At 33.0% G+C, this 143,246-nt stretch overlaps 13 protein-coding genes and 1 long non-coding RNA gene across 18 annotated transcripts; 8 read left to right on the top strand and 6 right to left on the bottom strand.

The window, feature by feature from the left end:
* Window positions 1-4,565: 4,565 nt before the first annotated feature.
* Window positions 4,566-6,819, bottom strand: LOC142622040 (protein DMR6-LIKE OXYGENASE 2-like). The gene is made up of 3 exons (XM_075795449.1): window positions 6,320-6,819; window positions 5,862-6,189; window positions 4,566-5,137 (listed from the first exon to the last, which is right to left on the bottom strand). The coding sequence occupies exons 1-3, from the start codon at window positions 6,790-6,792 to the stop codon at window positions 5,063-5,065; spliced, it is 876 nt and encodes a 291-aa protein (XP_075651564.1). The 5' UTR covers window positions 6,793-6,819; the 3' UTR covers window positions 4,566-5,062.
* A 12,707-nt stretch (window positions 6,820-19,526) lies between these two features.
* LOC142622921 (uncharacterized) lies at window positions 19,527-20,051 on the top strand. Its single transcript, XR_012841981.1, has 3 exons — window positions 19,527-19,600; window positions 19,708-19,833; window positions 19,991-20,051. It is a non-coding gene; the product is annotated as an uncharacterized LOC142622921 (long non-coding RNA).
* A 266-nt stretch (window positions 20,052-20,317) lies between these two features.
* On the top strand, window positions 20,318-21,702 carry LOC142637032 (putative trehalose-phosphate phosphatase J). The gene is made up of 4 exons (XM_075811327.1): window positions 20,318-20,348; window positions 20,497-20,574; window positions 20,779-20,919; window positions 21,553-21,702. The coding sequence occupies exons 2-4, from the start codon at window positions 20,518-20,520 to the stop codon at window positions 21,700-21,702; spliced, it is 348 nt and encodes a 115-aa protein (XP_075667442.1). The 5' UTR covers window positions 20,318-20,348; window positions 20,497-20,517.
* A 3,175-nt stretch (window positions 21,703-24,877) lies between these two features.
* Window positions 24,878-29,003, bottom strand: LOC142622412 (putative disease resistance protein RGA3). Of its 2 annotated transcripts, none has more exons than XM_075795874.1 (2): window positions 25,616-29,003; window positions 24,878-25,191 (listed from the first exon to the last, which is right to left on the bottom strand). In XM_075795874.1, the coding sequence occupies exon 1, from the start codon at window positions 28,922-28,924 to the stop codon at window positions 25,619-25,621; it is 3,306 nt and encodes a 1,101-aa protein (XP_075651989.1). In that variant the 5' UTR covers window positions 28,925-29,003; the 3' UTR covers window positions 24,878-25,191; window positions 25,616-25,618. The 2 variants fall into 2 exon arrangements, with proteins under 2 accessions (XP_075651989.1, XP_075651990.1); XM_075795875.1 differs by having other exon boundaries at window positions 24,878-25,142.
* An 8,882-nt stretch (window positions 29,004-37,885) lies between these two features.
* LOC142622881 (uncharacterized) lies at window positions 37,886-46,410 on the top strand. 2 transcript variants are annotated; one of them, XM_075796441.1, is made up of 13 exons: window positions 37,919-38,036; window positions 38,441-38,458; window positions 38,577-38,726; window positions 38,834-39,016; window positions 39,688-39,770; window positions 39,891-40,089; window positions 41,836-41,957; window positions 42,707-42,773; window positions 43,511-43,561; window positions 44,381-44,433; window positions 44,600-44,810; window positions 45,270-45,440; window positions 45,997-46,410. In XM_075796441.1, the coding sequence occupies exons 1-13, from the start codon at window positions 37,974-37,976 to the stop codon at window positions 46,081-46,083; spliced, it is 1,458 nt and encodes a 485-aa protein (XP_075652556.1). In that variant the 5' UTR covers window positions 37,919-37,973; the 3' UTR covers window positions 46,084-46,410. The 2 variants fall into 2 exon arrangements, with proteins under 2 accessions (XP_075652557.1, XP_075652556.1); XM_075796442.1 differs by lacking the exon at window positions 38,441-38,458 and having other exon boundaries at window positions 37,886-38,036.
* Window positions 46,411-47,952: 1,542 nt separating this feature from the next.
* On the bottom strand, window positions 47,953-65,416 carry LOC142620123 (dynamin-2A). Its single transcript, XM_075793547.1, has 22 exons — window positions 64,991-65,416; window positions 63,763-63,813; window positions 63,518-63,638; window positions 63,234-63,326; window positions 61,414-61,475; window positions 61,097-61,214; window positions 60,608-60,947; window positions 59,457-59,604; window positions 58,872-58,973; window positions 58,651-58,770; window positions 57,164-57,247; window positions 56,918-57,045; window positions 55,385-55,469; window positions 55,094-55,229; window positions 54,087-54,163; window positions 52,372-52,428; window positions 50,880-51,024; window positions 50,606-50,757; window positions 50,089-50,202; window positions 49,931-49,998; window positions 49,338-49,513; window positions 47,953-48,660 (listed from the first exon to the last, which is right to left on the bottom strand). Exons 1-22 carry the CDS (start codon window positions 65,147-65,149, stop codon window positions 48,419-48,421), a joined length of 2,778 nt encoding a protein of 925 aa, XP_075649662.1. The 5' UTR covers window positions 65,150-65,416; the 3' UTR covers window positions 47,953-48,418.
* A 2,733-nt stretch (window positions 65,417-68,149) lies between these two features.
* LOC142634364 (chloride channel protein CLC-c-like) lies at window positions 68,150-75,887 on the bottom strand. The gene is made up of 7 exons (XM_075808662.1): window positions 75,643-75,887; window positions 73,340-73,540; window positions 72,227-72,404; window positions 71,649-71,911; window positions 70,460-70,729; window positions 69,006-70,134; window positions 68,150-68,239 (listed from the first exon to the last, which is right to left on the bottom strand). Exons 1-7 carry the CDS (start codon window positions 75,885-75,887, stop codon window positions 68,150-68,152), a joined length of 2,376 nt encoding a protein of 791 aa, XP_075664777.1.
* An 11,199-nt stretch (window positions 75,888-87,086) lies between these two features.
* On the top strand, window positions 87,087-91,537 carry LOC142630529 (glycosyltransferase BC10). The gene is made up of 2 exons (XM_075804551.1): window positions 87,087-88,213; window positions 90,618-91,537. Exons 1-2 carry the CDS (start codon window positions 87,662-87,664, stop codon window positions 91,257-91,259), a joined length of 1,194 nt encoding a protein of 397 aa, XP_075660666.1. The 5' UTR covers window positions 87,087-87,661; the 3' UTR covers window positions 91,260-91,537.
* Window positions 91,538-95,045: 3,508 nt separating this feature from the next.
* On the bottom strand, window positions 95,046-98,876 carry LOC142620702 (pentatricopeptide repeat-containing protein At1g10270). The gene is made up of 2 exons (XM_075794029.1): window positions 98,298-98,876; window positions 95,046-97,319 (listed from the first exon to the last, which is right to left on the bottom strand). Exons 1-2 carry the CDS (start codon window positions 98,744-98,746, stop codon window positions 95,360-95,362), a joined length of 2,409 nt encoding a protein of 802 aa, XP_075650144.1. The 5' UTR covers window positions 98,747-98,876; the 3' UTR covers window positions 95,046-95,359.
* Window positions 98,877-101,858: 2,982 nt separating this feature from the next.
* On the top strand, window positions 101,859-102,452 carry LOC142637025 (B3 domain-containing protein At2g33720-like). Its single transcript, XM_075811319.1, has 2 exons — window positions 101,859-102,311; window positions 102,429-102,452. Exons 1-2 carry the CDS (start codon window positions 101,859-101,861, stop codon window positions 102,450-102,452), a joined length of 477 nt encoding a protein of 158 aa, XP_075667434.1.
* A 2,724-nt stretch (window positions 102,453-105,176) lies between these two features.
* Window positions 105,177-105,833, top strand: LOC142637022 (B3 domain-containing protein At2g33720-like). The gene has a single exon (XM_075811313.1). It carries the CDS (start codon window positions 105,177-105,179, stop codon window positions 105,831-105,833), a length of 657 nt encoding a protein of 218 aa, XP_075667428.1.
* An 8,858-nt stretch (window positions 105,834-114,691) lies between these two features.
* LOC142621754 (uncharacterized) lies at window positions 114,692-122,223 on the bottom strand. Of its 2 annotated transcripts, XM_075795106.1 has the most exons (16): window positions 121,997-122,223; window positions 120,029-120,148; window positions 119,533-119,592; window positions 119,363-119,428; window positions 119,163-119,258; window positions 118,308-118,391; window positions 118,103-118,221; window positions 117,888-117,989; window positions 117,259-117,375; window positions 116,849-116,914; window positions 116,688-116,754; window positions 115,939-115,992; window positions 115,789-115,866; window positions 115,570-115,626; window positions 115,451-115,489; window positions 114,692-115,166 (listed from the first exon to the last, which is right to left on the bottom strand). In XM_075795106.1, the coding sequence occupies exons 1-16, from the start codon at window positions 122,012-122,014 to the stop codon at window positions 115,071-115,073; spliced, it is 1,239 nt and encodes a 412-aa protein (XP_075651221.1). In that variant the 5' UTR covers window positions 122,015-122,223; the 3' UTR covers window positions 114,692-115,070. The 2 variants fall into 2 exon arrangements, with proteins under 2 accessions (XP_075651221.1, XP_075651222.1); XM_075795107.1 differs by lacking the exon at window positions 115,570-115,626 and having other exon boundaries at window positions 121,997-122,153.
* An 8,322-nt stretch (window positions 122,224-130,545) lies between these two features.
* On the top strand, window positions 130,546-137,176 carry LOC142621841 (protein FAR1-RELATED SEQUENCE 11). 2 transcript variants are annotated; one of them, XM_075795208.1, is made up of 4 exons: window positions 130,546-130,675; window positions 132,590-133,602; window positions 134,416-134,859; window positions 136,053-137,176. In XM_075795208.1, exons 2-4 carry the CDS (start codon window positions 132,625-132,627, stop codon window positions 136,689-136,691), a joined length of 2,061 nt encoding a protein of 686 aa, XP_075651323.1. In that variant the 5' UTR covers window positions 130,546-130,675; window positions 132,590-132,624; the 3' UTR covers window positions 136,692-137,176. The 2 variants fall into 2 exon arrangements, with proteins under 2 accessions (XP_075651323.1, XP_075651324.1); XM_075795209.1 differs by having other exon boundaries at window positions 130,621-130,675; window positions 132,596-133,602.
* A 1,918-nt stretch (window positions 137,177-139,094) lies between these two features.
* On the top strand, window positions 139,095-142,869 carry LOC142621858 (uncharacterized). Its single transcript, XM_075795226.1, has 4 exons — window positions 139,095-139,214; window positions 139,830-139,924; window positions 142,163-142,267; window positions 142,360-142,869. The coding sequence occupies exons 2-4, from the start codon at window positions 139,880-139,882 to the stop codon at window positions 142,477-142,479; spliced, it is 270 nt and encodes an 89-aa protein (XP_075651341.1). The 5' UTR covers window positions 139,095-139,214; window positions 139,830-139,879; the 3' UTR covers window positions 142,480-142,869.
* The last annotated feature ends 377 nt before the right edge of the window (window positions 142,870-143,246 follow it).

Genomic DNA, 143,246 nt, shown 5'->3' with positions numbered 1-143,246 from the left:
TCAACAATAGACAAAGGACAAGATCAATGAGATTGTCTACTCACTCAAAGGAAGAGATTGGCAGCAATAGGTCTCTTGATTCCTAGAATTGGTGAAGATTGTTTGGGGATTTTGATATTCTCCCCCTATTTGGTTACTAAGAAAGGAGTTGCTCGGGAAAGTTTTAATTATTTTAGGTGTTCTTCGATCTTACTTTGATAAAAATTGTCAAAATTTTTCACAAATTTTTTTTTATTACTTTTACAGATTTTTTAATGTATGAAATTCATAATATCCAAAACAACAAATTTTTTAGGCGTTTAACATCGATTTTTTAATAGGTGGTGTAAGTTTCGTGATCCGTACCCCTTTTTAGATGACATATCGGCATGTCAGTTTCTTCTCATAAAGGCGAGGTGCGCAATACTTAACCTCCCTAAAAGCGGTTTTAGGCTCAAACTGACATGAGTCTGGGAGTATGTAGTGCCTCTTAAGAAGAAGCAAATGAGTCGCCACCTAGTTATAGGTTCAAAGAAATGACTTCATGAAGGTCTTCCTACCAAATAAAGTCTAGAGTTAGGGTTCAGGATGGAAAAGGTAAGGCACCCCATGCCTGCCTAGCCATAGCTGGCCTTCATATATCGTTGCTTAATTTGGACAAGAGGTAAATTTATCCTAGACGTTCAAACGCGTGCATTTGCATCTAGACCAAGGTGTAGTCTATGGGTCATGTGAGACAATTTATGGAAAGCGATATAGATGTGTGGACATGTACACATACAAGGAGTCATGGAAGGAGTATCTAATTCATGGCAATGAACTCGAAGAAATGAAACATGGCATGGGAAACAGCATGGTGAGACAACAACAAGGCATTCAATGTGTGTGCATGTGTATACCCAATCATGCATGTGCATAGGCGCATGCATGTAGGTTTAAACAAAGTTGCGAGTCTTACTCAGGATGGTGCTTAAGTCTTTTAAGAAGCGGTCATTAATTTGAAGTTAAGCCTTCATTAATTGATGTGTGTTTTCCCTATATTAGATTTTGAGTTGGCTTGATTTAACATTAAGATCTTTATGACTTTTAAGGCTTAACAAAGGTTTGATTAATTAGGGTTTCATTCACTTGACTTCTGATGTTGCCATTTAAATCATTGTTATTAATTTCATTTTGTTTCAGCCAGAACGACCAAAAATATTTGTGCTTATCACTTAGCCGGTATGAATCACCCCCTTGTTCCACCTTGGATTGAATTTCGGTTAGTTCTTGCCATTCCAGCCTGTTACATTGACTTTCAGCCGATATATCAATTCCGGACGGTACTGAAAAAATATACCTCTTTACGTTTTAAACGATTTTATTTGAATGAAATGATGCAGTGGCAGTAGTCACCACCACATATGTCTTCTTCTTCTTCTTGGGAAAGCTCAAAGTTTCAGCCTTTAGTTATTTGTGTTGACTTCTAAGCCACATCCACTCCATGTGGCTAACCTATGTCTCACCATTTTTAATTTTTTTTTCCTCTTTTAATTTTAATTTTAATTTTATCATTACTCTTGTTATAATCTAAAAAATAATTATTAATTGTTGTTGTTGTTATTATTATTATTATTATTATTATTATTATTATTTGGGCTTAATGAGTTTGACATATTAGTCGAAATATGAACTTATAATTATAAAATTCTAAAAAATTTATATGGGCTTTGATGAACAACATATAATATATAAAAATAGTTATAACCCAAAATGGCATACCGAAATAGATCGATACTAGTCTGGTACTGTAATATTCCCAGTCTAATTGACAAACTGAAATGGGTTCTAAAACGGTATTTAGAAAATCGATTTAAATTCATATCAACTACCTTAATCATATGAAGATTTTTTTTTTTATACAAGATAGAATTTCTACTCTAACCTAATCTAAGGGTAAATGTGTGTGAAACTCCCTCCTGGAAACTTGAACCCCGGCCCTTGCCCTTTACACTCCACAAGCATTTATACCTGCGGAGTGACCATCGCACCAAGGGTGTGCGGTGGTAAGATTTTCTTGATTATACTTTCCTTATATTTGAATAGCCGCTTATTCTCAATGAATTGAATACTAATTAGCTATTGACTTTAAGTTTAGAAAGTATTTAAGCCTTTTAAAGTTTGAATGTTTCCTTACATGTTTCTAAGACTTTTGGCTATCTTATTAAGTTTTAATTAGAATTAAATACTAGATGAGACAAAAAGGGAGGGAGTGAATTAAGGTTTTGAAATGAATAAGGAGAGAAAGAAGAGTATATTTTTGGTATTTTGCAATTAATATCACACTAGAAAAGAAACAAAGATAGTCAGAAAATATATATTAAAACAGATAAAAACAAATAGGAAAGATAATAAAACATGACATTAAAGATAGATAAAACAAAAAGAGGCAGGAAATCTAGTTGGGGTCCAAAACATGTGGTGTACACACTTGAGATTCAAAGCAGATTTCTAGAATAATGACCAAAACAAGAATCCTAGTCATCTAAAGGTGCATACGTTAGGATATGGACGCATACGCATCTCATCATGTGCATACACATCTTGAGGTAGATTAGGGTTCTTACATGTTTTCAGCAGAAATAAGGGAAATGAACAAAACAAAGGGCATAGAATAGATTATGTACATACAAAAAAACATATGAATACTTAGAAACAACAAGAAACATTAAGGGAAATAAGAATCGAGGAGGAGAGTGGATCATGGAAGGATCTACACCTCCTCTTCGTAGAACTTACATTAGTGTTGTTTTTTATCGACCCTCGGCCGAAATCGACTACCGTAGCTATGTGTGTGGGAGAACGGGTTGAATTACTTGATTTAGGGTAGATTGGGATGCCCTAAATGATTGTGTTTGCAAACTTGGACTAACTAGAATTCGAATATGGGTGAGAAAGAGACTACCTTCAAATCAAGAGATTTGAAGATCAATCTAATCCTCAACCTTTTTGCCCTTCTAGCCTTCGAACTCTAGGTTTAGTTATTCTAGAGGAATTTTGGTAGAGTTTTAGAAAGGATTAGTTTTCTGATCCTTTGGATGTTGAAAATGGGGGTATTTATAAAGAAAATGGGTAGCTAGCTATTAATGACACATTTGGCTAGCCAGTTGATTAGGTTGGTTGCCCTAGAATCTCATCAAAAGGAAAGGGAGTGATTTGAGGCTTTTTGTCTAGAGAGTGTGTACGCCACAGATTGGGTGCGTATGCATCATATCCCTGGTGTATGCACTCTTTGTAAGTTTGGGCCAAATTAGGTCAAATTGTCTTTTGGGCTTTGGGCTTCTTACCTATTTTCATAGTTGGGCTTGGGCTTGGATTGTATTGAGTCATTCTTAGGCTTGTCATCCTCATTGGGTTCCATACACAATACTGATCATTTTAGTAGCGATTTGAATTCTCGTCATTGGAGCCGGGGGCTTGGATATAAGTCGGAACGAAATTGGGTGTCTATAAGTAGTGACAGAAGGACTACATAAAATAATTTTTAAAATTGAAGGATTGAAATGAACAAAAAATCAAAATTGCATGATTGAATTAAATTTTGGGTCAAGTTAGAGGGTGCAATTTATAATTTATCAAAAAAACATTATTACTAGTCCTTTATTTCATTTTGGGATGTCTCAAAATGTAGTCATCTTTGGAAAGCTAATAAATAAATTTCCTAACTTAACATTTACTTAAAAGGTCATTACCATTCTTTTATGGGAAAGTTAACAAATGCTCTAAGGCATTGGTTTATGAAATATTTTTTAAAAATGTTATGGGAAAAGAAAAAAACAACTCACTTTTTTAATAACATTTTATATGTTTCATGAAATGGTATTTTAAAATTTTCTTAAAATAGTCAATTAATTAACTATTGTTATAAGGGCACATATCAATAGTAACCTTCTTTTATCAGAGTTTAAATCAATAGGGGTAATTTTTTAATCTTGAACCTTTTAACTAAAAGACGATACTTTAAATGATGTTCACTTAAAAGTTTAGCTTTCAAACATGATCAACGATATTGGGTAGAGGTAAGATTTATTGGGAAAAGTTAACGGATGTCTTAAGAGCATCAATTTATGAAATATTTTTAAAAACTCTTTATTATGGAAAAAGAAAAAAAATAATTAAATTTTTTGAAGGCCTTTTATATTTCCCATAAAAATGGTATTAAAACTTTCTTAAAATGATTTATTAACAATTGTCCTAAAGGCACTTGTTAATAAGAACTGTATTCATTTGCTATCATCCTACATTTTTATCTCTCTGCCAAATATACTTGAAGGGAAATAAAAAGTTCTTGTCTACTTTCTTTTCTATACTCACTTTACTTTTCATTGTTTCATTTTCCTTCCTCTGCATCAAACAGATGACATTCAATTCAGGACAGCAATAGTATCAAAATTGATTATACAACCATGAACCACGCAAAAAAAAAAAAAAAAACAAACAAACAAACGTGTGGGTGAAAATATATTGTGGAAATACACGTTGTGTTATTTAAACAATGAAAACTATTGTTTAAATAACACAACTAAACATGCCCTAAATCATACCAATTTGGATGGAAAAATAGGAAAAAATATTTTTATTGATGTATTGTTTTTTTTTTTCCTAAGAGAAACAAATGTACAAAGGAGAGAGAATGATAATTTGAATGTACATCAGAGTTGTCCACATGGACCCCATATTGGTGAGGACAGAGCAGTGCAGGATAGTGTAGTACGGTGAATACAACATAGCATGCCTTTATATGGCAATTATATTAATTAACAAAGACCACACTTTCCAACTTTATTCTTTATTCATTTTATTTATTTATTTATTTATTTATCTTACAAATTTATTTTATTTTATTTTTTAAAAAACAAAAGCAGGTTCTTAAGGTACGTGGCAACTCAAAAGCTTCAATTACTCTCCTCTTTCCTTCCTGCCTATAAAATTCTTCCATATACTCCTTGAAACTATATTTTCGATACTTTGGGGGGTGCTCTTCGTCAATCAAATCCTCAATTGGACCGATCACAGTGTCATAATTTGGGTTGTAGAACATTCCTTATGACAATCGCGGCAACAACTTGTTGGTGACAGCCCTATCTCTAACACTCTTAAACTTTCCATTACTAAGAACCTACACAAAAGTTAAAACATAAGTATAAAATATAATTTCAAAAATTAAATTGACAATCCACTAACAAATTAAACACCAGTGAAGCAGACATATCTAGTAGAATTCAGAACACCATAATAATAAAACTGCTTAATGTATTAATGTTCATGTAAAGCACTAAAATCCTAAAGTCATTACCATTTTTTTTCTTCTCTTCCATCTCTTGGTTTTTTTTTTACAGTTTCAAACGCTAAGTTTTTGCTATAAACCCAAATTTTAAATACTTAGAAAAATAGATGGAAAAAAAGTTGAATTCGATATTTTTTAAACCAATCAAGGAAAATGAGAATATATACAATATATTGCCATACTCAAAATACTTTAAAATTGACATAATATTACAGTTTAAATTTATAGTAGATTTTGTATGACAATTACACTAGTTTACAATTGTTTATCTATTTTCATATTAACTTTGCTTTTAATGTTACCTTTCCTAAACTAAAATCATAACTCCATCATTGGTTCTAGTCCTTGTTGGTTATCCATTTGGCCTTTTCTTTTTAAATTAAAAATATATTATAATTTAACAGTTGGCTTCTATTAAAGTATAAATTTTTTTTTTTGCGAATTATTGTTGTATACTTTGAGTTATGCAGCGCTGTACAACCAACCTCCCGTGCACAGAATGCTAAACTACGACTGCTCAGTTTTTTAAGAAAAGACTAAACAATAACGCGGCTACCTGAGTTTGATCAGCCAAATTGATAACGAATGCATCAGGCACAGGATCAATGGTTAACCATTTCCCATCTTTGATCACTTGGAGGCCAGTCACTCCCTCCACCTGTAGCAGTACCGTAATTGAACCAAGATCATTATGATCAGGCAATCCCATTGTGAGCTCGGGGTCTGGACATGCTGGATAGTAATTTGCTTGAGTGTTAAGCCCAGGCTTCTCACCTATCCTCCTCTTTAAACAATCCTCGTCTAGGCCAAGCCCTCGGGATATCAAGCTCAAAAGCCTATCAAACAAAACTCCAATTGCCCTTGCATACTCGGCAAAAACTTCTCTATATATATGACAATCAAACAAAACAAAGCATGCATGACTTAAATAAGTTAGTGAGTTTCTACAATCAATCAAACATATATAGGATAACTTTGGTAAGGAAAAACGAAAAGGTTCTAAGCCAGAGATACCGATACTGAGGAGGATTTGTGGGTAACAAATGAGTAAAATCTTCAGTAGGATGCCAAGGGTGTGAGAAGGTCTCACTCCACATTGTGACCTTTCCTATGCCTTCATACTTTCGGTAATAGCTGAACACTTTTACTTGCTTGCGATGACCTTTTGAAAGATATTGCGCCCTTTCCTCAGGAGGCAATTGAAAGAACTCCGTCGCCACAACCAACACCTTTTGGCATAATTCTTTGGGGACTCCATGGTTGATAATCTGAAAGAAACCATATTCCTCACAAGCTTGTGATATTTTTGAAACTAACGGTGATGGCCCTTGACCATCATCAATATCATGGTCATTTAAGTCGATAATGGGAATTGAATCAGAAGGAAGTACCTCTGAGAGGTTTGGCCTCTCAGCCTCTGGGAGAGTGAATTTAGGAGTAAGGGTCAGAGGTGTGTTATTGGCTAATTGATAGGGCGTCATCTCCATGTAAAGATATGAGAGGAGCTCTGGTTGAAGCAAAAATTTGATCAACACCGCCTAATATGTTACTAAAAAAAAAGTGTTTTTGAGAAAAGAATGTTGGCTGTGTGGCACACGTGGGTTCCAGCCCACACTTGATGGAATAGCTTATTTAGTGAATTATTGATTAGTGAATTCTTGGAAAAAGTGATCTTAAATGTATCTAATGGGTTTTTTACCTTATGAAAAGTTTTGTCTATTTGTTAACAAATCACAATATCAATTTAATTTTTACTTTATTTAGTTTATTTGATGATTTGTTGGTGTCTCCACGATTTGCATGTAATTTGACCTAATTAAATAATTTGAGTAATTGAATTAATTAACTGAAGTCAATTTAATTAACCTAACACTCATAAAAAGTTGAGTTTTTTTAACCTAATACTCAATTTTTATTTTTTATTTGATGTGAATTTTGACAAATTCACCTTTAAATTAAAATTTTTTTTTATATTTTTCATACTTACAAAATTTTTAGAATATCAAAAATAAAAAAAATTATATCATCAACCAAACGTTTAATTAAATTTTAAGTTTAAAAGTCTAAAATTATGCATTAAAAAAAAGTTTATGAATTAAATAGAAAATAATATCTAATTAGCTCAAAATTTGACATACATTATAAAAACATAAATAACATATATGCAATCAAATACTTAAAATTTTAAAATATATTGCAAACTTTGTCCATAAATAACATATATGCCAAGTTTTTTTTTTTAAAGAGTTGTAGCTTAACTTTATTCATCTAACATTCTACTTTTCTATCCCTCTACCAAACATACTTGAAGCAAAACAAATTTTTTTTTTTCTTTCTTCTTCTTACTTTTCTATGCTCACATTACTTTTCATTGTCTCATTTTCCTTCCTCAGTACCAAACAGATGGCATTGATTTGTGGACAACAAGAGTATGAAAATTTATTATACGATCATGTTAAAAAATATAAATAAAAATAAATAAACACCAGTTATCAAGATTCAAGAGTCACTAAATAAACATCTGAGTCATGTGAAAGGGGGAGAACTCAAGATCCAGAGCATGAGTATCGACGATCAGAGAGGTCACTTTCTCGGGAATACGAGTATTGAGGCTGCTAGTCCAACTCAACTTGTGCTTGTGCTGGGCATCATTTAATCAAAGCTCAGAAGTGTTACTTGGGGCAATTTCATTCTGTATGGATGTCAATTTGTTTCCCCTATCCCATATTTTGCTCTTGTATAGATGAATCTCATGATTTTAAGCAGGCAAAAGGGAGGCTTTGTTATGCCGCTTTCTTTGTGTGAAAATTTTGGAACCGTTAGCATGTGCTTTGGTTTTTCTTATTTTTATTTTGTAACTTGAACATGCTTTTGGTGAAGTAATTTCAATGTTTGTGAATGTGGATTTAGTGATAGTATCAGGCCGCCCTCTTATATATATCTTGGCTTTTCTAAATTTAACCCTCGGCTGGTTCTTTATGTTTTATATATGAAATATTCATATTTGTAGAATTGATAGAGTTAGATTTTTTTAATGTTTGATTTAATTGAAATTCATGTTGAGTTTGATTGTCCCCACTACCATCAGTTGGCTTTCCAGTTGATAGTATTGGTGCTGATGCTCATGAAGATGTCACTTCGCCATATGATCTAACAAAATATCCACTACTATTTTTACTCCCTCACTGCTTTTGCACAACGTCTGTATAAATCAAATTCAATATTTGGATAAACTGTGCGCTCTATGTATACAAAACAAGTAATCCACAACCACCACCTATGACATAATTCCCAGCAGCAGCAGGAGGGTCACCCTGTACTACTTCAGGCACATGTACAATGAACATCATTGTCATTAGCATAAGCCTCCTCACAGTAATTACACCCATAGTTTCACTTTCTTGAAATATTTGATCATGTATGAGAGTATGACTGATAACAAAGGCACAATACATAGGGTCTAATTCCTTTCTCAAATATGCGTTTTTAAAAAACTTCAAAGTTTAAAACTTGTTTTGTTTCTAAAAATTAAACTTTCTTTTTATAGTTAAACATTTAGTTTTAATTTGAATAAAGATTTGTCTCTTCACTTATACAAAAAATTATTGTGCCTTAGAAAAGATCCATTGTAATTGAAAATAAAATTAAGTATTCAGATTTCATCACTTATTGGGGTTGACCTTCATCAACACATAGGTTTAGAATTTCAATTTTCTCACACAAAAAATAGAGAAGAAAGAAAAAGACGAAATATTTTTCTTTTGGCTTGTACCATTGGCTTTTTTTCTTTTTTTTTCAAGAGTTATCATGTAATAATTTGGTATTGCTTGATTCTATTCGTGAAAAAAGTGAAAGGGAAAAAACTAAATAGTCACTTTTTATATATTATTATTCAATACGAGACTTAACTTACATATATATACCCAAATGCTTTCTTTAACAAATATATGTCTTTGATTGATTTTTGTATACAACATTGCATACTAACTTTGATTCAAGCCTAGCTAATCTAAATAGCTGTTCACTTTTAGGAAAAAAAATGGAATTGCAAATAAAATTGAATGGAGGAAAAGATTACATGCGATCAATCTAAAGTTCTGAACTAATTCGTTGAAAATCCAAAGCTGATCCCAAAATTTTGAGACTAAAGCTTTATTATTGTTGATTAAAATTGAAAGGATCTCACTCAACAAATTATAAAATTAACTTTAGGAAGCAGTAGATTGATATTGATACTATTTTTTGTTGACTAACCTGATCTTGGTTAGCATTCTTGATTTCCCCTTAACTTATTGATGAAATCTCTATTCGTATTTGAGTTATTTAGTTTACTGAAAAAATTAGGTCATCTAACATGTTCAGATAACTTCGGAAAACTATAGATTTTAATAATTATATCACATCTTTTATGCCAATCACAAATCTAAGGGGGAGATTTGTCATTTTTACAAAACTTCGGGTGTTACTGTATTTTGGGGGGATTTTCAAAAAAACAATGGAAAGGTCAAACAAACAATTTTGGTCAACAAAGGTTTAGAAGCGCAAATCTCAATTGTCCTAAGATAATATTTTCCCCTATTAAAATGATGCTAAAGGGTTCGTACAAATCTGTCCCCAAATACAACTAAGCCAATTATTTTTTCAAAGTAGCATTCTTGAGAGAATTCTTGTAAATTTCTATGGAAAATGGTGTAGAGCATACCCTCTTAAAATAAATATGTATCACTATATATAGACAATGGGATGTAACCCCTTAATGGGCACCTTTGGAGAGACACCTTGGTTTGTGTTAGAACCAACAAACGTTCACAAGATAAATTACCTATTTTAAAATGATTATTAAAAATTCTAAAGAAAAATATTTTTCCCAAGCCTTGATCAATCGAGATTTACTCTTCAACTGATTGACCTCAAAACCTCAATCCATCGACTTGCAATTAAGAAGGTGTTGAGCAGACAGAAAGTCAGGAATTATTATCACAGGCTTCAACCGACCAACCGACCATTCAACCTAAAGTAAATCCATCAATCAAGATAGCTGGATTGATCGAGAGATAGGTGACGAGTTGTAATCAATTTTTTTTTACAACCTTTCTTCAAAGCACTTTCATAGTTTTTATTCTAGCAAACTTTGTGAACACAGAGTTTCAACTTAAATAAAATTCTCTCCTACCTTTTATCCTTAAGAAAGTTTAAAGCTCTATGCAACTACATTTTGTATTATTAAGTGGACTATAAATATTTAAGATAGTAATTAGTATTTAGACCTCTGTGTTTACCGTTTATCCTCAAAAAGTTTAAACCTCTATGCAGCTAAATTTTGTATTATTAAATGGATTATAAATATTTAAGATAGTAATTAGTATTTAGAGTGTAAACCATGGAGAGATTTATCTTTTATCTTTTTCTTTTTTTTTTCTTTTTTTTTTTCTTTTTGTATAGTACTTTACTTTTAAGAAATAAAGTACTGGGTTTTTTTTTCACATTTTTTTTTCTATTGTAAATTTTATATTATTAAGTGAATTATAAATATTTAAGATAGTAATTAGTATTTAGAGTGTATACGGTAGAGTGATTTATCTTTATCTTTTTTTTTTATATATATGGTACTTTAATTTCAAGAAATCAAGTATAGGATAAAATTTTTTTCCACTTTTTTTTTTTCTTTTGTTAATTTTATATTATTAAGTGGATTCCAAATATTTAAGATAGTAATTAGTATTTAAAGTATGGACTATGAAGTGGTTTATCTTTACCTTTTTTTTTTTTTTTTTTTTTTGTATGGTACTTTACTTTCAAAACTATGGAATGATTTATCTTTATATTTTTTTTTCTTTCTCTTTCTTTTTGTATGGTACTTTACTTTGAAGAAATCAAGTACTAAGTAAATTTTTTTTCACTTTTTTTTCTTTTGTAAATTTTATATTATTAAGTAGATTATAAATATTTAAGATAGTAATTAGTATTTGGAATGTGGTCTATGGAGTGATTTATCTTTATTTTTTTCTTTTTCTTTTTGTATGGTACTTTAATTTTAAGAAATAAAGTACTGGGTAAATTTTTTTTTTCACTTTTTTTTCTTTTGTAAATTTTATATTATTAAGTGGATTATAACTATTTAAGATAGTAATTAGTATTTAGAATGTGGACTGTGGAGGGATTTTTCTTTTTTCTTTTCTTTTTGTATGGTACTTTACTTTCAAGAAATAAAGTACTAGGAATTGTTTTTTTTCTTTTATAAGTTTTATATTAAGTGGATTATAAATATTTAAAATAGTAATTAGTATTTAGACTGTGGACTGTTGAGTAGTTTATCTTTTTCTTTTTCTTTATCTTTTTTTCTTTTTCTTTTTGTATGGTACTTTATTTTCAAGAAATCAAGTACTAGGTAATTTTTTTCACTTTTTTTTCTTTTGTAAATTTTATATTATTAAGTAGATTATAAATATTTAAGGTAGTAATTAGTATTATAGTGTGGACTGTGGAGTGATTTTTCTTTATTCTTTTTTTTCCCCTTTTGTATGGTACTTTACTTTCAAGATATAAAGTACTAGTAATTTTTTATTCTTTTGTAAATTTTACATTATTAAGTGAAATATAAATATTTAAGATAGTTATTAGTATTTAGAGTGTGGACTTTAGAATGATTTATCTTTTTCTTTTCTTTTTTTTCTTTTTCTTTTTGTGTGGTACTTTACTTTCAAAAATTAAGTACTGAGTAAAGTTCTTTTGTAAATTTTATATTATTAAGTGGATTATAAATATTTAAGATAGTAATTAGTTTTTAGAGTATGGACTATGAAGTGATTTATATATATATATATATATATATATATATATATATATATATATATATATATATATATATATATATATATATATTCTTTTTGTATGGAAATTACTTTCAAGAAATAAAGTACTGGGTACATTTTTTGTGTAAAATTTATATTATTAAGTGGATTATAAATATTTAAGATAGTTATAAGCATTTAGATTATGAACTATGAAATGCTTTTTCTTTTTTTTTCTTATTGTATAGTACTTTACTTTCAAGAAATAAAGTATTAGGTAATTTTTTTTTTCACTTTTTTTTTCAGAGACCTCAAGTGAGAGTACACGAGGTCTTGCCGTGTGGCACTCTAATGTTGCATTTAGCATTTTTTTACATTTTTTTATTAAGTTTTTTTTACTGTTACCCAATAGATCATAGTAACTTTTTTTTTACTATTATATAAATTTAGCATTTTTTACCTCTTTTTATTAATTTTTTTTATTGTTACCCAATAAATCATAATAACTACTTTTTACTATTATATAAATTATCCTTTTTTATCACCCAAGCCCAGTTATTACCTTACATATTATGACTAAAGTCTGACCATTTTCACTTGTAAATCAAAGTCAAAACTCTTATCCACTTACAAACTCTCTTCCTTCTCCCCCACGTATAGATGATGCTTCTAAAAAATCTCATTCTCATGAAATTATGTCTTCATTTTATATAGCTGATACTTCTAGAAAATCTCATTCTCATGAAATCGTGTCTTCATTTTCCCCCAATTTTATAATTCAATATGCTTTTGTTCATTAATAATGTTCTATGCAATTTATGAAGACAAATTCTCTTTATCATCAACCTGTGCAACAAAAATATATATAAATCTTGAGATCCCTAAGATTGATGAAATAATTGACAATTGCATATTTCTAAAATTTATAATAAGAAAAAAGTGTAATAAATAGCATATACTATCTCACAAAATGTCATTTACTTAATATTTTCGTTAAAAAAAAACTCAATGATAGGAATGATAAAAAACATGATCCTATAAAAGAAATACCAAAAATACATGCAAAACAATTTTCATAGGAAGATTTATCTTTAAAGAATATGAAGGCAATAGTAAAGATAAAATGCATTGAATGAGATCCTACGAAATAGTTTTGTTAATCATTTCGAATAATACTCATCATTTACATTAAAAAAAATACATCATTTTATTTACATCAAAAAAATAATACATCATATTATTTACATTAAAAAAATAATACATATTAATTTCAAAGTTCATTGCAAGATGTGAACTATTAGGGTATTGCAACAATAAATAACATTGATACAACAATGGGTTGGTATTAAATTTCATGCATGCTTTGTGAAAGGAATGTCAAACCATAAACAGAATCATCTCAGTGTGCAAAATGTGAAACAAAAACAAATATATTCCAAGTTTAGAGGCACTCACATTAACTACATACTCTCCAAATATTTATAATATTCATCTCGCTATAACTGCTATATATATACAATTGCAAATTACTTCGATTACAAGATTCAAATTGAACTTTTTAATGCAACTAACAAAACAACTTTTGAGATATTTGATTGAGAAGCCGAGAAAATTCTAAATAAATCTACAGGAGATCTTGCTTAAAAACAAACTGAGGTACAACTTATTTAAATTATTGTAAAAACATTGATATTGTAGAAGGAATCCCACATGATTTGAAAAAAAAAATAAGGAAAAAAAATGGATTTTCCTACTTTATTTGAATGAATTCAACCTAAAGGATAATGGTTTTGAAAATTACACAGTTGCTAAGATTATTGATGTACCTTCAAATAACAAAAAAAGGTATGGAAAAAAATACACAATTCAATATGCTATATTAATTCTTTTTGCTACACTATTTCAAAATTAACCAAAAATAAAAAATAAAAACATTTACAAAAAACTGTCACATTGTTGAAATTTACTATGAATGCAAATACTTACGAAAAATCTTAGTGACAAAGTCCAAACTTAGTAAGATCCAATCAAAAATCTCCCGGTGCCAATTCATTAGTGATTAACACAAATGATGCACCAAAAGGGAAAAGTGATGAAAGCTCAAAAAAGAAAAAAGAATTCGTAATGAAGCTTTTTATTACATCACATAATAAAAATCAATAATATAGAAAGAATTAATATGCTTTGATCAACTTTTGTTATACATTATTACTCCAAAGTTGTTTTAATTATTGCCCATTAGTTGAACAAAATAATTATAGTAGATATGTGCGTATAATTTATAATTGTTAACATTTTCAAAAAAAAAATTTACATAAAACATTTGTTTTATTCACATTTGTTTTTTCATACAATAACTAAGGAAGGAGGGATTTAAATTCAAGTTCACCTTTATATATATATATATATATATATATGAATCAAGTTCACTCTATCAGAAGAATCAAATTAAATAGTGAAATCTACTCTATTTTTTTTTTTTTTTGAACCATGAAATCTACTCTATTAATGTGTGATGAAAGAGAAAGTATCATGTGCTGTACTTAGAAAGTACTAAATAATGCTTGATTTTATATTTGTTCTCAAGCCTTATTAAGTACTTATTTATTTATTAGACAAATAAATATCAACGAAAATTTAAAATTTTATTGAACAGGAAAACAAAGTAATTTACTGGTTGCCCATATATTAACAATTACACTACTACTATATTTGTGTAATATACCTACCCGCGAAAAAAATTAAAAAAAGAAGAGTGTAATATACTATTATTTTCTAGAGAACATCTAATTTCAGAATCATGATGCATTCCAAAATATGTACATATATTAAAGTTATTCGCTCTTCTCTCTCTCGCTTCTTTTTATTTTTATTTTTTAAAGTTTATGGGAGACTGTATTTGCTCTTCACTCTTTAATTAGTCTTGAACCCTAACATTTTTTTTTTTTTTTGATTGAGTACCATAACAACACCTCTTAAGTATTTTAATTCTTATTACCCTTTTCAAAGAAAAAAATAATCTCATTTCTCTTAGTACGCAATTTCTGACTAACTACATTATTACATATAAAAGTGAATTAATAATAACATATTCAATCCTTAGTAGTATTTACTTATCCGATTAGTTTTTTCAACAAAAAAAAAAAAATTATCCGAATAGAATTAGGAATAATTAATGCACTACCGGCTACAGTAAAGCACACATAAATTTTGATTCACCACTGTCATCATGATAACAATAACATATATGGATCTACCTATGCTTTTACCGCATTCTTAATCCTACAACTACTAAGACATTAACGAGATTGTGATTTTAATTCTCTACTCCTAATTCTATAAATACCACCCCCTCCCCCTTTTAGTTGCACTTGTATTTCTTTCTAACAAAGTTTTCTTTCTTACATAGTTTAATTTCTTGCGAATATTTCTCTCTCTAAGGTTTTCTCAAATAAACCCCAACTAAGAAAGTACGTACTACTCTTTTTTCTTTGCTCTCCCTTCTAATTCTTTATACTTCATTGTTTATTCATAGCTGCACATACTATGTACTACGTTACAAAGTTTTGATTTTGCAAGGGAAACAAAACTAGATAGTGTTTTTATCGCCAATAATTAAGGTTTGGTTGTATTTATTTACAGAGACAAATTAATTTGTCCTCCAAAATACAGTCAATTTAATACTTCAATTTTATACGTGGGTTTGTTCAATATTACTGTCCATAGAAAATTTTCATTATGTTTTTGCCTTCAGTTACTTAATGTTTGCTTCTTTTTATTTTGTTATAGATCTTAATGTTTTAATGTTTTTCAACAAGCATGTATGGGTTTTTTGTGTGATTGATCATGTGAGAGAGAGAGAGATTTTATTTTATTTTATTTTTATCAGAAGAGAGAGAGATTTGAATGAATATATGTTTTATGTTCATACCAAGGGAGTCAATTTCGTACCGGAGACTGTACCGGTTTGGCCGGTGGAACGAAATATTTCGGTACCGGTTAATACCGGTGTACCGTTTCGGGATAACCGCTATTTTATAAAGAGTTCAAATTTAGTAATGATTGAGTATAAAAAATATGTTAGTAAAAGTTAAAGTGCACACAATTTATTAAAAGTATTTATAAATTATAAAACATCTCATTTAAATATCTTTAAAAAAAAAATAAAAAACTCATTTTAATATCTTTGATCCTTAAGTTTTACTATCTTTTAAAATTCATTATACATTGATATTATTTTTAATTATTATTGTTAATAGTACAAAGTTTTTTTAGATGACACATGGTAGTAGGTTTTATTAATTATTATTATAATAATAATAAATTCATTAGAAATTGATATATTTGGTAATTGGTGTACCGTAGTTGAAGTTAAAAATAAAATACATAAATAAGAAATAAATAAAAAAAACTTAATGAAAGGAAGATAAGATCGAATTCTTCACGTGAGTGGGTGTTAGACGCGCAAAAAAATAAAAAAATATAAATTATTTTATTCAAATAAATTAATAATAATAAAGGGTTGAACTGCTGAAGTTAGAAGTAAAGTGGGGTAAAGCTGTTAAGCACATAAAACAAAAAACACAAAACAAAAGAAACTGAAAAGACCATCTAAAACAAAACAAAAGCCAAGAACTGAAGAAGGAGGCTCTGGGTTATTTAACGAAGAAGAAGAAGGGGGAGGAGAAGAAGATTGGCAAAATGGGATTCCAGCAACGTGGCGATGACTTTCTCGTGGCGGCAGCAGCATAGTGAGAGACTGTAAGTTAATATGTTACTGAAAGAGGAGAGATGTACTAGATCTGAAATTTTTTCTCTTTTTGATCTGAAAGTCATGTTCCGGTCCGGTATGATTTTTTCGGCCGAAGCATGATATTTCGTCCGGTATAGCCGGAACAACCTGGTATCACCGGTATTTGAACCGAAACGAAACACATGTGTTTCTGTACCGTTTTAAGCTCCGGTAAGGAATATTCCGGCCATACCGGTCGGTACGGTACGGTATCGACTCCCTTGGTTCATACTAGCATTTCATTAACGTGTGTTGGGTTGGTCTCTTATATTAAGTGTGTGTTTGGCTACCAATTAAAAAATCAGCTTAATTTACTATTCAGTTTATTTTTCCTAGTATTCATGGGTCTTACTGCACTTCATGGTACTATTCATGGGTTTCACTGTACTATTTCAGCTAACTTTATCTTTATTTACAGTGTTTTCAGTAAAAAAATTTCAGTTTCAGCAAAATAAATGGATCCCAATAACAGACCCTAAGAAGGAAATCTGGTTGCGTGTCACCAAGAGTTTGCATTCATGGTTTATTTAGATATCACTTATTGCTGAAAACTAGAAACTGAAAACTGAAAACACTGTAGTAAAATAATTTTTAAATGTGTGAATAGTATCGTGGGACCCAGTTTTAAAGTTAAAGTTGCTGGATTCAAACTTATGGGTCTCGTGAATAGTACATGGGACCCACAGAAATTAAACGCAAACGCAGGACGCCCACTGAAAAACGCTATCCAAACATATACTACTTAGTAAGAAAAAAAAAAAAAAACTCCTGGTTTTGTTTTGTTTTTCTAAGTTCTTGGTGAGCGAAACGGTTGATTAGAAAGTCCATCATAGCCTTACTTTTGATGTGAATTTACTGTGACAATTAATTAATTGTTAAACAAAAGAGGGGTAAGAGTAAGATAGTCATTGTATTAAACAAACAGAAATCTTGCATTAATATTCTCCTAAAAACTTTAGGGATTTTAGAGTCCATGCATGCAATTGTAGAAAAGGATTATAAATACCCTTGCAGATGACAGTTTTTTTTTTTTTTTTTTTAATACTTGGTTCACATACACAACACACAAGACTAACCATTTCTATGAGGGTTGGTGGATGTATAATTTATGGTCCACGAAACCTTTCTTTTCTTTTATTTTAATTCTTATTATTTTCTCGATTTGTGAATAGGGATCAGTAGTAGAAAATAAATCAATTTTGGTAAGAAATTATTGCTGGAGGTCTTAAAGATTATCTATTAATAGTGCAAAACCTTCACATGATTTAGGACTCCTTTAAATATATTTTTTTTCTAATTTTTGCCTTTTAATTTTGATATAAGGTGGCTCTTTTATTTCATTAAAATATAAAAACTCCCACAAAGCGATATTAAGTGAAATCATTGTACCATTGTACCAATTATTCATGTATCAACTAAGTGACACATTGTATCTCTGAGCTTATTTTTCCGTCTTCTAGACAATGTACATTTATGAGTCTAATCTAGTGTCTTGCTTTTGATGAACTATGACGATCGAAGGTGGAATTTTATTATGGAGCAGAGGACTTAAGAACCTTTTTCATAACAAAAGCAACAATTTTAAACTGTAATGACATTTAAAACAAAAAATTATCTTTACCCCCAAAAAAGTTGTCCTGTTCTATAATTCATATTGCAAGAATTTCAATTATTTATGCACAGGTCAAGCACCTCTTCTAGAACTTGATTTATTTTCTTTCTTTTTCATTTATGTTTAATTATATATAGTGTGCAATTTCATCTAACTATGGTATATCCACAGTTCCCTTCAGGCCCTCTAAACATGAAATCCAACTCAGAAGAAAGATTTCACGACAATGAAGATGCTATTGATGAATTTTATGATATATGGCTGGTAAGGACATTGTATGTGATGATCTCAACTTTTGTTTTATTAATATAACAAAACTAGATATTTTGAAAATAAAGTAATTTTTATCTTGGAACTTATTAAGCATTTTAATTTGTTTAGATAAAAATTTTAAAACCTCAATTTTTCTAAATTCAATATTATACTCTTATCTACTTTCAACAAATAATATATTAAAAAGAAAAACCAATAAGCCAACCCAAGTACACACTAAAACTTTGTTGTTGTAGAATATTACTAAAAAGTTTGTGTTTGATTGCTACAGAAAAATCATCCATCCGCCTTGAGCTCTTTCGAAGAAATAAAGAGTATGGCTCATGAGAAACAAATGGTTGTGTTTTTGGATTATGACAGAACTCTCTCACCGATTGTAAACAACCCTGATCAAGCTTTCATGTCTACTGAGGTTAGTACTTTATCTAAAAAATTTAGAACATACATATATAGTTGTGACTTCTAACTATATATACATCATTAAAGAATTGCCTTAACCTCTATGGAGGAAGAATTAAATTGCCTAATTATTTTGATATGATAATTTTTTTTTTTTTGAGAAAAATATGATACTTAATTGGTTAAACATTGTGCAATAGAAGTAATGTCTATACCATATATATATATGTGTGTGTGTGTGTGTGGAAGTTTTATTTTATTCTTTTATTCTTTTATTTTTTTAATAAATGAATTTGTTCCTCCAAAAACATGTTGGCTTATAAGTTATGACACTATTTGTGCCTCTCGATTGACAGATGCGTTCAGCGGTAAGAGAAATCGGTGAACATTTCCCAACTGCAATTATCTCTGGAAGGTCTAGGGATAAGGTAAATAACTCACACACAACTAATGAAATAATGAGCTAGCTAGACCTGATCATATACGAACTATTTTTTACTAACAATTTTTTTTTTCTTTTTTCTCTCTACTCTAGGTGTTCCAATTTGTGAGATTGAATAACATCTATTATGCTGGAAGTCATGGGATGGATATATCAACCCCAACAGTTTCTCTCAATTATGGTAACCACGAGTATCAAACTAGGACTATTGATGAGAAGGTATATTTCTCAATTGTTTGTGGTTTACTTTCTGTACTTGGTGGTTATTGTCATGAAAACTTTTTTGTGTTGTGTTCAAAACTCCTATAGAAAATAATTGCAACGAAATATGCTTATTGTTTTTCATTCTGAGCACATTACTTGTTTTATCTTACAGGGTAATGACATGGTTAACTTCTGCCCAGTACGAGATTTCTTGCCTAGAATTCAAACGGTAATAAATGATGTATACCTATGGTTGAATAACTTTGTATTCTCTTTGTCAAAGTCAATAAAATGGCAAACTCATACTAAAATGCATGATTATTAGATAAAAATCTCCACCTTTTGTTCCTAGATCTTTTTAGTATTAGAATGCAAATAAATTATCTCTTTCTTTCTTTCTTTCTTTCTTTTTTTTTTCCTTGCTTCTCTTGTTGCGGATAAAGGATAAATTGGAAAAAATAGCAAAAGACATAAAAGGTGCCTCGGTTGAAGACTGCCTCTCTGTACACTTTCGGTGTGTGAATGAAGAGGTAAATAGCATAATGCAATAATACTAATTAATCTGATATGATAAAATAAAATAAAGTGATGTAATAGCAATGATATTGTTAACACCCAATCAAAATCATGGAAAATTGTAATTTTACTTTTGTGGATTTTATGTCTAAATTATTGCAGAATGTTGGCAAGCTTAAGGAGATGGTGGAATCTACAATGGAATTCTATAATGACTTCCGTATATCTGAGGGAAAAAAGGTATAAAAAATTTTCTTGTTGCCATACTAATTATAAGATCTCTATTTTTTAAATATGATTTTTCATAGAGTACCAACCGGTAAAGTTTTATACTTCATATCTCGTGATTTTATTTCTTGGAAAATAGATCATATTTATTTTGTAAAAGATTTATAGTTTACTCCAAAATACTAATTATCTTGTTGTTTGTATTTTTTGTTATAGGTAATGGAAATTCGCCCTATTAGAAATTGGGATAAAGGTTGTGCTTTACAGTATCTGCTTGATACTCTTGGTTTTGAAGACTCTAGCAATGTCCTTTCTATGTATATAGGAGATGATAAAACTGATGAAGATGCTTTTAAGGTATGGGTAACCTGATCAATAGTAATTCATTATTGTCACCAATTTTAAAAGGTTTTAAAAAAGTGGTGATTCTTATTAAATCCATGTTCAATCATCGACCCCCTCTTTTTGTCAAAAAAAAATCATCCCCATCTTCTTCCATTTCAAACGATTGCCTCCACAAAATACTGTTGAGGTAGTCGGATTCAGATCCTTTAGATTTCCTACGTACTCTACTAAATAAATTTTCTTAAATCTTAATCATTCTTTAATGATTTAATGGTCTAGATTCTGCCGTGTCATTATTCCACTAACTATAATTTTAATTATTTTGTTTGCACATTATTTTATTATTTTAAGAATATTATTAGTAAAATGTTGACATGGTAAAATCAAGACTATTAAATCATTAAAGAGTGGTTAGGATTTAAGAAATTCTATTGGTAGAATATCCTAGAAAATCTAGAGGATCTGAATCCAAGGTAGTCTTGGTGGATATTGCAACATTATTGTTCATGAAATCATGCGTTTAACTTTGTTGCTCGTTTTGATGAATAATCAGGCACGTATTTCGACCCACACTAATATAATTTGTACATAAATGTCTACAGATGATTAAAAACACTAATATATTTTGTACATAAATGTCTGCAGATGATTAAAAGCATTGGAAGAGGATTTCCTATAGCTGTTTCTACTACTCCAAAGGAGACAGAAGCCCTTTACTCTTTATGTGACCCAACAGAGGTCATGTCCTTCGTAATTCTTTTAGCAAAGTGGAAAATGGGTTGTACTTTTAAGTAAATTAGTTTAATCCCTCAATATAGAGAAAAGATTCTAGGCTAATTGATGCTTGTTTTTAAATCAGTGAATTAGCATCAATGTCTCGAATTAATGGTATGTTTAGGAGATTAATTAGGTAGATGCTAACTTCTCAGTTACTATGGGACCTGGCAAACTACTGGTTAATAGAAATGTGATTTTCCTTGTTACATTATTGTCATTTATGGTCAATTTTTTCATAAAGGCTATTTTTTCTTATGGGTAAAACTTAGGTACAGTACCTTAGGTACAGTACCTCAGGTACCCCTTTTAAAATTAAAACACCTATACACTCACCTAACGATGATACTGCCGTTACCTTCTCCGTTTATTTCTTTTCTTTTCTTTTCTTTTTTCCCCCATTTCAGACCCAAGACTTCCCACGAGAAAACTGAAAACCCCAAAACCCCAAGCTCCTACCGTTCTCTCTTTCCCTCTTTGTTCTTCTCTTTCTTTCTTTCTTTCCTTCTCTGTCAGTCAAAATTAGATGAAATAGACAAATCCAGCTTTGAATTCTCTATCTCGCTCAATTTTCGCAGATTGGTTGGCTGGCACTATGGTATATATTGGCTAAATCTCATTATAGATTTTCAATTCTAGTTGCTGGGTTTGTGTTATTTTGCGGTTTGGTAGAATTTTTCTTTGTTGATTATGATTTGGGTATCAATTTTTGTTATTGGGTCTGTGTTATTGCTTTGGTTTGTTTTGATATGGGTTTTCAATTATAGTTGCTGAGTTTGAGTTATTTTGAGGTTTGGAAGAGTTTTCCTTTGGCTAATTCTGATGAAGATTTCAATTTTGGCTAATGGGTTTCTCTTAGTATTGCTTTGGTTAATTTTAATTTGGGGTTTCAATTATAGTTTCTGGGTAAGAGCAACCTTAAACAATTTTGTGAGGAACAAAATGAAATTGACCCCTATAAAGTTGAGTAGTGAAAGGTACATTACGCCTTGATTTTATAGGTTATTCTTAGAATTTAGAAAGACACCATGCTTTGAGAGAGAATCTAATATGGGTTTAAATTAAATTTAGTTGAGGTAAAATTTAGTAGTTAGGACCATGAGAAATGAAGGCTGTGTGTTCCCACGGTCATATGAATTGTTCACATGTCATTGTATAATCAGACTGTGTCAACCTCCAACGCTATCCAACACAAAACTGTCAATTTGCTGAGGAGATCAATGTTTATATGCTCATTTACACCATGCTTTCCATCTTCAACCATCATCACCAATATGTGTTCTTTTGATTTTTGAATCAAATGTCTCGGGACCACTGTGTTTTCCTTCCATTGACTTGAATTTGGTTGGTAGGGTGGTGCTTCAGATTATATTAAGGTTGCTCCACCTATTCTCACCTTGAAGACTGTTAACTTTTCTTTTCTTTTCTTTTTTGTTGAGGGGAACGAAGACTGTTAACTTGAAAATAAATTTGTGATAGTGGATCATTTGCTCTTTGAATCCTTGGTGTGTTGGTTATATCTAGAAACTTTATTTATAACCACAACTTTGGTATCATACAGAATGTTCTTAGTGATTAAACCTATGACCTTTTAGATTGACCAGGGCAGTAATCTAAGCGCTATTGGGTTTTTGAGTTATTGTATTAAAGCTTATTGGGAAGAGTTACATATCCTTAGTTTCACATTGTAGTAGCAGAACACGCATCAGTAAATAAACATATCCTTGATTATTTAGAAATGAAATTTTACCATCTTTTGACTATTTTTGTTAATATTTCTCATTTTGCCTTGATTCTAACTTGTGCATTGGCAGACAAATTGGCAAAGTTTGCCACTTCAGGAGTTATGAGAAATGCATCTCAAGGATTGACCATTCATTCCTGGTCTATTAAAGCCTGCCCAGAAAATCTATTCTCATTCACCAAAATGAGTTGATCGAGTTAATTAACCGGACTGATCTTGTTATATCTCCTCATTGATTGGAAAGAATATCTTAGTATCAAGATGTATCAGTGTTAAGCCCGGTAGGAGAACTGAAAGAAACAATTACAATATCCAAAAATATATGCATTGTTTGGACGAAAGATTTATACAACATGGAGACATATAGTGATTTGCAGCTCAACCATTTCCAATGGCAAAAAGACGTGTTAGATTGAATAGGCAGTAGGACTTAAAATGTTGAATACATTCAAATTATTTTGTACAATTGCAAATTCTGTCGTCTGTGTAACAATCCATTGGTTAATTTAGTTATTGCCCGTGAGAGGTGTGGTTAAGTTGTTAGATGTCTGTTAGCATAGTTGAGTTACTGTTCAGTTAATCCATTATAAAGAGTCTCTTCTACAGTAATTCAGAGGTTAGAGTGGAATAATACAAGTTTTACTTTCTCTCATAATCTCGGCTCTGCGATTCTGCATTTCCCTCCTTTCTTCTAATATTTCTTGTATCAAATACTTAACTATCAAACGCTTGGCTATAATTTTCACACCAATCAATTCTCAATTAGTAATCTCCAAAGGTGTCAAAAATTAAGAATTAACATGTTGTAACTTGGTAGTGCCAAAAATTATGAGCTCTGCCCGCACTAAAAAAAGCAAGTTTAGATTTCTTAAATTCTAATAATTTAAGAGTGGGGTGATTCAAGGAAGCAAAAGTTATCCTGTGGATGAAGTTACAGTTCACAATTCAAATGTCTAATTCACATGCAATCTTTAATATTAAATTCCTGAATTCTTCATAACAACTTTAAATGACCACAAATAATTTCAAAAAGTTTGTCACAAATCCTGTTAATTAATTTTTCATTGGGCGTAAGGAAAATAAAAAGAAAATCTGAAAAGGCCCAAAGCAAGCAAAGGACGGAGCTAAGCTTGACCATTTTAAAAAAAAATATATTAGTATATATATAAGTATTAATTTTAGCAATTTTGTTATATAAAATTACACTTTGTCCTCTTAACAATAGGATTGATTCTTTTAAAAGCAATGCTATAACCACAAACTTTTCTATAACATTTTTATAAATTATTGACATAGTAAATTGACTAAATTCTTATTAATTCACATCTGGACTCATTACCTAATAATTTTTTTACTTACTAATAATCACATAGCTCTACATTTTCCTCATTTTAAAGTCCATAAAAAAATTTATAACTCTAAAATCTAAAACAAAATATACAAAGCCAAACAAATCACAATAAAATTTATCAATAGCAAAACTAAAAAAAATTAAGTACATCCAACAAATTTTATCCAAAACAAACAATCCAGCCCTATAAAAAATTTTAAACAAATAATTTTTTCCTTAACTAGCGGCAAACACACATTTAAAATTAAAAAAATAAATAAAACCTTATCAGCTAAACAGCAGCAGAGCCGAATGCCACTGTCACCGCACACAGCCAGCAAAAGAACTGCCCTCCTAATTTGAAGTTCTACCTCGGGAATTTAGAACCTAAAAGATAGAGCACTGTCATTGGCAACACCAAGTTCCTGGTAGTAGACTATCTCATGAAAAAAAAAAAATAGTCAGTCTTTAAAGTTAATGTCTTCTAGATATTTTGTAATTCACATATCAACACACAATTATGCACATAATCATCTATTTATTCATGCTTTAAACAAACTTTTGCAAGCGGCTTTTTTCTTTAACATAAAAAGTTACAGAATGCGAAACACACCCCAAAAAAAAAAAAAAAAAAAAAAAAAAAAAACAGAAAAAGTTACTCTATTAAATTAAATGTGCTTCCTCTCAATCAAATTAAATTTGGCCATCAACATGTCTCTTAGCCAATTGCAAAGCATCATTTGATTCCATTAGTAAGCTTTGAAAAATCTCCTTTGCATCTCCTTCTATTATAAACTATGCAAAAATAGAGATCGAGCGAGAGAAAGAGGAGAGAGACGTCCAGAAGGGTAATCAGTTACCTTTTATGTGGACCAAAATTTCAGTTTCTGAAGTGCCTTGCAACGATTCCTTGATTGTAATGGTGGAGGTCTTGGAGGATCGACGATATCAATGTTGGGGATTCGAGCAATCTTATGCCAATCCTCGCCGCTGTCTTTCTTGCACCGCCTCTGCAGATGTGGACAATATGCAATTCTCAATGTTTTGAGTGCGGTAAGATTCTGCAACTCGTCCGGTATAGACATTAGATTATCGCAGTAATGAATTCGCAAAGATGAAAGTGACGTGAGGCATCCTATCTGCTTCGGCAAGGAAACTAACTTCGGACATCCGGTAATACGTAAGTCCTCAAGGCTAGTTAAATATTGAATTCCTTCAGAGAAAGAGCAGAATTTGTAGCAATTCCAAATCCCTAACCTCTGTAGTGAAGACAAGCCCCGCAATCCATTTACCGGAAAGGACATAATATTTGTACAGCTCGATATATCGAGTTCCCGTAAAGAATGTAGGTACTGGAGTCCTTCTGGCAGACTTTCGAGTCCCTTACAATAACTAAGATGAAAGTGTTTCATTGTAGTAAGATTTTGAAACCATCCATCCGGAAGAGAGTGAAGAAGTGTCGATTCATGCATTCCTCCAATTTGAAGGAAAGAAAGTGAAGTGAGATTCATCACTAACTTAATTAACATTGCATTGCTCTCACGGATTGTCAAGCTTGTAATGGAAGGAATAATAGGCATTTCAACTAAATTTGGACAACCCATGATATATAATGTGCTTAGGCGGGGAAAATTTTCTCTTCCATCCATTGTTCGCCATTCCTCCAAATTAGCCATCATATCTAACTCCAGTATCTCCAATGATGGGAATGAAATTGCAATATCTCCATGTAACTCATTGCCAAGATACTTCATAGAATCCATGCCACTTATTGTAAGAACCTTGAGGAATGGTAGTTTTCCAAGAGGTGGCAGATGTTCACATCTTTCACACTTAATTAGAGAAATTTCAACCAGATCATGAAGGAGTAAATCTTGCATCCATGTTGGAAATTTTGAACCCAAATAGTTATGAATGTGCAACACTTTCAGATTTGAATGAGGTTGGAGACCATCAAGAACATCTTCAACCTGTTCTGGTACAGGGCACTGACTTTTGTTCTGCCAAACCAGACGTAGTGAATGAAGACTTTGTTTCCCAATCAAATTTGCATTTTTTGCCTCTGCAAAATTTCTTACATTATCAAGTTCCTTTATTGACAACTCGTTTCGAAGGTGTAGTCCTTTCAGCTCACTTAATTGATAACCATTTTTCTTGCCAACGATGAAGATGCTTAATGATTGGAGGCACGTTAGTTGGCCCATCCCTTCAGCCATACAAGTAAGAGAAGCACAACCTATAAGCCCAAGATAGATAAGGTTTTTCATGTGCCTCATACCATTGGGCAACTTATGAAGAGCATGACACTGATCTAGTTTCAGCGTTTGCAGGTTCAAGAGGCAAGTTATTGATTCAGGTAAAACTTTGAAGTTGGAATGAGACATGTCGAGATACCTCAAGTGTTTTAAACTAGTGATTGATCTTGGTGCGTTTTGTAATGGTTTTTCAGCTAACTTGCACACCCGAAGATACTTTTGTTTCAAAAGGAAGGATAGAGGAGATTTATACTCACTGTTAAAATTTCGTGACCCAATGTATGAGCGTAGAGATCGGACTTTGCATACTTCAACATCCCAAGAAGTGCGTTGATAATAATTCAAGTGGCGAATCATTTTTGGAACTTTGACCTCTTTGTCAGATTCCACCACAACGCATTCAAGCCTCATAATAGACTGAGCAAGGTCATGCATAAGATCATGCATTTTACATGTTATGTTAATAGGAGAATCCTCCACAACATCTTGAAAGAAAGATCTCCACACTAATTCATTGAAGATAATAATGCCAACATCATGCGGCTCCAATGATTCTTTAAAGGGAATAAAACCATTAGCCATCCACAATTGTATCAACTGATCCCTTTTAAGCACATGATCTTTGGGGAATATACAGCAGAAAGCAAAACATTGCCTTAGATGTGGGGGTAAATGGGTGTAACTCAACCTCAACGCAGGCAAGATGGAATTTTCACCTTCTGGTAATTCCCAAATTTGACTTTCTTTCACAGATAACCACTCACTTTCCCTACTTTTTAAGCTCATGAGGCTTCCAAGAGTCTTTATTGCTAGAGGTACCCCTCCACACTTCTTCACTATTTCCTTGCCAATTGATTCCAATTCTGATCTCTCCTTTGGCCTTCCCATCCCAAATGCACATCTTGCAAACAGGGACCAAGAGTCATTCTCTGACAAACATCCTATGTGGTGTATAGGTAGTGTGGCCATCATAAGCGCTACATTCTCAATCCGGGTTGTCACCATAACCTTACTTCCGTTCGACCCACACCTCAACACATCTTTTAAGCCATTCCATTTGTCATGGTATTCGTTCCAAACATCATCCAAAACAAGCAAAAATTTCCTCCCACGCAATTTTTCCTGCAAGCGTTGCTGTAATGGGTCCAACTCTGAAAGATTACATGCACTACCATCAATGGACTCTATGATTGCTCTCACCAATTTTCTTATATGGAAATCATCTGATACACACACCCAAATTCTCATATCATAATGCCTCTGTACCCTTGCATCATTGTAGACCAACTGTGCAAGTGTTGTTTTCCCCAAGCCCCCCATGCCCCATACGGCATAAATAGCAAGATTATCTTGATCAGACACATCAGTGAGCAATACTTGAATTATTTTTTCTTTCTCTTCACCTCTTCCATAAATCTCACTTTCATACACAAGTGAGCCAGTTTGTCTTCCTTCTATATCACAGACTTCCATGTTTATATCTCCCTCTCTCAAGTGAAACTTAGATCTCTCCATAGAAATGGATTCTAGCCTATCCCTCACATTCTTCAGTTTATGTGCCATCTTCATGCGAAATATAAGTCGGTTTTGAAGAGAAAAGTAGCTACTTACTTGGCTGTTCACACCTTTCTCTTTCTCCGCCTTTCGTATTAGAGCTTCAGTTGCAAACTCGTCCAGAACATCATCTGCATCATAAGCTCCTTCTTTGAGCTTTCTCAGCCAATTCCTGATAGCCTCACTCTTCCACTGCTTCTCCTCTGCATCTTGCAGAACAGCTTGGATGGTGGAAAGTGTGCTCTCAAGGTTGTCAAGCTCATCTCTCAGGCCCCAAGCAATTCCCAATTCTTGAAGTGCTGAAGTATTCAAGTTACCCACCATAGAGCTCACCAGGGCAGATAGAAGTATGTCCGCCATTCCGTCTCTTTCACTCTGTCTCTCTTTCTCACTCACTCACTCACTCTGGCAACAAAATGCTAGTGGAATACAGGATAGCTCAGGGGAAGTGAATTGCCAAAAGGGAATTGCGTGTAAAAGTCTTTCTAGCTTTGGCTCCACGCGGTTGGTGTGGACTTGACTCAGGCAGTATTATGCTTTGGATGCTAAATTGTTAATGTCCTTGGATTGGCTAGAGAGTCTACATCTGGCTCCACAGGGTATTGACTGACTTTACGACTGTTGCGTGTAAAAGTCTTTACGACTGTTGATAGTGGTGCCGTGTAGCTGTAATGTAATTTTCTTTTTCTTTTTTCTTTTTTCTTTTTTCTTTTTTGAGAAACCAGCTGTAATGTAATTTTCGATTGGGGTTTTTTTATTATTTAATACTAGCTGAGGATTCGTTTTGGAAACGATGCCGTTTTTATTGTTAGCACAAAGTGGATATATGGGCCTTTTGCACTTGATTTTCTCAACTTGTTTCATTTGCTTGTGGGCCTTTTGGCCTTATGGACTCAATCACAGGATTCTTCTTTTTTCTTTTTCTTTTTTTTAAAATACTTTTTACTCTATTTTAAATACTAGTCACTATGGAACCTACCCATTTGTGAGTAGGGATGGCAATTCCTATTTACATGTCAGATTGTGTCGTGTCAATTCATGCATATTTGACTATATAAGTCAACACTAATTCGACATGTTTATTAAACGGGTCAAGATTCTTCAACTCTAACACAACACATTTATTAAACAGGTCAGCCGTGTCGACCTATTTATCTGATTTTAACAAAATGAAGAAAAACATTTGTGAAAAAACAAGCAAATAAATATTTTTAAATATAAAATTCGGAACTAATGAGTAACTGCATCACAAATAATCATTTAAAATTAAAGCATATCTCAATATCATAATTAATCAATCACAATATGCCAAATAAAATAAACTACAACAACTAATAAGTTTATATACCTCAAGTTTGAAGGGTATATTGGTAAAATTTCATTTAATTAAATGGGTCAGACGGGTCAAACGGGTTCCATAGGTTGAACCCTAACCCAACCCGTTTATCAAATGGGACCCGAATATGACGCGAACCCTTTAAATCTTAACCCATAACTTGCTAATTTCGTATCGTATCGTGTCGAGTTCGCGGGTCGTGTCCAATTTTGCCACACCTATTTGTGAGGTAGACTAAAATAATTTTATAAAATATTAAATTGATTAAGAAACTACAGCATTACATGATTTGCTCTTGTATAACTTTAATTTGTGTTACAATTTGATAAATAAGTCATTGTTTGAACGTGCAATGGCTTACAAAAAATTTGTCAGATAATTTCAGATACTGCAAAAAATAATTTAAAAATTCAAATATTAAAATTTCTGAAAGACTAAAAAAATAGTAAAGAATCAAATGATTCTCAGCTTAGAAATTATTGAAAAAAACAAAATATATATATGACTAAAAAGTAGAAAAATATAAGAAAAAATTGGGTTATATTCAAATGAATAATCCATGACTATAAGTTTGCACCTTATCATAAAATATCACGTTAGTGAAGTAGAGAGATAATAATAATAATAATAATAATAATATCAAAAACAATTTGAGTTTGGCTTAAACAAAAATAATTTTGTTCAAAAAAATGATGAGTTTGAGTTTAAGTTGGACTTGTTTATATTGTTGCAATGAAAGATCAGTAGTTTAATGATTGATTGGTCATGTACATTGAAAAAGATGTAGTTGATAGAATTGATAATAAACCTATCATAAAATGATTTCAAAATATAAAAACTTGTAAAACAAAATTTAAAACTTTATATATATTTGAGCGTGTTTTTTTGTGATGTCAATATATTCAAGTTTTATTTTTATTATTCTGAAAAAAAATGTTTTATTTTTATTAAATTTTTTTAATAACCACTCTAAAAAAATTATAGAGCTGCCACTGGTACAAAGAGATTATTATTACCAAAAATAATAATAATTCAAAGGCTGCACCTGCACCTTCTGGTGTTGCTAAAGTAGATTGCAATGCTTCAATGACCACCAAACCAAAATAGCTGATGAGAAATAGGTCTGATAGTAGTGAAAGAGTTTGTCGTCCTCAAAAAAAAAAATACCAAAGCAAGTTATTGCATGTTCCAATTTTAAGGATAAATCTCTTCGTCTATATGAGAAATCCTCTATTGTTAAAAATAAACAAAATGATATTGTAGAAGATGAGATTGCAGTGGCTTGACATCTGGGCCTAATGAGCCCCGACAAATAGAAGGCTTGAGGATTTTACCCTCTACAATTCTAATGGAAAACCAGAGTTTGTAGAAATGGTGCAAGTTGATGATTTATTCATTTCAGGTACCATCCTGCTTTTGGAAGAAAATTCCAAGAAAGGGAAGGAAAAGGGTGTGAGATGTGAAGGCTTTGGGCGGATCGAATCCTGGGCAATATCAGGATATGAAGAAGGCACACTAGTGATTTGGGTCTCCACTATCATAGCAGCTTATGATTGTGTTAAGCCGGCAAATGGCTACAAAAGTCTGTAATAGTCTATTCCTTGAAAAGGCCAATGCATGTGTGCAGGTCTACCAAAAACTGTCAAGGACTCCTTGTGGTGACCCCAATTTGACCCTGGATGAATTGCTTGCAAGGGTTGTCCGCTCCATAAGTACTACTAAGACATTCTCACTTGAGAATATTAGAGAATTTATTGTTTCTCAAGGTGAATTCATATACAACCAACTAATTGGTTTAGACAGCACATCTAAAGAAAATGAGCAAACTTTTAGAGACTTGCCTATGTTGACAGCTCTCAGGGATGAGAACAAGAAACAAGGAAATTTAGTGCCTCTTGAGGATAGTAGCTGTGGTGGTAATATGAAAATCAGTGGTGAACAGAAAACTAATCAGTCTAGTTCATCCAGTACTTGTGGAGGTCAAGAAGATGAGGATATGAAATTGGCTTGGTTGCTGCAGGAGGAGGAAAACCGGCAAATAAAACAAATGAAAACTTGGCACTCGGTTGCATCATCAAACAATTTCTTGATAGTTTATTTATTTTGCCGCCTACTTGTTTGTTGAAGCTACCTGACACATAGTTTTATTTTGTTTTGTTTGCCAGTTTTCCTCCTTATGCAACAAGCAAGCCAATTCCATATTCTAATCTTGCTGAGCTCTAGGAGTACTAGGTGAACCAAACTAATTTGTTTCTGTCCAACACTGATTTTTAGACTCATACCCATCACCCCACCAAAGCTACTAGCCTACTACCCTTAGGAGGCACAAAAACACCTTGCTTCCTTCTCACATCCCTAGGAGCAGTCAACATATGCAAGGCCCTAAAAATCTGCTCATTTCCTTAGATGTGTCATCTAAACCAATTAGTTGATTCTATATAAATTCACCTTGAGAAAAAATAAATTTTATAATAGGTCTCAAACAGAAGGTCTTACTAGTGCTCATGGAGAGAACAATTCTTGTAAGTAATTCATTTAGGGTCATAATAGGGTCACCTCCAAAAGCCCTTGACAATTTTTGTTAGACCTGTACACATGCATTGGCCTTTTAAAGGAACTAGACTATATAGGCTTTGGTAGTCATTTGCAAGTTTAAACAATCATAATCTGCAATATTAACAAAGATCCAAATGACTAGTATGCTTTCTTCATATCTAGATATTGCATAGAATTCAATTTGCCCAAAACCTTTATATCTCAAAGCCCTTTCCTTTCCATTTTTAGAACATTCTCTCAAAGACAAGATAATGCCTGAAATGAACAGATTATTAATTTCGAACATTTTCATAGGGTGTGGCTTTCCATTATCATTGTGGAGGCAAAATCTTTAAGCCTTCTATTTGGTCGAGGACCATCCAAACCAAATGTCAAGCCTATGGCTGCAATCTCATTTTCTACTATGACATTCTTTTAAGTATTAACAACAAAACCATTTCTCATATGAACAAATAGATAATTTATCCTTAAAATCAGAACATGCAACACCTCAATTTGTTACTTTTGGGGAACTAAAAACTTTTTCATCTATTTCTCTTCAGCCACTTAGGTTTGGGGGCCATTAAAGCATTGCAATCTGCTTTAGCCACACCAGAAGGTGCAACCTTTGAAATATTATTAGTCTGTTTTCTTATCCCAAAAGCAAAATATTTAGTTAGCTTGGAAGAAAACCGTACATTCAATCCAAACAGATAAATGATGACTATAAGAGATACAACAAGTATATATAGTTATTATAAAGAAAGAGAACAGCAAAAAGAAATAGGTTAAGTCTATAATGATAAAAACATATGGGTTCCTTTCGCAGCCAAATGGGAGTAAGGAGCAAATTTCTTGTATCTGACTTAAACTTGGACAAAGAAAATGACAAATATTAATGGCTATATGAATTAAATTGCCATCCATCGAAAGAGTTGCAATGCTATAAAAAGAGAAAAATAGAGATTAAACTACAATTATTAATGGAAGCTATATGCATATATCTTGGTTTTTCATATTTATGTATGTATGTATGTCTATAAGTATGCATGTATTTACATCTAAGCACCAATTTTCGAGACACTGAAAGTCAAAAGGGCATGCTACTAACTTACTAAACAATTGGGACCTTGGGCTAACAAGACTTCACTTGCAGTGTGTCTTGAGTTCGAGTCACCCCTCTCTCATTAGTGAGTGCATTGGTGTCTATTTTCCACTCTCATGTGCATGTAGGGGTTGCCCCATCCCCACTACACAATTTTTTTTCTACCCACAAAAAAAAAACCCATACTAAGCACTCTCCCTATTCCTTTTTTTTTTCTTTTTGTCTTTTGTATAACTCTTTCATATATATAAATATCAAAATTCCTTAAAAAAATAAAAAATAGTTCTTAATTATCTTATCAACTTTTTTAAGGTTCAAAAGTTATAAAATTTATAAAAGAATACCTATCACAAGTGTTGAGAATTCGAATTCTTTATATAATAATTCTTTCCATGAAACTAATAAAATTTGAAAAAAAATTATAAAATACACTTCATAATTTGGTATCTTTTTCAAGTTAAACTGAAAAGAATATGCACAAATGATATTACCATATCATTTTAAATTGTAATAATTTTTTTCATTTTAATATAAGCATAAAAAATCACTTAAGATGTGCTTGAGATTTATCTAAGATTATAAATCATCATATAAGAATTATAAGTGGAACTTTGACTATGAAAATTAAACATGGCCTATTAGTATAAAGCTATCATTTTATGGATTTTCTAACTTTGAAATACTACTTCTTTTTTTTATACAGGGCAATAAAATTCTACCCAATACTCATATGAGTGACATATTATTGTTCAAATTAATCTTAAGTATTATATAAGTGTGTTTTGTCCATGCGCTATGCGTGTATGTATGTATGCAAATATATAAATTTTTCCCCTGGAAGTCAAATCTTAACTCTACCACTAACGCCAATATCATGGGACTCTGTCACAATATCATGTTTAGCCTCGAATTTTATTATGGACTACATCACTTCCCATCAGAGGCTAAACATGGAAGTGAACTCTTCTTGATGAAGAAATTCTTGCGTCTTTTTTTAATATCGAATGGTCTTGTTTATGTCCCTTTTGTAAACATTTTGATTTCAGTGATCGCTTTTGTCTTTGTAAACTTCCAATATTTTCTCTTTTGAATCTTAAATGACCCATTTATGCCATTCAAACACAGGATTGCATATGAAGTATTTCCTCATTACCTCTCTACAAATTCTTTTAGAAAACTCACTCTCTATAAAAAAAAATAAAAAGACAATCTCTAATCTCAATACACCTTCTACAGAAATTGCACATGAATCCAAATAGGTATGTCAATTACAAGAAATTAAATATATCATGTATTCAGTGTGACTGACAAGAAGTGAGTTTCATCTCTATGTGAGAAAGAGAAAACATACACTAAATGCATGGTATACTTTCTTGTCAATCACACCAATCTTAAATTTTTCTGTGCACTTTGTTCATCTACTATTGCCTCAGAAGTTGCAAGCTTTTGCCTCTATGAAACTTGCTGCCAATTGTCATGCCATAAAGATATATTCTTGTCATATGCCTCAAAGATATACATATCAAATGAATATAAATCCTCTATCCCACTCTTCTTATTTTTTTCAACCAAATATAAACTTTCATCAAAGAATTAAAATATCAAGGAGTTGTTGGAAAATATGGCTAAATAAACAAGTTTTGATTCAACAATACAAATCCTAAAAATTTAGCAATGACAAAAATAAATAGATAGAGTTAGAAAGATCTCACAAACTATAGAATCACGCAAAATGCATTGTCTTTAAAGGTTGATTTGTGCCACCCGAAGTAGAACTCGGTGTGAATGATTCTCTTGGCCGAACAACCCCCCAAGATTAGACTATAGTAATTTCTTTAAGTTGATCACACACTCAAGCAAGAAGAACTAGAAACAACCTTACTTGCCTTTCTTTTCCTTAAGAAAAATGAAGCTAAAAATTTTGTGCTAAAAATTTCTGTGCAGCCAAAAAAAAAGAACAGAACAGAGAGGCAGAGAGCTACGGCTGGAGAAGATGAGAAAATATATGTATTGAATAGTGTGTTTTATAGGGTTTATAAACTATTTGATGGGAGGGTTGGGCTGCACCAATGGGCAGCACAATAAATGTCCCAATGGGCTGTATAATTAATGTCCAACAGGCAGAACTAAAATGGGCTAAAACAAAAGAAAGGGAAAATGAATGAGGCCCAAGAGAGATGGAGACAAGCTTAAGTCCAACCCATGCCTAACTCCAACCCTTAGCCCATTTTCTTTCAATCTACCACTTAAGAGGTTCTATGCTTTATAAACCTACATGAGAACTCATCTTTAACCAATGTGGGACACAAGCATAGTTTAAGAGTTTGAAACACACATACTCCAACAGAAGTTACATCAACAAGCATCTGGTGATCTAGGAAGCTTGGCACTTCATCCAAATTACTAAATTTGAATTATTTTTTGCATGATGGGCTAGGTGTTCATGATTCCTTATGCTTCACTCTTTTAGTATTTCATTTTATGCTCTAGGCCTCCATCAATTGATATATGTTTTATGTAATTTTTTTTTATATTTTAAACTTTAATTATTTTATACGAAAAAAAAAAACAAAAAATAATATAGAGTACTAAGTGTAAGTGCACAAATGCACCCGGACCCAAAAACGAAGTTGGGCTCAGGCCCAATGAGCCTTATACAATAAAGTTTGTAGAGTATGGATTTGAAGTCTAGGTTTGAGATGTTGGAAGCTCGATTAATAGACTAGAATGTTACAATCTGTGCAAATGATGAACAAATATAACAAATAGATCTCCTTGGACGTAAGCCGAGGATGATTCGTATAAATATTCTCTTTTCAGGCCCAAGTTTACAATCCTTGGTTCCTTTTTTTTTAGCAGAAAGTGCCAGTCCCCCTCTCTTTCTCCTTTTGCCTCCTTATATACTTCTTCTTCATTAGATCCTCCACGTGTCATACAGATCCTCCCTTTAGATACCTGTCACATCCGCCACCTTCTTGAAGTCTTCAAACTATAACAGGAAGGCTGAATTCTACTGTTCAGAGGTCATCTCCCCATTACTGCGGCCAAGGAGGTAGGTGCAGGATCTTTAATGTGGGGGTTACAACCTTTTTTTTAGATATTTCTCTCACGTCCTTACTTCTAGAGGGTGCCTGAATCACCCTCTTACCCATTAGCTTTCTCCAGAATTCTGCCTTTAATTTTATGGGCAAGTCCCAGGGTCATCGCCGGGACTGTCTGAGGAGACATTCATCCTCGGACAACTCCTCGGACCTCTGCAGTGTAGGCTGATTCGTGAGCCTAGTGGCCCCTTGACAAAAACAAACTAGTATCAACCGACCAGGCCCAAAGCCCAATTGTTTATTCAATAGCTTTTTTACCCCCCCACACTAAGTTATGATTAAAGGAATATATTTGAATACTCAAAATGGAGTAGAGGATTTTATTCATACTCCCTAGGACTCTAAAAGTTCGAGAATATTTATCTATATTTTTTCATCTTAATTTCCTCTAAATCATAATTTTTCATTTTGCAATTTGTGTAAAGAAGAGGCAGTATTGGTATGATAGCAAGTCTTGGTCGCGGGTTTGAGCCCAGGGTAGGAATTAACCCGTCCTATAAATTGTAGGTAAAACTCTTTATGGTTTCTTTCATACTCATCAAAAGTAAGAGTTTTGTACACTTATACACAAATTGCGTAAACAATATACAGAACTATAAAATATATGTGGACTAAACATGCCAAAGTGAAATTGAGTGCACTTGTACGACATGTGTAAACAATATACTGAACTATAAAATATTGACTTAAAACACTTGTAAGCGAAAGTGAAATTGAGGATCTGTTTAGGATCTACTTATTTTGCTGAAATTGAAAACTTTTTGTTGAAAGTACTGAAAATAAAGGTAAAAATTAGCGGAAGTAGTACAGTGAGACTCATAAATAATACTAAAAAGTGTAGTAAAGCTCATAAATAATAGCAAAAATAAGTTAAATAGTAACATAAGCTAGCAAAAAATAAACTATTCAAATGGACACCGAGTGCAAATTAAGGGGTGTTAGGTAGAGTAGTTTGAGATGAGATTTTTGTAGTTTTTTGAAATACGTGTGTGAAAAAATGTATAAAAATATGTGTAATGTTGTTTAAAATATAAAAATGTGAGTTTGAGATGGAAAATAAATGGCCCTAATTCTCTTGTAACTTATTACGGCGAAGATAGCGATCTAATAACGGACTTTCTTAACGGGATGTACATTGGTCGTTACTACGAGTGATTGTTAAGTCAAAAAGAGAGATTGTTTTAACGACCTTAAAAATCGTCGCCACAATATTATATTATATCTATCAAAATAAGACCTGGCATTAGAGTTTGCCACGTTGCATGCAATTTGAAGAGAGAGTCTGAGTGTGTCTCCATAGTGCGTGTGTGAGAGAGAGAAAGAGTGGTGGCCATGGCAGTAGCAGTGAGCTACTGCAAGACTTCTCCTTTTCTAGGCCAATTCCCATCTAATTTCGTAAGCAACTCTCTCTCTCTCTCTGGGTCTGTGAGTTTACATATTGCTGTGTTTACACCAACTGGTGTTCTAAAGTTGTGTGAAAAGTGATTATTTGGTTGGATTTGGTTCTCAAACTTTCTTAAAAAATCATTTTATGATATGGGTATTGGTTATTGTCATCTATTTTGGACTTATACACCTCTTTTTTCCTTCTTCTTTTTTTTTTTTTTTTTTTTTTTTTTTTTCTCTGGGGACCATGTTATGATTACTTGCTATGTTTAGGAATAATGGTACAATGAATTGGATAGTTTGCTTTTTGAAGAAAAAAAAAATTATCTTTTAAATATGGAGAATTAGGAATAGTCTAGACAAAGAAAAATGATATTCCTTTTGTTCTGACTATTGCTTGGTGGTTCAATCAGGGCCATGACAAGAAGAGGGTTGAGATGTGTTTCAAGTTTCACTCAATGTTTACTTTTCACAAATTGGGCTTAAACTGATAGATGAACTGAAAAAAAATTTTTTTTTTTTTTTTTTTTTTTCCTGTTGACTTTGTAGGGAAAAGCACAATGTAGGCATATAACAGGAACCTCAGTTCAGGTGCCTAGAATTAGTGCACTATTTTGGGGATCTAGGAAGTCTGTAGCACCACCACAGGAAGTGGACTTTTCACTTGGAGATTTCACTTTGACAGGATCAACGCCAGAGGTCCCCCCCCCCCCCTCCCTCCTCCCTCTGGATTGTTTATTGCATATTTATCTGTTTGTTGTTTTTAGTTGCTGTAGCTAATAGCATTGTACTGATTCTCAATTCAGGACATTTCAGCAAATGAAGTGAAACCTAAAAGGATATCAGTTTCAGTTGTTTCTTCAATCTTAGAGGTTTCACCTAATGACTGGGATGCGTGCGCTTTGGATGCCACAGGTCCTGAAAAATATAATCCATTTCTTACACATGGATTTCTTTCGAGCTTAGAGGAGTCTAATTGTGCAGTGAAGGTTAGGAATCATTACTTCACACTTGACCTCTATAATTTGTAATGTTCTCCATTTCTCCTGGTGCCATTTTAGTATCTCGCTTTTTAGCTTATCTAGCACTAGAAAATGAATGTCCTCTGATCTTTTATTTTGCTAAAGAGTATAATAGAGGCTTTGCCATGAGTATTACACTATTACTCCAAGTAATCAGTTCTGCTTTCTTCGACTTTCCACTTTTCATTAAGAATTGCTCCAATATTTACTTCCTTAACGAACATTGTAGTATTTATTGGTGGAAAGGTTGTCTACCTCAAATATAATACATAAAATTCTGGGCCTAAATAATCACTATCTATAATTTCTGTGAGCATAAATGAATCTTTTGTTCAATTTACGCACTTTTGTGGATCCCTGATTGATCCATGGTGCTACACCTACACATTTCATGTTCAAAACAAATCATTCCCACTTGGAAACTTTATGAGAAATCGTAACTTTCCCAGTAAACATCAATGGGTCTGGGATCATCAGGGCCAATGAGCTCTAGCTCAAATGGGACTTGCTCCTTTTTTTGATTAGCAAATGGGACTTGCTCCTCTTGTAAGAGCAAGGTGGAGGTGAGGTCGTGCATTGATGTGAATGAAGATGAAAATTCCTGTGGTAAATCAATTATTTGCTAATTTTACTTTCAGGAAACAGGATGGATGCCACGCCACATGATTGTGAAGGATGAATGTGACAATATTTTAGGTGTTGTTCCACTCTATCTTAAAAGGTTTACCATCTGCTATGTTGTCCACACAGAAAGTTTTCATGTACTTTCTTTTACAATTCCGTAAAATGCTTAAATTTTATCTCGTCCCTGCTGATAATATTGTTTCATTTACATTTGCAGCCATTCCTATGGTGAATTTGTTTTTGATCATTCTTGGGCCGATGCATACTACAATTTTGGGGCAAGATATTATCCAAAGTTGCAGTGTTGTGTACCTTTTACTCCAGTAACTGGTCCAAGAATTTTAATTCGCAATACCTCTTTCAAGGATCAAGTTTTTGACGTTCTGGTCTCTGCTCTTAAGGAGCTGGCAGCCAAGGTATTGGATGAATCAAATGGTTCTTTATTTTCACGTGTTAGTTTGTTATGTTAAGCTATTTCTATACCTACTGTTTGTATTTTTTTCATCTATCTATTCCAAACTTATTTTTTACTACAGCTGTTGTTTCTCTGTCAATGTACGAAACAAGGAGACATGTTTTATTAATTGGGTTAACCGAAAATTCCCCTGTTTGTGTCGATGTGGGATAGATGATGTGACTTGACATATTATATTGTGTCTAAATCAGGCATCAGTTTCCTCTCTTTTCTGGATTAGTACTGCTGAAGATGCACCTGTACTTGTACATGTTTATATAACTTAAATATTCAGGGAAACAGTATCTTCATATGAAAACTCAAATTTGATGTGTATATACTGTCATTACTTAAAGTGCCTTTTGGGAACTTCCCTCACATATTTTTGTTGATGAACAATTGTTTGTATTTCTAGTCAGATATCTTTGTAGATATTGAAATTTTAGTTTCCGTTTTTGCCTCTTTATGAAGTTAATTGACATATCACTTGGTCAAGCCACAATAAGCACAGGTAGAGTTTTAGGAAGGTCAGAATGAGAATGGTGAACTGCTTTGCAACTAAAACTCTTTCAACTTTTGGAGATTGATGATTACCAAAGTTTGTGCTGAAGCAACCTTATACTACATCAAGGCACCTAGTGTTGTAGCTCAGTTCAGATATCTTGTTAAGAATTAGAGGCTTTGCCAGGACCAGGCTGCATATGGGATCTCTGCTCACAAAAGATTTGATTTAAGCAAATATACTCCATATATGAGGGGGGGAAAATTAATTTAAGCCTCTTTTGCACGTATTCAATGAATCATTTACTTAAAAAGTTAAATAAAATAACAAAGAAGAATAAGAGGGTAAAATTCAATTGCGCGGCTTATGTGGAATTTTCTTTGTGCCTGTGGAACCATGTCTAATGGGAGTATGTATATTATAGTGCTACAATGTTAGACCCCTAGAAATTTAGAAACTAAACAATAATATATACAGAAAAAGAAAAAATTGGGAAAAAGGTATTGACTGCATATTAATCATCACAAGGAATAGAATCTTCTTAGTAGTTTTCTAAAAAGCTCATACAGATGAATTGAATAATTCTTTGTGTACATACTTCTTGTGCTTTGTATTTCCTAAGTGTATACACACACAAATATGTATGCTACTTATCTATGTGTGTAACATTTTCCGTTTATATATATATAATTATAATTGTGTGTGTGTGTGTTTGTTATTGTTTAAGTCGGCTAGGAGAGAAGAAACTGAAATGCTTTGTAGGTGGTGCTGAGATGAGTAAAGGTTTCTTGTGATATTGGTCTCTACTTACAGTGGGTGGAAAAAGATAACTGATGGGGAAAATATCTGATATTTAAGTGAGGAAATCTTATAGCTGCATTTTCCATCTTTGGTCTTAGAACACACTTCCACATTTTATTGATAAAAGGATTTGTTTTCCAATATAGTATTTAATATTTGTTTAATGCAGGCTTTAAGTTAATTTGTAGTATGGCTCTTGTTCTAGTTATATTGTGATTATTACTTTTTCCTTATTCAGGAGATTGGCTACGTTCTTGTGATTCAATATTTTAGATAATCTTTTTTTATTTTTGGTACAATATTTTAGATAATCTAAAGAGCACTTATGGTGTTTCTATATTCATTTATGATGACACACAAGAATTGACTGCTGGGTCACTTAAGGTTACCTTATATCTTTTACAGTCTCAGCTTTCATCATTGCATATTACCTTCCCGTCTGAAAAAGAGTGGCAGAAACTGAAGGAAGGAGGTTTTCTGCAGAGGATTGGAATGCAGTACCACTGGAAAAATCGTAACTATAAGAAGTGAGTGATACTAAACAGTTTTTTTTGTCATGGTAACATGACTTTTATAATAGACTATAATAATAGTCTATATTAGTTTTATATGGCACTCCATTGTTGCATCATGACACATCCCTTGAAGATTATGTGGTGATTGTCATTTTCTTCATATATGCAACCAAGGGTAGCATCAAGGAAGTTAATGATTAAGTCTAGGCTTGCTTGCATTGATTTAGTCCACTATTAGCAACATTGTGGACCTACATGACCCTGGTCAAGCAACTCCCGAGCTTATTTGTGCAATCCTTATGATTTTGGCCACCCTTTTAGGCAAGATGCATCAGTCATATGAATTTTTTATCCTCTCTCTCTCTCTCTCTCTCTCTCTCTCTCTCAAAGGTTTCCAGCTTGTTGAGTTTTCCTGGAATTTTTAAGCATATATTCTGTTGTTATATTATTTGGGGTTAATCCATCCCTTCTGATTTCTGGTCCTTCCATATTTATTCTGTCCTCAAGGTTAAAGTCAAATTTTCAAAAAAAATACCTGACCACAGAAGGGGCGAATTTTTTAAGCATAACATTATTAGCTCTTCAACTCTTAAATGTCAACATAAATATAAGCATTGTATAATTAGAACAAGTTGCAGTAGTAAATCCCTGAAATGCCTCAACTTATTAGTTGCTGCATGATACAGTATTTATTTATTTTTTCTCTGCTGTGTTGTATGCACAAATAATATAAAATGAATGAATCTCCTTGTGTGCTGCAGTTTTGATGAGTTTTTGATGGACATGAAACAAAGTAAGAGAAAAAATATTCGTCAGGAACGCAAAAAGGTTGGTTTGGTCCCTCCAAAACATTTTTTTTATACATACACATATTATGAGAGACTTAATGGTCATGAGAAAATTCATCTTCAAGCAAAAGAGGAGCTGGTGATTTGTTTGTACTGATTTGATTGACTGTCATCAATGCTTGTTAAGATTAGCTTCAAGGTTGAATCTTGATAATAATCATTTGAATTGGACATTGATGGCAAGGATGACTCTAGAAAAGAGTGCATGGATGTGATTGGAATGGTATGAAGATACATGATCAATTTAGACAACACTAAAATACTTAAGGAAACTTTTTATGATACTCTAAGGAATCAATCGAAAATCTGAAAATAAAAGCATGGATTGAAAGCAGACAAAAGATGTAAATTGTTATAGTGTCTGCAGATTTAGTTGTCTTCTACAACTAATGGAAGAAATATCCAGAATTTGGGGCCCACGTAGGATATTGGTCATGAATCCTCTTCTGCATCTTAACCCATTTATACTTTGTTTCTTGTTTTTGTACAATTTAGAATCTCTCTCTCTCTCTCTCTCTCTCTCTCTCTCTCTATATATATATACACACACACACATGCACACACACGCACACATACAAGTAGAAGCCAATGCCAATTTACTGAAAATGATTGCCTTTGCCTCTCACTTGGTATACTGTCGATTAGACTAGGATATCAGTTGACTTGCTTTTGGACATGCAAGTTGCATGTTTTCTCATTGAATTTCCTGTGGTGCAGATTTCTGTGCAAAATCTGACTATGAAACGGCTTCGTGGTTATGAGATAAAGGTAATGGATAGTAGGGATAACTTCAAGTTATTATGTAATTATGTGCTTTGTTCATTGTCATTTTACTGTTTTGAGTATGATAACTTATGTCTGAAGCATATTTAATTATCCTGCTTCACATATGCTTTGCCTGTATTTTCTCAAATATTTATATATGGTTAAATAAAATTTCAAAATGACATGTATACATAAATTTGCATATTTTTGGTTAAAAATCTAAAATTTATCCAAGAAAGAGTTTTTTTCTTCTTCTTTTTTGTGTGAACTATGGTGTCAATCTACCTCTCTGAATTGTGGAATGTTTTCAATGTCTTTTCACCCATAGTAGTATGGCTTTTGTTTAGAAATGTTGTAATAAGCCAAAATTTAATGATGACTTCAGCATAAACTACCTAATACATGAATTCAAAGAAATAAAAAAACATGAATTTGTTTTTATTCAATTATCAAACGGTATATATGTATACTCATTTAAAGATGGGATACATCGTCTTCATAATTTGTTGGGTAAAACTCCAAAGATTGCAAAATGTTGCACAGTTTGTAAAGCAATTACATATGGTTTGCTTCTTCTATAAATTACCTTCCTCTAACATAGACTAAGGTGGTGCCAAATGGATAAATCCAACAAAAGCTTCCCTTTAGGCCAAAATGATCTGGTGCTCCAAGTTCTCCATAATGATTCCCATCGATAATGGTGTGGCCATTTTTACAGTAATTGCATTTATTTCTCTCCTATTCAGATATTATAGTTGAAAAATTGTTGGTGTCATAGAGTTGGGACTTCTTATCCTAATTATTTTATGGTTCTGTTGGCAGGCAAGGCACTGGGATTCTTTCTATAATTTTTACAGGAACACCACCGATAACAAGTATGGTCCTTAACATTTGCCCCTCTTTTTTGGCTTTTTAGTGAAAGTATGTAATTTACAAAACCATTTTTAATATGCTTTTTGTACCTTATTTTGTCAAAGATTTGTTGAATTATACGAAAATCTTGAGATGCTCATCTTTGATATGTTGTTGATTCATCCATAGGTGGGGTACTCCTTATCTAACAAGAGAGTTCTTCCACAATATGGGATCAAAGATGGGGGATCAGGTACTACTTGTTGTTGCTGAAGAAGGGGAAGAATTTGTTGCTGGAGCTCTTAACCTTATAGGAGGAGATACTTTATTTGGGCGGCTATGGGGATGTCAGCCGCGAGTTTACTATCCAAGTTTGCATTTTGAAGCATGCTACTACCAGGTTTATGTCTAATTTTGAACCTAAATAATTTACAATTCTCAACTCCTCACCTTCAGTTCTATAACCAGAGGAACAATCTATAAAAGTTTCCATGTTCTGAAACAACAGCTATATCTATGATAATGTTAGGCTATAACTCTGAACATGATATTACACGTCCTGCATATTAGGGCTGCACTCCTCTTTGCTCTTGTTTCAATAAAACTATTTACATGTCAAAAAACAAAAAATAACTATGAATGTGAAAGTGCACTTTAGAACCCTTGAGCCCAGGGTGATTGTTCTTCCCACTTAATCACAAAGCTCAAGCTTACAGGCAACCATGAGTGCCTAGAATTTATAAATTATTTCTTTTGGAGTTAATTATGCCAAGAATTCCAGTGTGTAAGGAACATCATCCTGCGAAGAAGTGCTTATTATTCTTTTGTTTCTTATGGGTGCTTTGATTTGATATAACAGGCAATAGAAGCAGCTATTGAACTCAATTTGAACACAGTTGAGGCAGGAGCTCAGGGTGAGCACAAGATTCAGCGTGGTTATATGCCTGTGACAACTTACAGCTGCCATTACCTTATTAATACAAGTTTCAGGAAGGCCATAGAGGATTTTCTAGTCCGCGAATCAACTCAGGTGATTAGTGTTATATTGCTGTATTTTAGGCAGAAACTTCTTTTTGAGAAATGAGGGATTATTAATCAGCCATCAGTATGAGAATTTCATCCTTTCAAGGCAACAGAGCTCCATCTTATGCCCAATTTATTTGTGCATGGAAACAATTGCATGTACACCATTAAGCGTAGGATGTTTGAATATCAGGAAATTGGGTACATGGATACGCATATTCCAAACTGGCAACGATTTTTATAGTGGATGTAAGACTACATATACATATAGCGTAGCTTTTGTGCATGAGTGCTGGTGTAGTTTCTTCTGTCACATGCATAAAAATCTAAGCGGCCGTTCTTCTCCATAGGAGGTTATTTAATTTCAATTTTTCTCTAATCCCCTCTCTCTTCTGAGAAGTGAAATTTCAGTGAAATTAATTGTCTATAAGGGAAGAAAAATGCTGATAATATTTGTCTGCATAGAAGATTTAAGTATTCTTTTGTTGAAATAGAAGATTTCTTATTCTTACATACATGCTTTGCATGATTTTACAGTATCTAATTAGTTATTCTGTTTGCAGGTCAGGCTTGTTACGAAACTCTTGCATGAGTCTGGTCCCTTTAAGGAAGGTATACAGCAGATAGAGGAAAACGAGGCCCTAACTTGAAGGAAAATATTTATGTTTTTATATACCCGTAAATGTCTTTTTCATCATTTTTTTGATAATCATAGTTATGATATTTTGCTTCAAGAATCAGGAGTATGTAAATAATTTCATTGACAGCAATCACTAGTGGATCATTCATCATTGTATCATATTTCTCTCTAGTAGGCAACCAGCTAGCTGAGATATCAAATGCTAGCTCTGGACTCGTTTAAACCCATGTAAATCATGCCCTGATATCTATAAAAACTCCTGTAAATGTCTAGAAGGAATCATCTCGCTATAAATGCAGACAGTATTATTTATAAGTTGAAAATTCGCTCATCTATTCAGCAGAAAGTTCTTTATATAAGAGCCTATCAAGAAAAAAAAAAATGCTCTTTAATCTTTATATAAGTTGTATTACACCACCAGAAGCAGTGCTGATGAGTGATTACTCTTTAGAAGAAAAGGGAGGGTGCTTGGACTAATGCCTTTAATCATTGAAATATATGTACAAACAATGAAAGCTCTTTAATAATTTTATGGCTTTTTGGGATGTTACGGAAACAGTAAATAATTCCTTCCTTTAAAGAATAAATTTGAAAAATGTAAAGAAATTCATATTTTTCCCGTCTATCAATTGCAAGTTATTATTACTATAAATGTTCCGCATGGCATTTTGATCCATCTCAGTACACGTCAGTCTATTTGGTCCACTTTGGTCTCATTCAGTCCAGTTCAGTTCACTTTAGTCCATTTCAGTCCCAGTCTATTCGATCCATTTGATCCACTTAGTCTACTTCAGTTATAATTTGGAAAGAGAGGTTTGTGCAGAAAAAAAAAAAAAAAAAAGAGCTGCTTCATTGACAATTATGTCACCTTCTCAACGTAATATTGGTAGGTTCTTAATAAAATTACATTTTTTTTATGTTATTAAAGTTCTGTGTTTTTTTTCTTTCTAATTTCTCTTTAAGACATTCAAGTCAATAGAGGATAAACCATTTGTAGAGAGTACTATAAATAAATTTCAATTACACGTTACATTATTTACAAAATATCCCGTCTTATATATATAACGTAAAATAGTTTCCTTGAAAAAACAAAAACAAACAAACAAACTTATGAAATTTAAAACACTTTCAAATAACAAATATAGATAGCTTAATTTACAAATTTTAATATATCATATCGACTATACTTTGCTATGATATTAGCACATCATATCATTTTAAGAAGAGTTTGAAACCAACACTTTTAAATCTCATATAATACTTTTATTTTTCACTTTAACAAAAAAACAGATTATCAAATTTTTTTTGAATTCACTGGTCAGCTACTAGTTACTCTATAAAACTTTAAACTTTTTATCAGTTCCTGAATGGAGGCACTTCGAAACCTTTATAAACAACGAGAGTGCCATTCTACTTTATTCTTTGCATCGGAGGTTAAATTTGATATGGAGCCATTGAAGTGTATGACGTAATATTGACTCTACTTAACTGTGAGTTTGGGACAACACCAGCAGTCTAGTGTCACAAAGCACCAAATTGAGTCCCTTAAGAAAAATCAAAATGCAAAACATTCATTATTTTGGTATCCTAAATCTTTTAACATTCTGGGGTGGGCTAGACAAAGACATGTTGTATAGGATTTGCGTTCAAATACTCTCTTCCTGATCTTCTTTCACGCTTGAGCAGATGCTGATGGTTGCACTATCTTATTTGCCTGTGCAATACCTTGTTTTATTTTTAAGGCCAAAAGTTAAGCTCTATGGTTCACTCAATTGGAGAGTGCCAACAAAAAATGGCATTTAGATATGTCTGAAAAACGTCAAATTTTACAAGAAAGCACAATATTTCATCATTTCTAGGGAGAGAAATTGAGGCAGACTGTATCTAACCACAGATACTATACCTGCTATATAAAATTTTACAAATTTAATCAGATTCAGTACAACCAATTACAATTGTAGCATCTGAGGGTGAAAAAGGGATAAGGGTACCCCCCCCTCATTAAAAATTCTCTTATGAGACCAACCGTCTCATGAAGCATCTCTCTCACAACGTATGGATCCCACAGGTTTGTGGGGCCCACCAAATGTTAGAGAGAACTCCATGCCTCCTCCCCCTCCCCCCTTCTCTCTCTCCCTTCCCCTCTTTCCCCTCGTCTGTCCACCCACATGGGAGAAAGAAAATTTTACTTAGCATAGAGAAAATACACTGCAAAAATCACAGATGTAATAGCAAGATTTATCTACAAACCTATTCCACTTCTACAAAACCACCCTAACTTAATGTGAGCTTGGCAAAAGCTCAATCTGAGCAGGAGCAACACACACCAACTGAATAGATTGTTGTTATTTATAACCTGACTGTGGCGGAGCAGGCGGCAACCGATTAGGTGTGCGGCGACTGCTGGAGTTTGAGCTTGAGCTTGAGTTTGAATCACCGTTCTGAGCTGGATCACTGTACCGTCGACTGTGACCCCTGCTGAACCTAGATGAGTCATCATATGAGTCAACAGATCCATTTGCAGCAGCATCAAATGCTGATCTCCAGTCATCACCTGTTGGGGGTGCAGTGGTTCTTGGGCTGTTCTCTGTACAATGAATTGTCAGAAATCAGTGACTAGTAATAAAATGAGAACTAATAGAGAGAAACTAACAATTTAAAATCTTAGTAAAAAGTAATTCTTCTACATCAAAATGTTGAAATTTCTGATAAACCATTTTGCACTCACTATGGATATCATATTGGGAGAGTGCATTCCTAATGGGAAGGTCTAAATAAGGAAATGTCCCAAAAATCAAACCTCTAAGATCACATTGAATTTAACATTTTCACCCTCTTTGCCCATACTCCACACGGTTGAACACATTTTCAAGTTCAAAATCATCATCTATAAGATCCATCAGTTTTTAATTAAATTCATTTCCTTAAAATCACAGTCATGATTCAACAACATTGATGATATACAAAAAGAGAGATGATTCTGCAACTAGTGTGAACAACTTGCAGAAATCTCTCGAAGAAGTTCAACTCAATAATAGAATGTACCAATAATTTTAAATTCATTCAACAAGTTTAAGTTCAGCTGGCCACATTTAGATGAGTAACAAGGGGAAACACAATGGTAACGAAATGGAATAAGAATTTTGTATTACTTCACAAACGTGGAAAGCGAGTTTTTTATTCTGCATGCATTATTATCTGTACAATTGAGATACCCAAAACACAGTAAAAACGGCAGTCTGCAACATATGCAATTATATTTACCTGCTCCACCCCCACCATTGGACCAACTAGAGGCAGCAGCTGCTCGATTATCATGAATGCTAAGTTGCCTGGTGAGTTTTGAAAGAAGAGAGGACTGCCTCTGGATTCGCTCCCTCCTATGCTTTACATTCTGATCTTCCTGGATCAATTCTTCAATCCTTGCTGTGCTTAGGGCACTATCAACCAAGGAGTAATAAAAAAAAATTCATAATTAAGAACCAATTTAACAAGAAACATATTGGAAGAAAGAAAACAAAGGTTGTATTTGGATGACACATGCATGTCTTGAAGTTGCAAATGTTCATACTTCAATTGCAGAGTGTAATATCGTATTATATCTCAAGGACACATCCAACCAGATGCATTTAAAAACATGAAAGGAAGCACATATAAGAATTTTTATTACAATTAAGAATTTTTCTCTTCCTGTGAAATTTTGTATAAATCTTCACAAGTAAAGGAACAAACATCAGAAATATATACTATTAAAAATTAGAACACTTTCATAACAAAATTGGGAAAAAATATTATGCATCCATACATGAGAAATAGTATCATCAGTATGTCACCAAAGAGATTGATATGTTGCTAACCTGATAGAACTGTATAACTGATTAAGCATGTCTTCCTTGGCTTTCTCTACTTGGCAAAGAACGACTGCCTGCTCAGCCAGAACAGTTACTGACATACATTAGAGAACTATAGATAAACAGTTACAGAAAGGATGACTGGCACAGAGAAAAAAACTGACTTTTGGGACATTCGCAGCAAGGCTGTTAAGAACAGCTTCAACATAACCGCGTACTTCTTGGGACATCCATCGAAGCTCTTCCTCTGGATCAGCTGGTTTCCTCACCATTGAATCCTAAAACAGGTGAACACATCAGACATATGTTCAAAGACATGCGAGACAAGCTCTATTGGCCAGCAAGAAAAACCAGGAAAGACCACAAACAAGTTAAAAATTATTTAAAGAACTATTTTCACTCCATAAGGAGGCTGAAATATATATATAAACTACAGATTTCCATGTTCAAAACATGTCAAGAGAACAAATTGCTGAAGGGAGTTCAAACATAAATATGGATACTCTTTAAATGAAGTAAAAAACAAGGACCTCTTTGATTTTCAAATCCCTAATGTATCACATAACTAACAAATTAATGGACTCCGAAAATCTAAAGGAAACTACAAGAAACTAAAACAGCTGCAAGATCAAATATGCTATGATATTGAATAAAAACAATCAACATTGTTCAGTAACTCACAAGAGAACCATCAGAAAAACTATGCCGCATGGGAAAACCAGATTCACCCTTTGCTTCACCTCCTTTATAAGGCCCAGCAACACTTCTTAACCTATTTAACCACTCAACCTTATCTGCAACACTCTCAGCCTTTAACACAACGGCACTGTGAGCTGCAAAAATACATATTAATTAAAGCATGTATTGGCACACAACTTCATTGGAGAGGAATTTTTAAAAATAGAATTTTTCTGCAAACAGTACTAGGAAGCAATTTAAAGATAAATATTACTACCTTTCAAGACAGTCTTATATGGAATCTTGCTAGTTAACTTGAAAACAAGACTAGGTTTTTTAGAATCAGGTCCATTGGCTTTTTTGTTCTTGGAACCTTTTGAAGGTGCTTCCTCTTCATCAGAAATTTCCTCTATATTGCATTCCTGAGTGATTCATTGAAATATTCAGAGACAAAAGCATTAAAGTGCAATGCATGCTAAATGACACCAATATGCTTATCAAGTTCAAACTCATAGTTGGGGAAGAAGTGAGTGAAAGTCAAATAACTGAAAATTCATTGAATATGAGTTAATAGTGGGAAAATTAACGACTTTCATAGGATCCAATTCAAGCTATATTTCTATTATAAATAATAAGAAATTGAGAGAACAGAAGAATCACAACTTCAAAAGTGCTGAACTACATTTAAATTCACTTAAATCCATGCTCTTAAGACAAATTGATCGTATGAATCATGATCAAATGGTTGTCATTTCTTCATCTTAATGATCTCCTTGTTCTTAGATTGTAACATTTGGAGATCTTGTAGACCGACTTGTACTTTGTTCTGTTTTTTAAGAACTTCTTACTTATCAAAAACTAAATTCATAGGTTTCTCAACAAAAAAAAAAACTAAATTCATAGAAAATTTACCCTATTGGCATTAAAGTTGAAAAATAAAATTCAGTGAAAATAACTCTCTTATTATGGACATGAGGAGCAAAGAAGGTTGTTCTTGGGTATGACTGATTTGAATCCACCTCATTTTAATATACCTAGTTTATTTTTTAAAGGATAAGTAATTTGATTTGTAAAAAAATAAATAAATAACTGGGACTATTTGTTCCAATCCATGTCAAAGATACATTTTTTTTTGAGGTATTAAAAATCAGACACCACATACCCCAGGTTTGCAACAAGATTATACACTTTTTGCATGTGAGGTGTTGTAATGTTTAAATATTGATTTTAGTGTAGGCTGGAATTTTCTTTTTGCCTATCACATTTTCTTCTAATAACAGGGATCTATCTAACAATTATGTGGATCATTAAAATAGTCGCATAAATCTTGAGAACCATGGAACTTCTATATATGAACTTGATAGAACGAGTACTTGCTACAATATTTACAAAAACAGGAATAGAGATGCAACTACCGATTTGCAAAGAATACCGAGAACCAACTATGGACACAGAACTGCGAGTCTGCAATATAACCTCATTTAAGTAAACGAAAACCACCAATGTTATATTAATATGTACTTGCAAAACCAGAAATTTACACAAATATATGATATATTCGGCTCAACATGTTCAGAACAAGAATATCATATAACAAAAAGGGGAAACTAAAAGAAGATAAAAATTTCTAAAAAAAATTTTGTGTCTTTCTTTGGGGATGGGGGTGGGTCAAGAAATAGCCAGAAGAGAAGTAAACAGTAAAACAAAGTCTTTGAATATGCTGTCTAACATCAGAATCCATTGCTGCAAGCATCCCAAGAAATTCATACCTCCAAGGTGATGACTCCACGAAAATCTCTTTCCTCTTGTTTTTTAGTGTATCCAAGCTGCAATATAAAGCTAAATTAAAACATATTACATCAACTAAAAAAGTTTCTCGATATTACAAAACAATGGATATGATAGAGATAAGAACAATTGAATTCAGAGTCCTCATAAGGGAGATGACACATTTTTAATTGAAGTCTAAAAGTGTGCCTAAGCACCAAGGTCTTTCAGAGCCTAACGAACGCAAAGGCATAAGCCAGAGCTAAATGAAGTGCAGTTTGCAGGCATAAAACTAAATAATGATAGAAGGAGATGGAACAGTTTAACCTAACAAATGCAATGATCCAAACACTTATATTCCAAACTAAACAAAATCAATTTAAATCACTCAAGAGCCTTGCTCTCTAATGTGTTCCGATTCAAAATGAACTAAAAAATCCAACAATTCAGACATTTGAAAATTAAAACTATGTGAACAGCATAATGCAGAGTAGAGCTAGGGTTAGTAAAAAGAAAATCAGGGTTTAGGATTCATTTCATTTACATTAATTCTATAATGTCTAACAACAATCATCATAAAATTGATTAAATAAAAATAATGCATGTCATAATGAAATAGTTAACTACAACCAATATGGTTACAACAGAGTTATACAAGTATTAGTCAACAGAAAACAAAAATGTGTGCAAATATTTGCACCTTGACCTTTTGCAAAAACATGCATCCCCGTGTGTATAAAGAATGCCTCATTGAAGGTGCCCAAGCTTTGAGTGGCAATATGAGAGCCTTACTTTTCCTTAGGCCTCAAACATTGTCTATGTGCACTTTGGATAAGTTTTTTAAAAGAAACCCATGAGCATGAGTGTCACATGAAAAAACCAAAAGGATACAACACCAAGAGGTGTCAACCAGTTGAGCTACAAGGCTCTTGGCAAAAGGATGCAATTGCTTGGAATTAGCATCAAGTAAGAGAGAAAAAACCCAGGAGTCAATACCTAGGACTTGGCTTGGAGTTGCAAAAAGAACATTAGAAAATTCATAGAAAACTTTCATTAATCAATCAAATTGTAAACTATCTCCATAGGAGTACAATACTGTACTTATATAGACTAAGGCTTATCCCTAATTCTAGTTGACTTAAGAAAACCTAATTCTTGTTGATTTGAGGAATCCCAACTATTGACTACTAAGACTCCAAATCAAAATACAATTGGCTTCCACAATTAAATAAAAATAGTTAAAATAATATTTTGTTGCACTTCCTGCATCAAGGAGACAATCTATTCTTCGGTTGTCAGAATTAAATACAATTCTAATTACACCATTCCTTACAAATTTGATCTTAAATTTTTATTAATAAATACAAGGATATCACAAGTGTTCTTCATTAAAGGTGCCTAAGAGTTAAAGAGAAGTAGATGAGCCTTGTTTTACCTTCAGCTTCAAACCATGTCTATGTGCACCATTGTCAAGCGTCTTAAAGGAACAAATAAACATGAGACAATCTATCCACATGCTTTTCTTTTGTCAATATTAAAAACAATTCCAATCGTACCATGCCATAGATATTTACTGTAAGGTTTTTGTTAATATACATGAATAAGGATAAAATAAGCGTGGGAAAATCAAAGATTACATAAGAAACAGGACAAAAAATTGCAAAATATGCATGCAATATTAAGCAAGGTAATAAACCAAACAGATTAGACCACTAACCTTTCCAGTTTTCCCATTAAAAACAAACCACCGTCTACTCCACCCATTTGTTTTGGCACTTTTCTTCAATAAAAATCCTGAAAATACAGAGCAAGTATCAATTACAAGAAGCAGGATCTCCATAATCAATAGAAGGTTGAAGGGTAAACCCTTAGGCCTTAGAAAAAACTAATAAATTAAAATTCCTTAGTCCTACGTCCTTGGAATCAACATGTGCAACAAATTAAGCGTGTTAGAGAGAAAACTCTGTTGTATTGTTCTAAAAGATACCATTGGTGAGGTGTCCCTACCACTTGTCAGTAACATACTATTCTGTCATATTTGTAAATGCTCCTAAATTATGGAAGATCGATTGGGTGAGGGTGCGATATAGAAAAAAAGTTCCTATTCATATTTTCTGTTATTTTCTTCTCTTCTCAAATTTATTAACTGCTAGTGGTATCAGAACAAGTGATTTGAATTGTTCCCTTGCCTCTGGTTCTCATTTCTGTCTCCTTCTCATTTTCTCTTTCATTTCTGTCTTTTCCATTTATTGTTCCTTTTTCTTCAGACTGCTCTCTTGGTTAATTTGGGTTAAAACGTTTGTTGATTTGTCTGGTGTTGGTAGGGGTATGAAGACATTGCAAAGGACTTCTGTCTTCATCACCATTGTCACCATCAAAATTTGGTAACGGAACAATAAAACCATGTCCTTGGTTGCTGTGTTTGTTGCTTCTTGATACTCTGAATATCACTCCTAATTTATCAGCATTGTCTGGAGATTTCTGTTAGATTTGTGAATGTTCACAGCAGTTTCAACAGTCAAAGTGGTTTATGATTTGAACAGCATTGAGTTTGTGGGTTTTTCAATCATCGATGATTTATGTTCATGCTGGTGCAGTAGTCGGAAGTTTGAGTCACTGATGTCAACGCTTGACAACTATTTATGTCTAATTTAACATATTTTTAAGAAAATGAAAAACTTTTAAGATCAAAAGTTACATTTTTCATACTGATTATACTCATACCTGCTATTATCTCCCCAGCAGGCCCAGCAGTCTTCAAGGCTGATCCCTCTTGTACATCCTTCTCTTGCTGACCAGATTTCTCTTTCATTGATTTTAAGCTTCCACCAGTTTGTTCCCCTGTTTGAGGACTGGTGGCCTATCCATGGAAACCAAGAAGACATAACCCATAAATCCAAATAAAAGGAACTTTCATCATGCATTTGATGGATATAAAACCATCAAAGCACTTATATGAAATATCATAACTTATAAGCCTCCAATTTATTATAAAGAAAGTCAATAAGCCCACACCCTATTCAAAATTGACTGCTCTGCATCGGGTGCCCTTTTGGAAGGTCGGTTTTTCAGCTCTTCTTCACGGCGTTGCCTATCCATTCTGGTCAAGTTAGATACCAATGCATCAGATGACATAATGCCAAACAACACAGAAGCCCAAACATAAAACAGAGGAACTCTTTGAACTTAGAAGTACACTAATTAGCAATTACACTACAGCAATGACATGTGCATTAATGATATGTTCATTACAGTATATCTTTCATCAATAAAAATCACTCAAATCTCTGTTCATCCCCGAAAAATTGTGTGAAGTTGGTTGCTGTATTTTTCAAAAAGATTCATTTTAATCTTTTTCCTTATGTCATCTATTTAAGTGATGGAATTTGTTGATGAGTCAATTTTTGATGATGTGGCACCATTCCAGAATTAAATATATACCAGTCAGCAAAAAAAACCATGTAAGTTAGCCTCTCAACCACCATAACCCACTACCATGATGTCAGCAAACATTCAATTACACCACAAGCTGAAGGGAATGAACGATCACCTTTGGAACTTAAGTTGATATTCAAACGCTCTATGCATGATTGGATGGCTACATTTCCCATCTACTTACAAGGTTCTTTACATCACTAACAATAAAATTTCTTCCTTGTAAAAAATGTGCCATGTCACCCAACCCCATACTCCAGTAAATGGCATAGTTAAGTTGTATTTATAAAGAGGAAGGATTGCCCATATCAAGAGTATATGAACTAGTCTACCAACAAATTGTCATTTTTTATCAAGCCATTAAGCCTTCTAGAAATGGCTGTGGAGGTTTGGAATCAAGAGGGATCAAATTTGGACTACTCGTGCTTTCCCAAATTGGAATTGGAAAATGTGGGCTTTTTGATATGCTATATTCTCATTTTCCTTTTGAGTGAAGGTGCAGATCAAATGTCTTGGAGATTAATACAATCTGAAAATTTTAAAGTTCAACTGTTTTATGATGCTTTGAGAGGATCTACGAGTAAAGTCTCCTCGGAAGAGTATTTGGACTGCTAAGGTGCCTCAGAAGGTTGCTTTTCTATAATGGACAGCAGCTTTAGAACAGATTCTAACTGTGGATAATCTTCCAAAGCAGAACATAGTGATTGTTGATTGGCGTTGTATTTGCAAATGTATTGGGGGAATCAATTGATCATCTTCTACTACATTGCTCGGTGATAAGAGATATTTGGCCATTAGCATTTTCAACATTTGCTGTATCTTGAGTGGTGTTGAAGAATAGATGTCTGTCCTAGGCAGTGTTTTTTTGGGCTCTTTTTCTTTTACTCCGCTCTTAGATCTGATTGATTATTGTAATTTAAGAGCTTGTTTGTGTTGTTCACATAGTATACCCTCTGTTTGGTATTCTTTTTAAATAAATGTTATTTAACAAAAAAATTGTAACCTTTTAGAATTAGCTTGATCCACTTCCTGTATTTTTAAGGTTTCTCCTCATATCAATAAGGATTTCTTTACTTGTTAAAATAAAATAAAAGGATTTCTCATTGAGTATACCGCCTTTGAACCAAACGGATGAAGTGCTGAGGCGGAACAAAAGCACGCTCCATATCCACTAGTGCTATCACCATTTTTTTTGCCTCATTCTTAAACTCGTCAAGTGCAGCACTTGCAACTGCCACAACCTGATTTTTAAATTTCACAACAGATGAAACATCCAATGATGTAGCTACACAAAAAGCTTCTGTTTTTTTTTTCTAAGTACTCAAAAAGTATATGCAAACAGCTGTAAGAAACTATTACCTCTCTCTTAAAAGGAGGATATCTTCCAAGCCCAGGCGTTGCACTTGCAGCAGCAGAAACTATTTCCACAAGTACTCGATGCACCTATTTTAGTAGTCACCCACAAATTAGATTAAATATTAAAACTGAAATATAAATAGAATGTTCACCTTGCACCCAAAAAAATTGTATTATAACTACTATAAAAATACCAATTAAAAAGAAAAAAAAAAAGATAATATATATATATACACACACACATATATATATAGGAAGTAGAACTAAAATCCATGCACAGCATGCTTAAAGCAAATGCACAACATTTATGCTTGATAATAGCAAACAAAAACAAAAACGAAATGTTATTTTCTAGCAACATGTACTCTTTTCTTCCATTCTATTCTATATAAAGTCATACTTTCTGTTACTTCCATAATTTACATGTCCTTTTTTATTACTTCCATTATTGTTATTTTTGGGATTTTGGTCTTCCTCTACCTTTAGTACCCTTCTCCCTCAGAAAATGTTCCCTGATGAGCATTGGAGGAAAACACAAATCATAAGATGACGTTTTTGGGAAATGAACAATCTCATTACAAGTTAGCAACTTATGGAATGCTCTCTTTGTTAAAAAAACAAAACAAAAAACCTCTTTCTCTTCTAGCTAGTTTAGCTAGGGTCTAATGATCAATTATACAGTGCATACTCTTCACTATTTCGTTCATAAAGACACTCTACATCAAGCATAATTGAGTAAGATTCCTGAGAGGACACAAAAGTCCAAAGAAAACATCTTAAGTGGCGTGAGATGAGGGACAACCAAATCCTAACTAAGTCGCACATCGCCTAAGTAAGGGGGGAACCAGCGCCTTATACAGAGGCCTTGGACTCTAATTGGTAAGAGGCCTTTTAAGAACTTGAGGAATAAGGCTATGTGTCACTCCCAAAGAGGACAATTTCTTGCCAATGATGAGTTAGGGTGTGACAAAATGGAATCAAAGCAGACCCCAATGCAACCAGATGGTGGGTCCCAAATTTGTATGTTTTTAGTGTATTTTTCTTTTGGTTTGAATTGCACCCAAGGAATAAAAATAAAAAAGCCATAGGCCATTTAATGAAATAAACACAAATTGATATAAATTCAAGGTAGGCCCTTCTTGTTCTACCAAATAAAAATTTAATAACATGTACACATGCCATAATCACATGCTCTTAGTGAATATAGACAATTATACATATCTGCAAGCCCTTGCATTTCCTGTTAAATTTTAATTAAAAATCACTACCAAATAGAGCTTCCTTTGAACCAAAGACTGAGTTACATGCCTAAAAAAATGAAAGACCACAAACATAAGCCTAACATTTGCAAACATTAACAAAACTTCTTCTTTTTTGATAAGTAATGTAAATATTGTCCATATCATAAAAGGAGTCACCCAAGTATACAGGAAGAATACAGCTAGGGATAGAGTAGAAACAAGAATAAACCCCAAAGTACATCAGAGTACCTCTTCAACACATAAACGAGATGGTTCCTTTGCCAGTTCTAGGACGCCTTTTATTAATGACCTCAAACCTTTCTCTGGAGATATAAGATAAGGTTGATAACCATCTGCTTCTAGGACAATCTAATAAAATTGAAAGTGCCATATCAAAAGCAAAGCACCTGAAAACATTACAAGTCAAAAACAGAACAAAAGGAGAATGAAATAAGAAAAAGAGACTCTACCCTTTTGACATTGTTTATGTCAAAATGTCTATCCAAGGGGAGCTGCTTAATCCTGTTAGGAAAATTCCCCTCAAAACTAGCAACAACTTTCCAACCACTACCCTGCAAAGAAAATTTGTGAAAAGAACTAAGTATTTGTGGTAGGACACAATTCTTGCAACAGTACACATCAGTGGCAGTGTATTTGTAAAATTGAACATCAAAATTTCAAGATCATGACTACAAAGAAGTGGCAGAAAAACAACAGATCAAACAACCATCCCTATGCACTGTAGGAATCAGGATAACAGATTTGTACCAATTAAAATAATGCAATGCCAGGATTACTGTTAGGCCTATAGGAAGTCAAATGGCAACCATACGTTAACTTGAATAGCACTTTGATATTTGAGCAGGCACTCTTATTAGGCTGTAAAAATATCTAACAAGGAGGATGCATTTTTCTCAATTTTAGACACATATACTAGGCCTTTGGCATGACAACCAGTTGGAGATATATACATTCTTCCTTATGTGTCATTTGGCAAATATTTTGCATTACTGACATAAGATTATAAAGAGCTATAATTGAAAGAAACTACTGACCTCACCACCTGTGATATGTAGGAGAAATTTGTCCTCAAATTCACGGCACATTTGCAAGGCTATAGCTCTTGTACCTTCAGCACTATTAACCATTTGTTCACCAAGTCTAACTAATTCATCCTGAACAAATTGAGACTTCCCCTGAAGACTGCAGTATTGTCAAAAGGATGAAAGTATCAATAAAGTAATGAAGGTTCCAAAACTCCAGTTACAAATAAAAACTATAGACAATAAGACCCCACCTAAGCACACCCATTCATAAGCTTTTTAACTAGATTGGTTTTAGAATGAGAATGATCCAGACCCACCAAACTTTAAAAAGGAAGAGAAAGTGGCAGTGTAACTATGCAACTACAGAACAAAAATTAGCTCTTCATAACAGACCTGTCTCATAAAAGGTTTAAGGGCACATAGAAAAAAAATTAATTCCATGTGCTTTGTCATTTAGCTTGCTGACCCAAATATCTAGGAAGTATCTGAGAAAAGACTCTGAGAAGCAGGAAAGAACTTCAAATTTGATAACTCACCTCTCAACTAGGCTAGCTTGCCCGTTGTAAACGATAATGATAAATAAATAAGTAATAAATCCTAGTTCAGCTTGCATTTAGTAACATATGAGCTAATGAAAACAGACAACTATCTACAAATCATAATTGAAACCCAAATTCAATCTGGTCGTCTGCATATTGTAACAATATATGCAATAGCATGGACTTCAAACCAGCACAACGGTACTAGTCTGGACATGCTGGATAACATTAATAGAATGTTATTTACCACAAAGATCATCCATAAAATTCTCACCACTATTCTTCCAAGACAGTCTTCCCGGAGAAACAAAAGCAAAAGGAAACAAAAACAAAGTAGACATACTTTATCAATGTAACAGATTTTAGCAAAAGCAGCACAACTATAATAAACTAAAGTACTGAACAATCCTCACCCCAATCTAGCAATTATTAATAGTTATTCAAAATAATCTATTCATTTCCAGAAAAGGAAAAGTATTAATAAGAAAAATAAACTTAGCTACAAAATTGTATGCAGCAATGAAAAAAAAGACCAGAGAACAGTTATGACAAACTTCTATCTTAACTGAACTTTAACTTCATGGACAGAAGATCAAGAGCAGATGAAGGGGAAAAACTTACCCAGAAAGAAGATTTGGCAGTCTGAGCTTCATACGGCTATGAATCCGGCCAGCAAGGGCCTCCACCAAAGCTACTCTACCCAGCTTGCTTTGAGGAGCTCCAGTCAAAATAGATTTTAAACTTTCACTCTCAGCTCGCCAAGCAGTTTCTAAAGAATTCTCAGAACCAGCACCAGACTGTGCTGAAGCTATAGAAACAGATTGACCAATTAAAGCAACCCAAGGGATATCAGATGTCTTCGGTGGTCCCTGATTCAGTAGGGGAGCCTGAACAGCTGCAAGTGCTTTTGGTTCTGAAGCTGCTTGATCAATTTTACTAATAATGCCAACCGTTCTAGTGCCTACAGTCAACCCAGAAATAAAAGGGGATAAAAATAAAAACTAATAAAATATCATTAAAAAAGGATGTGCAAAAGATTCAAACTTGAAATAAATGAAGAATTTTTTTTAAAGAAATTAGAAAATGCAAGGTTAACAATGAAAAACCCACTTTCTGCATCAAATTCCTTCACTATTTTAAGGGCTCGAGACGATGAAATTTCTGGCGCCTGAGTTGCAGGAATTACAACTAGCAAAATAGCATCATTGTGTTCAACATATTCGCTGATCTGAATAAAATAAGTACAAAAGAAATAATTATTTAAATGAAGTTCCAAGAGAACCTTAAAAATTGAATATTCATCAGAAGCATTATTAAAAACAACTATACCGTGTTCAATCTACTCCAAGAAGAATTAGCAAGGACCCAAAAAAAAATACCTTCTACTAAATTCAAAACAAAAGAGAAGACCACTTACAGCCACTCACCATTGAATCATCCATAATTTGTTGATCCAATCCCGGTAAGTCAATCAATTTCAAAGGTGGAGCTGAGCATATAAAAGAAACTTATTAAAGAATGCAATGTGTTGTGCAATGTGTTGTGATACAAGTACATTTGCACGCATAAGTACCCACATACACATACATAAAGAGTCGTATAGTCAGATATATGTAAGTACATACTACATGCTTATCTATAGATATACATGTGTTACATATGCATAGGATGTACACGTGTGTGTGTGTACACAAACAACTAGCATTCATCCTATATGAGCTATGCGCTTCAACGAGGGAATACTCTGGTTCTAACCAAGAGTGAAGAGTGGTCACAATATCCAACTCAAATGTGACAAGAGAGCAGTCAACTATTCAATCAGATTCAGAAAACAATTACTATCCGCTCATTTTATCATAAGTTACATGCTCTTCTTCCGTTGCTTTTCCATGGAAAGGTATTTGGAAAGTTAAGGCACCCTGGCGTGTCTCTTTCTTTGTTTAGACAGCCGCTTGGGATAGGATCCTCATGGGAGATATCTTGAGACTTACATGCTTTGATTTTGTTGACTGGTGCATTATGTGTCGTTGTTATGGTGAGACAGTGGATCATTTGTTGTTACATTGTGGGAAGGCTTATCAACTGTGGTGTTTTATCTTCAGGATTTTTGGGATTTCATGAATTCCCTCTTGTACGGTGCAAGATTTTCTTTTTAGTTGGTGGAATTGGTTGGGGAAGCATTCATCTTACATTTGGAACCTGTGTTTGATGTGGTGTATTTGGAGGGAACGCAATCGGCGGACGTTTGAGGATTTGGATAGATCTGAGGACCAACTGCTTGCTCTCTTTTCTGGTTCCCTATTTGATTGGGCTAGGGTTTGGGGACTCACATCTAGTGACTCTATTCCTTTATTCCTTAGCTCTTTTCTTCTTTGTATTTAATGTTTTTTTGTCTTTGTTTTTTCTTCTTTCTTTGTATTGTTATCTTTTCTTTTGCAATGAAGTTATTTACTTATCAAAAAAAAAAAAAAAAACAACAACAACAACAACCAAACCTCAGTCCCAAAATTTTTGGAGTCAACAAGAGATCCTCAATACACGAGTCAGGATTGACCACATGAGTCCTTTTCCGTCGTTCTAATCTATCCGAAGTTAGTCTCGATTACTTCCTTAATTAACATATCTTTATTTACTACTTCTATTAATATTATTTTTGGTTTTTCTCTATCTTTTTTGTTCCCTCAACTTAAATACCTCACTCTTTTTCACTAATGCATTAACCACTCTCCTCTAAAAATGAAAAACCATCTCAAGCAACTCTTATCGTCAATAGAGGTCACCCCTATCTTTAAGCGAATTTCCTTATTTCGAATCCAATCCTTCTATGCTTTTCCATTTGTCCATCTTAACAATCTCATTGCAACTACAGTCATTTTACCAAGAGTATAAATGTTGGTGTTGAGGTTTGAGCGGTCCCAGGATGTTCAAAGCTTCTGTTTTGACCAAAAAACTTTAATCGTTTAGATCTGTCCTAACTGTTTTGACTAAAGGACATACGTTTCCTTTCTTTTAAAATAAACAAATCAAAGTAATGTCTGATAAAGCTATGCTTTTATAGTTGTATGATAAAGCTATTGAAGTTGTAAATAAATAAAAAGGAGGTCAAAGTGATGTCAAACCTTATTAAAGTTATTCCATGTTTCTCTTTTAGTTCTGACTTCTAGTAGTAGGTTCTCACAAATTACAGTATCAAGGGAAGAAGAGAGGGGGGGGGGGGAACTACATCATAACGAAAGCAAGGACCAACCTGTACTAGTACGAAGTTTCAGGTATATTTCATCACGACTCCTGCCCGATGAACTCTTGCTTAGCCTATCCTGTAGAGAATGCCGAATAGCACCTACAATCCATCAAATTGAAAAACAGAAAATTATCAAAGGCAGCGCAAGACCAATCCATGACTCTCTTCTAAGGTCATAAATATGAAACATCAAAACAGTACCATTGACACGCATTTACAACATAACAAATGCATCCAAAACACATAACAACAGACAAACAACAAAGTAGCAGTTTATTGAAAGACCTTACTTGCAGAAACCTGTTGAGATTTATTGTCAATCTGCAAGACGATTGATTTGCTGCTTAAAGAGCTATCCCTGTTTAAATCAATGCTTATGGGAGCCCTAGTAGCACCATTTTCACCGGTTGGCTGTTGATCATATGTTACAGCAAATAAACCAATAATAAGGATTAAAAAAAAAATACTCACATTAGTAGAAGTCCATCAAATAAAGATGAAAATTGTCATGACGCTCAAACCAAATACAACTTACCAAAACAGGATGTCCTATTAAACTGTTCAAAACTGCAGATTTACCAGCACCCTGACCAATGTGTCCACAGGAAAGCATATATTAAAATTCCAAAAGTAATGACTTTCAAAAGGGTATTAAAAAAAAAAATTTTAAATCACACGCTGCAATACTTTCTCCGTCATTTTTTTTCTTTCTCCCGATAAGTTACAAGTCCCATGCCTCTAGACTCATGCACCCATACAAGATTGAACATGTAACTTCACCCTACACATGTTATTTATGAAGAGCGCATATGCCATTTGGCCCAAAGACAATTGACATATTTGGAGCATCTTTTTAAGGCATTGGTTATCTAGCTTCCAGAAGAGATTTATATAAAATCTCGCCCTATCTAATAATGGAGAAAATGAGTTAAGGAGGAACAAGTTAGTGCATAAGTCTGTTTACGACAGATAAGGAAAGGATGGGATAGATTAATCACTAAGAGCAAAAGCTCGCTACTGGCTGTATTTAGCTGCTTTAATCCGAGATATAGAGAACTACGATTAGAACTAGCCTTCGCCGTATATAAGTAACAAATCTAACATCGTGAAGTTTCAATTTAAGCATGAACTTACCAAGTTAGGCTCCTCTCAGAAACAAACTCAACCCAAATAAGCATAAACCCCAACTCGCTACATAGATCTTTTTATACCACTCAACCCTCTCTAGGGTCGTGTCATCATCATTCACCTTTCTAACAACAATTGTCTGTAATTACAACTTTGACCAATATCGATTTCGGCCTCCCTTTTTAACCTTTCTGCTCCTCCCTCATCAATATAATCATTCTCACAAAAACAAAACGAAAAACCGAGCTAATGATATTACACATTTTATGTTCGGTTGTATAAAAATCCATTTCACATTTTGAAATCTTTGCTCTCACCCTAAAGATTCCAAAACATTTCCATATCGCAATCTCTACTAGCTTACAGCAAACACACACACACACACACATAAAGCTTCAGAAAGCCACTGGATCACAAAGATCCATTCCCCTCACACACACAGAGACACATTACAAAATTCACAATCCATGTACGCTTTTTACGAGAATTCTTAGACTCTCACTCTAAGATTTCCCCCAACTAGTTTGGTTCAGAAGGCCATTGGATCCAGGGATCCATTCCTCACATCACAAAAACACATATAACCTTATATACGCAAAACCTATATGTAGTTAGAGAGAGAGGAAGGTACATACGACATTGCCGAGAACGACGACGTTGAGGAAAGAGGAAGGGCGTTTGGATGAGGATGAAGACGATGAGGATGAGGATTCATCGATATCTTCGTCGGCGAGGAGAGCAGAGGCTTGGCGCATGGAGTCGGAGAGCTGAGCCAATTCTTCGATGGCCTCCATTTTCTCAGAACTGATTTTTTCAAAGCAACACAAATTCAGATAGAGAGAGAAAGAGATCGGAGATTCGGAGACAGTGAATGAAATTTGGAATTGAAAATTTTCTCAGAGAGAGAGAGAGAGAGAGATTGAAATTAGGGTTTGATGATGAGATTCAAAATGGAAAGTTTGGGAAATGAAATGAGAGAGAGAGAGAGAAATGGTTTTGTTTCTGTTGTTGCTGTTGTGGTTGGGTTGGTTGTGAGAGTTGTGTGACTGCTTTGTGGTGTGATGGAACAGGAACTGGAACTCTCTTTTAACCAAACTCTCACAAGAGAAGAAGAGAGAGAAGTTACTAAAATTAAATTTCAATTTCAAACTCTCTCTCTCTCCTCAATTTTTGTCCTTTTCCTCTTTTTTTATTTTTTTTCTTTTACAAAAATATTGTTATGATCCAAAAAAAAAAAATTTTGAAATTTGAAGTTTCATATCATTAAAAATGGAGTATATAGGTTTCAAAAAAAAAAATGGAGTAAAATATATTTTAAAAAAATCATCCCTAAACCATACTATTGTACTTTTTGTCCACATTAACACCTCAAATTATGTAAGATTGAATTTTGAATTTGTGTGTGTTGTGCAACTTGCAAGAATCTCCCAATTACAAATTGGAAAAAGTTAATGGATGGATCATTAGTTTAAGAAAATTTTTTTTTTTTAATGATTAACTTTGTTGAAGAGTTTCTATATTTTGATTATCTTTCATAATAATAGTGTCAAAACTTTCTTAAAATAATTTATTAACAATTGTCTTAATGATACGTGTTAACACAACTCTTACAAGTTTAATAAGTAGTTTTTTTAGGTATAAGTGCTAACACTTTCCTTAATAATAAGTAGCCCTTTTTTTTTTGTTATAAGCCCTAACCATAATTCGTTACAAATGATAACAAAAAAACAAAACAAACCTACTAACACCATGTGACTCAGTGCACTATATTATACTAACATGATCCTTCTAAGAATATCAACAATTTAAAGGAGGGAGATTACAATACTTTAAATCGTACGAATTTGATTGTTATTGTGCGGGTGGATCTCATATGGTGTAAATGTGTTATGTGGTAACTTTGAGCTTCCAAATTCCCATGCCAAACTAATTAATCTAAATTTTAACTTTAAAAAAAAAAAATAGCATTTCCCATATTCAACATCCAAAAACTAAAGTCCTTTTATACTAAAAGCTCCAATATTTATGCTGGATATGCATACTCAAACTCATCAAGTGCCTTGCAATGATATCTCTAATCAAAGGTAAAATGCCCAATCTCACAACATTTTAATGCTTCATGAGCCTGACACCAAAAAGAATTCAAAAATAGATATAAATTAATCATCAAATAATGTCACAATGACATTCCCATAAACACAAATATAAAGTTGATGAAAGACAAAGGACAAAAAGTGTAACATGTTTAATAGTTACTAAAGAAAAGAAGTTCAACCAAACTCTAAAGATGAAAGTAATATTTTTTATAATTTTTATAAGTACTTTTTGTATTTAAATTTTATTCAAAATTATACTTCCATCCCAAAAATTTCAAAATTACAATTGCACATTTGGAATATTTTAATGTTAGCAATTTCATCATTTCATATATTTTCTATTAAATTATTTAATGTCACATTAGCCTTTAGCTGTAATGAACAAAATATATGCCTTTAAAATTGAAACTTTTTTAATTTGAATGATAAAAATTAAATCAAATTTAGAACAAGTTTAAATCACAAAAATTGTAGTTCAACAGAAATTCAGACTCTCTCTCTAATAATTTATTTTTAATCCCAATATGCAATAAAATAGAGCACAGTTTACAGCTTGGCTTCTTTATTTTTATTTATTTATTGATGAACAGTTTCTTCAATTTGGGCAATCAGAAACAGAAATGATGTTTGCCCTTTGTCATTTACCAATAAGGCCAGCCGTGCATTCACATTATTATACATGACCACCACACAATGATGGTACTTTCTTTTATAATCTTCCACGTTTTTTATCAAATAGAAACAGAAATACATTGGTAAAATATGATGGGTAGTGGTCGTATTTGTGGGTTCCAATTAATTTTAATTGATAAAATTTTTTCATAAAAAAATAGTATAAAACAAAATAAATTAGTTAAGTTTTTTGTTGTCAAGTAAGATGTATTTGGTTCAATAAAAATCTCCACATATACTAACAAACCAATTGGTGTCTTAAACTAACGATAAAAAACAACCATTAAAAGTAGATCCATAAATTGAAACTATCTCTCAAAATATATATATATATATATATATATTAGTGGTCACATTGTAATAATGCGAAGTGAAACATAAAAACACATTTTATGATTAAATTCCTCTCATGATAAGTTTGTAAGAAATTGTGTATCCCAAAGATATGTGATTCAGTAAACAATTATGTGAAAAGCTTTATAACTTAACTAAAGTTTTTTAGTGTTTTCAACAAAAACGTCTAAAGTTCAAATCTTTCAACTCATTCAACTCATTTATCAAATTATCCACGCAAAAAAAAAAGAAAAAAAAAAAAAGAATAATCACTACTACTATGTACTTATGACTAATGATCAAATTAGTATCTTGTATGTTATAATTAAACTCAAACCAAATCAAATATATAAAAAATTAAACTCAAACACTCCCTCCTCTTTTCAGTTCAATTAAAAACAAAAAATGAGACAAAAGTTATCTCTCTTTTTAACTGTTTGCTTAATAACAATTATGCAGCCAATGACCTATATATCCACTGATACTTCCTAGAAAAAGAAGAAGAAAGCTAATGGTCATAACAGCAACAACAAAAACGCAGCTAATCCTTACACATGTTTTGATTTTTAAATACTTTCTTCTTTTGTTTGGTTACATGAGTCTTCCATTTCCAAGAAATGGCAACAACAATTATAAAAAAATGATAATAGCTTTTAAAGTGATGATGCAGATCCATTGTGTAAATTGCTCACTCTACTTCTTAGGCTGAAATTGTGGGTAAAGTCCCAATACATGCTCTGACATGAAGTCATGCCGCGTCAAGATTCCAACAACTGGAGGCCTCTGCAAAATACAAATATTTCAGTGGATATTACTATTTGTGTGAGCTTCAAATATATTTTGATGGGAACTTCTAAAAGATTGACAAAGGGACAAAAGATGCAAAGTCCATTTGAAAGTAACACCACAAAATGCATGTGTGTGTGTGTTACTGCAGCAGTTTCTATTCACAACTTTTAACTCCTTTTGGAAAATTGAGTTACTGCATGAAGTTTGAGATCCCCAAGGCAAATAGATCAATTAGAAAGACAACATGTACCCACCTATTATATGTTCCACATGCCATATTCACAAAAATTGGCGACTCTTTTGTACTCAAGCTTATAAAAGCCGTACCCCAAAAACAAAACTCACTTCTATGAGGTCTAAGAGAGGTGATTGACGGATAGTGTTAACCCTCCCAGCTAAAATTATTTTTTGGAGAGGCTGATCCCAAAAACACAAATTATTGTTACAAAACTAGCCTTGAGTAATTGAGTGTCCGTTTGGTAAAGATTATTTTTGCCAACTTATTTTACTATTCAGCTTATTTTTGCTACTATTCATGAGTCTCACTGCACTTTTTGGTACTATTTATAGTCTCATTGTATTATTTCAGTTAACTTTTATCTTTATTTACGGTACTTTCAGTAAAAAGCTTTCAATTTTAGCAAAATAAGGAGATCTCGACCCTAAATATGCACACATACACATGCTAACAAGCTTAACATGAATGTGCTTCTACTAGACACGTATATTTGCATGAGAGAGAGAGAGAGAGAGATCTTACCCCGGGCATCCTAGGCGTAACCAACATGTGCCTGAGGCCAAGCTGTCGAAAGAGAACTGCAGCTTTTGCTAGAGACATTGTCTCAACTACTGCGTATGGGGATGTATTAACGATGGGATGGAGATCAACATACATCTCAAGTTCCTCTTCCTTGATGTCTAAATCCTCCAGCTTGACCCCCTTGCCTGATCCTGCCTTATCAAAATCTTGTGCATTGAACGTCCTCAACATGTTAGATCCAATTGCCATCCTCTGCTTTGTGAACTTCTTTCCTTTAAGCAACACCAGCAGATGAGACCTCAGAACAAGTCCACACAACTGGGGAGCATCTGAGAAAGGTGGCTCATCAATCACAGGGAACCCATTATGCTTTGTTGTTTTTAGAGCATACAATATATTGGCCACTTTTTCAACCCCAGAAAATGTGACTAATGGACCAGAAACAACATCACTTGCAATCAAGTTCCTCATGTATGGTTCAGCATGGGCTTCCAAAAAAGGAAACCCCTTCATTTCCACAATTTGGTCATAGACACCCTTGTTGAAACAATCAGCCACGGTTTTTGAAATAAGGAGAACTAGCATTACCAATGGGAGCATTAGTAGACCATTGGTAAGTTCAAGAAGTATCACACACAGAGATACAGTCATTCTCATTGTGCCCCCCAAGAAGGATGCGGCTCCAAGTAATGCAAAGAAGCCCACATCAAGATCAGAGAGAGAACCGAGGAGAGTCCCAATAAGGCGTCCATAAGAAGCCCCGGCAAGTATGACAGGGATGAAGAGCCCAGAGGGAACGGCAATTCCATAGGTAATAATGCCTAAGCAGTATATAGCAGCAAAGAAAACTATAAGAGTAGAGAGCTGAAATTCCTTGTCAAAACCAGAGCTAAATAGGTTGCGGATAGCATCATCATTGGTAGTCATAAACAGGGAAGCAAGATCATTGTAATGGTTAGGTGGACATTGGAAACTTTTGAAGTTTCCATAGCGACCTACAGTGGGGCACTGATCCCCCGAGGAAGCAGGACAAGGAATGCACTTTGATAACCATGGTAGGCCATAAGAACAACAAGAGGTCAAAAGGGAGATGATGATGGCAAGAAGGACTTTAAAAACAGGACCTCTCCTGCAATTCATTCCCAACAGTCAGCAACAGCAAAGCTATAGAAATTCTGTACAGCCAAGATTTAGTTTAGTACTCATATTAGCATTTAACTTAGAGAGCAAGTAATGTAGTATCCCTAATCTGTTTCGTACACATTAATAGCCGACCTTGACTAATCTGTTCAGGATCATTAGCCGGCCCCCAAAAAAAATTGGGAATAAGGCTTGGTTGTAGCTATTAATGCAGTGTGCTTGTGTGCATGTGTGTGCGCGATACAAAGGATATTACAGGGACGAATATAACCAGTCTTAAACTCATCAACATAAAGGGAATTTCTAGAACATACTCATTAATGATGCTGTAAGTGCGAAGGACCTTGTCCACAAGATAATTGTAAAGGCTCCCAAAAATGCCTCCAATCATTCCAAGGACTATTACAGCCAGTAGATCTGCAATTCTGTAAGAGGGATTCACTGAATTGACATCAAACATGATGAGGCCTCCTTCCCCAAATAGTCCACATTGTCCACCCCGGCAAAAAACAATGAAAGTCCTCAACACCACTGCTACTACTGCTGTTGTAAAAAATGTCCTCCACAGAAGAGCACTCCTCCACCTAAAATTTAAATAGAAGAGAGAGGATACTAATTACCTCAAGAAAGAAGGGAGAAGAGAACCTTTAAGTCTATGCTGATCAAAATTTCAACAGAATCAGTGAATTTACCTCAACCTGGTAAAGTATAAAACTAAAATTTCTGCATTAAAGTATTGGAATTGCTACAAAGCAAGGCAGCTGATTTTTGAAATGCTAAAAGTTCTCTAAGGTTTCAAGAGAGATCAAATTAGATCAGTAAGTTAAAAGGAGTTATGGACCAATTACACGATGTTTGCAAGCGGTTCAATATTCAAACTAGCCCCTATTTGTTTTTGCTCAAGTACAGCATTTTGACAATTTTGTACATCAATAGCATGACAAAAAAACATGCCTAGCAAATTAGGCTCCAGGAGTCTCAATGAAATAGCCAATATGAATTGAAAAAAGAGGAAATGAGAGGAAAAAAAACAAGAAACAGTTTCCTTTTCTTCTCTTTCCTTTTTTTCCCTCTCTTTTGAATCTCCCCTTTCCTCCTTCCTTTGGGGCCAAAAATTCAATTATTTAAGCCCAAAAAAAATAACTCTAATATAATTTGAGGAGGCCATCACGTTGTTGCCTTTCAATTTCATATTATTATTGTTCCAAACTTTAAGCTGGCATCTTTTTAATTTATATTTCTGTATGTATCATTCCACCAAAGAAAACTTACCAAGTAAATCTAACAACTCTTATGTCTATTTATAGTTTATGTTGAAAATCTAGGGGTTGTTTGGTACATGTGTTTAAACACATGTTTTCAGTTTTTAAACAACATTACACACTTTTTCACCTACATGTATTTCCAAAAAAATTGAAAACTGTTATTTAAACACACATACCAAACGGACCCCTAGCATCCGCAAAAATAAGTTACATGAGAGAGAGAGAGAGAGAGAGAGACCAGGAAGCTACTTCTTCCAATGCAAAGAGGACCCCGCCAACTGGGGCACGGAAGGCAGCTGCTACACCAGCAGCAGCACCACAGGTGATTAAATCCCGCCGGTCCAGATCATTTTTGAAGTATCTGAGCCACTTCCAAGTCAAACCATACTTGCGAGAACCACCCTGTCCAAGTAAAGAGGCTATGCAGGCACCAGTGTGTACCATAGGTCCTTCCTTCCCCACAACATACCCAGCAGCAACTCCAAAAATGGAACCAAAAATCTGCCATGTTTGGATGAAGCAATTATTACAAGCTTATTTTCATAATAACTTCTAGTTGGCAGTTGGCTCACAATCGCTATACGCCTTTAGCAGATAACAGCTTGACATTTGTGTTGTGATGATAATGAAGGCTTTATATTGATCTCTCTTTCTGACTTTTGGTTCCAGGGTTGGAGAATGAGAACTACTATTTCTGATAGTGATAACATTTTGAATTCCATAAAGTTTCTGATCTTCTAATTAAGTGGATGATCAATAAATCCTAGGTGTGTCCACATATCACAGAGAGAGAGAGAGTTTCAGTTTGTTACTCACCTTCACAAAAAGGGTGCTTGGAGCCAATATAGAATGAGCATCTATACCATTGAGGTAAGCTTTCACCTCAGGTATGCCGGATCCTGCTGCTGCGGGAGAAATGTAGGCACAGAGGCCAGCAGCTGCAATGGCCAAAACCATGTTACAACCAGCATATGCTGCAAATGCCTGAAAATACCTGCACTGGAATTTAAGATCATGCAACAGTTACTGAATACATTACAAGTATTACAACTTTATGGTATGGGGATTCCCCGACCGCGAAAGTTGTTTGAGAGACAAATGGTATTAGTAGGTAACAAGAAAAAAAAATTACACTCCAGGAATTCAAAAATGTAGTATAGTAAACGATTTGAGCAAAGAACTTCATCTGTTTTCAAGCAAAAACATTTAACGTCCATTGCGCATGAAACTCCTTCTAATACATCCAAGAGAACCTAGAAGAAACATTAAAAACAAATCTAATAAAAACACATAAAATATTAAGCAAAGGCACTTTGCATCAAGTACCATGTGCTTAAAGTTGAATTATCTCATTTTTGGTTACTGGTTTCCAGCTGCAATCCTTAACTCCTATCTCAGTCTTGAAACATTTTTTAATTATTAAGTCACACACGCACCCAATGGGTTTTGAGCCCGCAATATCAACCTCAACCCACACTTGTGAGAGGAAGAAGTGCCATTTGAGCTAAGGCTCATTGGCAATCTTGGTCTTGCAAAATGGTCATAGCTAAACATAAACTCAAACATCAACATTGGAGGGTATGCCTCTGGGGTTAAAAGCATCATAAATGTACCCTTCTATTTTCAGTAATTTAACCTCAGAAATTTAACACTAAAGAGGGCCTTGGTTCAAAAAAGGATGTTCTTATAGTTGTCAAAAATTCAAAATTCGATTTTTTTAAAGCTTTAGTACAAAGGACTAACCACACAAATATAACTATTAGGTTATGCCTGCAGAATTGCAGGAATACTACAACTTCATCCAAGCAAACAAGAAACCAAAAATAAAAGCACTTAAGCAAAATAAATTGAAGGATTTAGTGAAGCAAGTAAAAACTTGATTACACTATGAGACTTTGATAATATTCAGGCGATGATAGGTAGACTTACTTATCCTTAAGCATGAGGCTGTTGGTGAACAAAAGTTTGAAACCAGCTATATTCTCAACAGCAAGGTTATTGAAGAAGGCAACGAACCCTGTACCTAAACCGATAATGAGTACAAGGGTCCATTTAAAAAAAACATATTGAAGTATCTCATTTTTTGTTCTAGACCTCCAATCCTGCTTAAAAAGATCATTCTCGGTAATCCTGCAAAAAACACACAAAAACCAGTGAGACAGAGACAGAACCTGGACAATAATTAACAATGCATATGGGATTCTAAACCAAGACATCACCATGCATATGGGATTATAAACTTTAGAAAGAGATTGCATTCAACAAGATAGCATCAAAAGACTCATCCGAACAGCAATTGCTAATGAAATGATTGCTATGTCACAGAACATAATCTATCAATTCATTTCCCTAACAATCCAAGGTTGAGGTGATACTTCATTTATTTTCTCATTTCTAAATGAAGTAAACCATGCAATCCTGGAAACATAGATGTGCTGCATTTTAACTGGCCTTTGTTAAAGTGATTAGCATGCCTTTGAACTTGAATTCCATTAAAAAAAAATTAAACCATAAAAGAAGCAGCAAAGCGAATATAGCCTTTTGCTCTAGGAGGAATGAGGGAAAAAGAATAGATGTTTCAGGTCAGTATAAATGTTGAAGAGCATATAAGTAGGGAGATAGCTAAAATGCAAAGTAGATTCTAAAAATTTTGGTGCTCTAGAGCAAATCACAAACAAAAATTCAACTGAAATATTTTCCCAAATCCCAAAGCATAGTCCTGACCAACCCAAAGGCCAACATAGATAGTAAAATGAGCAAAAAAAAAATTAATACCAATGTACTTTAACAACATTATTTGTTACGAAAATCATGTTTCCTCTGAATTGCAGGACTCATATTTGTCATCTTCGCGCACATGCACACCCATGTACAATATACATACTTCAAAGTTTTTCAAAAACAACAACAACAACTGAAAAATACAGTAAGCCCTTAATTTATATAGATTTAGTCCTAATTACTAGAAGATATACTGACATCAACCACTAGCCTTTCAAGGTACATCTTCATGAAAATACAGGATTAAGAATCTAATCTAAATCCATTTTCAGCATTTTCTTTGCAAACAAGGTTCTACTCATAATGCACAACATATTTCATCATTTCGGAAACCCAATTACCCAACACAACATATGGTTACTTCTCCCATTCCTTCTCAACCAAAGGGTAATGAAAATAATTGTATTAAAAATAAGTAATATCGGAAAACAATACTAAAAAGCACAAAACTCAATTCCATTGAGCCTAATATGATTAATTACCTAAATTTTGTAACTCTTCTTATTGTCTGTTTTATAACCAACAGAAAAGATGCTGAAAGATAAAGAAAATGCCACAATAAAAGGAAAACGACAGCACACTTTCCTTCTTCTTATTTTCATTTTTTGGTGGCAGAACAGTTTCCCTCTCTTTTGGTCTCCCTCCATCAAAAAACCAAACATAGTGTTATTAAATGAACTCTGCTTAACTGAACCTCACACAACTTCTTCTTGGTTTGGTCTTTTTAAGAACCAAAATACCATGATAACATAGTAGACTCAATAATGTTTTTTTTTTACACATTTTCACTTCCTAGGTAGGCACCCAAAGACTTGCTAAAATAATAGATAATAGCAGCCCAAAGTCAAAACTTTCATCTTTTTTCCTCCATTTTCTCCCCAACCAACCACACACACATATATATACATACATACATACATACATTCATACATATGTATATGTATATGCATATATGCAAGTATTGTATAAAAGAGATGCTTAACCCATTAAATGATCCAAATTACACTTGGTATTGGTATAACTTTTATCAATGTTATAACTTACACCCATCAATAACGTTCTAATTGATTTCTTTCCATAAAAAATAAAATAAAAACCACCATTGAATTAATTAGATTGTCTTCATAAACCCTACATACTCACAAAATATCAAAATAATCAAAGATCAATATATCACACGCCATCCATAAAATGTTCATATTCAAATTCTTTGAATTGTAAAATTTTTTTAAATCAAACATGAGTTTAACGATCATATAATATATATCACCCCATCAACACAAAATTTAACATAGAACCCAATATTAGTTTTAAGAAAAAGTCATTAAAGTAATGCAATATTACGTAAAAGTAAAAGTTACACATGGTGAAATATCTATCTCTGCATGTGTGTGTGTGTGTGTATATATATATATAAGAAATGGGGTTGATAAGAGAGAGTAGAATAGTACTCGTAGTCGAGGCTTTCAATGGGACAGACATTAGCGCCAATAATGGCGAGCTGAGAGGTCTGGTTGGTTCTCTTGGCATCATGAGGAAGAAGCAGCGGTTCTTTCAGTGAAGACGACGTGATTCTTCTCGATTCCGGTGATGCACTTCTTGATGATGACGACGACAATGATGGTCCCCTTCTCTCCACACCTATCTCTATATCATTATTATTATTATTATTCTGGACCTCTTCTCTCTCTCCCATCTCTCTCTCTCTAAAACACTACTCTCATTTCATTCCATTTTTCTCTCCAGTACTGTGGAGGAGCAATGGAAAGTTGAGGATTGTTTGTTTGTTTGTTGTTGTTGTTGTTGTTGAATGCTTTGTTGGATTCTGACCGTTTTGGAAAGGCTTTACTTTTAATATCCAGAGAACGTGAGAGTTTTCTGTTCTGTTTTTGCTTTTTTTTGGGGTGGTGGTTTGTTTTTTTAAGGATAAAATGTAAAATTTCAACAAAATTCGTTTTAGTTACCTATCTTTTTTATTCAAATAGTAAATCTTAGTCAAATTCCTTTAAGTTCATTTTTTTCTAATTTGGAAAATATTATTCAATTATTAATTATATTTTCTTTAAATTGAACAATTTTTGAAAAAAAAAAGGTAAAAATTTGGAGAGTTAATTGTAACATTAAACAATAATTGATAAAGATACTTTAATTGGATAAACTTAAAAGTTAGAAGATTGAAATAAATTAATACAAAATTATATAATTGAAAGGATAAATTTTGTATTTTAGCTAATTTTTAATTATAGCTATCAATTTTATCTTTTATTGTCTAGCTATTTTCCTTTTTTAGACAACAAAGTGATGTTGCTAAATTAATTCACTTTCTATTCATGAGACATCCCACAAAATGGATAAAACCTAAGATATTAGGATTTGCGGCAAGTATATTGAAGATTGAACACACCAGCAATATTTGGAATGGACTATTTTTATCTATTTTAGAAAGAAGTTCATTGAACAATTTGGATTTCGCGTTGTGCGATTATTCATTTGTGTGGGTGGAGTTATTGGCCCCCCAAAATTTTAAAAAATTATTTTATATTATGTGTAAGTTTTAAAAACATTAAATATTTAGTTACAAAAATAGAAGTTAGCCCTCCCAAATGTTTGAGTTAATCCAATGATGCTCTTAAAAGCCAATAGAATTTGTCAATTAGTCTAGTAGTTATTGAGACAAGATGATATTTGTTTTCTTTAATTTTTTTTTTTTACATATTTAATATAAAACTAGATAACTTTTGTATAGTATTGGAGTTTAAAAAATAATAAGTTTCCCTAAAAAATTATATTGTGAATATATATACATATGTGTGTGTGTGTGTGAAAGTTGTTAATTTTATATGCAATATATTTATAAATTATGACCTACTATAGTATCAAAATATTAATGTTTATATTTGTGTATATGCGTTTACGCATATGTGTGTTGGTTTATCTTAATTCGAAACTAATATATTAATAGCAAAATTTGGCCCTTCCAAACAAAAAATCCTAGCTCCGTCCCTAATTTTGGGTTGTATATGCCAGATTAGTTTCATAAAACATCGTGATATTGAAGATTGTTGACTGTATATTTCTTTTGTTTTCAGAAAAGTTTTGGGATGGTTGTGTCAGGTTAGTTTCATCAAAACACTGATTTTGAAGATTGTTGATTTTATTTATTTATCTATTTTTCATAAAATTTTAGTAGTGTCTTACTTCAGGTTGTTGATTTTCATCATGACAAAGGTTAGGAATAGAAATCAGTTATTGTAATTCCTTTAGTTAGTTAGTTAGTTGAGATTACGACGAGTTAGTTAAAATTTGAGTTAACTTATGGCATAACTCATAAAGCGCAGGTTAAATTAACTAGTCAACTATCTTAAACCGTGTAGACCAAATAGAAATAGTCTCTTATAAATACATGATTGTAATTCAACATTAGATATTAGTTAGTTAGTTAGTTGAGATTAGGACGAGTTAGTTAAATTTTGAGTTAACTTATGGCATAACTCATAAAGCACGTGTTAAATTAACTAGTCAATTATCTTGAACCATGTGGACCAATGAGATTAAAAATAGTCTCTTATAAATACATGATTGTAATTCAACATTAGATATTGAAGAATAAACCAATTACTTTGTGCATCTCTCTCTTAATTTCTCTTTTTCTCTGTGGAGGTCTAGGTCCCCTTAAAGTGGCCTACAACAACTATTATTCCCATTTACCATTCTTACTCTTCCACAATTCATATTTGTATTCCAGCAGATTCTCATCATTTGATATCAGAGCCCTCAATCTTAAGATGGGAAAATATTGTGATCAGCGAGCAATCTTGAAAGAATTACAGCAAATGATTAATGAAGTTTCAAAGAATGTCAAGACCATGAAAGAAGAGCTTTCAACGTTGCGAGAGAATGTTGAGAACATGTTCAAACAAGACTTACGACCTGTTGATTCGATGGAACTCAAAAGAGAAAATTAAGTTCCAAGAACCAACACAAATCATGAAGGCAAATAACCATTGTTGGCTATACACTGTAGAGATCATCATGATTACAGATATGCCTCGTGCTAAAACACCCCAACACCAATTATCTACCAACCACTTAGCTTTACGTCACCATGCAACCTTTTAGGCCTTGCATTATTTCTTTAAATTTTTAATTAATGAATCTAATTATACATTATTGATCATGGAAACACACTCCGCCCATTCTAATTTACTGTGTAATATACTTCGCCACTGTGTAATGTGTTCAGTGTTTATATCAGTAAATAAATAAATATAATCATGATGTAATGGAGAACTTTAAATTCCAATATTATATATATCATAGTTGTCAAAAATCTTGAGTTTTATGGTTCAGGGCATTGTTCCATTTTTTAATGGAATATTACGTGGTTTCGAATTTCCCTTCCCCTTGCTGTTGTAAGCAAAACATATTAGACGTGTACGTATTGTATAATTTTTTATCGTCATGGGAATTGAAATAAAAATAACTTTTTTTCAAGAATCTGAAAACATAAATCTACTATTACAATTTACAACACCAAAACTGTAGTCTCAAAACCATAACAACCGCTAAAACAAAACACAAAATTGGCTGACCGTTATCATTTTTAGGTTTGGTTCATTTCGATGTGATGCACATTACGATGATGTGACATTAATATTTTTTGTTTATTTTATTTTTTCTAACATTACCATAATTTAAAATTACAAAAAATATCACATCATTTTAATCTTATCTTCTTTCTAAACAATGTAATGTTGTATTTTTATATTGAGATTACATTAATGTAGGATTATAATAACGTAATATTACGACGCAATGTAACATCATGACAAATTAAACACCCCCAAAATGGTCTATTCGAAATAAGGGAGAGAGAGGGTTAATGAGGGAGAACGAAGTAAAGTTTGATAATAAAAAATAATCTACTAATTTTCTGATTACTTGACACCCCCTCTCTCCCTTTCAATCCAAACAATACATTAATTTTAGGCGTAAATGCACTTTTAGTCCCTACATTTTGACCTGATTTCTATTTTGGTCCCTACATTTTATTTTTATTGCTTTTAGTCCCTAAACCAATTAACACGTGATATTTAAGTCCTTGCCGTCACCCAACTAACAAAAAATGCTGACGTGACTGACGGAGGAATTAAAATATTATAAAAAATGCCACATCACCCATGCCACGTCAGCATACAAATTTAAAAAATTAATTTATTAATTTTAACTAAATAAAAAATTAAAAACATAATTAAAAACTAAAATTCACATGAATTAAGATCTAAAAGTTTATTGAACAAGAACACCAAGAACCCCAACCCATAAATTAAAAAAAAAAAAAAAAAAAAAAAACAACAACAACAACAACAACAAACATCCATTCAACACTAAATTCTCCAGCAAATCACTAATCCACATGATTTTCACAAGGTCCATAATTGAAGAACTAATCAGCCAGTAAATCAAACCCATAAACCCAGTAAAAAAACCAATTTCCAACAAACCCATAAACCTATATTTTCTTAGGAAAAAAACACGCAAAAAAAACCCAAAAAATTTAACTCTGAACTCCTTCCAAACGGTCAGTCAAGGCGTACGCTGCCACGGCAGTAGAGGCGAGGCTGTATACCTCGCCGACGACGGTGCATCCGGCGAGTCTGTACAAGGTGCTCAAAGTGGAGCGAACGACTTCATTGACGAAAATCAAGTCGGTGTACCGGAACCTGGCCAAGATGTACCATCCAGACGCCATGATCCAACAACACCACCACCTCCAAGACGAAGACAAGGCGAAAATCGAGTCGGACTCCGAATCAGATAGTAGAGATTTCATAGAGATTCACAACGCGTACGCGACGCTCTCCGATCCGGCGGCGCGTGCGCTCTACCATCTCTCCTTGGGGAACACCACTTCCCAGTTCAGCAACCAAAGGGGACCTTTTGGGTTCGGCGACGGATTTGGATTCTCAGCTTCGAATCGGACCGGATTCTTTCTTCTTCTTTTTTCTCTAATTTTTGATTAGGGGAGTTTTTGTTTCTCTGTCACGGTACTACACAAAACAAAGGAAGAATGGTGATGAGGAGTGAGATTGAGATTGAAAGTGGTTTGCACGAGAGAGTGGGATTTATGAATTTATATTTTTTGCTTACCTGTGAGTCCAAATTGAGAGAGAAAGAAACTTTTAGATCTGGGTTGAGATTCTTGGTGTTCTTGTTCAATAAACTTTTAGATCTTAATTCATGTGAATTTGAGTTTTTAATTTTGTTTTTAATTTTTTATTTAGTTAAAATTAATAAATTAATTTTTTAAATTTGTATGCTGATGTGGCATTTTTTATAATATGTTAATTCCTCCGTCAGCCACATTAGCATTTTCTGTTAGTTGGATGACGACAAAGACTTAAATGTCACGCGTTAATTGGTTTAGGGACTAAAAATGGTAAAAATAAAATGTAGAGACCAAAATAGAAATCGAGTCAAAATATAGGAACTAAAATTACATTTACGCCTTAATTTTATTGGCCCAAAATGGCCCACAATCACAAAGCTGGAGTGATTGACTCGGCTTGGATAGAATACTTGGGGCAGGTCCAACTTGAAGTGTACTATTACCAACCAAACCAAAAATGCCCACATTAGCAAATATGGGCTTTCAGGGACCATTCTATAGGTTTAACCCTTAGCACCAAGCCCGTTGTTGTTTGTTGTGATTTTTTTCTTTTTGCTAGGTGTTGTTTGTTGTGATTTTACACTTCGGTAATGTCCCATTTCACATCAGCAATTAATTAAGAAAAATGTTATAGTATTGCTTTCTAAAATTGATGTAACTAGGTAGCTCACAGGTTGGCTAAATTGTCAATTAATTTTTCAAATTTTGTCTTATAGATGGAGGATGTTCCACCACCTATTTATCATGTATTTCAGGCCAATTAGGCTAACTTGGTTTAAATAATAATGGAAGTCTTGTTTCTATTTTTTTTTATGCAATAATAAATATAAGTTGTGAAAATAAATAAATTTGATACAATTTCAATAACATAATAAATAATTGGTAAACTATATTTTTTTTCATAATTAGTGACACATTATTTATAAAGTTTATGTAGGAAAATTTGTAAAATTTGTAACATTGCTTCTTAATTAATATTATCATTAAATAGTTAACTCTAAAATTCCAACATTAGAAATCATAGAAACTTTATATTATTTTTGGTCATGTGGAAACAACAAACAATAGCAATCTAATTGTCATAGTGAATTCCATAACATCGCCAATGAGCCTAATTAGCACTTACCCCACTCCCTAGTCTTCAAATTGTGGGTTTGATTTGTTCCCTTGTTATGGGCCCAATTAGCACCTACCCCATTTATGATATGTTTGGATTGAGGGATGGGGGAACAAGAAGTAAAGTAGAGTTGGCTAAAAATTAGGCTAATTTCAGTCAACTCAATTCTACTCTCTTTTACTCTCCCTCCCTCCCCTTCAATTCAAATGGGTATTTATAGTCTTTGTATTGTAGGTTTGGTTTGTCTCAAACATCCCCTACAAAAGAAAAACAAAAAAAGCTAAAAACCAATCCATAAAATCTACTAATCAACAGCTTTATTTTGTGCAGCGGTGTTTCATTGTATTTCCATCCTCTAAATTAGGTAATGGGAAGTGCCCTCCTGTGTATCAAACGTTTATTTATTTTTTGACAAAATTTGGTTACAAACTTAATTGTAACTTACAACTTCACTAAATATCTTTTTATTATATGTGATTTTTAGCAAATCTATCATTGAATTACATTTTTTTTTCTTATATCTTTCATACTTACAAAATTTCCAAAAAAAATCAAAGATCAATTGCAATTATATCAATCAAATGTTTAAATTTCAAGTTTTTGTGGGCTAAAATTATGCATAAAAATTATTTTTATGGATCAAATTATAAATAACATCCAATTGGTACGGAATTTAACATATATGTTAAAACATGAAGAATGTGTAATCCAACCGTTAGATTTTCAAAATATATAATCATATTAGTATTTTTAGTGAAAGTTATAGTCTTTAGAGTACAACTAAGTTTGTAACTAAACTTTATCCTTTTTGTTTTGCATTTTTTGAAATCCTACGTCTGGAAGGATTGGGAGTTAGCTTAGCCGAAGTAATGATCTCTAGGATTTTGTTTTTGATTCTTTACTGCATTTCTTGGGCTTGGTTTCTTATCGCTTCAAGGAAAACCAAGGAATCTCTCTTAAAATTTTATCAATTTAAAGTTGAGTTGTGAAGATAGTACCCTCCTCTTACAGTCTTACGCATCCGCCTGGAGAAGGACGTTAGTGTTTACTCTTTTGAAACAAGCAAATACTAATCTCGTCTCTACTCTCTTGTTTTACCGTGGAAACAATTGATTGATCCATAATAAAAATCCAAAAATTTAATGTTTGACTTTTATTTCAAACTAGTATTATTTTCATGCGATCCATAACTTGATAAAGATTTATATGTAAGTTCAAAAATTTTAAATAATTAAAATTAAATTATTAAATAAATAGTAATACTAAATGTAGGGGGACGATGATCCAAAGCAGTTAATGAAATGAGCAAGGGCAAATCCAAAGAGGTGAACTTCGTAAAGTGCTTTAGAAAGAGCTTGCATAACTTGTAAAGAGGTTGAACTATTATAATTGATAAGAGTGCTGAGAACTCCTACCTAAGCTTGGAGGGTTAAGAATCAGGGGTGAAGGAAGCATAGTGCAACCCAAGGGAGGGAAGGAACAACTTGGCATTGAACAAGAAAGGGAAGAAGAAGGAAGGACAAAACAATCATCCCCTCCGGCCTCCGTATTAAATGTACTGCAACCACTTAGTTGGCTACATTAATGGAGAAATGACCATGAACAGTGCCCACACAACTCATCATTTGGTGTAAAACTTACTAGTAAGGCCTTAATGGAACAAGTATCAAGGAAGTGTGATCTGAACTCTCTAAATGTAGAGCCTAGATGTATTGTGGCTAACTATATAAAGCCAAGAAACACCTGGATTAGGGGGAGGAATTTTTTGAATAAAAGAGAGAGAATACCATTATAACAATATCCTCGGACTGAACCAAACCCGATGACAAACACTTAGCCATTTCAAGGCTTTTTTTTATAAACTTGTCTAATTATCATTAATTATTGAAGAATAAGTACTTAAAAGGTGATCTTACATCCCACCTCTAAAATCTATTGTGTGAGTAGGAAGTAACACGTTAACAACTGTTAGCTACACTTTTTGCCCAATACAATAAATTATCAAATTAGTAAATAATTTTAATAAAAAAATTATTTTAAGTTCTGATTGTTTACACTTTAGATATCTATTTTTATATTTTAAAATTCTCTTTGGACTTTGTATTAAATTCTTAATATAAAATATGGAATGAGTTTGATCGTTCCTATTTGCGTTTAATCCATGCCCTAGCCAACATAAACAATAATAAACAAAATAATTCTTCAATACTGATTTTTTCCTAGTGATAAAACCAACATTCTCACAAATTAAATACAATAACCAAAACCAAAAATCAAAACATACACAAAAAGTTTTAAAATTTGAAAATATAAAAAAATTAAATAAAAACTTACATAAGAGAACCAAGAACCTAAATGAGTGTCCATTGTTTTGCTTCTTTATAGTAAATTTCATTTTACATAATATTATGTATGCAAATTCAGAAGTAGAGAACAATAAGTAATATGAATTTATTAAATTACAACATAAGTTGCATTTAAAACATAAAAAAACACAACAACGTGGGGTGTATTGTGTGGGATTTAATTATAGGGATGACTTACTAGTTAAGAGGGATTGTATCAAAAAACCCTGATTGAATATTTATAAGTTCTGAAAATTTTGATAATAGACTTTTAGTTGGAGTAAAATTTAAATTTCTAAAACTTTATCTAAATTAAATTATTGTTAAATCTTATCCCTTAGTCAAGAGTTTTGTAGATTAATATCCTAATAAAATATTAGTTTAATAAGATGCAACTCGAGGAAAAAGAAACAAAAACAAATATTATCGCTTAATGTTAAGTCATGAAACAAAAATAAAATTAGCTTAATTTTTTTAAAATTATTGTTAAATCATGCAACTTGAGGAAAAAAAAAAACAAAAACAAAAATGTGGGTTGTCTAACATTTAGTCAAAACATGGGTTTTTCTGTGGGATTTAAGTTTATAAATTGTTTGTAATAGACTTTAAGTTTGAATAGAATTTAAATTTGTTGAAATTTAAATGATAAATTTTTGCCTAAACTATATAATTATTAAATATTAACGCTTAATTGAGGAAATATATCCTAACAAAAAATATATAATAAATTTACTAATTAATGAGAGTAGTTACTTGGTGCAATCATGGCTTTTAAGCCTAACTTTTATAATATAGTACTAGCATCATCACATGCGCTCCGCATGTGCCATGAGACTCTTTTATTATTATTTTAAGTTTAATGTAATTTTTCAATTTGAATTTATCTATTGTTAATGGGGTTATACAAGAATGAATTTTTAAGAAACTAAAATTTAGGATTTGAAAATAAGTAAATTGCTATGTTTAGTGTGTGCTAGTTTTTAGGAAAAAATGTATTAAACATGCATGAGATATATTCAAATAAAGAGTGTGCTAATTTTTAGGAAAAAAAAGTTTATCTAATAGTTTTTTTTTTTTTTAATTTTGTTGAATTACAATTTTAACCCTATTTTTTTTTTAGAATAAGAATTATATAATTAGATTAGGGGTATTTTTGACATTTTTTGAAGGCATAACTAACTTTTTGAATCATCAGATATATGATACGATATAAAATAATATGATATAATATGATGTAGTTTTAGTAGGCTTGTAATTTGTAAAGGTCCACAACCAAATTGGAGCGAGTAAGATTAGACTTAAATCTAGTGGGTGAAAAAAGACTTGACATTAATTATGCCCAACTTTATAATAAGTATTAGAGTAAATTCCACTAACATACCTTGAGATTTAGGTTAATACCAACTAAGTTCAAGACTTTTCAAAACTAGCCAATGTGGTTCCTAAAGCCAATTTAGTCCCTAACCAGTTAGTTATTTTTTCTCAACTATTTTAGAGACTAAATTGGCTTTAAGGACCAAATTAGTTAGTTTTAAAAAATATTGGACCTAATTGGCATTAACCCAAACATCAAGAGACGTGAATAGAATTTATCCTAAGTATTATATTAGGATTGGGCTTAAATGGTAAATCTAGAAAATGAAACAGAGTTGACTTTAGTTAGGCCGCCCAAGTTGGATTATAGTATTCTTCTATACAATAAGTATTTGCAATGCCTGAAATTTAAAAATATGAACCTTTATAAATATATTGGATATTATGACCTATTACATTGATGTCATCGAAAATGACAACATGTTATCGGAATCTCTGTACCATTTGGCCTGAAGTCCTTAAGACAATTACCACAAAGCCTATAATGCTCGTCACCATCACATAACACGCGCATGATACAACCCCAGCTCCCACCTCCCATAGATAGCTTCATCTAACAGTTAGCACCTAGCTTGGTTAAAACTTAAAACCAACGGTCCAATACTGTTTATATTATATCCACTTTTTGTAAATATAAAAACTATACATTATACTATATGTCTCCTCCACTCCACCTTCCAAGAAAAAAAAAAGAAAAAGAAGAAAGAATGAAAACCAACTGACCAACTAATAGAATACAAACCAATCAGCTAATACTAAAAAAAAAAAAAAAAAAAAAAAAGAAGCTAATACTATATTGGATGTTTCATCCAAAAAACATTAAATCTCCTAATTAGTAAAGAAAGAGTATATCGATTGGTAAAACTTAAATACAATGTGATTGTCGCAGTCATACAAAACATTAAATTTCCTAATTAGATACAAACTCATGATTGCATTATAATGAATTGTCCTTTTTTTTTTAGAATACCAAGTATTTTAACGTGCACACACAGTGTCTCAAAAAAAAAAAAAAAACACACACACACACACATAAAGAAAAATAGGAGAAGGTTTTAAAGAAACTAACAGTGGTGTATATCCAAAAAGGCCTAACTCTTAGATACACAACACATACTTTAAATCTTTATAACTCACATTCATTTCCTCTTTTGTGTGTATTAAAATACTAAGTATTCTCAAATGAATTCTCCTTAAACATGATAACACTCTTTGTTACCATATTATATCCAAGTTTAACACTCTTTGTTACTATATTATGTATAAGTTTTACCCTATTGTATTATATCTATAAAAATATAGTATATCATAATAATTATATATTATTATATACCTGCCTATATAAAAACTCAATTTAACACCCTTTTCCGTCCCAAATTGTTAGTCATTTTATTTTATTTTGTAATATCTCAATATGTAGTTCTCTTCAAAAAGTCAATAAACAAATTGTGCCATGAGTATTAAATAATAGTTCCAATTAATAAGTGTCCCAAAATTCTCACTGCATCTTACTTTAATAGATCAATCATCTTACCGTGCGCTCAGTTTTTATATATTAAATATAAAATAAAACTTATTTATATTAACATGTTCGATTTTCTTATAAATAGAATCACAAACTGCATCGTACCATCCGTACATACATTAATAGGTGCAATTTTTGCACATCCATTGCGATTAGTGGTGTGGTTCTACGAAACCACATTTTGCTATTAGTTTAGGTGCGGTCGAAGCGGTTATTTTTATTTTATTTTTTTAACATACTTGCGAGCCTCTTATTTTTCAGTTATTAAAAATAACAAAAAAACCAAAGAAACCAAAAAATAACCATATTTGTGTCATGGACAGTAGTTTTAGCAAAGATCCTATGAGATGTGTGTTGTTGTGTAACACTGGTCGGTGATTCTGGTTCTTTGCTTTTCGTGTTTACCACATCTTGCACTCGCACTTTGCTTTTGCTCTCTGTTCTTTCGCTTTCTCTTTCCAAATCTCCCACTTTGTTTTCTATCAAACACCACACACGCTTCATTCAACATCGTCAACTACCCCACTTCTCTCTCTCTCTCTCTCTCCCTCCGAATAATTCGAAACGCCTTTTTTCTATCAAACTACCCCCCCAACGAAACGTTTCGTTCCTCATTTCCTTCTCACCTCTCCACCTCCTCCCCTCTCCTCTTCATCACCACTCTTTTTGCGTTTCGACTGTCACTCTTGATCTAAAACTAACCCCACCTCCCTCGAAACGTTTCGTCCTTCATTCTCACCTCCCCCCAACTTTTTCCACAACCCTGGTTTTTCCAATTCTCTCACAGATCCCATTTTCCCATTTCTTCAAAATCAATTCCCATCTCTCTCATAAATTTCCCACCTTTGAAATTCAATCTTTTTTTTTCCCCAAGATTTCAAATTCAAATTCAAGAAAAAAAAAAAAAAAAAAAAAACTCAATGATTTGATTGAATCAGCAATGGCTCGTTGTTACAACAAAGACGAAACAACAACAACAACGACAACGACAACAACAACAACAGAGAAAAACTTCACGTGTTTACACAAACTAGTACAAATCCTCTCGTTCCTCGTAGTTTTCGTGGCCGGAATCGTGATCGGACTAGCGACAACCTCGAACATAAACCGCCACTTCATCAACAACCGCCAATCCTTCTCTTCTTCCTTCGTGCCTGTCCATAAATCATGCGACAATGTTAACGAGGAGTGTTTTTGTGGGAGCTTGAAGGGGTATCTGAGGACCAAAAACGTGAGCCATTCGATGTCGGATGAGGAGTTGCTGTGGAGAGCTTCCTTGATGCCCAAGAAAGAGGAGTACCCTTACAAGAGAGTCCCTAAAGTGGCCTTCATGTACTTGACTAGAGGCCCTTTACCCATGTTGCCTTTGTGGGAGAAGTTCTTTAATGGACAGGATCCAGACTTGTTCTCCATTTATGTTCATGCTCCTCCCGGGTTCTACCTCAATGTGTCTATGGATTCGCCTTTTTATCATCGGGAAATCCCCAGCCAGGTGTGTAGTTTGGTACTTGGGCTTTGTTTTGTTGTTATTGTTTATGTTATGTTGTGTTGTTTTTATGTTAGTTGAGGTGTTATTGTAATGTGGGTTGGTTTAGTTTGATGTAGAAGTTGGTGAGTAATGAGATTGCTGGAATTTGAAGTTGCTTTAGGTATGGGAAATCTATATGGTGGAAGTAGAAAACATGACACTTGTCTATGTATTTCTTATAGGATCATAAGAGCTTTTGCAAGTAAAAAATTGGGGGAAAAAGAAAGTGTCACCGGATGTCTTGCGATAAAATCGATTTAGAGAGTTCATGAGATTGGAATTGATTGGGGGCCATAAAAGCAGGACAAGTTTTGATGTGGTTTTATGGTGTAATATGAAGCCTATATTGAATTGTTGCTTATAAAAAAGTCATCTTTTACTGCTATTTGTTGGTCATAAAGCTTGACAAAGGATGAATGAAATAGTAGGGTGGGTGAGGGGGGGGGGGCTATGCAAAGTACTAAAATTTAATTTTCTAAGACTGAGGATTAACAGTTAGCAATGGGTCATTTTTGAACGAAATAGGATGCCTCCAACTGCTTCTGGTATGTGGGGATGGCCAATTATTGATATCGAAAGCTGAAGTTGGACATCTGATTGTGAAGTATTATGTGGTGGTTGAGTTTCCTTCAATCCTGTAAAAAATGTTTCTATACAGTTGCTAAGTGCATTGGAGAAACCTTAAGTGTGGTAGATAATAATGGTAGGGATTTGGAATAGAAAGTTAAACTTCCAAGGAAATGACATGCTGAGTGGACAATCACGGTAGAAGTGCTTGGCTGGAGATTGAAACTGAGTGTGTTGCTGAAACCAGAAGATTTGTGACAATAAATTGAAGGGCACTGATTTGCATAATTTAGACATCGACAAAGAATGCCAATGCCATCCTTGTGGAGAAGATTTAGAGCAAATTGAATTGTACAAATATGGAGGAGAAGATTTAGAGCAAATTGAATTGTACAAATATGGAGAAGTCATTTTTCAAATCAACATATATATTAAGGTTCAAGGCAGCATCAGCACAAACTGATGTTACTATATGTCAGAGTCCAGGCAGAGTGTTGGACTACCCATGCAAGCTTTAATAAAAAGTATACTAGGTGATCACTTGGACTAAAAACTGTCATTATCTAGATACCATTTGATACCTAGGAATGAAGGTATGCGGCAAGTTGTTTGGGAGCATTGGTGACAGCATGATTTTAATGTAGCATGAACTAGGGGTGCAAAAAAAAGCTGGTGTCCCATTTTGACCGACCAATATTTATGGTGTTCAGACAAGTTTTATTCCGTGTATATGGTGTTCATACTAGTAGATCACCATTTACCACCACCACTCATGGCATCCAGACCACGAAGAAGAAGAAAAAGAAGGGATGGGCAACATGTGGCAAACATTGGGTCAAATACTTTGTGGATATGACAAGAAATGTTCATTTCCTGCAGTAAAGGATTTAAATTGTAAAGAGCAAAGATTTCATGAGAGCCTCAGTCTTCACTTAGCTTTCCATTGGACATTCCTTTATATGATACTACTTTGGAAGTCCTTTTTAGATCACTAGGGTTTAAGTTAGCAAAGACTACCAAAAGATTTGAAATTATCTACATTCTACTCTGTGTGTGTGTGTGTATCGTTATGCGTAGGACTTTACATTTTATTGAGATGCAAATTATCTAGGAATGGCTATTGTTGCTTCATTTGTAGACGCTCTTCCTTGCAACCTCTCTCTCTCTCTCTCTCTCTCACACACACACACACACACACTTTTCTTAAACACATAATATGCATGAGTTTTTTATGCACTATTGGAATCATGGATAGTAATAGAAGAAGCCCCTTTGTGTTGTTACAAATTAACCTGTAACATGCATTTTTTATCTAATACTTTTGCTTTGGAATTACAGAACTCAATGGTTTCTTGTAATAGTTCAAAAGAAAGGTCCTTTTGCCAAAATTCATGACAACTGTATGATACATATTTATCTATGCATCATAAAACCGTTGATAGGCAGAAGTTTCAGAACTTGTTTTGTCATCTGTAAAATAAATTGTACGCAGTTTTAATAAATTTTGTGCCTTCTGAGTGAAAACTTAGAAGTGATGTCTTCCTATTTTCTCTAGGCAGAAGCATCTCTCTCTGAGAAATACACCCACACCCACACCCACACACAGGAAATTTGAATTTTTTCTATTGCGTAATGAGATAATATATAAGGCCTCTTGTATTTTTATTTTTGTTTTTTCATATCAGTAAAAAGCAGTTTCCAGATTATTCTCTAATGCAATTTAGAATTTACCTTTACTTTAAAAATTAAATATTTAATTGCATGTATTATCCACATGAACCGTTTCTTTTTTCTTCTTCAGAGTGTTTCATGGGGATCCGTGAAACTGTCTGATGCTGAGAGGCGCCTTCTAGCCAATGCTCTGCTTGACTTTTCAAATGAGCGATTTGTACTTCTTTCTGAGAGCTGCATCCCAGTCTATAACTTCCGAAAAGTTTACAAATATCTCACTGATTCTACCTACAGTTTTGTTGAATCATATGATGACCCCTCCCGATATGGACGTGGCCGCTACAGCCGCCATATGCTTCCTTATATAAAGCTCTATCATTGGCGGAAAGGGTCTCAGTGGTTTGAAGTTAACCGTGAACTAGCTGTTTATATAGTTGGTGACACCCAGTACTACAACCTATTCAGGAAATATTGCACGCCTGCTTGCTACCCAGATGAACATTACATTCCAACTTACCTGAACATGTTCCATGGTTCACAGAATTCAAATCGGACTGTGACTTGGGTTGACTGGTCGCTGGGAGGTCCACACCCGGCACTGTATGGAGAAGCTAATATTACCAAGGATTTTATCCAGTCTATAAGGAATAACCACACACTTTGTCAATATAATTCTGAGATGACATCTGTTTGTTACCTCTTTGCCCGGAAGTTTGCTCCAAGTGCACTGGGGCCTTTGCTCGACCTTAGCTCAACAGTAATGGAATTTTGAAATTTTTGATTCAGCAGAGATGAGATTCTTTTAGAAATTTTGACTTTTTTTTTTTTACATTTTGTTATAGGACATTTTTCTTAGTTTGCCAATTGTAGTACTGTTTGGCTCATTGATTTTTATTCTGGTACAGATGTACAGGTAGTTTTGTTAGAGAAATTGGGTTCTCTACCATTGAGAGATTACTGTTGCACATATTTTGAGAGGAGAATTATCAGGTCCATTTTGGAAAGAACGCATTAATTTTACAAATTAATGTTAGCATTTATTTATTTTTTGTTCATGTTTATTGGGCATGAAATTACTTCTGTTATTTAATTACTAATTATAGGGGAAATTTGTTAGGTGTTAAGGGTATGGTACTCTTATCTGAAGTCCAAACTAGCATTAAGTGCTCGAACCTCATGATGTTGAGAGAAGTGGCTTTCAAGTTTATTTTATGCTTTCCATTTCAACTTTGCTTGCGCCTCTAGTCCACTCTATCTTTTATTCTTTGTAGAGGTGGCAACTGGCAAGTAGGCTGGTCGGTTTGGGTGGGCAAAACATATAGGTTGGGCTAAAAGGCCCCACTTGACCATCACGAAAGCTGACCATTTTCCCTTTTCTTTTTTCTATTTTTTTAATGGGCTACAAGAAAGCTGACCATTTCTTTTTTCTTTTTCTTTTTCTTCTTTTTTTTTTGGTTAGAGGGAAGTTGCATAACAAAGCTAACTAGCCAAAACAGAGGACATAGCTGAAGAAAGCCTATGAAAGAACAAAATAGAAGCATCAAAGCTTAAAATATTAGAGAGATCAGCAAAGGGGGTTTCTCAAAACAAAAAAAAAAAAAAAAAAAAAAAAAAAAAAGAAGCATCAAAGCTTTAAAAATTGGAGAGAGCATCAAAGAGGGAGGGGGGGGGGGGGGGGGGTTGCGGGAGGGGGGTGGCTTAAAAAATTAGTCTTCCTGTTAAGCACAGCCCCTTTTTGCTAGAACAAAAGATTACATTAGATAGTATGAACATTGCTTGTTTCCTTGAAAAAAATGAGAAATTATTCAATGACTGAGTAATGTCTAGTAGTCCTCTCACCCAATATAAAATGTCACAATTTAATCTTATGTGCTTTTCTCCGGTCATGACAAATGTTACTAGAGAGAGGCATTGCAATGCATTGCAACACATCACAAACTATGATGAGAATGTCGAGGATTTAAAGTGAGAAAAGTTGTAGTAACTCAAATTGTTTGGATTTCATTAGATTGTATGAGCGTGTAGTTATTTTTTGCACAAACATTTGTTGAGTCACATGTCGGACATGTGCTTGGTTGAACATGTTCATGAATCATTACGATAAGCTTTAATTGTAACTTCATTTTTTTTTTTTTTTTTGAGGTGTAGTACGAATGTGACTAGCACTTTTCTTGGGTTGTAACAGTCATTGACCGACCATCGACTTTTTTCAAAATAACATTTTTTACTTAAACCATTTGCTTTCCCACTTAATTTCACTTAACTCCAAATATGAGGCACTACCAAATGACTCAAAAAAAAACAAAAACAAAAAAAATCCCTACAAGCCAAGCAATAGAATTTTTTGGAGCACATTAGGATCACACACGCACATATTTACTTAAACCATTGCTTTTCCACTTATTATATTTGAGGCTTCTAAGGATTTTCTTTTTAATGATTCATACGCATAATATTTTTAGGGTTGCAACTAAACACAAAAAAAGAGTCAATTTTCTTCCACTTCCTAAAACAAGTCATTTTTTAAAAAGTATTTTCCATCGAAACAACCAAAGCATTAATATTAATGAGACGTCAATTTTATTTTCAATCTTTATGGAGATATTAATTTTGAACAAAGACCATGAATAAGATTTATGCAGTAGGACAAACTCAAGCACTACAATGGAGGATTCGAATATAATAGCAAAATTGGAGAGAGAGAAAAAGAGAGTATTGGAAAGGAAACAGTACTTGACTATTTTTCCCTCCCTACTGGCAGCATACTGCTACTAACATCAGAACAAATATAACCACCTCAAACAAAGTTCAACGACAATGAACAAAGTTACCAAGGCAGTCAAAATCATGTTTTAATTTAGCACATTCTGCATCAAAAGATCAAACATCAAAACAAATTGACTTCAGGGTTCAGACAAACATGCACACACGTTGAAATTGGGTATAAGCAAAATATCCTCTTCAATGCAGATTTATTGCAATCAAGAATAATGTATCCAAAATTACACAAGCTTTATGGGATGCATTGCAATTATTAGTGGAAACTCATGTCTACAAAATTGCACAAGCTTTATGGGATGCATTACAGTTATTTATGGGATGCATTACAAAAGTTTCCTGCATAATCTTTACATAAACCTATATGCATGGATCCAAAGCAAAAACCTAAGTGAATCTAATGAACTAACCTGACATAAAAAGAATCCTAACAAACCTAGATTATCCCAAAACAAACCACTGACAGTAGGGCATGATAAAAACTAGCATGCAGATGACTCCAAAAAATGCTCCTATTCGTAACACTATGCCTAAAAGAGAAAAGAGTCCAAATCTTCTGTCTCACTTTTCCTGCTCCATTCTATACTCCACCAATAAAAACTTGCCACGTGTTCACCTAATTAATTAAATACTACTATTAATTAATAACAGTAGCATTAATAAGTCAATGATGATAATATTTAATTAATTAGGTGAACACGTGGCAAGTTTTTATTGGTGGAGTATAGAGTGGAGTAGGAAAAGTGGAACAGAAGATTTGGACAGAAGTTACACTCATCTCAGACGTCTATGATTTAGCGTCCACACCTCATGAAAGACTTGTACGAAAACCACACAATAAATACAAACACACACGACTGCTCTTCAAAGTGGTGAGAAGTGTCACACCCCCCCCCCCCCCCCCCCCCCCCCAAAACCCCCTCTTTTTTTGATAAAATATTTATCCACTGCTACTACTTTTTTTTTGTCCTAGGGTGCACAAATATATTATTTAATTAAAGAAACATAATTATAATGTATCAAAGCATTTTTTTTTCTTTCTTGATTGTTTCCTCACATTTGTGGTGTGCAACACACACACACACAACACCACCTTCATGCAAAAACTGTAAATTTATAAATCTACATAAAGGAAAACCACCTTGTAAAACCACAAAATAAAATATCAAGTTGATGGTGGGCATGAAAAGCACTTTGATTTTACAATCATAGGCATGGGGTCCATAGCGCATGGAAATTTTCTAGAAACTGTGTACTTATTCAAGACAAATGCAGCATCTATATTGTTAAACCAACAGTCACTTCAGACAAGTTTTTTTTTTTGATAGGTAATCAAAAATTTATTGCATAAAAAAAGGACATCATGTTCACAATGGTGAACACTCTAAACTTAAAACGGATACAATTTATAAAAGTCTTTCGTTAAGCTAACATTATAAATCTTCGTGTATCCTTAACACAGTACCACCTTATCAAAACTCAGACTGAGACCTACAAGTAAAAGGTTAGCAAATTCAATAGTAGATATGAGTTCTTTTTAATTTGTTTCTCACTCTTATGTCACCTCCAAGTTGCTTTTGGACCTCTATTATTTTGAACTTATATTGCAGGTAAAGAACCTGCATAATCATACACAATCTAAAACACCATGCAACCTAAGTAATATATTATATATAATCAATGCTATGTGGCTTCTTTGTAAGCTACTTTTCCAAAAATATCTGCATAGGATGTGCCCTCTAGATTCTTCACATATTGTAAGTTTCTAACACAAGCAATATGAGCATCAAGATTATTTAGATTAAAAATGTCTTGAATAAATATGTATATCTCTGAATACAAAAATAATTGGCTCATCATATCAGCTAACACATTGAGGGACTCGATAGTCACAACAGATCCGTATAATATTAAGACACCCCTATCAAAAACTACGTCATTATTATACTCAAGTGAAACTAACCAATACAGAGACTTGTAGCACAAAGAGACACTCAGCGTATAAGAATGAGGTAGCACTCTCCTTGCCCAATTCAAAATCAGAACAACAGAGAACCAGCATCTCTATCAATGACCTGGCATCAAAGAATCAAACTAACCCGTCGCTACCTGTTCCGTTGTTTGAGGAAGTGCTGAGGGTGAGTTATGTGATTCATTTGTTTGAGATCCTGGGGGTGGGTGCTGCAGCCCTTCTGTTTGAGATGGGCCAGATGGTGGGTGATGGAATCCTGTCATTGGAGGGGTTCCCGATGGTGGTTGCGGTGGTCTGGCCATTTGAGCAGGTCCAGATTGCGTGTGCTGCTGCCATGACATTTGAGGGGATCCAGATGATGGGTAATGTGGTCCAGCAATTTGAGGGGATCCAGATGGTGGGTACTGTGGTCCAGACATTTGAGAGGGTCCGGATGGTGGGTGCTGCTGCCATCCCATTTGTGTGGGCCCTGATGGTGTCTGCTGGGGTCCCGTCATTTGAGACTGTGGGTTGATTCCCGATGGTGGTTGTGGTGGTCTGGCAATTTGAGCGAGTCCAGATGGTGTGTGCTGCTGCCATGCCACTTGAGGGGATCCAGACGGTGGGTAATGTGGTCCGGCGATTTGAGGGGATCCAGATGGTGGGTACTGTGGTCCGGACATTTGAGAGGGTCCAGATGGTGGGTACTGCTGCCAACCCATTTGTGTGGGCCCTGATGGTGTCTGCTGGGGTCTGGCCATTTGAGGGTATCCAGATGGTGGGTATTGTGGCCTTGCCATTTGAGGGGGTCCTGATGGTGGGTGAGAAGGTCCTGCCATTCGAGGAGGTGGTCTTGATGGCATGTGTGCATATCCCCACCTATTCATACCCAACAGTCTTTCAATCTCTTCACCCCGACCAGCTTTTGTAAATGCCTCATTTACAGTTTCCTGCAATGCAGGAGTAACACCAACACCATACCTCATCACCTCGCCCATTAGATCCCAGCTCCTGTCCAATGCACCTTCATTGCAAAGTCCCTTAATCACAACCTCATAACAAGTAGGGTCTGGTTTAGGTTCTTTTTCTCCCATTTTAGACAAAATCTGGGCACAGTCTGCTGCCTTGCCATTCTTGATCAATTCATCAAACACCCTATTACCAAAACTAGCAACCACCCTCAAACCAGCATCCACCATTTTGTTCAACACCTTCAATGCATCATCAATCCTGTTTGCTTTCAAAAATGCATCAATCAAAGTCCTATGAGTTGTGACATCAGGGGACAATGACTTTGAGGATAATTCTGTAAACATCATCTCTGCCTCTGATAACATCTCATTCTCACAAAACCGAGCAATGATATTATTATAACCTGCAACATCCATTTGAAAAGCCTTTGAATTTGATTTTGTCCCAACTTTCTTAAATGTGGGAATTACCTCCTCAAACTTGCCAAGCTTAAAACATTCATTAACCATTATGTTAAATGTTTCTGAGTTCACTGCTTGGAAAGTTGGCGGGGTGTGATTATCCAACATTGAATCAAACAATGCCAAAGCTTCCTTTTTCTTCCCGTGCTTAAGCAATACCTCCAAAAGAACATTGCAAGTCGCAGGCACCATCTTAAACTGGCGATCAAGCAAGGACTTATATGACTCCATCGCCTCCTTATCTTTCCCCTGATTAAAAAACCAGTTCATAAATGTCGCATTCACAACCCCATCATACACCAGACACCGCTCCTTCAGCTCATCAAAAAGCTCATTAGCCTTCTCCAAATTTTCCAAATCTAGAAACCCCTTGATCAAATTGTTATAAACCAATGAGTCTGCACCGTGCCCCTTATTCAACATTTCCCTCAAGAGATCCACCGCCTCTTGAATCCGCCCTGCATCAATCAATCCTTTTGTCAAATGCCGGTATGTAACCGACGATGGACTAAATGGTGCACTCGCAATAATATGGCGATACACTTCCAACCCCTGATCAACCCTCCCCTCATCACAATGAGTATTAATCAAATTATTATAAGATACAACATTGGGAACAATATTGGATTGGTTGAAGAAGAAGTGGAAGAGGGCAACAGCATCATTGTACCTGTATAAATCATATCATCAGAAACAAAACAGTGTTTCAAATTTCCATAAAACTAATTGGGTTATTAAATAAAACTTAAGAATCGGCTAGTAGAAAACAGATGTAATTGAATCTAAAACAGTGACTCGTTTGGCAATATGCTGGATTGGTTAAACAAGAATTAGAAGAGAAAAATAGCATCAAAAACCAAACTTTTTCTAAGTTCCAACATTAGGGCGTTCCATTAAAATCTACAAAGAACCAAATTTGGGTCTTTCATCAAAATCTACAATCAGAGCATGTGTGCACACACACTCAATCTGTACCTTATCTAATCAAGCTATAGAAAGAAATGATCTTGGATCTTTTGATAACATCTACAATGAACAAGCATGTATGCCCTCTCTCTCTCTCTCTCTCTCTCTCTCTTGCACGTGCACACACACACACACTCACTGTACCGTATCCTAGGAAGCACGAACATGAGTATAGTACAACACGGTGGCACAGAAATTTTTCTAAAAATTATAACATAACATGGCAGGTACAACACCTGCACGACACGGGTACGGTACCCTAAATGAAGTGTCTATGCTTCCTAGACCATATCTAATCAAGATACTGTAAGAAACAATCCTGGTCTTTTTGTTAAAATCTATAATCAGAGTGCACGTGTACACACACACACTCTCTCCCTCACACAAAAACTCCAAACTTTAAAATTTACAGTATCCAATTAAGAAACAATCATGGGTCTTTTGTTAGAATCTACAATCAATGTTCACTCTCTCTCTCTCTCTCTCACACACACACACATTTACCTTAATTAACCAAGCTATTCTAACAAACCAATATTGGGTATTTCGAAAAACATCAAAGTGAACGATATAGTAATCAGCTGAAAAAACCCAGAAGAGCCAGTGGCAGAATCATAAAAACACGAAAACGCGGAGGGCAAAAAGGGAAGAAGAAACTAAAAAAAAAGGAGTAAACTTCAACCTCTTAGCGCGGTACATGGCGGCGATGATAGCATTGCAAGTGAAGACAGTAGGCCTCGTATTCGAAAACACAGAGTGTCTCGCCACCGCCGAAGCAGCATCGAGGTCACCGGCTCTGATCAGAGACTGCACCCTGTTGTGGAGGTTGAGCCTGGGACCCACAAGAGCTGAGGTGGAGTCCGGAAGACGAGGAGCGTTCGGGTCTCGCTGCGGTGGCGGTTGGGAGGGGTCACGGCGGAGTGCATGGAGAGGAGGCTCGATGCGGAGGCGGCGCTTGCGACGGCGTCGTTCGGCTGCGGCTTCTTCGGCGGAGGAGAAGGCGAAGCCACGGCGGGTGGGTTGGTTGGTTTGGAGGAGGAGGTGGAGTGGGGTTAGAGTTTGGGAGGTGGTGGTGATGGTGGTGGTGGAGGGGCGGCGAAGAGAGCGGAGGAGGAGACGATAGAGAGACATGGTGGTCTCTGTGTGTGTGAAGCAGAGAGAAATGAAATGTGGGCTTAAACCCTAGGAGACAGGGAGATGGGAGGTTTGGGACTTGGGACAACAACGAAACAAATAGACTTTGAAGTGAACTGGCTGAAGTGAACGCTCATGATTATTTTTTTCCTCTTTCTTTGGTTTTGTTTAACAAAAAAAAATATTATATAGATAATCATATAGTAAGGTCACAATTTACACCTAAGTCCAATAGTAAAAAAAGTATAAGTTAAAAGAGCTTAATACAATAAGTTTGTAGAGAGTGGGTTCTAAATCTAATTGCTTATGGGCTTCGTTAATAATGATAATGACTCAAGATCACAAAACAATATTAATGGACAAGTTTATATGATGAAAAACTGTCCCCTCGAACTTAAGCTGAGTAGATAGTTCCTATACTTCTTTCTTCTTAAATGAAGATTACAAAAATATCCAGTCTACAGTGTTTTCTTTTTTTCTTTCTTTTTCAATCTCCCCTTCTGAATGTCTTCTCCTTCTTTTATATCATCTTTCTTTTTTCCTACATCCTTCACATATATATCAGATTACTAGTTTGGATACTTGTCCCATCAAGTTGTTGGTTTTCACATAAAAAAAATTATTTAAATAAAAAAATCAAAAGTTTTGAGACTAAGTTTAGGACTTGAATATCCAAATCTTGATAGACTTGAATTATATATAATAATAAAAAAGTAGTAGTAGTAGTAATAAGACAGAACTCTTTTAACTTAAGTTAATATAAATTGATTAGTGTGTTATATAATTCTATCAAAATAGTCCGTTGAATTTGGGTTTAGAGTTTACACTCTTTTTCAATGAAAATATAGAAGAGTACCAAGATTATGGCTTCTCCAATGTTTGGTAGACAATTTTTAGTTATTTTGATGGTTAACAACTTAACACACACACGCACACACACATATATATCTTATTGAAAATATAATGAAAACATTGATGGTTAATACATATATATTTCAGGAACCAAGAGTAATATTCTTTTTAGGATTTGAAGCATTCGCTTCAACTAGTAAGGTTTTGTTAATGTCACTTTGTCTTGAATCTTCAAGGTGGCTGTGTATAGAGCTGTAAGTACGTAATTTTTTTTTTATTTTTTATGATTATATATATATATATAGGTATATATAATTTTTATTTTATTTTATTTCAGGCTGGTTGATAAAGCAAGACTTAGAGGAGTGATGCTTCTTTGAATAATTAGGTTTCAATTTTACTATTATTGCATGTGTTGCAAATCTATATTTAAATAGAAATATTTATTTATATTGATCTAAACTAAATTAATCTATTTTTCATTATGTAAATTAATGTTTCAAATATTTCATATAAAGGATAGGAAACTATAAGACTGGAATTCTAATATACAATCAAAGAGGAAAAGAAAAAGAATAGTTTACATATTTATACACAATAGTTTTTCCGTGCATCGCACAAGTTAGCGACTAGTATATTATATAATAAAGTTGGGTAAAAGTTAGGCTTAGAAGCTATGGATACACCAAGTGGCTTCACCAAATTGCTAAATTTTTTTTAAAATTATATATATATATATATATATATATATATATATATATATATATTTTGTTGTGCCAAGTGGCTCCACCAAATTACAATAAGTTTTTAGGTAAAAACAAAAAGGTTTTGATCTTATCAACTTCTTTGGATAAAGTAACAATTAGTGTTGGTATTAGCTTCTTCTTCTTCTTTTTTAATTTTATAAAGCAACAATTTTACTCTTAGCTTATGTTAGTATTTTTTTTTTGGATAAAGTAAAAAAAAACTAATATGTAATTAATGTAAACTTCTTGATTACGTAAACTCCTGTTTTTTCTTTCTTTTTTTTCATATCAAGTTATCAACTTCTTCACAACTTGCCTTCTAAAAAAAAAAAAAATCTTCATACTCCTATTATATAAAACAATTTTTTAAATAGTTTATAAGAAGTAATTTTTTAAAATTATTATAAACTTACATACTAATTCATCTAATAAAGCATCTGTAGCAAAAGAAAAGGCTAAAAAAAAAAAAAAAAAAAAACACGAACCAACTTACATAGTATAGAGTAGGATTGTAAGAAAAAACCATTTAGACCTCATTGGACCAAAAATCTTGTCTTGGTTCTAGTTTTCAAGGGATTCGATTAGTTTTGGTCCAACACTTTAAGAAAACAAAATCCAAGTTTTAGTCCAAGTTGACATGTTTAAAGCCACATTAATTGATAAGGTTTTGCTGAGGCCGAAACAATATATCCACAATCATTCAGCCCATCACTAATGGTCCACCATTGAACTTAGGCCACGGCCCGGGCCCGGCCCACAATACTCCCAACCCAGTCTCTTCTTACACTTGTTGGCGTTGAGTTCGGTGTAAAACTCACAAAAAATACGTAATTAGCTGTTGAGAAAACAAGGTTTGAGGTTGCGTTTTCTATAGCAATTCAGACTGGGACTACTTTCTCAAAACACAGATTTAACCCTCCGTTTGTTTCGATAAAAAACTTAGTGTAAAGATAGTTTTTCATATTTTCTATTATTTGGTAGCATAAAAAAAAGATGAATAAAAAAAAATTATCTTTGATCAACATAAAAAATGATTTATTTTTAGAGATTGTTTTCCATTAAATTTTTTTGGAAAGTAACTATATCTAACATAAGCTAAATAAGAAAAGTTATGAGATTATTTTTCAATTCATTTAAAGTTGCTACCAAATATTAAAAAATGAGATAATTTTATAAAAAATACTTTCTAAAAAATGACACATTTTTTAAAAATTGTTATGGCTGAAACAAACATAAGTAAAAATAAATTGAGTCCAACGAGGTTTAGAAATTCTAAATTGAGTGATCTTTGTTTTCTGTTCATCTTTCATTCATTCATTGGTTCTTTTCTCCAAACCCAAGACCGCACGACCACTAGCAGAAGAAGAAGCTAGCAGCCATGATACCCATCACTCAGAATCTACTGCCAAACTCGGGAAAACCAGAACACTCAAACGCTTTCTTGTGAGTTTCACACCGAACTCAACGCCAACAAGTGCAACGAAGAAGACGAAGAAGAAGAAGAAGAAGCCATGATACCTGACGACGATGACGGCACTCAGAATCTGCTACAAACTCTCGAAAACCAAAACACCCAAACGCTTTCTTGTGCGTTTCACGCCGAACAAGAACAAAAAGAGGTTTCGACTGCACTGACTTTGTTTGATAAATCATGGGTTTCTTTCAATAATATGACTACGCTGAGCGCTGTTTCTCCCTGGAAAATCATGAAGACGCTCACGAAGAGTGATATTGGTAGTTCGAGCCGACTCTTGCTTCATCAAAGTCTTGTCCACGCCCATATTATGGCATTCTTTAGTGCAGACTCGGTTAAGAAGATCGAGAGTAACGGATTGAGTGTAACAGTTTTTGATCGAGATTCAAAGTCCGATTATGAGTTGGTTTTCAAGAAGTGGCCTTCATCTAAGAGCTATGTTTTGCATGGAAAGTGGCACGAGGATTTTGTGGCTAGGAGGAAATTGAAGGTAGGAGATATCATTGGGCTTTATTGGGATCCATGCCATTCAAAGTTCAATTTTTGTGTTCTGCAAACGGCACATTAATTAGATGTATTAACTAATATGCTCTTTCATACTTTTTAGGTTTACGTGATCTTTTACATGTGAATTAATCTTGAATATTTTGATACAAATAAGAAATTAAAATTATTTTACTATTTAGTTTATTTTTATTATAATATTATGAGTTTTATTGTACTTTTTAATACTATTTATGAGTTTTACTGTACTATTTCAATTAATTTTTAATACTTTCAGTAATAAGTTTTTTGTTTCAGCAAAATAAGCCGTATCCAAAAAAACCTTAAATTTATATTTTCTTTCCTTAACTTTTAGACAATTTTTTGTTATTCCTATTGTAATATACATTGTTAACAGAATATATCTTTTGTTTTGTTTTTGGTTTTTTTAACACTAGTTTTTTTAAGCAATTAATCTTGTATATATTGTGGTTTGTTCAAGTTTTAGTCTTTGGAATAATCATAATTGTTGGCTTGATCAAATTTGATAAGCATTCTTTTCATACTTGTTAGGGTGCCCCTGTTCATCTATTTTTGCTTTCTTGTTCTGTATGTATTAATGTATTATGAATATTAATTTTGTCTTCAGCAGTGGTGTACGCCTCAGTCGTCAAAAGTGAAACATTGTTTAAGAACCTTATCAAAATCCAAGTATATTTTATAAGAGAACTTTTGGGCATATTGGCCTCTTGGTACAAACATGTCTTAGAGAATCAACAGAAAAATTCAATTGTTGAACATAATAAATAATTTCCTTTGAAGTATCTATCCAAAGTCCAAACCGATATAGTGTTGGGGTATTATTAATGCGATTTATATTAAACATGTCTTTTGTAAATTTTCTATTATTAAGTAGATTATAAATAATAAACATGTCTTTTGTAAATTTTATATTATTAAGTGGATTATAAATATTTAAGATAGTAATTGGTATTTAGATTGTGGACTATGGAGTGTGGAGTGATTTATCATTATCTTTTCTTTTTCTTTTTTTGTACGGAACTTTACTTTCAAGAAATCAAATACTGGGTATTTTTTCACTTCTTTTTGTAAATTTTATATTATTAAGTGGATTATAAATATTTATGATAATAATTAGTATTTAGAGTGTGGATTGTTGAGTGATTTTTTTTCTTTTTTTCTGGTACTTCACTTTCAAGAAATCAAGTATTGTGTAATTTTTACCACTTTTTTATTTTATTTTATAAATTTTATATTATTAAGTGGATTATAAATATTTAAGATAGTAATTAGTATTTAGATTGTGGACTATGGATTGATTTATTTTTTTCTTTTTTCTTTTTGTACTTTACTTTCAAAAAATCAAGTACTGGGTAATTTTTTCACTTTTTTTTTTCTTTTGTAAATTATATATTTTTAAGTGTATTACAAATATTTAAGATAGTAATTAGTATTTGGACTGTAGACTGTGGAGTGATTTATCTTTATCTTTTTTTTTCTTTTTCTTTTTGTATGGTATTTTACTTTCAAGAAATCGAATACTAGGTTTTTTTTCTTTTGTAATTTTTTTTCATTTATTCATTTCTAGCAACTATATTTTTCAAATTCTCAACCACTATATTTTTTAAATCTCCCAAGGTTATCATTTTTGGTAACCTATTTCTAAATGCTCAACATCATGTTTTGTTATGAAACAAATAGAAATATTTTATCCAATTCCATTATTGCAGTCATACAAAGAAGACAAAGAGTTGAAAGCACAAATGAGTTGAAGCAAGGGGATGATCATAATCAACAAGGTTTGTTATTCAGTATCATTATTTTTGTGTGTTTTCAGTTTTAAACCATATAATTTAATTACTTTCTGCAAACTCTTATTTTGCACGCATGTATTTAGTCATTCCTCCAAATTATTATTATATTTCAATCATTTCACCTTATCATATTTTTTCGGAAATTGTTAAATTTTTTAGTACTATGATTTACACCATCTATCACAAATATAACAACAATATCAACAAAACCTTATGCTCTATTTGGTTGTAAGATAGAAAAGTGGAAGGATGAAAATTGGTGAGATAAAAATAGAATATACTATATTTAGTTTTCCTTCATATGTATTTGGCTAGGAGAATGAAAAAATAAATAAATTGTAAACTCTTTTATTTAGTTGAGAAGAAAAATTAAAGGATAGAATATGTTATTTATATAAATTTACTTTCATGCTCCTATAACATAAAACAATTTTTTAAATAGTTTATAAGAAATTAATTTTTAAAAATTATTATAAACTTACATACTAATACAACTAGTAAAACATCTAGCAAAAGAAAAGGCTAAAAAAAAAAAAACCTGTCGTTCAATATTTAAAAAAAAAAAAAAAAAAAAAAAAAAAAAAAACCAACCAACTTACATAGTATATGGTAGGTTTTCAAGGGATTCGGTTAGTCTTGGTCTTAACACTTCGAAAAAAACAAAATCCAAGTTTTAGTTTTCAGTTGGTCCACCATAGAACTTAGGCCACGGCCCTGGCCCAGCCCACAATACTCCCAACCCAGTGTCTTCTTGCCCCAAAACGGCACCGTACTACGCTACAAAGAAGGTTGAGGTTGCGTTTTCCTTAGCAATTCGGACTGGACTACTTTCTCAAACCGAGTCCGACGAGGTTTAGAAATACTATATGTTTCTATATATACAATCTTTCCCTTCTTTTCTTTTTTCTCAGTACCTCTTTGTTTTCTGTTTTCAGATTTTCTTCTATCTCCATCGTCTTTCATTCATTCTTTGGTTTTTTCTCTAAACCCAAAAACCACACTACCACTAGCAGAAGAAGAAGAAGAAGCTAGCAGCCATGATACCCATCACTCAGAATCTGCTGCAAACTCTGGAAAACCAGAACACTCAGAATTATTCCACCGACTTAACTCTCCATTGTGAGCTTCACACCAAACTCAATGCTTGCAACGAAGAAGAAGAAGAAGAAGCCATGATAACTGACGACGACGGCACTCAGAATCTGCTACAAACTATCGAAAGCCAAACGCTTTCTTCTGAGTTTCACGCCAAACAAGAACAAAAAGAGGTTTCGACTGCACTGACTTTGTTTGATAAATCATGGGTTTCTTCCAATAATAATATGACTACGCTGAGCGCTGTTTCTCCCTGGAAAATCATGAAGACGCTCACGAAGAGTGATATTGGTAGTTCGAGCCGGCTCTTGCTGCATCAAAGTCTTGTCCACGCCCATATTATGGCATTCTTTAGTGCAGACTCGGTTAAGAAGATCGAGAGTAACGGATTGAGTGTGACAGTTTTTGATCGAGATTCAAAGTCCGATTACGAGTTGGTTTTCAAGAAGTGGCCTTCGTCTAAGAGCTATGTTTTCAATGGAAAGTGGCACGAGGATTTTGTGGCTAGGAGGAAACTGAAGGTAGGAGATATCATTGGGCTTTACTGGGATCAATGCCATTCAAAGTTCAATTTTTGTGTTCTGCAAACGGCACGTTAGATGTATTAATTACTAGTCTGCTCTTTCATACTTTTTAGGCTTACGTGATGTGAATTAATCTTGTTAGGAAAAAAAACATATTAGATTCATCTTTTCTTTCCTTAACTATTGGACGATTTTTTGTTATTCCTATTGTAATATACATTGTTAACTGATAATATCTTTAGTTTTGTTTTTGTTTTTTTAACACTAGTTTTTTTTTTATTCAATTAGGTTGTGTTTGGATATCGCTTATTTTGCTGAAAATTGAAAACTGAGAACTAAAAATACTGTAGCAAATTAATTTTTAAATGTGTGAATAGTGTCGTGAAACCTATTTTTAATGAAAATTTTGCTAAAAAAAGAGGTTTGTAGATCCCGTGAATAGTGCATAAGACCTACTGGGAGTACATTGGATTTATTGAAACGCGGTTCTCAAAAAAAAAAAAAAAAAAAACGCAGACGTAAGGTCAACACTATCCAAACGAGTACTTAATCTTGTATATATTGTGGTTTGGTCAAATTTTAATCTTTGGAACAATCATTGTTGTTGGCTTGATCTAAATCAAATTCTATAAGCATTATTTTCTACACTTGTTAGGGTGCCCCTGTTCATCTATCTTTGCCTTCTTGTTCTGCATGTATTAATGTATTATGGATATTAATTCTGTCTTCAGCAGTAGTGTACTCCCAGTCGTCAAAAGTGAAACATTGTTTAAGAACCTTATCAAAATCCAAGTATGTTTTATAAGAGAACCTTTAGGCATATTGGCCTGTTGATACAAACATGTCTTAGAGAATCAACAGAAAAATTCAATAGCTGAACATAATAAATAATTTCCTTTGAAGTATCTATCCAAACAAATATAGATGTCAAAGAGAATTGGGGTACAAAAAGAGACAACTGCAAATTAGATCAAGAGCTTTTAACAAAATTGAAGTGAGACCAATTCCATCAATTCCTTTATTAAAGTCATTTGCTGTAGAAGAAGCTAAGAACTCTGGGTCATATATATATCCAGACAAATTATAGTTTGATTATAGTTTCTTGTGTAAGATATACAATGCCATAATTACAAAAATTAATGTTATGGATTACCTCACTGATTGACGACCATCTACATGATAGCCATTAATTTTTTTTCTGGGTGTAGTTGTATAGATGATTTGTTTGAATCAAATGGATAGTATTACTAGGTAAGTTTGTAAAGCTGAACTCGCCAATAGAAATATTTTGTAAGTTAAAGAAATCAAATAATAATTTCAAGAGTACTATGCTTATGTGTGTGTTTATATATATATATATATATATATATATGTTCCCATTTGATTAAATCAAAGCAAAGCATGCCTATAATTTTTCTTATGCAAAATGCTCCTTAATTAAATAACTGAGACATTAGGTTAAGCATACCCAAAGATAGCTTATACGATTCTCTCTCAAATTTAAAGATGTGTTAATGATTAATCTTGTGTAGTTTGTTTGTTTGTCTCAATTTTTTAATTATTTTAAAATACATCAAAATTAGTTTTTTTATTTTATTTAAATAAGCTATATTTTAACTTTTTGCCACACAGTCATCCCAAAAACTATATATTTTTTTATCCTTTTATTTATAAAAAGAGTAAAAATAAACTATCGAAAACTATGGATACCCAATACTCACTTAACTTTGAAGTTTGTGAGTTCACCGGTTCAAATATTTGTTTATTTCTTATAATCTCATGAGTTAGTGAGATTTGACCTTTTGTTTGTCAAAAAAATATATGAAATCAGAGTTGTCTAATAATTCCTAAATTCATTTAATCCGTGAGATTCTCCCTTCAAGCCTTTTAGACAACATATAAGTTGCCAGGTCATTTTGTAAGGCAGTAGTAAAATAAATAGTACTTCTATGATTCTATCATTTTCCATTAAAGCATTATATTCAGTTCGTTCTGTTATCTTCCATGTATGAGTATGAAGATGGACTTGATCTAGGAGATGAATGCTACTATATAAATCTTAGAAAGAAGCCACCATGCCATAGTTTATCCCACTAATTGGTAACCCACATCTTAACATTTTTAACCTCCAAGCAAGTAAAATGGCTGATCATGCAATTTAAATACTTAATATTGGATTATAATCTTAATATCAGACTAAAGACAGGGAAAAGGGGATTCTTGGAGAACTTTATTTTGGTGTTTTGATTAGCATAAGCTAGAATCAAAACCTAACATCAACAGCTAAGAAGCATGAATTACCCGCCTATAAAACAGGTTGCAGCCACCAAGGCAAGAGAAAAAAGACACTGAAATTGAGGGGAAAAAATATTTACTTTGCATTAGAAAAAATTATCAACAACCTTTACAAAAAAATGTTCCAAGTGTCAGGGATCTCCCATGTTGTAAGGGAAAATTATTTTCTATAACTTTTTGCTAAATAAATAAATACAAAAAACCTGGCCAGGGCAAAATCTATGTGATACAAAAGCCGGCTATACTGCATCACAAGCTCCTTGTGTAAGACCAAAAAAAGAGTATAAGACATCAGCTGTTTCTTTTGCATTGCGGCAAAATTGTATGCATGGTAATCTGTATAACTTCTATGGCTTTGTATTAGAACGGGTGTCAACCTTGCACTTTGCGTGGATGAAGGTTCTCTATAAATCAAATCAATGGGTACTTTGGTTCACTGATCATTGATATGGATCAATCCAACAACTGTCCTCCTTTGATGCATTAGCCCACCTTTTCTCGAAGATCCGCATTTCAGCATAGGATTGCCACCTGACCTGAATAAAATCATCACTCACTAATTACTTTTTCGATAATTGGTTTGGGTGAAATACAATGGAAGATGTACATTCTCAGCCCATACAAACACCAACATAGAGGAGAAGGTGTCTAATTTATCATATACGCATTTTTCCTCTCACAGCGAGTGGATCACATATAGTTATAAGACCCACACACTGCGAGATGGACAATGCACAAGATAATTATTTCACATAGATAGAGAACTTTGCAGAATTGACATATTAGCAACCACTATCACAGGAATATTATTAAGGCTTACTTGAGATCTAGGATCAGCTGTATTGGAATCAGATGGGGCCTACAAAATTTAAAAGAAAACGCATTATACATCAGTGAAGAATCTAGTACAACTCAATCTAAGCTTTAGAAAAATGTACCAGTGCTTACGAGTTTGAGTTTTCTTTTAAAATTGGAGCCAGGGAATCAGTGCTTACCTACATGAATAAACAGGTTGTTGAAAGTGAGAGATAACCCAAACATTCAACATAAATACCACAGACCGAGACAAGAAACTATTAAGACAACCACTCATATAAGTATTTCTAAGCAACTAAGTCCCAAAATAGTGCCATATAAAAATTAGGAAGATGTCCTGCCTTATTGCCACCAAGTGTGGGAAGACCCAAATGAACTATGTACTCAGAGTCAACAACACCAAGATTTTTCATTGGATCCAAAAAAAAAAGTCTAAACATCAAAAAGACACCGAAGAGATTTGAAAAATGAAGTGCGGAGTGATTTATCTTTATCTTTTTTTTTTTTTTTTTTGTATAATACTTTACTTTCAAAAAATTAAGTACTGGGTATTTTTTTTCTTTTGTTAATTTTATATTATTAAGTGGATTACAAATATTTAAGATAGTAATTAGTATTTAAAGTGTGGACTTTGAAGTGATTTATTTTTATCACTTTTTTTTGTATTGTACTTTACTTTCAAAAAATCAAGTATTGTGTAATTTTTTTTGACTTTTTTTTTTCTTTTGTAAATTTTATATTATTAAGTGGATTATAAATATTTAAGATAGTAATTAGTATTTAAAGTGTGGACTTTGAAGTGATTTATCTTTATCACTTTTTTTTGTATTGTACTTTACTTTCAAAAAATCAAGTACTGTGTAATTTTTTTTCTGTAAATTTTATATTATTAAGTGGATTATAAATATTTAAGATAATAATTAATATTTAGAATGTAGACTGTGGAGTGATTTATATTTATCTTTTTTTCGTTTCTTTTTGTGTGGTACTTTACTTTTAAGAAATCAAATATTATGTAATTTTTTTTTTCATTTGTAAATTTTATACTATTAAGTGGATTATAAATATTTAAGATAGTTGTGGGGGGTAAAGGCTATTGAATAAACGTTTGGGCTTTGGGCCTGATCGGTTGGTACCGGTTTATTTTTATCAGGGGCCTCTAGGCCCACAAGTCAGTCTACACTGCAAAGGTCTGAGGAGTTGTCTGAGGAGGAATGTCTCCTCGGACAGGCTCGGCAATGACCCTGGGACTTGCTAAAGGGGTTAGAGGCAAGATTCTGGAAAAACTGATGGGTAAGAGGGTAATCCAAGCACCCTTTAGAAGCAAGGATGTGTGAGAAATATCTGAAGAAAAAGCTGTTACCACCACATTAAAGACCCTACATCTACCTCCCTGGCTGCATTAATGGGAAAATGACATTTGAACAGTACAATTCATTTTTGGTAACATATTTCTAAATGCTCAACATTATGTTTTGTTATAAAACAAATAAAAATATTTTATCCAATTCCATTACTGCAATCAAACAAAGAAGACAAAGAGTTGAAAGCACAAATGAGTTGAAGCATAGGATGATCATAATCAACAAGGTTTGTTACTCAGTATCATTATTTTTGTTTGTGTTCATTTTTAAACCATATAATTTAATTACTTTGTGCAAACTCTTATTTTGCACGCTTGTATTTAGTCATTCCTCCAAATTATTGTAATATTTCAATCATTTCACCTTATCATATTTTTTCGGAAATTGTTAAAAATTTCAGTACTATGATTTACACCATCTATCACAAATACAACAATAATATCAACAAAACCTTATGCTCTATTTGGTTGAAGGATAGAAAAGTGGAATGGTGGAAATTTGTGGGATAAAAGTAGAATATACTATATCTAATTTTCCTTCATGTGTGTTTGGTTGAAAAAATGAAAAAATGAAAAAATTGTAAACTCTTTTGTTTAGTTGAGAAGAAAAATTGAAGGATAAAATATGTAATTTATATAAATTTACTTTCATACTCCTATTACATAAAACAATTTTTTAAATAGTTTATAAGAAGTAATTTTTAAAAATTATTATAAACTTACATACTAATCCAACTAATAAAACATCTATAGCAAAAGAAAAGGCTAAAATAAAAATAATAATAAAAAAAATTAAAAAAAACCTGTCGTTCAATATTATTAAAAAAAAGAAAAAAAGAAAAAAAAGAAGAAGAACCAACTTACATAGTATATAGTAGGATTGTAAGAAAAAATCTTGTCTTGGTTCTGGTTTTCAAGGGATTCGGTTAGTCTTGGTCCAACACTTTAAAAACCCTGTAATTTCTTGGATCTTCAGAAAGAAAACTTTATAAGTTTTAATACACTACAAGAAAAACAAAATCCAGTTTTAGTCCAAGTTGACATGTTTAAAAGCTGCATTGATTGATAAGGTTTTGCTGGGGCCGAAACAATATATCCCCAATTCATTCAGCCCATCTAATGGTCCACCATTGAACTTAGGCCACGGACCCGGGCCCGGCCCACAATACTCCCAACCCAGTCTCTTCTTGCCCCAAAACGGTACCGTACCACGCTCCACAGTCCACAACACACACACACACAGGTGCGTAACGCTGTCGTTCCTTTCAAAAAGACACGTAATTAGCTTTTGAGAAAACAAGGTTTGAGGTTGCGTTTTCCTTTAGCAATTCGGACTGGGACTACTGCTTTCTCAAAACAAAGATTTACGTAAAAACAAACCGAGTCCGACGAGGTTTAGAAATTCTATGTTTCTATATATACAATCTTTCACTTCTTTTCTTTTTTCTCAGTACACCAATTAAGATTGCTCTCTTTGTTTTCTGTTCTAAGGTTTTCTTCTATCTCTATCGTCTTTCATTCATTCATTGTTTTTTTTTTTTTTTTTCTCTAAACCCAAGACCGCACGACCACTAGCAGAGGAAGAAGAAGAAGCAGCCATGATACCCATCACTCAGAATCTGCTGCAAACTCTGGAAAACCAGAACACTCAGAATTATTCCACCGACTTAACGCTTTATTGTGAGCTTCACACCGAACTCAATGCGTGCAACGAAGAAGAAGAAGAAGAAGAAGAAGAAGAAGCCATGATACTTGACGATGACGGCACTCAGAATCTGCTACAAACTCTCGAAAACCAAAACACCCAAACGCTTTCTTGTGTGTTTAACACCAAACAAGAACAAAAAGAGGTTTCGACGGCGCTGACTTTGTTTGATAAACCATGGGTTTCTTCCAATACTATGAGGAAAAGCACGCAAAAAGACGAATACGCTACTGCTACTAAGCTGAGCGCTGTTTCTCCCTGGAAAATCACGAAGACGCTCACGAAGAGTGATATTGGTAGTTCGAGCCGGCTCTTGGTGCCTCAAAGTCTTGTCCACGCCCATATTATGGCATTCTTTAGTGCAGACTCGGTTAAGAAGATCGAGTGTAGCGGATTGAGTGTAACAGTTTTCGATCGAGATTCAAAGTCCGATTACGAGTTGGTTTTCAAGAAGTGGCCTTCGTCTAAGAGCTATGTTTTCAATGGAAAGTGGCACGAGGATTTTGTGGCTAGGAGGAAATTGAAGGTAGGAGATATCATTGGGCTTTACTGGGATCCATGCCATTCAAAGTTCAATTTTTGTGTTCTGCAAACGGCACAATAGATGTTTTAACTGGTCTGCTCTTGTATACTTTTTAGGCTTACGTGATCTTTTATATGTGAATTAATCTTTCTAGGAAAAAACATATTAGATTCATCTTTCTTTCCTTAACTTTTGAACGATTTTTTGTTATTCCTATTGTAATATACATTGTTAACGGAAAATATCTTTTTTTTTTTTTTTTTTTTACACTAGTTTTTTTAAGCAGTTAATTTTGTATATATCCTGGTTTGATCAAATTTTAGGGCATGTTTAGTACATGTGTTTAAACACGGTTTTTAAAGAACATTATACATATTTTCATCTACTTTTTCTCCCATATGTATTTTCAAAAAAATTAAAAACTGTTGTTTAAAAATACGTACCAAACAGACCTTTAGTCTTTGAAATAATCATTATTGTTGGCTTAATCAAATTCGATAAGCATTCTTTTCTACACTTGTTAGGATGCCCCTGTTCATCTATTTTTGCCTTCTTGTTCTGTATGTATTAATGTATTATGGATATTAATTCTGTCTTCAGCAATAGTGTACACTCCAGTCCTCAAAAGTGAAACATTCTTTAAAAACCTTATCAAAATCCAAGTATATAAGAGAACCTTTGGGCATATTGGTCTCTTGGTACAAACATGTCTTAGAGAATCAACAGAAAAAATCAATAGCTGAACATAATAAATAATTTCCTTTGAAGTATCTATCCAAACAGATATAGATGTCAAAGAGAATTGGGGTACAAAAGGAGACAACTGCAGAATAGAATAAGACCTTGTAACAAAATGGAAGTGAGACCAATTTCATCAATTTCTTAATTAATGTCCTCTGCTGTAGAAGAAGCTGAGAACTCTGGGTCATATATATATATATATATATATATATATATATATATATATATATATATATATATATATATCCAGACAAATCATAGATTGATTTTGGTTTCTTGTGTAAGATATACAATGCCAATATTGTGGATTACCTCACCGATTGACGACCATCTACATGATAGTCATTAATCTTTTTTTGGGTGTAGTTGTATAGATGATTTGTTTGCATCAGATGGATGGTATTACTAGGTAAGTTTGTAGAGCTGAAATCGCCAATAGAAATATTTTGTAAGTCGAAGAAAGCAAATAATAATTTCAAGAGTCATATGCTTATATATATATGTTCCCATTTGATTAAATCAAAGCAAAGCATGCCTATAATTTTTCTTATGCAAAATGCTCCTTAAATAACTGAGACATTAGGTTAAGCATAACCAAAGACAACTAATACAATTCTGTCTTTCAAATTTAAAGATGTTTTAATGATTAATCTTGTGTGTAGTTAAATATCAAATAATCTTGTGTTAATGATTAATCTTGTGTAGTTTGTTTGTCTCAAAATTTTAATTATTTTAAAATACATCAAAATTAGTTTTTATTTTATTTTAAATAAGCTATATTTTAACTTTTTGCCACACATTCATCCCAAAAACTATATACTTCTTTTTATTTATAAAAAGAGTAAAAATAAACTATCGAAAACTATGGATACCCAAATACTCACTTAACTTTGAAGTTTGTGAGTTCGCCAGTTCAAATATTTGTTTATTTCTTATAATCTCATGAGTTAGTGAGATTTGACCTTTTGTTTGTCAAAAAAATATATAAAATCAAAGTTGTCTAATAATTCCTAAATTAATTTAATCCGTGAGATTCTCCCTTCAAGCCTTTCAGACAACATATAAGCTGCCAAGTCATTTTGTGAGGCAGTAGTAAAATAAATAGTACTTCTATGATTCAGTTCATTCTGTTATCTTCCATGTAAGAGTATGAAGAAGGACTTGATATAGGAGATGAATGCTACTATATAAATATTAGAAAGAAGCCACCATGCCATAGTATATCCCACTAATTGGTAACTCACATCTCAACATTTTTAACCTCTAAGCAAACCAAAATAGCTGATCATGCAATTTAAATACTTAATATTGGATTATGATCTTAATATCAGACTAAAGACAGGGAAAAGGGGATTCTTGGAGAACTTTCTTTGGGTGTTTTGATTAGCATAAGCTAGAATCAAAACCTAACATCAACAGATAAGAAGCATGAATTACCCGCCTATAAAACAGGTTTCAGCCACCAAGGCAAGAGAAAAAAGACACTGAAATTGAGGGGGAAAAATATTTACTTTGCATTAGAAAAAATTATCAACAACCTTTACAAAAAATGTTCCAGGTGTCAGGGATCTCCCATGTTGTAAGGGAAAATTATTCTCTATAACTTTTTGCTAAATAAATAATACAAAAAACCTGGCCAGGGCGAAATCTATGTGATACAAAAGCCGGCTATACTGCATTACAAGCTCCTAGTGTAAGACCAAAAAAAGAGTATAAGACATCAGCTGTTTCTTTTGCATTGCGGCAAAATTGTATGCATGGTAATCTGTATAACTTCTATGGCTTTGTATTAGAACGGGTGTCAACCTTGCACTTTGCGTGGATGAAGGTTCTCTATAAATCAAATCAATGGGTACTTTGGTTCACTGATCATTGATATGGATCAATCCAACAACTGTCCTCCTTTGATGCATTAGCCCACCTTTTCTCGAAGATCCGCATTTCAGCATAGGATTGCCACCTGACCTGAATAAAATCATCACTCACTAATTACTTTTTCGATAATTGGTTTGGGTGAAATACAATGGAAGATGTACATTCTCAGCCCATACAAACACCAACATAGAGGAGAAGGTGTCTAATTTATCATATATGCATTTTTACTCTCACAGTGGGTGGATCACATATAGTTATGAGACCCACACACTGTGAGATGGACAATGCACAAGATAATTATTTCACATAGATAGAGAACTTTGCAGAATTGACATACTAGCAACCACTATCATAGGAATATTATTAAGGCTTACTTGAGATCTAGGATCAGCTTTATTGGAATCAGATGGGGCCTACAAAATTTAAAAGAGAACGCATTATACATCAGTGAAGAATCTAGTACAACTCAATCTAAGCTTTAGAAAAACTGTACCAGTGCTTCTGAGTTTGAGTTTTCATTTAAAATTGGAGCCAGGGAATCATTGCTTACCTACATGAATAAACAGGAAGTTGAAAGTGAGAGACAACCCAAACATTCAACATAAATACCACAGACCGAGACAAGAAACTATTAAGACAACCACTCATATAAGTATTTCTAAACAACTAAGTCCCAAAATAGTGCCATATAAAAATTAGGAAGATGTCCTGCCTTATTGCCACCAAGTGTGGGAAGACCCAGATGAACTATGTACTCAGAGTCAACAACACCAACATTTTTCATTCGATCCTGAAAAAAGTCCAAACATCAAAAAGACCCTCAAGAGAGTTGAAAAACGAAGCTGTAAGACAGAATAGTTACCTGCGCACAATAGCCAAGCTTTCTGTCAAGGCCCCATGCATGGATCAAGTCATTCTGAACAGATGGGGAAAAACATTATAGAACAATTATCAGTAAGGAAGATGCAATGCAAAGCTGAACAAAGCAATCAGATGCAGATTGAACTTAAGGTTAGTCTTCTAAACTTTACCAGCCTGATCTAGTGTTTAAATTTACAGAATCACTCATCATTCTCTCAAAAAAAAAAAAATACAGATTCTTCAGAGACAAATACATATTTTAAAAGTGTGTTTCCATTGCCATTAAGTTTCCAGTGTGGATTCAGGTTGACCTGTAACACATGGTTCATGCTGATTGAATCTTTTAATTCAATTATAAAAGGTCAGTTTCAATTCAGGTCCACATGGTGCCCAACTGTCCATAGAAAGAGATTTGTTTGATGCAAGACCCTGATATCAGTTGGATAGAAAAAAATCTTATCCTATTTCAAAACTAACATTCTTAAATCATTTAAAACATATATGGTTGACCTATACAGGCTAACACAGCTGGGGGAAAAATTGCAATCAACATAAAGTAGGTGGGACATAATCCATGATGCTTGCTTAAGCGTATCAATTTGATAAGGTTAATTACTTGAGAATGAAATCCTTTTGATACCTTAATTCATTTGGTGTTAATTTGTAAAATTCCTCTTTATGCAATTCAATGTTGTTAAGCACTGGCAGTGACCATTATTTTTATGCAGTGGTGGTTTGAGTATTCTATACCTGGATCATATACCATGCACATCGCCAAGCCACCTTTGAAAACACAGGTGCCATCATTTCCACCCAACTGTATAACAGGTTTTATCCAATATTAAAATTGATGAGGATGAGAAAGTAAATGATATAACAATGAAACAGTTACAGAGCAGGTGATTGTGTACCCTACACATGGAAGATCAGTGCTCTGGGCATCACACCGTCCACCGCCTTTGAACTTATAATACCTTCTGTTATTTAAAACCAAAAAATAAAAAATAAAAAAGTGAAAATGTGTCAAACACAATTGTACTGCATGCCTTCCATTACAATTATAAGAAACTGACAATAATCTGATCTGCATAAGCCAATGATTCACAGATTCCAAAAGATGTGGCATGTGTTCAAAAAGATACTACTACTAAGCAAGTGAGCACAAAACAGACATTATTCCATTGATGAAAGGCCGTATTACTTATCCAAGAAAAGGGGCAGTAAGTCCTCTACATGAGTGCTCAAATTTATTGTTGAATAACTGGAGTAAAGGTCTATTAACGCAGTATCCAATTATTTCTGGAAAAGATTTTACACTGACCTATGTACCCTTGATCTTTTTTTGCGTACAGTAATTGGGTGATGCAACTCTGACTTATAAGGATCAAGTGCTGGCTGTGATATTTCAAGTTGCTCCTCTTGAACAATAGATATATATCTGCAACAGATTCACCATAGTTAGGATTGGACTTTAAATCTGAGCTCATTAAAAAGGGGGGGGGGGGGGGGGGGGATTATATAATGCTGTTAATATCTCCAGGGTCTACAGCTAGGAACTATTTCTCCTATTATTATCGGTTATGCTTGATTTTCTTTTCAATACAAGATATTTTCCTCTATGATCTCCTACAGAAGCACCTCCTCTAATGGAATAAGGACTATATTTTTCAATACAAAAAAAGGGTTTTATTCATACTACAAAAAATATTTTATTATAAAAGAGAAATGATATAAACGTTATTATTCCCACAACATGAGAAATGGTCATTAGTTTTACATTTCTAAGGATCCTATCATTTGCCTATTACACACCAGATTTTTATTTCAACATTTAGATTAACATGTTTTGTCAAAAGCATTGATGCAGTGAGAGCTGGTGGTGGACTTTGAGAGTAAACAGTATACGATAGTCAAGAATATTCCGATAAAGCAACTGCAAGCCATACTTACCGTATTGGGTCAAAATTCTCAACTCCAAGGTCCTCATCCCAAAGAAATATATAATCATATTCAGCAACTATATCTGGATGCATGAATCGTTTGGCAAACCACCTACATCAAGACATGGTATTGTTTCATATTAACCTTATGCATTGAGACTTGGACACGTCCACCTCCCGTTATTACTTAAACGGAAACAACTATCTAGGAAGAATCAAAATTACCATTTCGTTTGATTCTCTGCAGACACATGTATGACACTTTTACTCCATGAAAAATTCCTCCATTCATCCACAACACCATCATAGTGAAAAAGCATTATAACGAAATTACTTAAAGGAAACTGCAAAAGGATGAAAAAACATTACAAAAAAAATATGAGGAAAAAAAAAATCAGGAATACAAGGGAATTAGGCAAGCAAGACCCACCTTTTTCACAATTTGGTTCACTAAATCTTTTTGCTTGATTCCAACTGCAATGGCTAACAAGTTAAGTGAAGGCTTTGCATTGTTCTGACATTGAAAAACATTGAAATGTGCACCTTATATGTGTTAAAAACAATGGGGAAGATAAAAAAAGGAAAAAGCCAAGTAGATCAACACATTAGTGCAAGTGTATGGTTTAATGTACGTCTCTTAAGTCTTAACTATGAAATGTTCGGAATATCTTATTCTCAGGAAATTTCAATTTGGCACAATTGCTATATAAGCATGGGCATCCACAGGGCATCTCAGTGGGTTTAGCAGGTAGTGGCAAGATGATAAAATTATTCAAGCAACTTTTACTGCATATCCTTTAGATTTTGGAAAATCAGAATAATTCTTTCGTCTGGTCACCCTACCTGCTAATATTGAGAAATATAGTTAAATAATGCCATCAAAATTTCAGCTTTTGCTTGTCATGGAACAAAGAATGGTTTACTTTGAAAAATATGATCTCCCTTGGTGATGCTACCATCATGGGCATCCCCAAAACAATTCATGCATCAGAGACAAATATAATTGATTGCCTATAATTCAAAAAGGATTTTGGAAAATTTTAATTTATTTTCAAAGATACAAGGAACTTGATGCAACAAAAAAGAACATCAATTTTGTCAGTCATACACTGGTCCTGAATCACAAATAATGGAAAGCTTGGATGATTCTTTAGCAATTTGTAATACCAATTTTTAATTATCATGTAATTTAACAAAAGCACAACTAAAATGTAGTGAAATATTATAAAATATCTGATGATTTTGCCATCCAACCATTGAGAATCTGATCAGTGGCTTCACTTACATTTTTGGAACCCCATAATGGCCGCATTTCCAAGTTAGATGTCTTGACAACAATTCCTTCTGGTAATGACTCACTCCCAACAGGCCTGCATCGACTCTATGGTATTTTGGGGGAAAAGAAAAAGATAAATTAGGGAAAAAAAGTCAACTCAATGTGCCAATATAGAAAGGAATTCCTTTTATTATTTTAATAAGACAGACCTTGCATGTATTAGACTTTGTATTCTGCATAGTAGGAGTTTCACTCCCAACAGGCCTGCATCGACTCTATGGTATTTTGGGGGAAAAGAAAAAGATAAATTAGGGGAAAAAAGTCAACTCAATGTGCCAATATAGAAAGGAATTCCTTTTATTATTTTAATAAGACACACCTTGCATGTATTAGACTTTGTATTCTGCATAGTAGGAGTTTCTCCCCATCTTGTGAACCTCTGCATGTGTGATTTCAAGAGTTATGATGTATGTAATCTAGTAAAGTATAATCATCACACAAATCTTTTCCATATATCAGTGTGAATTTTAAATTAAATGACAGATTTTGAAACGACATGAAGGCCAGGAAACTCAAATGATATGACAGGTTTTTTTCTGACACTTTAAACCAATAAAGAAGAAGAAGAACTAAAATAAATCATTAGGTGTAAAGGAACACTTTTCTAAATTAAATGTAAAAAGTGAGGCACAAAATATTTTCTAAATTAAATAGTTAACATCAGCTCAATATACATTCCATCAAAACATACAAACTTCGTCCTCAACAATTCAAAGAATATTCTCTCTAGAGAACATCAATCGCCCACACAAACTAAAATTTATATGACCAGTAAGTAATATTTAAAAAGAGCCTATTCTGTCTGACATACATACTTCTTTGTATTCCTTTGCAACAAATGCATTGCCAATGAAGTAAGCACCACAAATCAAAGTAACTGTGACAAAGAAACCGCAGACGCACGGCCTACTCTTTAGATTTGAGAGTCCAGGAGCCTGACAACAAAAACAAATGAGAAATAGAATGAGGAGTTTTCATCACAATCCATCTGCACAACAATCAAGTAATAAAGGATGTCAAACGACAGGTACACCAAAATTAAATAAATAAATCAAACCCGGTTGTAATATCATAAGCATTCTCCCCAATTTCTGCGCACTAAACCAGTACTGGCTTTTCGGTTGAAGAGAATCACATTAATGCAAAATTCTTACTCAATTAAATTTCCAAGTGTCAATTATTATCCACGAACATGTCCTCCTTTCTATGTATCTACTAACCCATGTTGTATTCATATCACTATGTCAGTATGCAATCTTATGCTACCTCATTAAGTTAGCATTTTACCACATAGTTCACCAACCAGAATACTTCATATGCACAGTTTTACATTCTTTCCATTAGTTCAATAGACATATTTGCAAGAGTATCTAGTATAATGGCCGGAAACTTGTGTTTTACTTAAAACTGTATGTAGCAAAAAACAACATGAAAATCATCTATTTGTTTGGTTTAGTTACATAAGAAATTGAAGGTTATAACTTTGAGTAATAGATTATTTTTATCATTTGTTTTGGTTTAAAATATAAAAAATTCCAGAAAATAGTTACATAAGAAATTGAAAGGTTAAAACTTTGAATAATAAATCATTTTCATTATTTGTGATCCATGGAAACAAGAATGTCTACCAAATTGAGTAAAAAATAATACTCAAAATATTATTTTTCTTTTCTTTTCATTAGGCTTTGCAAACTATTACATGGAGTCAAAAAAATGCAAAAATGTGAGATTTTTTTTATTTTATTTTTTATGATAGATAAGATAAGCTCAACATCTAATTTGAAGAATTTAAATTTTAAATTCAACCAAACTAAAAGGAGGAGTAAAAAGATAAAGAAGACAAAAGGAGGGATTGAGAAAAGTAAATCAGCTAAACAGGATTAAGATCCTCTAGAGTTCTTCACTTAATAACTCCACCATGGAGTTTATAAAATCTTATCCATCCATTTTGAAATGAGTGGACTGCCATGTCATCAAAATTTCAAATAAATACCAAATTAGTGATAGTCAACTTTTGTTCAAATGTTGAAGACATGGTAAAATCAAATTCAATGGATGGGTAGGATTTTAGGAACTCTATGATAAAGTTACCTTAAGAACTCTTAACAGATTCTAATCCAGCCAAACAGAAGCATTAACTCTGTTCAAATACTACTCCATGAGAACTTCTAAATTCTTGCTGCTTTCCTTTTTCTTTTCTTTTCTCAGTTACCAAACACATATAATATTAAAATAACTAACTTAAATTATACGAAATAACAAGACCTTCCTTTTGATTAAACTGCAAAGAAATTGTATAATTGAACCCAAATCAACCAAAGACACCCTTCTATGTTTCCTCTGTTTTCTCAGCAACCAAACGGGACGCCAAGAAAATAGAAACTCAAACTCACCCAGAAAAACAAAACTAATGAAGAAGAAGAAGAAGAAGAGAGAAAATCAATGAAACAAACAACCGCTTCCAAATTCCAAACACACCCCTTCTCTGTTTCCTCTGTTTTCTCAGAAACCAAACGGGACTCCGAGAGAGAAACTCAAACAAAAAAAAAAAGGAAACCCAAAATAGAAAATTACCACCAATCATGCCCAACACAGCCTAAAACAGTTTAAATATCATTTTCTAGAAACCCCACGAAGAAGAAAAATAAAAAGCTCATCTCAAAAAAAAAAAAAAAAAAAAAAACTGCACAGAAAGAAGTAGTAGAGCTATGAATTCGATCACAAGGTATACATACATACGCATATACATGTACAGGGAGAAAGAAAGAAAAAGGAAAGCTTACAGGGTTGAAAGTCTTCATTTCCTCCTTTCGCTGTTTTGCTTTCTGGGAAAACCAAAAGCATGCACAGAAAGTATTTATACAAATAATGAGAGAGAGAGAGAGAGAGAGAGAGAAGAGAGAGAAAGAGAGAAAGAGTCCGCCTTTTTGAAATTACAAAAGGGAAGGAAAGGAAGGGAAGTTTGAAAGTAAAGAAAGGAATGGAAACTAAAAAGTATAAAGTAATAAAAACCATTGAGAATAATAAACAGAGAAGAATAAGTACTAGCTTTTAGTGTTAATTAAGAAAAACCATTTTTTTTTTATACTTAAACTAAAACCCATTATAGCTAAGCAAATAGAAGATTCAGAGGACGTTCATCAAGTTGGTGCTGTAGTGTAACGTCAACATGGTGCCGTATTCAATAAGGATAAAAAAAAAAAAAAAAAAAAAAAAGGCAAATCAAACCGTGTGCTAAGTAAATGTCAAAGAAAACCAGTAAAAGACAAAGACAGGTTCGGATAGAGAAAGAGACAGAAACACTATTTTGGTTGGTGTATATTTTGTGTTGCAAGTTTGAGTCTTTACTTTAATTAATGGGTCAGAGAGAGAGAGAGTTTGATAAGAATAAGAGAAGAAAGTGAGACTGTTGTCTTTTAGTACTGTGTGTCAAATCAAAGAAAGTGATTTTATTTTTAAGAGATACTGTTTTTTTTCTTTGCTTGTTGTTCACTTCGGGTTAAGAGAACTTGACTTGAAACGCATTAACTAACGTCCCCAGTTACACGCGAAATGTTAGGAACTAGGATTATGGGGTAGTGTAAAATTTGCGAGAGATTCGAGAGTGTTTAAAGTTTTTTGGTACTCGCTTTGATTGGCCAACATTTGTTTCTTCTATTTATTAATTACAAGTTACAATACCTTTAATTTGAAATTTGATTTCAATTTGGTAGTTTAAGTACTATTTTTTTAAAATTTAAGTCCTTTGCTTGGTAGGTGGGTTTTTGTTTTTATGAAAATGATTTTCAAAAATTGAATGCGAAGCTAGTTTTTAGAGAATAATTTTTATATTATCTGTGTTTGGTTTTTACTTTTAAGAACAATTTTTAAAAGAGAAGTGTTACATTCACAATATTTTTACATTAAATCATAAACGGTTAGTTGTTACTGATTCAAATTTGAACCTAACACTACTTTTTTGCCTCAACAATAACAACCTGTCAATTATGATTTATTGTAAAAATGTTGTGAATATATCATTTCTCTTTTCGAGATAATGAAAAAAAAAATGATACAAGTCATTACAATGTTGAAAGGAGTGAGTATTAGTCTAAAATATGAGTATTTAAAAAAATGGTAAGGCATGTCTTTCACAACAATAAAACCTACACATGTTGTGAGAGGGATGTTTAATGTCGTTTCATAATATAATTTTTTGCCTTTTAACCTTTCAAAGACAGGAGAGAAATCTAAGAGGATTATTAAAATGAATTTCAATATAACATAACTGGCTTAAAATATTATTAATTTTTAAATTTATTTTTACTAAAGTATGCATCAAATGAGGCATAATTATAATATTCAATAGCTCGAGAGTAATTTTCAGTCATTTCACATAATTGTAGAGGAATTGAATCCATGGTATTGCTCAAATTTATGAGGAAATATTACTATGAGAATGAGAGTATTAAATAAAAGTACAATTATAATACTACACACGTTAGTAGGAACATGACCACAACCACAGGTAATACTTGATACTTGACAGTTTATTTGTGTAAGCATTTTGCATTAATGTGATTATTTTCAATTAAGAAGTTACTCTAAAAGTATTAAGTTAACTCAAAAGCTTAAATTTACCCCTTAAAAAAAACTTAAAATTACAAAAATAAAATTATAAAAGTATATTATACTAGACCAAGCTTTTTATCAAAGCCAAAAATTATAGCAAATTATTAAATCTAAACAAATAATAATTTTTTTAAAAAATCCTGTAACTTTTGATAATTGGATCACTCAAGATCAACCACACGTGTATTATTCGTACCAGCTAGGTTGAAAATGAGTATCGAGGAGGTATTTGTTTGTTTATATGCATGATTAGTAAACGTCAAAAGGTATTTTATCATGATGTGAGTTTCACTTTAATGTAAAGTCATCATCATATTAATCTGTATATATTTTTTATTAGATTTTTCCGTCTATATAACATGGCTCTTTGAATATTATATGTTTTTGAGTGCATCCTATATCACACAAATTGATATCATTTATTTTATATGTAGAAGACTTTATGGCATTATTGAGGAAAATAAAATCATATATTTATTAATTCAATAAAATTTCGCAGGTTCACTAAAACAATAAAATAAATAAATAATCAACCAAACTTGTACGCCGCAGACAAATTGACAAAGGCAAAAGATTTTTTTTTTTTTTTAGGAAATAAAGGCAAAAGATTTTATTTATAACCCACGTCAGAGCCATATGATTCAATTATTCTCCATGAAAGCTTCTTTTGTTTTGTTAGGCTTGACTCTTTCAGGCTTGAAGAATTTGACGTGATCAAAAATCGATTTTGGGCTCATAATTTTAAAATCCTAAACCAATAATAGATGATTACTTGTTAGATCATACTTATCACCAAATATATATAACACCTCATGATTATCATGGCCAACTTGTCAAGTCGCCTTATTTTAATTATCTGAATTATCATTCCTCTCTCTCTCTTGCTCTTGAAATTTCAACACAAAAAATGATCTCTTCTTCAGCAAAAATAAATAAATTCTTTGCTATATACTACTAATATTTACGTTTGGATAATTAAATTTCTTGACTTATTCGACCTACATGAGTACAACTTCTTAAAACTTTCATTTTTTCTTTTTTTAAATAGAACTTAGATTTTAGATAAAATAAGCAAATGAATATAACCCCATTCAAACACATATTTAAATTGGTTAGGGATGGTATTAAACTTAGAGAATTTTATTTAATTTTATCCCCTATTTTACAAACCTGATATCATTTATGATTCATAGAATAGAACTAAACATAAAATATAACTTTCATATTACCCATTACTTCCAATAACTGCAAGTATGCCTTCTTTATTTTTCATTTTTGGCTGAGTTTGACATAAATATGCAACACCGATATGAATAAAGAAGCATTATTGCTTTCGGTTAGAACTTAGAGGTAAACCTTCTTAAATGCAACACGTTAAGTTCTCTAATTTAATTTAAACATACGATTGCATTGATCAATAAAAATATAATCATTTTTTTCCAATAATAATAATAATAATAATAATAATAATAATAATAATAATAATAATAATAGGTAAAGTTAAGAGAAACTCAAATTAAAATTTCAAATTAGAGTTCTAATTTTGCGCCATGTGTCCTAAATTATTTATTTTTAAAGAATTTTATTTCTTAATTTTAGAATCAAATGTGGTACCACATCATAAATATTCATCCAATTAAGTTATTAAGTATAAAAAACAAAGAGTTTAGAATAAATGAATTGTAAAAAAAAAAAAGTGCTTCACAATAATTTTAAAAAATAACATGGATAATTTACATTTTGTACCTAATAATATTCTTACAAAATTTCTTAAAGAGTTAACAAAATATAAAAATTACTATCAATAGTATTTAAATTATATATATAAGAATTATATTATGTATCATATTGTATATCTTTAATAAGTGAAGCTTAAAGAAACTCAAATTAGAATTCCAAATTAAAGTTCTAATTGTGTGCCATGTGTCCTAAATTATTTATTCTTAAAGAGTTTTATTTCTTAATTTTAGAATCAAATGTGGTACCACATCATAAATATTCATTCAAATGAGTTATTAAGTACAAAAACAAAGAGTCTAAAATAAATGAATACGTTAAAAAAAAAAGTGCTTCACAATAATTAAAAAAAATAACATGGATAATTTACATTTTATACCTAATAATATCCTTACAATTTTTTTAAAGAGTTAATTAACAAAATATAAAAATTACTATCAATAGAATTTAATTTATATATATAAATTATATTATGCATCATATTGTATATCTTTAAGTGTATCCATACATATGCATAAGGTTACAAGCTATTAATAATTAATTTTATTACAATGATGTGTGTTAATTTAATTGGAAAATATACTATACCTAAAAGAGTGCTTAGTTTTACCCATTATCTTTCCTATCAAATCAGTGGATCTAGTAAATTAACTACCAATAAGAACATACTCTTCAACAAAGATTATGATAGTAGTCATGGTCATGGAATACTAGGATTAGTTGTTAATGACAGGGCACCCATAATGGCATTTTAGTTGGAACCATCATGACACACTAGCGTAGCTGGGTCCTAGTCAAAATGCCAAACACAATTTTTCACAGTTTCATATGATGATTGAATTAGACTTGTGACTGTGATTGCGGTATCAAGAGGCATATACTTCAAATAGTTTATATTTACTTGTAATGCCCAATGATATAGCCAACCAAACCAGGCTGGCATTTTGGTACCATGTTGAAGCCACTAGAGCAACTCAATTTGTCTCCTTTTGTTATAGAAAAGGGCATCTCCAATTTTTTCTACCTTTTAATAGATATTAGTGAAAAATACAATTTTTTATGCACACTATATTGAATTTTCAATTAAATTCAAACACATAATATATTGAATTTAGTTATTTTTAAAAAATATAAAACTATTTATTCTTCTTTGATTAATACAATTATTTTTTTCTTAGAGAAACAACCATATTTTTAAACTTAACTAGTCACTAATCATCGCAATGCACGGGATAGTTAAATTTAAAATCACATGTATTAAAAAAAAACAAATAGAGAGTCTTATATGAAAAAAAATTAATTAAAAGTTGATAAAAAAATTATTTTATAATTTAAAATAGTTTCCTATAGGTATTGTATAGGTATCAACTAAGTATGATGCAAATTTTAAATAAATAAATAAAAAAGATCATAATCAAAGAAATTGTTGTAGAATAATTTGGATTGTAATCAAATTAAAATTTTTATCAACTTAGAAATTATAGGAGAAGAAGATAAGACTAAAAAAATATATAAAATACAATTTTGTTAAAAAATTATAAAATGATAATGATGTGGCAAGCTCTAGAGAGGTTAACAAAAAGTCAAAAACTTGGGTGTGTGTATATATATATATATATATATATATATATATATATAAACCACTAAACACATTATTTATGTATCCCAAATAGTTGAATACTAGATAGTTTAATATTTGACAAAATAATATTAAAAATAATAATATAAAATATTATTAAAAAACGTTTGAATCTATTCGTGGCTTTAGACCACTGTTTGGGTGTGAGACTGGTATATTACATTACTTTTTAAGTTAGGTTTAGAGTAGTATACTTACTTGTAGTTTTAATAGATGAACATAATTGATAATTTTTTTATTATAAAAAAGATGGACATAAACTTCATAAAAAGTCAAAAAATTGTCAGTTGAGTTTAGAAATTTGCGAATGATAAGTATATAATTTTTCGTGGTTTTATACAAGATGATGCCTTATAAATGCTTCGAGAAAGAGAGTGACAAAGATGGAGGATTCCGGCTGGAACAGAAACAATTAGATTTGAGAGACTAAAAAGAGGAGAGGAAGAAAAAGAATCGGTACCATCCACGAAAAATAAGCATAAGTTAATTAATAAATAAAAAAGAAAAGGAAATATGCATAAAAAATAACAAATAATTAGATGATGTGTAAAATTTGGAGGCTTCTTATAGTAGAATTTGTTATGGTTATTGGAATTGGTTTTATATGTATATATATGTGTGTGTGTATAGATTAGGAACTTAATTTACTACATCTAAGAAATCTAAGAAACTATAAGAGTAGCTCCTGCCTAATTATTTTTACCATCGCATACCCTTGGTGCAATGGTCACTCTACAAGTATAAGTGCTTGTGGGGTGTGGGGGGTAAGAGTCGAGGTTCGAGTTTCGGGAAGGGCTGCAATATATACAGCTTAGATTGAGGCTGAGTAGATTATCTTGTAAAAAAAAAAAAAAAAAAAAATATATATATATATATATATATATATATATATATATATATAAAAGAAACTATACATAAATTTTGTTATATTTATAAACCACTACAAAGAAATCTTTGAAATTTCAAGATTATGACACTTTGTTCTAATCTTCAGTGTGGAAAAAAAAAAAGGTGCTTCTCTGATCTGATCTTTATTGGAAAACTTTTTCTTTTTGTAGGTACTTTTCCACTATTTTCTACTTCACGACGTGTTGAAAGTTTAGAAAGTTATATGAAAAGTGGATTTTGCATGTGTTGTAAAAGAACTTACATAAAGCAAGAAGAGGACATGAATTTTCTAATAACAGAGTGCCAAACTTAGGTTGCGTTTTGGATAGCTTATTTTTTGTTAATTTATTTTATTATTTAGTTTATTTTTATTATTATTTATGAGTTTCATGGTATCTTTTTGTGTTATTCATAGATTCTATTATATTATTTAAACTAAATTTTACCTTTATCTATAATACTTCAAACAAAAAACTTTTAATTTTAGCAAAATAAGCGAATTTCAAACCGACACATATTCAGAATAAAATCTTAGGCATATTTTGTAATTTCAAATAATAATTCTTGATTATTTTATTCTTTTGGGCATATGAGTGTTGAGTCTGTTTACTGTTGACAAGTTTATATATTTTTTATAATTTTTTGCTAAGTATGTTTGTGTATTTATATATATTTATAAATAAAAAAAACGAAGCACCCATATTTTATGTTTTGACCCCAAAGAAAAAGTAATATTTCATTATGTTCCATAAATTCATTATTGGTATTGGAACTTGGAAGAGTATTTGTTTGGGCCTGAATTTTTGTGTGACATGGCTCCCGCTTTACAAAGATCTAACGGGCGGGCGTATAAAGAGCAAATCCCACTTCTAACTCCAAGGCCCAAAACACTCCACACAAAATAATCTTTTTATTTTTTTATTTTTTAATTTAGAAAATGATCATTCCTATTTAAATGGAGTTCATTTTACGATTTAGAATGACTTTTATAGATTTTTTTTTATTGATATGATGTCTTTTTGGCCATAAATTTGTAGTTTATTTGGTTTTTTTTTCTTCTATAAATAGCTTTCAATAAATAAACTAACTTTTAAATTTTTGTTATATATATATATATATATATATATATATATATATATTTGCAAATACGTTACCAAAAACTATGGGCTCTCAAGACATATCAAACTATTCATATTGTTAAATATAATAAAAAAAAGTATAAATTACATCACCCTTAAAGGATTTATGAAATGGCAATCTCTTGGAGGTCTTTATATATAAATGCAGAAATTAAGGCCCATATAAATAATGTTGTTTGGGTGTTTTTAATATACGTGTGGATGAAAAAGTGTATTGAAATTTGTGTAAAGTTGTTTAAAATATGAAAATGTGTGTTAGAACTTGCTCATCAAACATGGCCTAATTAATTGTTATCTGGGGGAGTGTTTAAAACTTGGGGATAATTTTTTTTTTTACAAACTTACAACATATATTCCCAAATTAACCTACTCGCTCACACATGAGCTCATCATAATATTTTATTTATTTATTTTTAATAACTTATGCGTCATGTGTGAGGTAGTAGACTAATATGAGAGTATCTTGATTTTTTGTTATGCCTTAGAAAAACTCTTATATTGTTAATTTTTGAAAAAAAAAATCATAGTTTAATACTTTAATTTAATATTTTTAGGAAATATCAAAATTTAATTTGTTACATCCCTAAATTATAGGTTTAAAATGTAATTTTTCCAATAGATAAAAACAGAAAAAGTGTTTGCTAGGACTCTTGTAACTCAATTGACACCTCTTAATTTATGATTTAGATCCCCTCATTCTATTATAACTATCAAATTATCAAAAAAATAAAAATAAAATGCAAAGCTTAAATACATTACTTTAGGTGTGGTTTAGGTTCCCCAATTAAAGCACTGCAGCTGGTTAAGTTATCCACCTTAGCCTAAATTACATTAAACTCATTTATATAGGTTCCCCAATTAAAGCACTACAGCTGGTTAAGTTATCCACCTTAGCCTAAATTACATTAAACTCATTTATAATTATTATTTTTTTGTTTGAGAAGTGTTACAATTACAAAATTTTAAGTGGTAACAACCCACTACTTAACATTCGTTATAAAAATGTTGTAAATATAACATTTATCTTGTTTTGTTTTTTGGTCTGAATTCAAAACAGAACTAAGCATCACAATTCTCTCAAGATAAATGCTACGTTTACAATATTTTTAACAAATAATTATTAATTGATTAGAACTAATAATAACTTAATGTCTATAATTTTTTTTATGATATTATAAAATGTCGAGGACGTACCACATCTTTTCTTTGAAACCTCAACCTCACCTTTGTGCAAAAAAAAAAAAAAAAAAAAAACTAGGAAAAGTGTTTGGACATGCGTATTATAGAGTCCTAAAGTGGAAGAAGATGTTTGGGAGCGAAGGAAGGAGGCGTCAGATAGTAAAGTGCGCAGGGAGTATAAAAAGGCTTTCATCACCTCCCAGCGCATTTTAGGGCAACTCCCAATTTCCCAATCCACCTCACCTGGTTTGCTCCCATGAATTCAATTGGTACCATTCTCTTATCTTTCTTTAATATTTTCCTCCTCTTAAAACAGTCTCTCTTTCTCTCTCTTTATGTATATGTGTGAGAACAGACATGGTTATTATATCTATAAAAGTAATGCTTGTCTCTGTTTCTAATTTGGAGCAATATATGCAGCCAGAGACTCTTAAAAATGAAGTCTTCATGTGAATTTCTGTGTGAAACACAAATCCCATTTTGGATTTTCCATTTCTGATAATGGGTTGTCCTCAATTTTGCAGAATGTGCTAGTAATGTGATTGAATTGAGTTGTATATTGTATATGTTTGTGTGTGTTTATGTACATTATGTGCAGTCAGAGTATGTTAAAAATGAAATGCTCATCTGAAATTTTTGTGAGAAACACAAAGCCCATTTTGGAGTTTTTCATTTCTCATAATGGGTTGTCCTCAATTTTGTGTAATGTGATTGACTTGAGTTGTATGTATATATGATATGTGCAGTTGGAGTCTCTTAAAAATAATTTTCATTTGAATTTTTGTGATAAACACAAAAACCATTTTGGCTTTTCCATCTTGGTAATGGGTTGTCCTCAAATTTGCAGAATGTGTTAGGAATATGATTGTTTGAGCTGTATGTGTATATGTTTTTGTGTGTCTATATCCAATATTTACAGTCAGAGTCTATTAGAATAAAGTGTTTACGTAATTTTTTTGGTAAGTAAACACAAATCCCATTTTGGGTTTCCCATTATTGATAATAATTATCCTCAATTTTGCATAATGTATCAGAAATGTAATTGAATTTAGCTGTAGATGTACATAATGCATTTGAAAAAGTGCTAGAGTGGCAATCTAATTCTGAGGTAAAATGGAAAGGTCTAATAGGATTGCAGATGGAAACTTCATTCCAAACGATTGGTGTTTTTTGGTCTTTCTTCAGGAACTCAAAGATGTAACTATAAGATAAGAGTTTTGCTTGAATGAAACCTGAACTATGAAGTAGCATTTGCGGATATGTTTTTGAAAGTTGATCAACAAGCAATGAACTCAGCTTACTTTTTAAATTATAATTATTATAAAACCTCATTACCCTCTGAATAGGTCCAACGTAAATATTGAGTCTGTTCAAATAAGAACTTGACTTGTATTTGGAATTATGAGGGCATATGACATAATCTACTTCCAAGTTCTTGCATTTGTTTACTCGATCTCTCAATACAATTGTGTGAATAGGAAGATTACAACTTGTGCCTTTAGGGCTACCAGTTTCAATTTGCTAGCTTTGACAATCACTGAGATTGTAATTCCAAACAAACAAAGCAGTGAGTGTATTGAATTACAATGGAAAAGTGGATGGTTGGTGGATGCTTGAAACGTGAAGCGCCTCTAAACTTCTGGTACATATGAGAAATCCTCTACTTTGCTGAGGTTATAGCCTTTAATTACTTAAAAGTCCATATTCCTCACTTTTGTAGGATTTGAGGAAGCATGTTAACGTTTAAAACCTAAAAAAGAATAGTGTGATACTAAATTGGTGACTTGACCATCTGAGAAATCTCAAGAATTATTATTTTTGTATAATGAGTGTTGTTATTTTAACCAACAACATGCCTTTTATTATTTATTTATTTCCAATGAAAATCTGGAATTTTATGTGGGGGAAAACTGTTTTGGGTTGATTATTTAATCATCAGCATCATCATTACTGGTTTTTTTCTATTATTTTCCCTTTTTTCTTGGTTGTTGACCAGCATTTAGATTAGTTGCCAGTTACTGTGAATACATGTGCTCATATGTTGTTATGCCCTTTTTATTTGGTATGGCTCAATTTTTTATTTTCTTCTCTGTTCTATGATGTATCTTTCCATCTGTTGGGACTGGTTTGGCTAATCAAGGCTTTTGGTTTTTTTTTTTGTCTTGTTTTTTATATTTAAAAAGACATAGGGTATTGAGTGGTTTAATGAGAAAGTATAATGTCTGAAGAGGCTGGACCGTTGTTGGTGGCTTATGATGATCCCTTAGATCAACGATCTTTGTCCTTGGACGATACCAGTAGCACTGAGGAATCACCTGATGAAACTAGGCTCTCCCTAGAAACCACTAATGATGCAGTTCCATATATGGGGCAAAGATTTGCTACTCATGATGCTGCTTATGAATTTTATAGTGAATTTGCAAAGCGATGTGGCTTCTCAATCCGGCGTCACCGCACAGAGGGGAAGGATGGGGTTGGTAAAGGACTCACTAGACGCTACTTTGTCTGTCACCGTGCTGGAAACACCCCCATCAAAGCCTCGAATGAAAGTAAACCTCAAAGAAACCGAAAATCATCTCGTTGTGGATGTCAAGCGTACATGCGAATAAGCAAGACAACAGAATTAGGGGCTTCAGAATGGCGTATCACAGGTTTTCTAAACCAACATAATCACGAGCTCTTAGAACCAAATCAAGTTCGTTTCCTTCCTGCATACCGGACCATTTCAGACACAGACAAGAGCAGAATCCTTATGTTTGCCAAAACAGGAATTTCTGTGCACCAGATGATGAAACTTATGGAGCTTGAGAAGTGTGTGGAGCCAGGATTTTTGCCTTTCACTGAAAAGGATGTTAGAAATTTGCTCCAATCATTTAGGAAATTAGATCCAGAAGAGGAGAGCATAGACTTATTAAGAATGTGCAGAAACATTAAGGAGAGAGACCCCAACTTCAAGTTTGAGTATACACTTGATTCAAACAATAGGTTAGAGAACATCACATGGTCATATGCCTCATCTGTCCAGTCATATGAGATCTTTGGTGATGCAGTTGTGTTTGATACAACACATCGCTTGACTGCATTTGACATGCCGCTTGGGATATGGGTTGGAATGAATAATTATGGTATGCCTTGCTTCTTTGGCTGTGTCCTTTTGCGTGAGGAAAATTTGAGGTCGTTTTCATGGGCATTGAAGGTAATAACTGAAAATGATTATGGGTTTCCCCCCCCTAATCTGTCACCTTATATTGCACATGTGACTACTGTAAATCTTAACTGAACTATTCAATCAATTGCTTTTCTCTTATGAGGCATAACCAATCAAAAGGCTAATTGAAGGATAGAACATAGAATTTGAATTTTGAAGCTGGATGTTTAGGATAGCCAGTCAGGTTTTGGACCATGCACAAAATAATGCTGGTTGATTGAGTTTTCACATGAGGGACTATTGTAATTGGGACTTGATATTCTTTATCTTACAATTATAAATGATGGGGACCAGGCCAAATTGTCACTGAGCATCTACTTGTCCAATTGGTGGTGGACAATTTGTATGAAATTGGGACTCTCTTTTTTCCCCAATAAATGCATAGTGAGCACCTCCCGGTATTGTTCAATGCCTATTGGTCTGCTCTTCCTATCATCCTAATTGGACATGGCATTATATTTAGGTTGCGTTTGGAATTAGAGTTTATAGTTGGCTTATATTATTATTTAGCTTATTTTTGTTACCATTCATAAATTCCACTGCACCTTTTGGCATTATTCATAAGTCCCAATATACTATTTCAGCTAGCTTTTACTTTTATTTATAGTACTTTCAGCAAAAAGTTTTTAGTTTCAACTAAATAAGCTGTTCCCAAATGGATTCTTAATATGAAAATTTCTCTTCACTGTTGGGTAATATATTACACATGCTCACATGCATTTCCTTTTTTTTAAATAGCTTCACTGATCCCAATTTGACATTGATGTTTATGTGTTGTATTGTATTATGGAACTTTGGAAGGCATTCTTGGGGTTTATGAATGGGAAGGCTCCGCAAACAATACTAACTGATCAAAATATGTGTCTCAAAGAAGCAGTAGCCATTGAATTGCCTATGACGAAACATGCACTTTGCATATGGATGATTGTAGGGAAATTTCCGTCCTGGTTTAATGCTGTACTGGGAGAACGTTACAATGAGTGGAAGACAGAGTTTTTTCGAATCTATAATCTGGAGTCAATTGAGGATTTTGAACTTGGTTGGATGGAGATGGTAAATTCCTTTGGGCTGCACGCTAATAGGCATATAGCCAATTTGTATGGGTTGCGCTCACTTTGGGCACTACCATTCTTGAGAACCCATTTCTTTGCGGGAATGACAACGAATGGCCAGTCAAAGTCAATTAACGCTTTCATTCAAAGATTTTTGAGTGCACAGACCCGGCTTGCGCACTTTGTTGAACAAGTATGCTATCTCTTTTACTATTGGCCTATTGCTATTTATTTAGATTAAGATATTAATATTTTGCTGTTATTTTTTATTGTATTCTCAAGTCATGGCTCATGATTGCTCAGAGTGCGTAGTGAGTACAATGTTCTACATTTTACTTGGTCTCACTTAAAGATTTTGAAGTGCTGTTAATTCAGGAGTAACTTTACAAGAGTATTAGCATATGAAGCTCCTATAATTGACTATACTTTTTTTGTAGGCTCTTATGAAATTTATCTAGGCAGGCCCCAGTGTTCTGTCCCTTTTACCTAGATGCTGGTGAAACAGAAATGCTTGGAGATTTTCCAGCACTTTCCTTATTACACAAGGTTTTGGCCTGTTGTTTTTTTCTCCACACAACCTTATCAAAGAAAAGTAAAAAGAAAGATAGTAACAACTACAAAGAAAGGAAGGAATAGTCATTAATATTCCTAATTAAGCTCTAAAAAGTTATATTGAACATGTTAGCCTCTGCCTTATTGTGGTGAATACACGTGTAACCTAGTGAATCTGAAGATGCCAAAACGTAAGGCTCTTCAGAAACTGAATCGTGTCAAATAGACAAGTTGTATTGAGGGCTCTATGGTGAACAAAAAGAACTACTCTTTTGCCATTCACCAAAGGTAGTATTGGCTAAATTGATGTGCAATTTATCCTAATCCCTCTAAATAGTGCCTACTGGACCTTAACCTGAAGTGTTAGTCGTACCAAGACTGTCATATTAAATAAAGACTTAATTGCCACATTATTCAAAAGTTGATTTTAATATTGATCTCCATGATTTAGGTTATTTTGCTCCCCTTTTTGATGTGGTTATAGGCTATTCCATGGGAAATTATTGTGTACTTTCGGAGTACCATAAATGCGTACTATCTCCTCTCATATGAATGTAGGTCCCACTAATTAAATTCATGGTGGAACCCACCATTTATGTGAGAGGGGAGTACGCATTTATGGTACTCCGGGAGTACCTAATAATTTTCCGCTATTCCATACGTATGAAATTCGCAACTTGTTTCTGGTTTCTTAGATTTATGAAAAACCGTCTAAACAGTTAAAATGATTTAAAATTATTGGTTGGAAAAAGTTTTCTTTCCTTATTAATTGGGATTTGGGCTTAGTTGAGTTAAGTTTTTTCCCTGTTATTAAATTCAAACTTGCACAAGCAGGCAGCAGTTGCTGTGGATTTCAGAGACCAAGCTGGAGAACAACAAACAATGCAACAGAATCTCCAAAATATTTGCTTGAAGACAGGGGCCCCCATGGAATCGCATGCTGCCACGATCCTCACTCCTTTTGCCTTCTCTAAGCTACAAGAACAACTTGTTCTGGCTGCCCACTATGCATCTTTTCAGATGGATGATGGTTTTCTTGTAAGACACCACACAAAAGCTGAGGGGGGCCGGAAAGTCTATTGGGCTCCTAGGGAAGGTATCATAAGCTGCAGCTGCCATCATTTTGAGTTTTCTGGAATTCTCTGCCGGCATGCACTTCGAGTTTTCTCAACAGGAAACTGCTTTCAGATCCCAGATAGGTATCTTCCCATCCGTTGGCGCAGGATCAGTACACCTTCTGCAAAGCTTTTTCAGAGTGCCCCAAGTGATCATGCAGAAAGAATTCAGATATTGCAAAGTATGGTATCAACTCTTGTAACAGAATCCGCCAAGTCCAAGGAGAGGCTAGATATTGCAAATGAGCAAATTGCCATCCTTTTATCTCGTATAAAAGAGCAGCCAGTTTCATTACAAGGTATGAGAGATGTGTCGTCTGTTCATGAAGTTTTTGACTCAAGAATATACCAAAAATAGTTAGCATAGTGTTGAATTCTCGTGGAAAGCAGAGGGAAACACAGTGGAATTTATCATAGAAAGCAAGTTTGGGGATTTGTATAGCAAGATTTGAGAGGAAAGCTTCTTTTGTTGAAGACCTGGGGCTGAGGTTCTTTGCATGGCATTTTGAGAGTTTTGGTACATACATATAATTGATACAAGTTGTCTTTTTTAGACATCATAAAAAGTGCCTCTCCTTTGCAGGGTGCTTTCACGAGGGTTCCAATGTGTACAAAATATATAGAAAGAACTTTGTACCTGTATGTATATTGCTGTGTTTGTGGTTAAAAAAATTAGCTCATTTTGGCATTTAGAATTATGATTTATGATACAAGAAAAACAAATATTTAGAGGAAGTGGTGTGTAATTCATCCCAAAAAATGTAGTGTGTTTTGATGCAACTGAAGGATTGAAAGAACTTTGTGTCTGTATGTACATTGTTGTGGTTGTGGTTAAAAAGATTAGCTCATTTTGGCATTTAGTATACAAGAAAAATATATTATTAGAGGAAGTGGTGTGTAATTCATCCAAAAAAAAGTAGTGTGTTTTGAAGCAACTAAAGGATTGAGTTGAAGATGGTTCTTTTCTTCTTAGAGTGCAAGCGTTCGTTTATTTATTTTATCCATCTTTTTGTTGTCTTGAAGTAGGTTGATAGTTGACAGTGCTGGCTTAGTTTTCCATGAACTTGGCTATACAATAGATGGAAAAGAAACGCGAAGAGCGGTAGGAGTTTTGATTGCATAGCATTTGAGTTTTGCAACATATCTTTCTGAGGAGAATTCGGTTTTCTTCTACAAAATCCCTTTCTTTTGCCAGAGGTTTTGCTTTTTCCTTGCTTTTGAGTATCGGATATGCTATGAACTCTTTTTATGAGTTATTTTATTTGGCTTTCTAATGTACTGGAGAAAGTCAAAAGACATGTTTCAAAGTTTTTCTTCCAATCGAGTAAGTTTAATATGAATGGATCTAATGGTTTGACTATGACATTTTGTTCTACTTGATCCTGTTTCACACGAATTATCCAACTTCCAAAATCATTGGTATGCCATATGTGGCCTAAATTCAGGGTCTTTCTTGGCCTTAGAGAAGAGCCAACACTTACTAGCTACTTGTTTATCTAGAATTAATTGAGACTCCTATTCTCAATCCTTTCAATCCAAAGTTAAAATAGAAGAAAAGTGTATTTATATGCACCACAGATATAATCTAAATTTCCCATTGATAATTTGTAGTAGATGCAAATGATATGGTGTGTATCTTTCCATACTTCAGAAATTGAATTGCACTTCTTTCTTGAGCATGCAAATGATATGCTTTGAGCGAAACCAATTCTTGGCGTATGATGGGCAGTGTGTACATTACCTGAGTACATATTCATTGAGGCATGCTAATGAATCTGCTATCATTAGCAATACCATCTATGACTCTGTGTTTATGAATTACAGAGAAAAATCCTAATAAAGGCAATATTTATGAGTTATAATCTTCTCATTGTAATTACCATGGCCAAGCCCATAAGGGCCAATATGTCCTCCTTTTGAATTTTTCTTCCCTCAAAGAAATATGATTTCTTTTTTGATTTTTTATTTTAAGATCACACATTTCGGTCCTTCAATTTTTTCATTTTTTAAAAAATGGATCTTTAGATAAAATTAAACTTCCAAACTTTTTAGAGAAGGTATATCGGGGTTCTTTTTGTTCAATATTAAGAAAATACACCAATTTTCTTTTCTCTTGCTTATAAATTAGTTTAAAATATTATTTTAGTACCTAAAATTTGCATGAATTTTGTTTTCTATTCCTAAAATTTTTTATTAATTTTTATCTCTGAACTATTGAAAATATTTCACTTCCTGTCCTTAAACTTAAAAAAAAGGGTTCTTTTCTCATTCCTAAAATATTGATTTTGTCCCTCTTATTATCTCTAGAATGGAAAAAAGCTTTTTTACAATTTTAGAGCTGAAAAATGAACTTTTTGATAAAGTTTAGGAAATAAGATAATATTTTAGCCTATGAATTATAATTACAAAAACAACATAACTGAACATAAGAGCATTCGTATCAACTCGTGCAAAAATTTCTATTTATTTTAATATAAGAATCTACTTTTTCTATTTTACATAGACAATTTTTTAAACATTTCATATTATATTATCTATTTTACTCTACATTTCATTAAAATATCTTTTTTTTTGAGTAACATTTGTAATTGTCTCTCTTCCTTAACACACAATCACTACTATAAACTCTCTACCTTTATCCTCTCGATACATAAATAAATACGGTAATAAATAAACTAAATACAAAATAAAAAAAATAATTTACACAGTACAATTTCAGGTATTTTAAGCAAAATTTTGTAAATTTATTGTTCCTCCCAAACATAGACTATAAACAAAAAGAAAAGAACTCTCTCGTTTATTTTCTCGGCCCGTCTCTCATTGTCTAGCTCCTCAGACTCTCTCACCATTTCCCTCTCTCTCACCGTACCTCCATTGCCAGGTATACTCTCTCTCTCTCTCTCTCTCTCAGCTTTGGCTCGTCAATAACATCTTATATTGCCTGAAACTTTGTGTGTAGCTTGATGATGCAAGAAATCTTTTTTAGTTCTCACAATTGCTTTTTTTTTTTAGTTATATTATCTGGGTTTTGCTTCCTTTTTTCCTTATTGGGTTTTGGAGTATGATGTACCCTTTTCCATTTCTATTGTTTATGTGTGTATGTGTGTATGTTACTTAAAAATCTGGGCTTTGTTCATATTTGTGTGTTTGCTTTCTCATTGGGTTTTGATGAATAATGGACTTATGGACCTTTCCATTTTCTATTGCTTCTTCTATATGTATTAAAAAATAAATAAATTGGGCTTTGCTTTCTTTGTGTGTGTGTGTGTTTTTTTTTTCTCCCAATTTTTATGTGCACTTCTAGAGATTTTCTATTGTTAATTTGTGCTATGTGAAAAAAAAGGAGTATGTTACCTCTTTTTTATTTTTTTTATTTTATGCTTTTAATTTTCTTAGGAAGAAAATGGAGGCGGAATGTGATGTATATGGTTTGTTTTCATTTGGTGAAAATTGCATTTGAATGTTGAAGCATTTTTGTTGGTGGTTGCTGTTGCAGGGGGCTACAGATTGAATTTGATTTTAATTGAAAGATAAAAAGAAGGGAGAATGCATCCCCCGTTAACGCTACACAAGCACCCAATGTGCGCTGAAGTGAGTCCGTCTTTGCCTTCTAGCTTTATTTGTTACTTGTTATTCACAACTAAGTATATGTTAGGCTTATATATTGCTTGTTTTTGCTTTTTATTTTTGTGGGTGTAACTTGAATGACTGAAGCATTTGTGCAATTTTCTTGGTTATTATTATTATTTTGGATGAATAGTTAAATTTTCATTTAACCAAAGCAGCCCTGCTGCACAACAGTTAAACTAAACAAAACAGCCATTAGCAAAAGGAAAACAGACAAGCTCAATTCAATTCATTGAATAAGGCATGTCAGCCTCCACAGTCCACACACAACACAAAATCCCATTTTGGGTTGAGTTCTTTGTTCTTGTTTTTGTCACCGCTCTGCCCCTCACATCAGCATGGATTTCTTTCAGCAGCATCTCTTCACTGTTAACTTGACCATTGTGAAACTCTTTCATTTCTATCCTTCCAAATGTTATATATTGTAGCTTGCCGTGCTTTGCAGATAGTCTGTCTTAAACCATTTTCTTTCAACTTGTTAACTGCCCAATCTAGCTCAGAATTTAACCATTTTCATTTCTATCCACTTATTGGTCTGTCAACGAGGCATTTAATAAGAATCTGCTTCCAAATTCTCTGGGTTATAGAACATTCATAAAACAGGAGGTCCCTTGATTCAATAATTCTTCTTCAGAATTATCATAGAATGGATACATCCCCATTTCCCTAATCTGTCTAGGATCACCGGCAAAGTTAAAAAGGACGTTTTGGGACAAAACCTGGAAACCACATACTCCTCCACCACCTTACAGTAGGCTAAATTTGCTCGATTGTTATTACAGTAGGGATCCACTCAGCGAACAGGATGGCTGGCTTGGAACAGAATTTTTTTTTTTGATAGGTAATAAGACTTTTATTGAGAAAAAATTGAACATCACACTTTGAACAAGAAAACAAATACAAAAAGATCAAGAGCTAAAGGAAATAGAAACTAAAAAAATCAGATACAGTATAGTTTGTACACCCCCAAACACGAGCCCAAATAAATAGATTACAAAAAAGGAGACATTTTAGATGTTCTAATGTTATCGCCTTGTCTTCAAAAATGCGGGCATTATGTTCCTGCCAGACTAACCGCATTAAACATGCTGGGACTATATTTCAAATGGTTGAAAGATGCTTTACAAACCAGTTTCTCCAAATAAAGAAAAAAGAGCTGATTGACCTTGGCATTACCCACTGGATCCCAAACACTGCAAAAACTTCACACCATAAGGCGTGAGAGAACTTACAATGAAGAAGAAGGTGGTTCACTGACTCCCCATCACAGCAACTTAAGCAACACCTATTAGCTAGAGACTGATCTCTCTTAATAAGATAATCAATGGTGAGTATCCCATCATTAGCTGCTGTCCATAAGAAGAAAGACAACCGTTTAGGCACCTTAATACGCCAAATACACTCCCAAGGAAAGACATTAGTGTTAGGACTAGATAATAGCTTATAGAAAGAGCGCACATCAAAAACACCAGATGTAGTCAATCTCCAGACTAGTTGATCATCCCCCTCACCCCTAAGCATAGAGGAATAAATAAACTCAAAAAAGGAATAGACAATGGTTGCTTGCCAATCCTGAGGACCATGATGGAACAGTAAATTCCAGCTCTTACCTCCTTCTGAAGTAGATACAACCAAGTTAGAGATCCATGCTTCTTTTGATAAAGAGCAAGCATATATAGTAGGAAAGAGTTCCTTCAAAGGAGAAGGCCCACACCATGGGTCATGCCAAAAACTAACATGGCTAACCCCCCCCCCCCCCCCCCCCACATTATACAGAATCTGACTAAAGAACTTCTTTGTTCCTTCTTTAATACTCCTCCACATCCCATACCCGTGAGAACCTCTTACCCCTATAGTGCACCGGCCTCCTCTAGAGGGGTTTCCAAAGCCAAGGGCAAGGTGGCGGTGTCCACTTCTCAGGGCTATATATATGGCTAGAGTTGCAATAAGAAAGGGGGAACGTGATTTTGTCATGAACATCTTATCATCATCTGTGAGCAGGAGAAGTCAAAAAACTTTGCATGAGAACATTTTTAAAGTGAACTGTCTTTTGCATCACTAACCATGAAATTTTATGTTATAAATTTTGATTATCATGTATGGTTCATTGGAAACTTTCCATTCTTTTAAATCAAGTGATGGAAGATGGCAAAGAAGTGGGTAAGTGTTTGGTTTGACTGATATATCATCTGATTTGTGCAGATTATTGAAGAGTTCCAGAAGTGCCATATAGACCATCCTATTGGAAAATTCTTTGGTGATTGTACAAATCTCAAAATAAAGCTTGATCGTTGTTTCAGGGAGGAAGTGAGTTTTTGTTCCATGGATCTCAGTTTCTCTTTGGTTTAGGTCTTTATTTTGTAATTCCCTTGTATTAAGATCATTCAAAATTTTGACAGAAAGCCATAAAGCGGAAAGCAAACTTTGAACAGAGTAAGAACTTGAAAGAGAGGCTAAAAGCTTTTAGGAAGGAAACTGCTGAGGTAAGCACTGAAGAGAATAATTTTGTGCAATCTTAATGGCCAAGTGAGAGAAAGTGTCTTCATTACCAAATAGAAGTTTGACATGAGGCCTTCTACCAAATCCGGCAAGAATTTGATGTTGTAGGAACAAACTATAGTTTGTGGCATCATGCAATTTGGTTGATATTTTGTTGCATATGATGTTGTCATGATGGTTACTCGTTCCATTGAACTATAAGGAAAATAAGATATTATTCTGTATAAGAATTATTAATTTATACCTTGGATGCTTAACATGGAAAGGTTCTTGAAAATCTTTAGTCTGTCCCTCCAGAGGAAAAATAACTGGATGTGCTGAAATTTCAGATTTATTGGCTTTGATTTTTTGAACTCTTGTATTCCGAATAAGATCAATAACTTATGGGAAACTCACTCTTATGTTTTCTAGTTGGCTTGGCCTTCTCCATGGATAATGTAGACGTATTATTTGTGTTCTGTTGGCACATTGCAATATTTAGCGTATGTTTGGTAAAAATTATTTTTGCCAACTTATTTTACTATTCAACTTATTTTTGCAACTATTCATGAGTCTCACTGCAATTTTTGGTAATATTCATAGGCATCTCTGTACTATTTTAGCTAACTTTTACCTTTATTCAAAGTACTTTCAACAAAATAAGCGGATTTCAAACGGACTCTTAATGAGGTTTTCTGTCTATTAAAAGGTATCATCAATACAATATGGTATTGAAAAAATATATTGAGAAAAAAATCAATAAGAAAATTATGTATTTCCTGCTTTGAACTGTTTACAGTTGCTGTAA

Source organism: Castanea sativa, chromosome 1, assembly GCF_040712315.1.
Source record: "Castanea sativa cultivar Marrone di Chiusa Pesio chromosome 1, ASM4071231v1".
In the NCBI taxonomy this organism is placed as follows: domain Eukaryota; kingdom Viridiplantae; phylum Streptophyta; class Magnoliopsida; order Fagales; family Fagaceae; genus Castanea; species Castanea sativa.
Note: the sequence above shows the minus strand (reverse complement) of the source record. Positions and strands in the feature narration are given on the sequence as shown.

Bases quoted from the DNA above. Each gene is read 5' to 3' on its own strand.
- LOC142622040 (XM_075795449.1), bottom strand. From the start codon at position 6,792: ATGGAGATGACGCCCTATCAATTAGCCAATAACACACCTCTGACCCTT. The intron at 6,190-6,319 runs GTATCTCTGGCT...TCATATATATAG, and splicing joins ACAAATCCTCCTCAGTATCG to AGAAGTTTTTGCCGAGTATG. The intron at 5,138-5,861 runs GTAGCCGCGTTA...ACTTTTGTGTAG, and splicing joins ATTTGGCTGATCAAACTCAG to GTTCTTAGTAATGGAAAGTT.
- LOC142637032 (XM_075811327.1), top strand. From the start codon at position 20,518: ATGGTGGAATCTACAATGGAATTCTATAATGACTTCCGTATATCTGAG. The intron at 20,575-20,778 runs GTATAAAAAATT...TTTTTGTTATAG, and splicing joins GTATATCTGAGGGAAAAAAG to GTAATGGAAATTCGCCCTAT. The intron at 20,920-21,552 runs GTATGGGTAACC...AAATGTCTGCAG, and splicing joins CTGATGAAGATGCTTTTAAG to ATGATTAAAAGCATTGGAAG.
- LOC142622412 (XM_075795874.1), bottom strand. From the start codon at position 28,924: ATGGCGGACATACTTCTATCTGCCCTGGTGAGCTCTATGGTGGGTAAC.
- LOC142622881 (XM_075796441.1), top strand. From the start codon at position 37,974: ATGGCAGTAGCAGTGAGCTACTGCAAGACTTCTCCTTTTCTAGGCCAA. The intron at 38,727-38,833 runs GTCCCCCCCCCC...TTCTCAATTCAG, and splicing joins TGACAGGATCAACGCCAGAG to GACATTTCAGCAAATGAAGT. The intron at 40,090-41,835 runs GTATTGGATGAA...TATCTTTTACAG, and splicing joins TTAAGGAGCTGGCAGCCAAG to TCTCAGCTTTCATCATTGCA.
- LOC142620123 (XM_075793547.1), bottom strand. From the start codon at position 65,149: ATGGAGGCCATCGAAGAATTGGCTCAGCTCTCCGACTCCATGCGCCAA. The intron at 52,429-54,086 runs GTTAGTGGTCTA...TTTATATTGCAG, and splicing joins TTAATGGGAAAACTGGAAAG to CTTGGATACACTAAAAAACA. The intron at 49,514-49,930 runs GTTAGCAACATA...CTTGGTTGATAG, and splicing joins CAGTTATACAGTTCTATCAG to TGCCCTAAGCACAGCAAGGA.
- LOC142634364 (XM_075808662.1), bottom strand. From the start codon at position 75,887: ATGGGAGAGAGAGAAGAGGTCCAGAATAATAATAATAATAATGATATA. The intron at 70,730-71,648 runs GTCTCTCTCTCT...TTTAAATTTTAG, and splicing joins TTGGAAGAAGTAGCTTCCTG to GTGGAGGAGTGCTCTTCTGT. The intron at 68,240-69,005 runs GTAAGATCTCTC...TGTATTTTGCAG, and splicing joins TTACGCCTAGGATGCCCGGG to AGGCCTCCAGTTGTTGGAAT.
- LOC142630529 (XM_075804551.1), top strand. From the start codon at position 87,662: ATGGCTCGTTGTTACAACAAAGACGAAACAACAACAACAACGACAACG. The intron at 88,214-90,617 runs GTGTGTAGTTTG...TTTCTTCTTCAG, and splicing joins ATCGGGAAATCCCCAGCCAG to AGTGTTTCATGGGGATCCGT.
- LOC142620702 (XM_075794029.1), bottom strand. From the start codon at position 98,746: ATGTCTCTCTATCGTCTCCTCCTCCGCTCTCTTCGCCGCCCCTCCACC. The intron at 97,320-98,297 runs GTTGAAGTTTAC...TGATTTATACAG, and splicing joins GCCATGTACCGCGCTAAGAG to GTACAATGATGCTGTTGCCC.
- LOC142637025 (XM_075811319.1), top strand. From the start codon at position 101,859: ATGATACCTGACGACGATGACGGCACTCAGAATCTGCTACAAACTCTC. The intron at 102,312-102,428 runs GTAGGAGATATC...CATACTTTTTAG, and splicing joins TGGCTAGGAGGAAATTGAAG to GTTTACGTGATCTTTTACAT.
- LOC142637022 (XM_075811313.1), top strand. From the start codon at position 105,177: ATGATACCCATCACTCAGAATCTGCTGCAAACTCTGGAAAACCAGAAC.
- LOC142621754 (XM_075795106.1), bottom strand. The intron at 119,593-120,028 runs GTATGTATGTCA...TCACACATGCAG, and splicing joins TTGCAAAGGAATACAAAGAA to AGGTTCACAAGATGGGGAGA. The intron at 116,915-117,258 runs GTCAGTGTAAAA...TTTAAATAACAG, and splicing joins AAAAGATCAAGGGTACATAG to AAGGTATTATAAGTTCAAAG.
- LOC142621841 (XM_075795208.1), top strand. From the start codon at position 132,625: ATGTCTGAAGAGGCTGGACCGTTGTTGGTGGCTTATGATGATCCCTTA. The intron at 133,603-134,415 runs GTAATAACTGAA...GAACTTTGGAAG, and splicing joins CGTTTTCATGGGCATTGAAG to GCATTCTTGGGGTTTATGAA. The intron at 134,860-136,052 runs GTATGCTATCTC...TTGCACAAGCAG, and splicing joins TTGCGCACTTTGTTGAACAA to GCAGCAGTTGCTGTGGATTT.
- LOC142621858 (XM_075795226.1), top strand. From the start codon at position 139,880: ATGCATCCCCCGTTAACGCTACACAAGCACCCAATGTGCGCTGAA. The intron at 139,925-142,162 runs GTGAGTCCGTCT...TGATTTGTGCAG, and splicing joins AGCACCCAATGTGCGCTGAA to ATTATTGAAGAGTTCCAGAA. The intron at 142,268-142,359 runs GTGAGTTTTTGT...AAATTTTGACAG, and splicing joins ATCGTTGTTTCAGGGAGGAA to AAAGCCATAAAGCGGAAAGC.